The sequence below is a fragment of the Coregonus clupeaformis genome, unplaced genomic scaffold, assembly GCF_020615455.1.
Source record: "Coregonus clupeaformis isolate EN_2021a unplaced genomic scaffold, ASM2061545v1 scaf0282, whole genome shotgun sequence".
Taxonomy (NCBI): Eukaryota; Metazoa; Chordata; class Actinopteri; order Salmoniformes; family Salmonidae; genus Coregonus; species Coregonus clupeaformis.
Window position 1 is genome coordinate 1 of NW_025533737.1, and position 105766 is coordinate 105766.

General features: G+C 42.8%; 1 protein-coding gene across 1 annotated transcript; it reads left to right on the forward strand.

Moving 5' to 3' along the window:
• Positions 1-5211: 5211 nt before the first annotated feature.
• LOC123484352 (gap junction gamma-1 protein-like) lies at positions 5212-71792 on the forward strand. The gene is made up of 3 exons (XM_045214582.1): positions 5212-5341; positions 6201-6255; positions 68451-71792. Exon 3 carries the CDS (start codon positions 68523-68525, stop codon positions 69954-69956), a length of 1434 nt encoding a protein of 477 aa, XP_045070517.1. The 5' UTR covers positions 5212-5341; positions 6201-6255; positions 68451-68522; the 3' UTR covers positions 69957-71792.
• The last annotated feature ends 33974 nt before the right edge of the window (positions 71793-105766 follow it).

A 105766-nucleotide genomic window follows, 5' to 3' on the forward strand; every position in this document is an offset into this window, starting at 1 on the left:
CACTTAAAAAGATGAGAGAGGCCTGTAATTTTCATCATAGGTACACGTCAAATGACAGACAAATGAGAAAAATCAGAAAATCACATTGTAGGATTTTTAATGAATTTATTTGCAAATTATGGTGGAAAATAAGTATTTTGGTAATAAAAAAGTTAATATTTTTATATACTTTGTTGGAATGACACAGGTAAATGTTTTTGTAAGTTTCACAAGGTTTTCACACACTGTTGCTGGTATTTTGGCCATTCCTCATGCAGATCCCCTCTAGAGCAGTGATGTTTTGGGGCTGTATGGGCAAAGCAGACTTTCAACTCCCCTCCAAAGATTTTTCTATGGGGTTGAGATCTGGAGACTGGCTAGGCCACCCAGAGATCTTGAAATGCTTCTAGAAGACTGGGGCGGTGTGTTGGGATATTGTATGAGGAAAGATCAGCACGTTTCATCTTCAATGCCCTTGCTGATGGAAGGAGTTTTATAAAATCTAATATGGCCCAATTCTTTCCTTTTAAGATCAGTGTCCTGGTCCCTTTGCAGAAGAAACACCAAAGCAGATGTTCACCCCCATGCTTCACAAGAAGTTTGGATGCAACTCAGCATTCTTTTCAAACACGATCGAAGTTGAGTTAAAAAAGTATATTTGTTATCTGACATACTGAGACCTCTCCCAATCCTCTCCCTGGATCATCCAAATGCACTCTAGCAAACTTCAGACGGGGCCTGGACATGTATGGCTTAAGCAGGACAGCTGGCACTGCAGGATTGGAGCCCTGGGGAGTAGTGTGGTATGAAGGTAGGTTTGTTATTTGTATCTCTCTGCAGGTCAGTCACTAGGGTCCCCCCGGGGTGGTTCTGGGATTTTTGCTCACCGTTTTGTGATCATTTTGACTCCACGGGGTGAGATTTGGGAGCCCAGATCGAGGGAGATTATCAGTGGTTGATGTTTATTTCCTAATAATTGCTCACAGTTGATTTTTCAAACCAAGCTGCTTACCTAGTGCAGATTAGTTTCCAGCCTGGTGCAGGTCTACAATTTTGTTTCCGGTGTCCTTGGACAGCTCTTGGTCAGGCATAGTGGAGTTTGGAGTGTGAAGTTGAGGGGGTGGACAGGTGTTAACTGATAACAAGTTAAACAGGTGCCATTAATACAGGTAACGAGTGGAGGATAGAGGAGCCTCTAAAGAAGAAGTTAAGTTGTGAGAGCCAGAAATGCTGTTGTAGGTGACCAAATACTATTTTCACCATAATTGATAATAAATTATAAAAAATCCTACAATGGATTTTTTGGATTTTTTTTTAATTTGTCTGTCATAGTGACGTGGTACTATGATGAAAATTACAGGCCTCTCTCATCTTTTTTAAGTGGGAGAATTGCACAATTGGTGGTGACTAAATACTTTTTTTCCCCCACTGTAAGTGCACTTATGTTTGACTATCTTTCTCATTTTATAACAGAATGTAATTAATTTATTGGAAAACTATTTTTGCATATTAGCTGATTAATCTCCACTGCCTGATTGAGTAGTAAGCCACAACATAATATATATATATATATATATATATATATATATATATATATACAGTGGCTTGCAAAAAGTATTTACCCCCCTTGGATTTTTTCCTATTTTGTTGCCTTACAAACTGGAATTCAAATAGATTTTTTGGGGGTTTGTATTATTTGATTTACACAACATGCCTACCACTTTGAAGATGCAAAATATTTTTATTGTGAAACAAACACGAAATAAGACAAGAAGAGTGTGCATAACTATTCACCATTTAAATGTTTCCCCTTAAACCACCCCCGAGTGTTGCTTTAGCAGTATGTTAGGGTATTGTTGCGGGAAGGGAACCTCCGTCCCAGTCTCAAATCTCTGGAAGACAAACAGGTCCAAGATACGTACGTAGCGCCATCATCATTCCCTTCAACCCTGACCAGTTTCCAGTCCCTGCCGACAAAAAGAAAGATTCCCACAGCATGATGTGCCACCAACATGCTTGACTGTGGGGATGGTGTTTGGGGTGAGGAGAGGTGTTGGGTTTGCGCCCAGACATAGCGTTTTCTTGATGGACAAAAAGCTCAAAGTTCATCTGACCAGAGTATTCCTCCATATGTTTGGGGAGTCTCCCACATGCCTTTTTGGTGAACAATAAACTATTGCTTAAATTTTTAAGAATGGTTTTTTGACTCTTCCATAAAGCCCAGCTCTGTGGAGTGTAGGTTAAAGGGTCTATGGACAGACACTATGTGGAGTTTTCAGCAGGGTTATTTTGGTCTCTTTGTTGCCTCTTTGATTAATGCCCGTGGTCGTGAGTTGGTGGGGGCGCCTCTCGGCAGGTTTGTTGTGGTGGAGTAGTTTTCCATTTTTTAATAATGGATTTAATGGTGTTGTGGGATGTTCAAAGTTTCTGATATTTTTTTATAACCCAACCCTAATCTGTACTTCTCCACAATCCTTTTGTCCCCGTCCTGTTTGGAGAGCTCCTTGGTCTTCATGGTGCCGCTTGCATGGTGGTGCACTGCTTAGTGGTGTTGGGCAGACCTGGGGGCCTTCAGAACAGGTGTAATATATGAGATATGTGAACTTAGATTGACACAGGTGGATTATTTAACTAATTATGTGACTTGAAGGTAATTGGTTGACCAAATTTAAGGGTTCATAGCAAAGGGGGTGAATAATATGCACGCACCACTTTTCGTATTTATTTTTTAGAATTTTTTTGAAACAAGTTATTTTTTATTTCACTTAACCAATTTGAACTATTTTGTGTATGTCATTAGTGAAATCCAAATAAACATCAATTTAAACTACAGGTAGTAATGCAACAAAATAGGAAAAACGACAAGGGGGATGAATAATTTTTGCAAGGCACTGTATATACAGTACACAAAGGTTTGGACACATATATTCAAGGGTTTTTTATTTTTATATTTCTAATTGTAGAATAATAGTGAAGACATTAAAACTATGAAATAACACATATGGAATCATGTAGATCAAAAAAGTGTTAAACAAATTAAAATATATTTTATATTTGAGATTCTTCAAATAGCCACCTCTTTGCGTTGATGACAGCTTTGCACACTCTTGGCATTCCCTCAACCAGCTTGACCTGGAATGCTTTTGGTAAAGTCTGAAGGAGTTCCCACATTGCTGAGCACTTGTTGGCCGCTTTTCCTTGACCCTGCGGTCCGACTCATCCCAAACAATCTCAACTGGGATTGGGTCGCAGGAGATTGTGGAGGCAGGTATTGATGCAGCACTCCATCACTCCCCCTTCTTGGTAGACACAACCTGGGAGGTGTGTGGTTATGGTCCTGTTGAAAAACAAATGATAGTCACTAAGCCCAAACCAGATGGGATGGCATATCGCTGCAGAATGCTTTGGAACCATGCCGGCTAAGGTGCTTGAATTTAAATAAATCACAGACAGTGTACAAAAGCACCACCACACCATAACACCCCCCCCTCCATGCTTTATGGTGGGAAAAAAAGGAGATCATCGGCTCACCCACACCGCGTCTCACAAAGCCACAGCGGTTGGAACCAAAAATTCAATTTGACTCAGACCAAAGGACAAATTTCCACTGTCTAATGTCCATTGCCGGTTTTTGGCCCAAGCAAGTCTCTTTTGTTATTGGTGTCTTGAGTAGTGGTTTTTTGCAGCAATTCGACCATGAAGTTCGATTCACACAGTCTCCTCGGAACAGTTGATGTTGAGATGTGTTGTGACTTGAACTCTGTGAAGCATTTATTTGGGCTGCAATTTCTGGAGGCTGGTAATCTAATGAACTTATCCTCTGCAGCAGAGGTAACTCTGGGTTAACCTTTGGTGGTCCTCATGAGAGCCAGTTTCATCATAGCGCTTGATGGGTTGTGATCTGCACTTGAAGAAATGTTAAATGTTCTTGAAATGTTCTTGATTGACTGACCTTCATGTTTAAAGTGTAATGATGTTGTTTCTTTTGCTTATTTGAGCTGTTCTTGCCATAATATGGACTTGGTCTTTTACCAAATAGGGATCTTCGGTATGTGAGGAAGACGTGGAGGAGAAGAAAGTACAGGAGGGAAATTTAATATATAAGACATGAAACAAAAGGACAGGCTGGACAAGGGAAACATAAAGACATTAATGAGAACAGGGATAAACGGAGGAACAGACAGATATAGGAGTAATTAAGCCATGATGAAGTTAGGTGAGTTCAATGAAGCGCTGATGGGTAACGATGGTGACAGGTGTGACATAATGATGGGCAGCCTGGCGCCCGCGAGGGGGAGCGGGAGCAGGGTGATAGCATACCCCTCCTACCTGTCACAACTCAACTGATTGGTAAACGCATTAAGAAGGAAAGAAATTCCACAAATTAACCTTTAAGAAGGACACCTTTAATGAAATGCCAAGAGTGTGCAATGCTGTATCAAGGCAAAGGGTGGCTAAGGAAGAATCTAAATTCAAATATATTTTTATTGTTTAACACTTTTTTTGGTTACTAATGATTCCATATGTATTATTTCAGTAGTTTTGATGTTTCACTATTATTCTAAATGTAGAAAATAGTAAAAATAAAAAAACTTGAATGAGTAGGTGTGTCAAACGTTTGACTGGTACTGTATATATATTTTTAAATTAAAAAAACATTAAATTAAATGGAAAATGCACATGATAGCGAACAACTCGAATCTTTCACAAGACTATGTATTGACTACTGTAGCTAATTAAGTGAGATTAAAGGAGTATGTAGTGCTCGGATAGAATAGTAGTAGACTGGGCAGTGAGTGTAGTGAAGGTGAGTGAGGAAGTGAAGAGGGTGAGGTGTAACGAAGTGTAGTTGCACGTTAGTGATCCCTCGCGTGCTTCGGCGCCATCGGTCATGATTGCTCCTTTTGAGAAAACGTCGACAATTTGAAATTGAAATATAAACTTTGTGAGAATATAAATTGTGTGACTACTTGTCACCGCTTGCGCATACGTTGACGGCAGAAATCTAATTTGTTTGAAGAGAAACACTTTGGTTAAGGTTGGAAGAAAGGGGGAATCAGAATTTAGCCAGGTTAGCCAGTAGATCCTTTCAGAACGTGAGCCAGATGTGCAGCAAGGCTTTGAAGCAGGAAAAGAAAAAGAACAACGTGGAGTATTTTGGGAGGAGTTTCATCCACCCAGCAGGCAATCCGGCGGTTTTATATATTTAAATAGCTAGTTGATGAATTTAGAAATTGATTTGATCAACTTTATGGTAAGATGAAATGTGGTTGTAAATGAGACTTTGTTGTAAACCAAAAGATGACAGTAAATCGGAGTTCCTCAATCATATTTGTTAAAGCCAAGTTGACGTTTGGACAAGGTAAGATTTTTTTAAACCAGCTTTAAGCACAGCTAACTAACGTTACTTTGACAACATTTGAAATGTGTCTGCTTGCAGGCTAGCTAGCTTGATATGTGTTAGCGATTTTTGTGCAGCTCGGAATTAACTATGGTAAAGTTGCACTAGATGTAGTTTGCGATTTCTCCATTATTTTTTATGTATAACTTTTTTCGTTAAATAAGCTACAGTAGTAGCTAGTTGGCTTGGTGTAGCCCCTCTGACTTCTTAGAATTTATGTTATAAGACGGACTTATGGTTTAGAGAAAACCCACATTACAGTGATGAATATGACTAACATTAACTAACAACTCATAGCTAACGTTAGCCTAAACACAACGTAAGCATTTAGCCCCTACTAGGTTTGGAACAAAACTTTAAAATGGAGTAGATAAAAGTACTCCCAAAGGAAATAGTATTGTTGAAAGAGTTTGTCACACACACACACACATCAGATATATTCATTCACAACACCTTCAGTTAAATTAACATGTGTGGATATGCTGTTATTGAGATATGATAGAGTGAGAAACAGTAAATGTGGTTGGTTTTTTTCTCCTCCTCACACTTTATTTCACTTCAAAACTGTAGGGGTATTTAAACAAGAGAGGGGGAGAGACACTAGGTGCAAGAAAGGAATATTTGGGAGAATGGGAGAGAATTGGATGTATGTGATGAGATTCTATAATGGAGCTTTAATGAACCAGAAATATGCCATGGCTGACAAAATCCATACTTTTATCATCTACCACAACATTTGCAGTGCAGTAACTCACCTGTTCAGTTATTAGCCTACATTCTATCAGGACTATCATGATTCCTGTTTGTTCTCTGTTTCCAGGTCTCTGGGCTTTGAAGTCCCCCAATTGACCGACATCCAGAACTGAAATAGACAGGTAATAATGCCCTCACAACGTTGATATTTTTCTCCACTTTTAGTTTTAGAATTATTTTAGACCAATATTCAATTGATTGCAGTAAGTACCTTTCCAAATAGTGCTTCCAGAAGTGTGTTTGTTTTGCACTGCAGTGGGATTCAGGATGAAGGAACTTGACACTTTATTTGAATTTGTCAATCTAGTTTCAATTAATGCATGTCTTCTCAGTCAGGTTTGCAGTCAGAACTAAACAGAGTTATTCCACGGGACACTTCTAAAGGCATTATCCTGATCTCCAATTGATTTAAATACTGGAAGTCTATGGGTATCTTCTAGCTAATGCTAGTTAGCATTTGGTCGAGAAACTACCTCTAACTTCCTTACTCAAGGGAAGTAGATAAAGGGCATCATTAGCAAAATCCTGAAGTATCCCTTTAAATTCCATTTTTGAAGGTCTTAAAAAATGTGACGGAGATGACTACAGTGTTTCCGTTATATATTGTGCCGCTGTTTAATTGTTGCCACCACGGCAAATAAATATAAAAAATGTAACATCAAATAATACTTGAGGCGCACTCAAGATGTTAGAGAGCTATGCACATGTGCGCCTCTGTGTGTGCACATCGTGTGCCAGTACGAGTTGGGCTGTTGCCAACTGGGTCCTGGACTTCCTGACGGGCTGAACCCAGGTGATGAAGGTAGGCAACAACACCTACCTCACAAGTGTGCGTGCTCCCCCTCCTGTACTCCCTGTTCACTCATTACTGCGTAGCCACGCACGTCTCCAACTCAATCATCAAGTTGGCTGATGAACAGTGGTAGGCCTGATTACCAACAATGACGAGAAAGCCTACAGGGAGGAGGTGAGGGCCCTGGCGGAGTGGTGCCAGGAAAATAACCTCTCTCTCAACGTCAACAAAGCGAAGGAGCTGATCGTGGACTTCAGGAGACAGCAGAGAGAGCATGCACCCATCCACATGGACAGGGCCGGAGTGGTGAGGGTGAAAAGCTTCAAGTTCCTCGTTGTGCACATCACTGAAAACCTGAAATGGTCCATTCACACAGACAGTGTGGTGAAGAAGGCGCAATAGTGCCTCTTCAACCTCAGGAGGCAAACTTCTACAGATACACCATTGAGAGCGTCCTGTCGGGCTGTATCACCGCCTGGTACGGCAATTGCACTGTCCGCAACCGCAGGGCTCTACAGAAGGTGGTGTTGTCAGCCCAACACATCACCGGGGGCACACTGCTTGGCCAAGAAGATCATCAAGGACCTCAGCCACCTGAGCCACAGCCTGTTCACCCCACTACCATCTAGAAGGCGGAGACAGTACAGGTGCATCAAAGCTGGGACTGAGAGACTGAAAAACAGCTTCCATCTCCAGGCCATCAGACTGTTAAATAGTCACCACTAGCTGGCCACCGCCCAGTACCCTGCCCTGAACCTTAGTCACTGTATCTAGCCGGCTACCACCCAGTTCTCTACCCTGCACCTTAGAGACTGCTACCCTATGTACATAGTCATTGAACACTGGACACTTTAATAATGTTTACATACTGTTTTACCCACTTCATATTTATATGCTGTATTCTAGTCAAGGCTCATCCTATATAACTACTGCTGTACACACCTTTATTTTGCTGTACACACCTTTTCTATTTCATATACTGTACATTTATTTTATTTTATTTTATTTCACCTTTATTTAACCAGGTAAGCCAGTTGAGAACAAGTTCTCATTTACAATGCGATCTGGCCAAGATAAAGCAAAGCAGTGCGATAAAAACAACAACACAGAGTTACATATGGGGTAAAACAAAACATAAAGTCAAAAATACAACAGAAAATATATATACAGTGCAGGGGCGGTGTATTCAATAGGGCGATATGGGCGACGCACTGCCAAACGGGAAAAGGAAGGGATTTTTTTTCTAATCAATTATATCACGGCAACAGTAGTTATCAGTGTTCTAATCTGATCTGACTGCCACTAAATGTCAAATCAGGCTAAAGTCGTGCTTCAAATGGCCCCGCCCGTTTTGGGGCGATTTCAGTCAAGTTGAAAATCGCCCAGAAGTCTGTCATAGACTCTGATGTAAAATCTATTTTTTTCAAATTTCAAAGCTTTCAATACAATCTCTATGTGTTTCTGAGGGCTTGCACTTACGCGCTTCGTCATACGTGACGTAACCATGAACGTGAACTAAGAAAATAGCGGCTAGCAGCGTCTCTGTTGCGACCTGCAGTGTGGCGTTATCTTATGTTTTTAATTTGTACACTTAGTGGCGTTATTTTATGTTTTTAATTTGTACACTTAGTTTACAAACATTCTGCCAACCATGGATTTCCAGTGGTGGGTTTTGGACTGATCTTGTTGATCGTGTACATACCCGCCACGTAACGGACTAAATAATGAAAACGCTGCTGGCAGCGGAATCCAATACAGCTGGGAGACTTGGCTGGATGACAGAGTCCCGGACAGAGAAGTGGAGCCGGCCGAGCTTCACCCTGGTCAGAGCGGACCGCGATCTGAGTGACAGTCACAGGGGAAAATCGATCCTGGTAAGAGAGCGATCTGTACCCCGACATTGAACTGCTTTCTGTGTCACTGCGACCTTACTATCTGCCCCGTGAGTTCCCCAATTGTTTGTTACCGTTGTGTACTGTTGATAATCACAAGTTTACTGGAGAACTGAGACCAAGTAGAGACTTTGGACAGGGTGGATATGGTATAATAAAGGCAGTTTATTCAGAGGTAAAGATATCTGGAATCGCGTGCACGGACTCGTTCGTCAAACTCTTAGGGAGCTATCTGAAGAGAGCCCCGAAAACATTGTGTGCAGACATTTTATACAATAAATGATGTAGGTTGAATCTAGTAGTTCTGATCTTCTGATTGGTCCTGGATGAGTTGGGGCGAGGTCCCCTCCACTGTTGCATTGGCTCTGAGTCGGGTTCTCTGTCTTCAAATGTTCAGCCTAAAGAGAGGGGATTTTTGGGTGTGTGTGTGTGTGTGTTTAACAGTGATGATGTGTGTGTGTGTGTGTGTTATCAGTGATGATGTGTGTGTGTGTGTGTGTGTGTGTGTGTGTGTGTCCTCAGAGCAAGAACTCGTGAGTTGGAAGAACTGAGAGACCTATGGCGTGGGTGTTGTCCTTGGCCACCTGCTGACAAGGCTGACAAGATAGGACTCTTTGTCCATTGTTATAGGATAGGAACAGCATTGATTGAAAACAAACGCCCAACACAAAATGGGTCATGCACAAGATTTTAGTCAGACCAAGCTATAACATTATATATTTACTACGACAGTACATTCAACCAAAAGCTAATATAACAAAGGCATCAGAGATTATTTATAATCTGTCACAGAAACTGGAATCCATCTCCCCAGATCAGTCAATAAATGCTTCTGGTATTGACTTATATGCTGCCCCTGTCTTCATGTTGTTGCTGGACATATCTTTTTTAAAATGTGTGTAGGTCACCTAAATCATCAGAAAAATTGCCCCTCCTGAGAATTTTTTCAGGAGCCGCCACTGATACAGTGTGTGCAAATGTAGCAAGTTATGGAGGTAAGGCAATAAATAGGCCATACATTTCACACCATTATATACAGTACCAGTCAAAAGTTTGGACACACCTACTCATTCAAGTGTTTTTCTTTATTTGTACTATTTTCTACATTGGAGAATAATAGTGAAGACATCAAAACTATGAAATATCACATATGGAATCATGTAGTAACCAAAAAATTATTAAACAAATCAAAATAAATGTTGCTTACATCAGTCATTTCAGTGATTAGGCTAACCAATGTTCCTTCAGATATTTTGGTTCTAAAACCATTATTTGGTCAACAGTAATGTTCATTAACACTAGAACCGCTGACCCTCGATAGACCCCCCTTCAAACAGTGTAATTCATATATTTAATATATGCTATTGCAAAAATAATCATTTAGTAACATTAGAATACAATTTTTATTTTATTTCAAATAACACAATAACATTTCCATTAGTTTATGTTACTGTAGGCTATATATAAAAACAAAAACAAAAAAAATTAATACATTTTATTCGTGAAGTGCCTTTGTTACAAATATGAAAGAGAACGCATATGTGATGGAACACGGTAACAGCTTTTTTTTATAACGACAAAATAAAAATACCCCAACCACCAAGACGCACGGTAAAATTATGAAAACATCAGTAGCCTAAACATCATTATAAGCGCCAAGTGGCCTTGATAAATAGTGAAGCTCGGGACAAAAGCAATAATGGCATTATAATTAATATATACAGAACAAAAATATAAACGCAACATGTAAAGTGTTGGTCCCATGTTTCATGAGCTGAAATAAAAGATCCCAGACATTTTCCACACGCACAAAAAGCTTATTTCTCTCAATTTTGTCCACAAATTTGTTTACATCCCTGTTAGTGAGCATTTCTCCTTTGCCAAGATAATCCATCCACCTGACATGTGTGGCATATCAAGAAGCTGATTAAACAGCATGATCATGGGCCTCCCGTGTGGCGTCACTACATACCCGGGTTCGATCCCAGGCTGTGTCACTGCCGGCCGTGACCTTGAGACCCATGAGGCGGCGTACAATTGGCCCAGCGTTGTGAGGGTTTGGCTGGCCGGGATGTCCTTGTCCCATCGCGTGCTAGCGACTCCTTGTGGCAGGCCAGGCGCCTGCAAGCTGACTTTGGTCACCAGTTGTACAGTGTTTCCTCCGACACATTGGTGCGGCTGGCTTTCGTGTTAAGCGAGCAGTGCAGCTCGTGTTTTGGAGGACGCATGGCTCTCAACCTTCGCCTCTCCCGAGTCCGTATGGGAGTTGCAGTGATGGGACAAGACTAACTACCAATTGGATATCACAAAAAAGACAGCATGATCATTACACAGGTGCACCTTGTGCTGGGGACAATGAAAGGCCACTCTAAAATGTGCAGTTTTGTCACTCAACGCCAAAAGGCACAGATTCCTCAAGTTTTGAGGGAGCGTGCAATTGGCATGCTGACTGCAGGAATGCCCACCGAGAATTTAATGTACATTTTCCACCGAGAATGTAATTTACATTTTTCTACCATAAGCCTCCTCCAACGTCATTTTAGAGAATTTGGCAGTACGTCCAACCGACCTCACAACCGCAGACCACGTGTAACCACGCCAGCCCAGGACCTCCACATCCGGGTTCTTCACCTGCGGGATCATCGGAGACCAGCCACCCGGACAGCTAATGAAACTTAGGAGTATTTCTGTAAAGCCCTTTTGTGGGGAAAAACTCATTCTGATTGGCTGAACCTGGCTCCCAAGTGGGTGGGCCTATGCCCTCCCAGGCACACCCACGGCTGCGCCTGTCACGTTCGTTGAAGGACGGGTCAGACCAAGGCGCAGCGAGATATGCATACATATTTATTTGAACCCTAATAAACAACGACAAAACAGTCCAAGGTACACAAACAACATACCTCACACGGAACAAGATCCCACAACCCACTAGTGCCAATAGGCTGCCTAAGTATGGTCCCCAATCAGAGACAACAAGCGACAGCTGCCTCTGATTGGGAACCACACCGGTCAACATAGAAATACACATACTAGAATATAAACATAGAACTACACAACATAGAATATACACACCCTGACTCCACAAATAGGAGTCCCCAGAGTCAGGGCGTGACAGCGCCCCAGCCCATCATGTGAAATCCATAGATTAGGGCCTAATGAATTCATTTCAATTGACTGATTTCCTTAAATGAACTGTAACTCAGTAAAATCGTTGAAATTGTTGCATGTTGCATTTACATTTTTGTTCAGTATAGTATTGGTATCGAAGCCAAAATTCGGAACACTTTGCGTTTGTGATCTGCAGTGCAGTTGTGCAACCCCATGCTTCAGCTACTACATCCGTTAGGCTACAGGAGAATGCTCATTGCTAAAATAGCACACCTGCCTGATAATATGAGCCGTGAAGGCTATAGCTTTTGGTGAAAGAGCCAGCCTTAAAAATACTACTTTTTGCCAACATGGGCTCATTTCTGGAGGGAGATATTAGCAGTTGTGTGGCACGCTGTTGTGGTAAATTCTGCCACCACAACACACAGACCTCAAAATTAGTATTAAAGGACATTCCAAGTGGCATTAAAAAGGTCTAAAATTCAACTTAATGGAACCTGCACATACCCTGATACTGTGTTATCTAGCTAGCATCTCCTCTTGGTTATGTTATGTGGTATACAAAGACAAAACAACAACCAGGGCTGGAGACACTTTTCAATAAAAATACTTCAGTTAGGCACAGGTAGTAAATCATTTTACATTTACATTTTAGTAATTTAGCAGACGCTCTTATCCAGAGCGACTTACAGTTAGTGAATACATTATATATATATATATATATATTTTTTTTTTTTATACTGGCCCCCCATGGGAATCGAACCCACAACCCTGGCGTTGCAAACGCCATGCTCTATCAACTGAGCTACATCCCTGCCGGCCATTCCCTCCCCTACCCTGGACGACACTGGGCCAATTGCGCGCGCCCATGAGTCTCCGGTCGCGGCCGGCTGCGACAGAGCCTGGATTCGAACCAGGATCTCTAGTGGCACAGTTAGCACTGCGATGCAGTGCCTTAGACCACTGCGCCACTCAGGAATTTTGGCAGGGGGGGAATCTGTCCTGCTTGAATATTGGCAGAGGGACATCGCTTCAATTCATGCTCTCTTCTTGGGTCTATAGACAAAGAAAAGCCTTACGTTTAAATTTGCCTCTGTGTTTTGTTCCTGTATTGTCTTCCGGCCCTAAGTGAATCACAATGACATGTAAGATTAAAAATCCTGTCGTTAGCTACGTAAACAGTGGCGGCTCGCCACAGCCATTTGAGCTCGTCAGAACGGCTCAACGCATCATCTAGCTCCAACGGCCCCTTGAAATAGAGTGACTGACTCCTTTTTCTTCAGAGACATATTTAGATTAAGTCACATTTATGGTCTGCACCATTATACATGGTTAGGCTGTTTTGACGACAAGACAACAACAAAACATCTCCATATGTACTGTGACCTCCATGAAATAGTAAAAGGGAAATACTTAACCTAAACTTTCGGCCCTAGTTGTAGACTATATTTCCCTTCTGTTTTAGCTACTGTTTTAGACCATTTCTTTTGGGTGGATGGTTTAAATCGGGTGGGCAATCTTAACCTCGTAATGGCCTGTGTGGTGGATGCAGGTATTTGTTCCAGCCAAGCAGTGATTCTGCTTATCAACTTAACACTGTCTTCCATCTTGGTAAGATTGCCCCAACCCTTGTTTAAATGAAGCAAGTCCAATCTTTAATTGAGAGAAAATGTAATGTAGGAAACTTAGTGTGTGTGTCTGACCATATGTGTGCGACTCTGTCAATGATGTTTCTGAGAACATGAGAAATACTCCATGCCTCTTTCGTCATCCCTCTGTCTTTATGCTTTCTTTATCCACCATCAGTGGGGACTTAGCCCCAGACAACAGCTCCTTTCATCCCTCTCTCACCCCCCACAGCCTGCCTCCAGTTAGGCACCAGCCCGTCAATCCTGCCCTTGTTCCATAGGGGAATCCTGTAGCCCAGCTGGGCCACACCACTCCCTGGCATCATACTGTACTTACATTTGACATTTTAGTCATTTAGCAGACGCTCTTATCCAGAGCGACTTGCAGTTAGTGAGTGCATACATTTTTTTTTTTTCATACTTCTACAGCAAGTTCAGATACTTCTAGTGCTGAACGATTAGTGCTTTTTTAGGTTGGTTCGGTTTTAGAAAAATTATCACAGTTTTCAATTTATTTTATTTTATTTATAAATGCATTATGTGGGTTCAATGCTATAACAACACAGAATGAAACAATTGATGGTAGTGAGTGACTGCCCATTACTATCACTTATTAGGCTCTAACCATTATTTATTCACATTACTTTACTTAAATAAAATATTTTGGTTTTGTATATTACATATTTGGTTTTAGTATGATGATGATGAATTTATTATTTCATTAATAAAACCCCAATGATGGTAGTGACTGCCCATTACTTAATATCACTTATTAATAAACCATCCTTCATTCACATTACTTTAATAAAATATAATATTTCAGTTGTGTATATATATATATATTTGAAGACTTATTATTTTGTTCCAAGTCATCATCTTATCTCTGCTCAGGCAGTAGCAGCCAGACAGCCATCTATCTCTGTGTACCCCAAAGAGTAATCCTTCAGGCTAGTAGGCTGGTGTCTGACAAAATCACTATTTCAGTAGTTCTTCAATGTAGATAAGGCATACTTTTAAGACTGCTAAATAACAACTATCAATCAATTATATGTATTGTCGGGGAGAGATACCTAAGCAACCACTCTCCATGTCTGTCTGCCGGCCCCACAGGCTTGCCCGGCATGAACTAATGAGAACAGGCAGCTGTAGCCGCAATGGATTCTGGTCATTGTAGGTAAATACCACATTTTCTGCGCTTAACTATGGTGTTGGACAATATGTCCCAGAGAGAAATCTCTCTAGAGAAACGGCACAGAAAATAAACAAACTAAATGGAATTCAACTAATTGAACCGACACCGGTCAATTAGTTATTTAAAAAACTAAAATAAACCGACATTTAGGTTAATCGCTCATCACTAGATACTTCAGATCTTCAGTGGTGGACTGACTCATCCCTGCCACGGACCCATGCATGAGTCGTGGCCCTAGCCTTGGCCCGTTTGCTTTTCTTAGCCTGAGTACTTGCCCTTGCACTAACCCGGGTCTGATTCTAGCCCTTGTTCTGGTCTAGTTTGCACCCTGGCTCTAGCCTTGTCCCTGCTCTTGGCCCTGGGCTCCTGGCCCGAGCCTGACCATCGTCATGGTCTCGTTCTGGCTCTGGCCCTAGCTGTAGTCTAGGTTCAGGGCTAAGTTACTGTAGTTTACCAATAAATGTATGTCTATATATATACAGTGGGGAAAAAAAGTATTTAGTCAGCCACCAATTGTGCAAGTTCTCCCACTTAAAAAGATGAGAGAGGCCTGTAATTTTCATCATAGGTACACGTCAACTATGACAGACAAAATGAGAAAAGAAAATCCAGAGAATCACATTGTAGGATTTTTAATGAATTTATTTGCAAATTATGGTGGAAAATAAGTATTTGGTCAATAACAAAAGTTTCTCAATACTTTGTTATATACCCTTTGTTGGCAATGACACAGGTCAAACGTTTTCTGTAAGTCTTCACAAGGTTTTCACACACTGTTGCTGGTATTTTGGCCCATTCCTCCATGCAGATCTCCTCTAGAGCAGTGATGTTTTGGGGCTTTCGCTGGGCAACACAGACTTTCAACTCCCTCCAAAGATTTTCTATGGGGTTGAGATCTGGAGACTGGCTAGGCCACTCCAGGACCTTGAAATGCTTCTTACGAAGCCACTCCTTCGTTGCCCGGGCGGTGTGTTTGGGATCATTGTCATGCTGAAAGACCCAGCCACGTTTCATCTTCAATGCCCTTGCTGATGGAAAGAGGTTTTCACTCAAAATCTCACGATACATGGCCCCATTCATTCTTTCCTTTACACGGATCAGTCGTCCTGCTCCCTTTGCAGAAAAACAGCCCCAAAGCATGATGTTTCCACCCCCATGCTTCACAGTAGGTATGGTGTTCTTTGGATGCAACTCAGCATTCTTTGTCCTCCAAACACAACGAGTTGAGTTTTTACCAAAAAGTTATATTTTGGTTTCATCTGACCATATGACATTCTCCCAATCCTCTTCTGGATCATCCAAATGCACTCTAGCAAACTTCAGACGGGCCTGGATATGTACTGGCTTAAGCAGGGGGACACGTCTGGCACTGCAGGATTTGAGTCCCTGGCGGCGTAGTGTGTTACTGATGGTAGGCTTTGTTACTTTGGTCCCAGCTCTCTGCAGGTCATTCACTAGGTCCCCCCGTGTGGTTCTGGGATTTTTGCGATTATTTTGACAACACGGGGTGAGATCTTGTGTGGAGCCCCAGATCGAGGGAGATTATCAGTGGTCTCTTATGTCTTCCATTTCCTAATAATTGCTCCCACAGTTGATTTCTTCAAACCAAGCTGCTTACCTATTGCAGATTCAGTCTTCCCAGCCTGGTGCAGGTCTACAATTTTGTTTCTGGTGTCCTTTGACAGCTCTTTGGTCTTGGCCATAGTGGAGTTTGGAGTGTGACTGTTTGAGGTTGTGGACAGGTGTTTTTTATACTGATAACAAGTTCAAACAGGTGCCATTAATACAGGTAACGCAGTGGAGGACAGAGGAGCCTCTTAAAGAAGAAGGTACAGGTCTGTGAGAGCCAGAAATCTTGCTTGTTTGTAGGTGACCAAATACTTATTTTCCACCATAATTTGCAAATAAATTCATAAAAAATCCTACAATGTGATTTTCTGGATTTTTTTTCCTCAATTTGTCTGTCATAGTTGACGTGTACCTATGATGAAAATTACAGGCCTCTCTCATCTTTTTAAGTGGGAGAACTTGCACAATTGGTGGCTGACTAAATACTTTTTTCCCCCACTGTATATATATGTATGTATGTATGTATGTATGTATGTATGTATGTATGTATGTATATATATATATATTTGCGAGAGAAAAAAAACATATGGGGGATTGGAAGTGATGCAGACAATTACATTGATGGAAGTTACAATCTATCTGCAATATTAAAGCTGATCTACTCCGTAAAATTATTATAATAAAAAAAAAAAAAGTTACTGCAACCCACACGGCCTGACCTGAAAGCACCTTACAAACATCCCAGCGTGTCCCACATTATTTCCTTCCTGAACAGCGGGGCATTGGGATCAATGCAAAAGGAACATCAGAAGTAGGCTTGGGCGGTATCCAGATTTTCATATTGTCATACTATCCTTCTCTTATCCCGGGATTTACAGTATTACCGGCGTAGCACACAAGGGGGTACTAAAAACACAAGAAAAGCCCATTGGGCCTCTATTACCAGAATGCTAACACAATTAGCACCAACTAAGAGCAGAATCACATAGACGCTGTTAGCTAAATGCTAACGAGCGAAAACAAACAAACAAATTGCAAAGACAGGCAAATCCAGCTCATAAAGTTATACAAGCATAGCTAGGAGCTACCGAATGTCATTTCCGTTGAGTGTGGACATTTACAAGCGAAAGTGAGCAGAGGGTAGAAGAACAGAGACAAAGAACGCTAGTAGGAATGACAGGGAAAAAATGGCAACTGTACAGATACAGTGAGGGAAAAAAGTATTTGATCCCCTGCTGATTTTGTACGTTTGCCCACTGACAAAGAAATGATCAGTCTATAATTTTAATGGTAGGTTTATTTGAACAGTGAGAGACAGAATAATAACAAAAAGATCCAGAAAAACGCATGTCAAAAATGTTATAAATTGATTTGCATTTTAATGAGGGAATAAGTATTTGACCCCCTCTCAATCAGAAAGCTTTCTGGCTCCCAGGTGTCTTTTATACAGTACGAGCTGAGATTAGGAGCACACTCTTAAAGGGAGTGCTCCTAATCTCAGCTTGTTACCTGTATAAAAGACACCTGTCCACAGAAGCAATCAATCAATCAGATTCCAAACTCTCCACCATGGCCAAGACCAAAGAGCTCTCCAAGGATGTCAGGGACAAGATTGTAGACCTACACAAGGCTGGAATGGGCTACAAGACCATCGCCAAGCAGCTTGGTGAGAAGGTGATAACAGTTGGTGCGATTATTCGCAAATGGAAGAAACACAAAGAACTGTCAATCTCCCTCGGCCTGGTGCTCCATGCAAGATCTCACCTCGTGGAGTTGCAATGATCATGAAAACAGTGAGGAATCAGCCCAGAACTACACGGGAGGATCTTGTCAATGATCTCAAGGCAGCTGGGACCATAGTCACCAAGAAAACAATTGGTAACACACTACGCCGTGAAGGACTGAAATCCTGCAGCGCCCGCAAGGTCCCCCTGCTCAAGAAAGCACATATACAGTGGGGAGAACAAGTATTTGATACACTGCCGATTTTGCAGGTTTTCCTACTTACAAAGCATGTAGAGGTCTGTAATTTTTATCATAGGTACACTTCAACTGTGAGAGACGGAATCTAAAACAAAAATCCAGAAAATCACATTGTATGATTTTTAAGTAATTAATTTGCATTTTATTGCATGACATAAGTATTTGATACATCAGAAAAGCAGAAATTAATATTTGGTACAGAAACCTTTGTTTGCAATTACAGAGATCATACGTTTCCTGTAGGTCTTGACCAGGTTTGCACACACTGCAGCAGGGATTTTGGCCTACTCCTCCATACAGACCTTCTCCAGATCCTTCAGGTTTCGGGGCTGTCGCTGGGCAATAAGGACTTTCAGCTCCCTCCAAAGATTTTATATTGGGTTCAGGTCTGGAGACTGGCTAGGCCACTCCAGGACCTTGAGATGCTTCTTATGGAGCCACTCCTTAGTTGCCCTGGCTGTGTGTTTCGAGTCGTTGTCATGCTGGAAGACCCAGCCACGACCCATCTTCAATGCCTTACTGAGGGAAGGAGGTTGTTGGCCAAGATCTCGTGATACATGGCCCCATCCATCCTCCCCTCAATACGGTGCAGTCGTCCTGTCCCCTTTGCAGAAAAGCAACCCAAAGAATGATGTTTCCACCTCCATGCTTCACGGTTGGGATGGTGTTCTTGGGGTTGTACTCATCCTTCTTCTTCCTCCAAACACGGCGAGTGGAGTTTAGACCAAAAAGCTCTATTTTTGTCTCATCAGACCACATGACCTTCTCCCATTCCTCCTCTGGATCATCCAGATGGTCATTGGCAAACTTCAGACGGGCCTGGACATGCGCTGGCTTGAGCAGGGGGACCTTGCGTGCGCTGTAGGATTTTAATCCATGACGGTGTAGTGTGTTACTAATGTTTTTTTTTTAGACTGTGGTCCCAGCTCTCTTCAGGTCATTGACCAGGTCCTGCCGTGTAGTTCTGAGCTGATCCCTCACCTTCCTCATGATCATTGATGCCCCACGAGGTGAGATCTTGCATGGAGCCCCAGACCGAGGGTGATTGACCGTCATCTTGAACTTCTTCCATTTTCTAATAATTGCGCCAACAGTTGTTGCCTTCTCACCAAGCTGCTTGCCTATTGTCCTGTAGCCCATCCCAGCCTTGTGCAGGTCTACAATTTTAACCCTGATGTCCTTACACAGCACTCTGGTCTTGGCCATTGTGGAGAGGTTGGAGTCTGTTTGATTGAGTGTGTGGACAGGTGTCTTTTATACAGGTAACGAGTTCAAACAGGTGCAGTTAATACAGGTAATGAGTGGAGAACAGGAGGGCTTCTTAAAGAAAAACTAACAGGTCTGTGAGAGCCGGAATTCTTACTGGTTGGTAGGTGATCAAATACTTATGTCATGCAATAAAATGCAAATTAATTACTTAAAAAACATACAATGTGATTTTTCTGGATTTTTGTTTTAGATTCCGTCTCTCACAGTTGAAGTGTACATATGATAAAAATTACAGACCTCTACATGCTTTGTAAGTAGGAAAACCTGCAAAATCAGCAGTGTATCAAATACTTGTTCTCCCCACTGTACATGCCCGTCTGAAGTTTGCCAATGAACATCTGAATGATTCAGAGGAGAATTGGGTGAAAGTGTTGTGGTCAGATGAGACCAAAATCGAGCTCTTTGGCATCAACTCAACCTGCCGTGTTTGGAGGAGGAGGAATGCTGCCTATGACCCCCAGAACACCATCCCCACCGTCAAACATGGAGGTGGAAACATTATGCTTTGGGGGTGTTTTTCTGCTAAGGGGACAGGACAACATCACCGCATCAAAGGGACGATGGACGGGGCCATGTACCGTCAAATCTTGGGTGAGAACCTCTTTCCTTCAGCCAGGGCATTGAAAATGGGTCGTGGATGGGTATTCCAGCATGACAATGACCCAAAACACACGGCCAATGCAACAAAGGAGTGGCTCAAGAAGCAGGACATTAAGGTCCTGGAGTGGCCTAGCCAGTCTCCAGACCTTAATCGCATAGAAAATCTGTGGAGGGAGCTGAAGGTTCGAGTTGCCAAACGTCAGCCTCGAAACCTTAATGACTTGGAGAAGATCTGCAAAGAGGAGTGGGACAAAATCCCTCCTGAGATGTGTGCAAACCTGGTGGCCAACTACAAGAAACGTCTGGCCTCTGTGATTGCCAACAAGGCTTTTGCCACCAAGTACTAAGTCATGTTTTGCAGAGGGGTCAAATACTTATTTTCCTCATTAAAATGCAAATCAATTTATAACATTTTTGACATGCGTTTTCCTGGATTTCTTTGTTGTTATTCTGTCTCTCACTGTTCAAATAAACCTACCATTCAAATTATAGACTGATCATTTCTTTGTCAGTGGGCAAATATACAAAATCAGCAGGGGATCAAATACTTTTTTCCCTCACTGTAACTCATCCAGAGCTCTTTGACTTGTGGCAGAAATCCATTATAAGATATCAGATGGCAAACATTTAGTAGTGAGTATAACTTCATCATCTCATGTGCGTCGCAAAACAGAGACTCGCCAATAGATACAGTGCATTCGGAAAGTATTCAGACCCACATTTTGTTACATTACAGCCTTATTCTAAAATGGATTAAAGTTTAGTTTTTTTAATCAATCTACACACAATACCAAAATAATGACAAAGCAAAAAAACTTTTTTTAGAACATTTTGCAAAATTAAAACAAAACTGAAATATCATATTTACATAAGTATTCAGACCCTTTACTCAGTATTTGAAGCACCTTTGGCAGCGATTACAGTTTCGAGTCTTCTTGGGTATGACGCTACAAGCTTGGAACACCTGTATTTGGGGAGTTTCTCCCATTCTTCTTTGCAGATCCTATGAAGCTCTGTCAGGTTGGATGGGGAGCGTCACTGCACAGCTATTTTCAGGTCTCTCCAGAGATGTTCGATCGGGCTCTGGCTGGTCCACTCAAGATCATTCAGAGACTTGTCCCGAAGCCACTCCTGCGTTGTCTTGGCTGTGTGCTTAGGGTCATTGTCTTGTTGGAAGGTGAACCTTCGCCCCAGTCGGAGGTCCTGAGCACTCTGGAGCAGGTTTTCATCAAGGATCTCTATGTACTTGGCTCCGTTCATCTTTCCCTCGATCCTGACTAGACTCCCAGTCCCTGCCACTGAAAAACATCCCCACAGCATGTTGCTGCCACCACCATGCTTCACCATAGGGATGGTGCCAGGTTTCCTCCAGACGTGACGCTTGGCATTCAGGCCAAAGAGTTCAATCTTGGTTTCATCAGACCAGAGAATCTTGTTTCTCATGGTCTGAGAGTCCTTTAGGTGCCTTTTGGCAAACTCCAAGCGGGCTGCCATGTGCATTTTACTGAGGAGTGGCTTCCGTCTGGCCACTCTACCATAAATGCCTGATTGGTGGAGTGCTGCAGAGATGGTTGTCCTTCTGGAAGGTTCTCCCATCTCCACAGAGGATCTCTGGAGCTCTGTCAGAGTGACCATCGGGTTCTTGGACACCTCCCTGACCAAGGCCCTTCTCCCCCGAATGCTCAGTTTGGCTGGGCGGCCAGCTCTAGGAAGATTCTTGGTGGTTCCAAACTTCTTCCATTTAGGCCACTGTGTTCTTGGGGACCTTCAATGGTGCAGACATTTTTTGATACCCTTCCCCAGATCTGTGCCTCGACACAATCCTGTCTCGGAGCTCTACGGACAATTCCTTCGACCTCATGGCTTGGTTTTTGCCCTGACATGCACTGTCAACTGTGGGACCTTATATTGACAGGTGTGTGCCTTTCCAAATCATGTCTAGTCAATTGAATTTACCACAGGTGGACTCCAATCAAGTTGTTGAAACATCTCAAGGATGATCAATGGAAACAAGAATCACCTGAGCTCAATTTTGAGTCTCATAGCAAAGGGTCTGTTTTTTATTTTTAATAAATTTGCAAAAAAATCTAAAATCCTGTTTTTGCTTTGTCATTATGGGGTATTGTGTGTAGATTGATGAGTAAAACATTTAATATAATCAATTTTAGAATAAGGCTGTAACGTAACAAAATGTGGAAAAAGTCAAGGGGTCTGAATACTTACCGAATGCACTGTATAGAACGCTATGGACTCACCAGCTCCCGCTTTCTCCCATTGTGCTATTTACAAACAAACGTGACTGGCTCAGCTGTTCTGGGGAACTACAGTAAGCTTCATAATGTAAAATAATGTGACAGGTGAAATGAAGAACGCAATCTGCTTTATCTCCTAACGTATTGCACAAGTTGACTGCAGGTATTAACTTAAAAAGTAGCTACAAATATTCAAATTTATTGAAAAACTTCAAAGAATGGGAAAGACATAATTGAAAGGGCACTGACAGGATTTGAATGCTCGTCACCAGGGCGATATGTGGCCTAGAATTTGCAGCACTACCACTAAACTAGACTCCAGCACCAGGACCAGTTCTTTGTTATTTATCATTGTCGGCACGCCTGAAAGATGGGGGCAAAAATCTAGGTTGAGACACACATATATAAGTACTGCTTTCTGAACTAAACAGAGCAACTGATTTGAGATATACAGTACCAGTCAAAAGTATGGACACACCTACTCATTCAAGGGTTTTTCTTTATTTTTACTATTTTCTACATTAATAGTGAAGACATCAAAACTATTAAATAACACATATGGAATCATGTAGTAACCCAAAAAGTGTTTGAGATTTGAGATTCTTCAAATAGCCACCCTTTGCCTTGATGACAGCTTTGCACACTCTTGGCATTCTCTCAACCAGCTTCACCTATAATGCTTTTTCAACAGTCTTGAAGGAGTTCCCACATATGCTGAGCACTTGTTGGATGCTTTTTCTTCACTCTGCGGTCTGACTCATCCCAAACCATCTCAATTGGGTTGAGGTCAGGGGATTGTGGAGGCCAGGTCATCAGATGCATCACTCCATCACTCTCCTTCTTGGTAAAATAGCCCTTACACAGCCTGGAGGTGTGTTGGGTCATTGTCCTGTTGAAAAACAAATGATAGTCCCACTAAGCCAAACCTTATGGGATGGCGTATCGCTGCAGAATGCTGTGGTAGCCATGCTGGTTAAGTGTGCCTTGAATTCTAAATAAATCACAGACAGTGTCACCTGCAAAGCACCCCCACATCATAACACCACCTCCTCCATGCTTTACGGTGGGAGCTACAAATGCGGAGATCATCCGTTCAACCACACCGCGTCTCACAAAGCCACGGCGGTTGGAACCAAAAATCTCACATTTGGACTCCAGACCATAGGACAAATTTACACGGAGCTAATGTCCATTGCTCGTGTTTCTTGGCCCAAGCAGGTCTCTTCTTCTTATTGGTGTCCTTTAGTAGGGGTTTCTTTGCAGCAGTTCGACCATGAAGGCCTGATTCACACAGGCCCCTCTGAACAGTTGATGTTGAGATGTGTCTCTGACTTGAACTCTGTGAAGCATTTATTTGGGCTGCAATTTCTGAAGCTGGTAACTCTAATGATCTTATCCTCTGCAGCAGTGGCAACTCTGGGTCTTCCATTCCTGTGGCGGTCCTCATGAGAGCCAGTTTCATCATAGCGCTTGATGGTTTTTGAGACTGCACTTGAAGAAACTTTCAAAGTTCTTGAAATGTTCCGTATTGACCTACCTTCATGTCTTAAAGTAATGATGGACTGTTGTATCTCTTTGCTTATTTGAGCTGTTCTTGCCATAATATGGACTTGGTCTTTTACCAAATCTTCTGTATACCCCCCTACCTTGTCACAACACAACTGATTGGCTCAAACGCATTAAGAAGGAAAGAAATTCCACAAATTAACTTTTAAGAAGGCACACCTGTTAATTGAAATGCATTCCAGGTGACTACCTCATGAAGCTGGTTGAGAGAATGCCAAGAGTGTGCAAAGCTGTCATCAAGGCAAAGGGTGGCTATTTGAAGAATCTCAAATATAAAATATATTTTGATTTGTTTAACACTTTTTTGGTTACTACATGATTCCATATGTGTTATTTCATGGTTTTGATGTCTTACTATTATTCTACAATGTAAAAAAATAGTAAAAATAAAGAAAAACCCTAAGGAGTTGGTGTCCAAACTTTCGACTGGTACTGTATGTTTATTCGGTTGATTGTCATGCTCCTGAGTTACGGCTACAGCCTTGTCATGAGTGTAACTTCTAGATGGAACCTGATAAACATCCCAGATGAAGCACTGTTTAAAAGGAAGGCTGGCTGCCAGACCCCCCCAAATGCACTGGCTGCCAGACCCTCCCAAATGTGTTTATTGAAGTCTTACACAAGTTGAAATGATGGTCTTACTAAAGTCATAGCCTTCAGCGAAAGGCTATCTCTCTCCCTTTCCCTCTCTCTTACATTTCCTCTCTCTTACCATACTCCGAAGCTGTATTACTTTCTTTAGACCTTTCCTAACATTTCTTATGATTTTGCTGGTGCATGCAAGTATCCCATAAATGCGCACTGGCTTTTGGCCGGTCAAAATCACGGTATCTGGGATAAGTAAAAAACATGGTATTTTTGCTTTGCAAGAATGTAAGCCTGAATTGGTGTGTTCAATAAAATATTTATAGCGAGAGGGAAAAAACCTTAGGCTAACTGCGAGAGGAATGTTGTTGACTTACCCTGGAAATCCCATTACAGGTTTTAATTCCTTACTGTATCTATTTGAAGTACCGCTCAATTAAAAACAGCACCATCATGAAGTAACACTGAATCAACATTTCACTGTAAAGTCCAGATTCTCTCTGCCACTCACAAATAATTTCCTCCAATGGCTTCAAATGAGTCAGCTGAAGCCCCACTGTGTTGTACTGTCATGAAAGTGGACAAAAGAGACCGAAAAGAGGAGGAGTATTCGAGTCTTGTCCTATCGCCCCAAACCCATTCTCTTTAAGAGCAAACGGCTAAAGTGCCTCACTCTGCAAACCATAAGAAACCGTTAGTCTTTCCTCTCAAAGTTTGTGGTCATCTTATAGAGGCACACACTGCTCCAGGTTTCTTTTTCAAGTCCCAAACCACAAATAGCTCTTTTACTAGCGCTGCAGGAAGCTGGAGGCTGCTGTTGTGGAGCTTTGAGACATCCTGTGGCACTGGGATGGGAAGGTGTGCTGCACTCTCCCAGTAACAATTTTAGTATACACAGCATCCACCAGTGCTCCTAATTAGCAACCAAGCCACAATATCTTTACTCGCAGATTAGGATCAGACAGAATGTAGTGGAAGAATTTCTTTGAGACCCCAGAAATGATTTGAAATAGAGAATACCAGTCAAATTTGTTAAACTACTGCCAAAAACTGATAATAATACATAATATACCATCTCTCCCTACGGCACACTCCTTGAGGACATTAGAGTCTCCAGTGTCCAGTTGGTGGATGTATTACCATTTCAAAACCTGGAAAGGAATCAATGCCAAACAATCAATCAAGTCTTGAGGCACAGTTTAAACACTGTAGCCCTTGAACGCTGGACTTATTTTTCTGACTTCAAAATGTGGTACCATTAACTGTATCCAATCCCGCAAACCAACTTTGTCGCCCTCTCGGAATTCTCTTACAACGTTTGTTTGTTGAGTACACTAAATACAAGATAAGACAGGAGTAAGAGGTTTCAGTGAGAACATGTTTAGTGACTGGGGAGATAAAAGGGAATAACTTTCCATAGATCTGTCCGCTGAAATGTAGTTCGGTTCAAAGTGCTCAATGGTGACCCTGTTTCAGACCGTGAATAAGATGCGATGACTATTGTTTCTGCTCATGTCACCCATGCTGTGTGAGTGCCTTTGTGCGTGTGTGTGTGTGTTAGTGTCATTAAAGCCAATATGGCCCCGGTAGAGCTTTATTTGGTTGGCAGATTTTTGGCTGTATGGTATTGGTTTGGTTCAACCTGAAGTATCTGGGTGAGAGACTTGATCTATAATATACAGGACTTACTGCTATCCATTCAATTAAGCCTTTTTAACCTATTTTCATGACATTTACTGTAAATGTACACTACCGTTCAAAAGTTTGGGGTCACTTAGACATTTCCTTGTTTTCGAAAGAAAAGCAATATTTTTGTCCATTAAAATAACATCAAATTGATCAGAAATACAGTGTAGACATTGTTAATGTTGTAAATGGCTATTGTAGCTGGAAACGGCTGATTTTAATGGAATATCTACATAGGCATACAGAGGCCCATTATCAGCAACCATCAGTCCTGTGTTCCAATGGCACGTTGTGTTTGCTAATCCAAGTTTATCATTTTAAAAGGCTAATTGAACATTAGAAAACCCTTTTGCAATTATGTTAGCACAGCTGAAAACTGTTGTGCTGATTAAAGAAGCAATAAAACTGTCCTTCTTGAGACTAGTTGAGTATCTGGAGTATCAGCAATTGTGGGTTCGATTACAGGCTCAAAATGTCCAGAAACAAATAACTTTCTTCTGAAACTCATCAGTCTATTCTTGTTCTGAGAAATGAAGGCTATTCCATGCACGAAATTGCCAAGAAACTGAAGATCTCGTACAACGCTGTGTACTACTCCCTTCACAGAACAGCGCAAACTGGCTCTAACCAGAATAGAAAGAGGAGTGGGAGTGGGAGTCCCCGGTGCACAAGGACAAGTACATTAGAGTGTCTAGTTTGAGAAACAGACGCCTCACAGGTCCTCAACTGGCAGCTTCATTAAATAGTACCCGCAAAACACCAGTCTCAACGTCAACAGTGAAGAGGCGACTCCGGGATGCTGACCTTCTAGTCAGAGTTGCAAAGAAAAAGCCATATCTCAGACTGGCCAATAAAAATTAAATATTAAAATGGGCAAAAGAACACAGACACTGGACTGAGGAAGATTGGAAAAAAGTGTTATGAACAGACGAATCGAAGTTTGAGGTGTTTGGATCACAAAGAAGAACATTTGTGAGACACAGACCAAATGAAAAGATGCTGGAGGAGTGCTTGATGCCATCTGTCAAGCATGGTGGAGGAAATGTGATGGTCTGGGGGTGCTTTGGTGGTGGTAAAGTGGGAGATTTGTACAGGGTAAAAGGGATCTTGAAGAAGGAAGGCTATCACTCCATTTCGCAACGCCATGCATACCCTGTGGACGGCGCTTGATTGGAGCCAATTTCCTCCTACAACAGGACAATGACCCAAAGCACAGCTCCAAACTATGCAATAACTATTTAGGGAAGAAGCAGTCAGCTGGTATTCTGTCTATAATGGAGTGGCCAGCACAGTCACCGGATCTCAACCCTATTGAGCTGTTGTGGGAGCAGCTTGACCGTATGGTACGTAAGAAGTGCCCATCAAGCCAGTCCAACTTGTGGGAGGTGCTTTAGGAAGCATGGGGTGAAATCTCTTCAGATTACCTCAACAAATTGACAACTAGAATGCCAAAGGTCTGCAAGGCTGTAATTGCTGCAAATGGAGGATTCTTTGACGAAAGCAAAGTTTGAAAGACACAATTATTATTTCAATTAAAAATCATTATTTCTAACCTTTTCAATGACTACATTTCCTATGCATTTTGCTATATTTCCTGGAAAACAAGGACATTCCTAAATGACCCCAAACTTTTTAACGGTAGTGTACGGTACATTTTAGTCATTTAGCAGACGCTCTTATCCAGAGCGACTTACAGGAGCAATTAGGGTTAAGTGCCTTGCTTTAAGGGTACATCGACAGATTTTTCACCTAGTCGGCTCGGGGATTAGAACCTGCAACCTTTCGGTTACTGGCACAACGCTCTTACCCACTAAGCTACCTGCCGCCCCTGCCGTACAGCTGTTCAACACTGTGCTACTACATAGTCACGTATCAACCAAACCACATCATTAGAACCTACCATTAGTCAAGTTCAGAGCGAGAAAATAACTTTTAGACTGGCTAAAAAGGAAGTAAATGTAAACTTTAGTACCCTACAAAATAGGGCATGTTCAAAGAATGCTTTGCTTGGATTTGACCCACAAACGCTCCAGTTCTGTTGCACCTCTACCAGATGTTCTTCTGATGTTCAATGTCAAAAGAGAAAGCAGAGAATAAATGGGAGATTGGATGCGTGGCGAAATACCAGAGCACCTTACTATCACAGACATCTGTGTTTAAGAGTCGTTGGTTATTATTATTGCGCAGCAGCAGTCTAAATAATGCTGACCAAAACCAGATGTGAAGGATTGCACTGGACAATATCTCTTTCCTGTTGGTGTGTGTGGCCTAGACTTTTGGAGACCACTGTCCACACTCATTCAGACACAGTCACACATACACACACACACTCCTTGGGGAACCCGAAGGCACCCAGTCTGTGCCCCGAACACATGGGACGTTACACAACCCGGCCAGATGGTGCGGTTTTTGGGAGGTGGCGTGACTGTTAATGAGACAGGTCATTAAAGCGTCCAGGCCTCCATTCATTTCTTTCAGGGTTAGGTACCGTAGACCACATGATGTAGCAGCTAGCCAAGTGTGGTCAGACGATATCACGAGAGTCCCTCCGTGATCAAAAATGCAAGTGAATCAAAAGCGAAGGTTTTTTTATCCAATGCAAAACAATGCGTAGGATAGCTCTTTTTCATCATGTGCTCGCTGTAATAATGCCAGATTATTGTTTGTACAGTGCCACACACATAGCAGTTGTTCAAGGGACGGGTCAAGTGTATCCTCAAGCGTGCCCCTTTGTCTGTCGCTCTATTTCTATCTATCTCACTCACTCTCTTTCCCCCACTCACTCTCTTTCTCCCCTAGCACAGGCAAGTCAAGGGCATTCGCATGTGACACCAAATGAGACTAGATTCTGGAAGGGGGGACACATGAAAACACACACACACACACGCACAGACATAGACACTCACACTCTTACACTGACAGACCGTTTACCACACACATTCACCAAATTCACACACACACACACACACACACACACACACACACACACACACACACAATCTCCCCATAAATCAGGACCCTCTCAGTATTCCCGCCTTGCATCAATGACTCAGGGAGACTTCATTAGCACATAAGTTAGCCTAGTAGGTCCATGGAGTAGGACACGAAAACTTGTGTATGGAACATTAGTGTGGAAGCCATTAGTGAGCTAGCATAAGGCTAACTGTTAACCCACTTCTACCCTTTGCAGCTGAGTGTGCTAGCTAACTACTCAAGCCGCCATAGTGTGGACTGTTGTTGTGTCTGCTCCTGCTGCTACTCCACACAGCTAGTGTGTTTTTGCCTCAAGCAACACTTCACCTCAGCCTACACTAACTCTAGTCGCTAATTACAGCACACAGAAGTGTGTTAGGATGCGGACAAGCTATATTTAAAGCTAAAACGATGCCCCCTCGCATGTTAATTAAATTATCATAAAGGGGAAAAAACGCTCATTCTATCTGGTTTTTCTTCTCTCGTATTTACTCGCGGGCGCGACTAACTGTTCCCTTGATGAGGCTTTCTGGGTTTCGTGGATGTTGTTTGGACAAAGAGAGTGAGGTAATTTTAACACTAACAACTGGAGATTAATTAGGGACTTCACAATGAAAGACTAACCACTCAAGATAGAATTTGACTTAACACAAAATAGAAAGCCTATCATTTTCCAAATTATCCATGAAAGATAAACAAAACAGTGCAGAAAGATATAGTTTCTGTGTGAAGTGAGAGAAGAGAATAATATCAAGCCAAATGAAAAAAGCCTAAATTAGCCCTTTGGTTGTTGTTAACTTGTTTGTGGACAGTTGCTTCAAGCCCCAAAGTACTCCCGGTTGCTTATTTGTGTTAAATCTGCACGCAAATGAAAAATGTACAGCGTAAAAAGTATCAAGATAGAAATCCATTCAGTATGTCAAAATGTGTTCCTGTATCCTGTAAATTCCTTAATTGAAAGGCACTCCACGAGAAGTCTGAAAATGCTAATACAAAGGTAATCATTAAAGTACTATAATCTATGTGCTAATGCGCAACCATTATGAACAAGTACATGTAGGTAATGGGGTTACTTCAGTTAATCATAGCTTCCATTAAATGCATGACTCGGGTGTGAATCCCATAGGGATTGTAGGCATTTAGACGGATGCCCGGTATAGAGGTTTGAAGGCAGATTCCATATGCCACAGCGCTATTGGGCTTAAAAAAGGTATTGCGTTTCCAATTTAGTTTAGATATAATTGAGTAGCCAGGCCTCTCGTGTTTTGAGAATGGAATGATTTCAGATAATGGTCCATATTCATCTAATTTACTACCTAACCACTACCACAGCTCCTCGCTTGGCCAGTTAGCTTTACCCCCTTCCACCCCTATCTGTTCTGCTGTGAGTCTGTGTAGTAGCCTCACGAATCAGCTGCTGCTGCGCTCAGCTGACCAACGTTACAATGTAGCGATCGCAGAGAAACATGCTGATCTACGAACTGATTCCTCTTACTTTTGGGGCAGCATGTTTACAACTTGAGGCTAATTAAACAATACAAGGAAGCTGTTTACAGTATGTCAGTAAGGTAGAGCTAGCTAGCTAGGTATGTCAGTAAGCTAGCTACAACAAGTTAGCTACAGCTAATCAAGTCACTGGCGGGCGACGTGCTTGCACATAATTTGTAATTTTTTCTCACAATCGCAAATGACTAAATCACTGTCACAACATGTGTAATAATTTAGCTAGCTAAATATCTATTTCATAGAGAATCAATGAGATGGCAGTGATATCATAAATTAAATTAGGAACTATGTTTTCTTTTTTGAATGGCAGATGCTCGGGAATCCTACAGGACAGGTGAGGGATGAGCATTTCATAGGAGTGACACGATCTGACGTAAGACAATGGGGTTACCCTGCATATTACCCTAGTATTTCCCATCCGGCATCAGTCAGTCACCCTCAGTTAGCTGTTGGTGTCCTTGGATGGGGGAGGAGATCGAACAGTTGTGAACAGCTAAAGTGTGTGTGTGTGTGTGTGTGTGTGTGTGTGTGTGTGTGTGTGTGTGTGTGTGTGTGTGTGTGTGTGTGTCAAAGTAAGGCAAAACATACTAGTAATACAAACAAAATATCGACAGGATAATTCATTTATTTTTGTTGATTGTTAGTTGTTACGGTTTTTATTCTTTCTTTGTAACATTAGTCAATTTCCTGGCTATGGTTCCGCTCTGTTTGTTTGGGTATGTTTGCACTTCTAGTATGGTTGCCCACTTTGGTTCACCCATTATGTGGGCTTTTGCATTTATTTTTGGCTGCTCACCTCTATTGTGTTCCACTCCCAGTAACTTTGCTACGGTGTTTGCGAATTAAACATATCTGACCATTTCCATTGTTGTGGATAACCAACCAAGACAATTGGATTACTTTGAACATCATGTTGTTATTGATAGGCAATTTATTTTGGCCACCTAAAAATGGAAGGGAAAAACCCACTGGTTTCCTGTGGACATTGAGGGAGCGTCATCACACACAAGTTTTTTTTCTATCCTCGTGGTGACCTAACATTCATTTCCATTAAAAATCAAATTTTCCCAAACCCCTAAACCTAACCTTAACCTTAACCCGTAAACCAAACCATAAACCTAACTCCTAACCCTAAACCTAACCACTAACCCCTTACCCTAACCCTAATTTTGTAACCCTAACCTCTAAGCTTAAAATAACCCTTTGTCCTCATGGGGACGTGGGAAATGTCCCTTCAAGGGAGAATTTTCCTTGTTTTACTATCCTTGTGGGGACTTTTGGGGATTTTAGGTCCCTACAAGGAAAGAAGACACAACCAGACACAACCAAACCCCCCCCCCCCCACACACACACACTCTTCACTTTGACTGTTTTTTTATGTGGGCAGGGTAAGGTCATTTAGGCCATCCAGCCACGCCTGAGGACTTCCCTTCACTAGCATTCAAGCCACCACTCCCCAGTTTAGCCTAGTCAAAATACTGTACATTAAAAGATAAAGAATCAAGAAAATAGTAAATGGAAACACCAAAACACACCTATCTGAAACCAAATTGGTACATAAATTGTATAAAAGTAGCATAAGAGACTATATAGAAACAAATGAAATGCTTACACACTACATAGTCTTTACAGACGTGTAAAAAGCCACTCCAGTAACCAACACAGTAGCTGACCTTCTCTTTCTTCCTCACTTATCTTGCTGCTGACTATGTATACAATAGCACGGGTGAGGTCTGAGATACCCAATCTCCTTTTAAATACATGCCTCCACTGTATATTGGGGGGGATGTCACTGGAAAATGTTTTGTGGTTTGTGTTTGTGTGTGTGATTCTGATTCCTTATACTACTCTCCCCTGTGGACATGTTGTAACAATAGCAATTATGGTTGAGCATTCCTTGGTTATCATTACTCTTCCCTTTGATTCTGATTCCTTATACTACACTCCCCTGTGGACATGTTGTAACAATAGCAATTATGGTTGAGCATTCCTTGGTTATCATTACTCTTCCCTTTGTTTACTGTAGTGTGGGTTTAGACATTAGCAGGAGGGTCATACTATTAAAGGCAACAAGGATAAACTTGTGTTGTTATTGGGATGAACACACTGTGTGAGACAATGACAGGGCATATGTTGACTGTGTTGTGTTATTGAAGTGTGTACAGGAAGTGAGTTTCTGAGTGTGTGCTGTGTGTCCCAGATACATTCCTCAGTAAAAGTACATTTGAAGTTCAATCCAAGCAGTGTGTTTTCACTTAGGTCTGACTAAAGAAGTACAGTACATGCTCCTTTCCCTTAGCTGCCAGAAAGACGAGAAGAGCACTGTCAGAACATACCAGAGGAGAAGGATGTCTTCATCTTTGGTTATAGGTGTGTGTTATTCTGATTCCTTATACTACGCTCCCCTGTGGATATTTTGTAACAATAGCAATTATGGTTAAGCATTCCTTGGTTATCATTACTCTTCCATTTGTTCATTGTAGTGTGTGTTTAGACATTAGCAGGAGGGTCATACTATTAAAGGCAACAAGGATAAACTTGTTGGGATGAACACACTGTGTGAGACAATGACAGGGCATATGTATGACTGTGTTGTGTTATTGAAGTGTGTGTCTGACTGTCAAATCTAATTTTATTTGTCACATGCTTCGGAAATAGGAGGTGTAGGCTAATGGTGAAATGCTTACTGACGGGCCCTTCCCAACAATGTAGAGAGAAAGAAAATAGGGTAACACTTTTCAATAAGGTTCCATTTGTAAAGGGTTTATAAAGGGTTTGTAATTATGTTATTAATGGTTATTTAATCATTTGTAAATCCATTAAAAAAACATTAATAAATGGGTTATTTAGTGATCCAATTGACATTTTAGTCATTTAGCAGACGCTCTTATACAGAGCGATTTACAATTAGTGAGTGCATACATTTTTCATACTGGCCCCGTTATAACAAATTGGTTAAAATAGTGAAGATCGCCAGTCAGTGTTTGCCAAATAGTGAGCCACTATTTACCTCCAGCGATTAACCATTTATAAATGCACTTACAAATGCTTATAATATTGAACCCTTATGTATCATCATGCAACCTTTTCAATGGTCGCACAGTTAAACAATAGTTATTTTCTCACTTTTGGGTGTGGTGCATTGTTGCTCTGTCCCAGGAACAGAAATGGTCAACTCCCATGATGTGTCTTGTCCTACGTTTGAAACCCTGATGATGCATTGGTACACTTAGCTATTTATTCCAGGAATGAAGGCCTCACCTGAAGATCTCAATACATCTTTTTGGTGTGGTTCGCAGGTTTCTGAGAAATGTGCCCAACTTTCGACTTGTTGACAGAGGAAAGAGGGTAAATTCTCTATGCAATTTGTTTCACTTTTGGATACAGAAGTTCTGCTGATTGATTTAGCACTCTGCTCAGCTAGCTAAGTAGCTAGCTAGCTAACATTTTCTAGCACCTCTGTCCTAGCTAGCTAGGAAACGTTAGCTAGCTAGCATTAGGTAAAACCTGAAATTTATTTTTGAATATAGAAATCCTGCTAAATGATTTAGCATGAGAAAATATTTGGCATGATATAGTTAGCTAGCCAAGTAGATCACTATTGCTGGCTAGTTAGCTTCACTAGCACTAACACTAACATCTACATGACAGAATTTCCATGCAATTTGTTTAGCTAGCTTTTTTGGATTAGCACGCTAGCTAGTTATCAAACCTTTGAACAGAGACTGTCTCTAGCTAGGTAGCTGGTAAATTAGGTAACTAGCATCCTTTGTCAGCACACTAGTGGTTCCAATTTTAAGACTAACTTACTATCTAGCTAGCTAGCTAACTAGCAAGTGTATTAGCAAAAATTGTGATAACTACCTAACCCCTTTAATCTGTGATCGCTAGCTATTAGTGTTAGCATGTAATGTTAAACACTAGCTAGCTATTATTATTATTATTATTAGCTAGCAGTGGATAACATAACTAGCTAAGCCTAAATGGTATACAGTAAATCATGATAATGATGATAGTGGAGTTATGTGTAGCTAGTGTCTACGCTAGATTGTCATAAATTCCTCTTCTCTCCCACAGATTCCCATAAGGTTTCAGACTCCAGGATGGGAAAATGCTTAACAAGAAAGAAACCGATGAAGACACAGAAGGGGACCACGAGACCCTGTGTTGTATGTTAAATAGTTAATCTGTTATCAATTTCTATTCTGACTTGTAATGTTAAAAAGGGGAGAAAAGGACATCCTCTGTTTATCTGAATTAGCTAGGCTACTCACTATACCAATGATAGGCTACAGATTTGAGTCACTGCAATGGAAATTGTTTTCCCAATGTATCTTTCTATTCAATTACATTTGGGTCTTACTATGTATTGCATGTTTGAGGAGATTATATGCTGTTATAAATGTTTACAACTCATTAATAAATGGCCAGAAGGTTTCCACTTTCTTTTAAGCTATATATTTTTACAAGTTATAAATATTGGTAGGCCTAACTCATTAATAAATTGTCAGTAGGTATCTTTTTAGCAGTTATACATTTTGGTAATTTATTTGTGAAGCAGTTATAAATGTTGTTCAGTCAATGAATGGAGGGTATGAAGACCAAAACATTCAATGTTGTGAGAGGATACCTTCTTCACTGTTTCACCAAACAAAGGTATTACGGTTACAATTTCACACCAGAGCGTTCACCATACTTGGACTATCACAGAGAAGTGGTAAGTGTGTTGATATAATCTGGTAAGGGGTAATATGTTAGGAATGATGATTGAATAATGTCCTGGATGTAAATTTGGCCAGGGCATCAGGGTTTCAAAGATGGGTCAAGTCACATCATGAAAGCCAACCTCTTCTGTTCCTGGGACAGAGCACCCAAAAGTGAGAAAATAACTATTGTTCAACTGTGCAACTATTGAAAATAAGGTTGCATGATGATAAGTAAGGGTTAATCTTATAAGCATCTGTAAGTGCATTTAATAAATGGTTAATAACTGGAGGTAAATATTGGCTCACTATTTGGCAAACACTGACCAGTTATCGCACTATTTTGACCAATCCGATATAACCGTTTATTAATGGTTTGGAATGGATTTACAAATGAATAAATAATAGTTAATAATGTAGTTATAACCCCTTTATAAACCCTTTACAAATGGAACCTTATCGTAAAGTGTTACTGCAAATGGAGAAATAATAGAAAAGTAATAACACGTAATAATAAAAGTAATAATAAATACACAATGAGTAACGAAAACTTGGCCATATAGGCTACATGGGGTATCAGTACTGAGCGATGTGCAGGGGTACGAGCTAATTGAGGTAGATATGTACATGTAACTAGGAATAAAGTGACTAGGCAAAAGGATAGATAATAGACAGTAGCAGCAGTGTATGTGATGAGTCAAAAAAAGTGAGTGCAAAAGGGTCAATGCAGATAGTCCGGGTATCTATTTGGTTAACTATTTAGCAGTCTTATGGCTTTTTATTATTATTTTATTTTTTTGTCATTTAGCAGACGCTCTTATCCAGAGCGACTTACAGGAGCAATTAGGGTTAAGTGCTGTTGTAGCAGGGGCACATCGACAGATTTTTCACCTAGTCGGCTCGGGGATTAGAACCAGCGACCTTTCGGTTACTGGCACAACGCTCTTAACCACTAAGCTGTTCAGGGTCCTGTTGTTTCAGACATGGTGCATCGGTACCGCTTGCAGTGCGGTAGCAGAGAGAACAGTCTATGACTTGGGTGGCTGGAGTCTTTGTAAATTGTTAGGGCCTTCCTTTGACACCGCCTGGTATAGAGGTCCTGGGTGGCATGGAGCTCGGCCCCAGTGATGTATTGGGCTGCATGCACTATCCTCTGTAGCGCCTTGCGGCCGGATGCCAATCCATTGCCATACCAAGTGGTGATGCAGCCAGTCAAGATGCTCTCAATGGTGCAGCTGTATAACATTTTGAGGATCTGAGGGCCATGCCAAATCTTTTCAGCCTCCTGAGGGGGAAGAGGCGTTGTCATGCTCTCTTCACGACTGTGTTGGTGTGTGTGGATCATGATAGATCCTTAGTGATGTGGACACAAAGGAACTTGAAGCTCTCGACCCGCTCCACTACAGCCGTGTCAATGTGAATGGGGGCGTGTAATCCATGATCAGCTCCTTTGTCTTGCCGACGTTGAGGGAGAGGTTGTTGTCCTGGCAACCACACTGCCAGGTCTGACCTCCTCCCTATACGCTGTCTCATCGTCGTTGGTGATCAGGCCTACCACCATTGTGTCAGCAAACTTAATGATGGTGTTGGAGTCGTGCGCGGCCACACAGTTGTGTGAACAGCGAGTACAAGAGGGGACTAAGCATGCACCCCTGAGGAGCCCCCGTGTTGATGTGTTGTTTGCTACCCACACCACCTGGGGGCTGCCCGTCAGGAAGTCCAGGATCCAGTTGCAGAGGAAGGTGTTCAGTCCCAGGGTCTTTAGCTTAGCGATGAGCTTGGAGGGCACTATGGTGTTGAACGCTGAGCTGTAGTCAATGAACAGCATTCTCACATAGGTGTTCCTCTTGTCCAGGTGGGAGAGGGCAGTGTGGAGTGCAATAGAGCTCTGTGGATCTGTTGGAGTGGGTCTAGGGTGTCTGGGATGATGGTGTTGATGTGAGCCATGACCAGCCTTTTACAGCATTTCATGGCTACAGATTTGAGTGCTACTGGCCGATAGTCATTTAGACAGGTTACCTTGGCATTCTTGGGCACAGGGACTATGGTGGTCTGCTTGAAACATGTAGGTATTTCAGACTGGGTCAGGGAGAGGTTGAAAATGTTAGTGAAGACACTTGCCAGCTGGTCAGTGCATGCCCTGGTAATCCGTCTGGCCCTGCAGCCTTGTGAATGGTAACCTGTTTAAAGGTCTTACTCACTGTGTGTCTGAGTGTGTGTGCTGTGTGTCCCAGATACATTCCTCAGTAGTGAATTTGAAGATCAATCCAAGCAGTGTGTTTTCACTTAGGTCTGACTAAAGAGGTACAGTACATGCTCCTTTCCCTTAGCTGCCAGAGAGGAGAGAAGAGCACTGACAGAACATACCAGAGGAGAAGGATGTCTTCATCTTTGGTTATAGTGTGTGTGTGTGTGTGTGTGTGTGTGTGTGTGTGTGTGTGTGTGTGTGTGTGTGTGTGTGTGCGTGCGTGCGTGCGTGCGTGCGTGTGCGTGCGTGCGTGCGTGCGTGCGTGCGTGCGTGCGTGCGTGAGAGAGAGAGAGAGAGAGCAAGAGACCATCACCATTTTATAGGCTAGTGACAAGGCCCCCAAAATGTTGAGATACTCCTACCCGAGGTATAACAAATCACAACCATGGGTGCTTCTCAAAATGCATACTACCGTGCTCCGAGCACGCAAATTAGAGCATGTGAGGGTTGGAGTATGACTCCAAATCAAAGTATGTGAAACGGAGCACGGAGGGCACTTCTCGAATGTGTACTCCGTTTGTACATATTTTGAAGCACTGCATCGATGCAAGCTTCAACGGAAAGTATGCAAAGAAAAATGATGCAACCGTGTAAAAATAATCTTGAAATCAATGCCGCCCATTATTTGAGCTGAAGCGAGAGAAAATACACTCCGACTTCGGAATGAAACGTTGCCTATTCACATCTCATATGTCGCCTGACTACAATATTTTATGTTGATACATTAACAAATACATGCTGTGTTAATTTTGGCATGTTTACCTGCCTATGTACTGTAGATCGCAAGCCCATAATAAGTCAATAGGGCTAACTGTTAGCTAGCCAGATAGCCACGAAGAATTGACATCTGTCTTGCATAATATTACATTTGGGTCATTTTTGCCTGTTATACCATCTGGTTAGCTACATTATTACGATTCACATGTAGCTAGCTGATAGTTATGAAGTAAAACGTTTGCTTTGTGTGTATCTTGTTTCGTCTGTTGTTGCCATTGTCCTGGCTGGAAGAAGGTTCAGTGAATGGGGAGGTGAAGCGTGAGGTAATACAGTAGGGGGAGTGCGAGTGCTTCTCAAATGTATTGTTTTATGCATTCTCCACACTCTCGTCCTCACAACGTACTCAAGAGAACGTCGTCGGAGAATGCACTCGGCGCATGAGAGTGTGGATCACGGTAGTATGCATATTGAGAAACACCCCATGTTTTTCCATATCTCTAAGGTCTCCCATATATGAAATGGATGGTTGTGCAAAGAGGTTAAATTGATAGATATTGCGATACACCCCATTGATTCAAAACATGCAGAATAATGCCTGGCTGGGTGGGCGCCACATAAGCTCATGTAACCCAATATTAGGATATCTTAATGCATTTGGGAAATATAGACCTATAAACACACAGATACAATAGGCGGAAATATCAACTATTAATATTTATGATGAATGTAAACAGTTGTCTATTGAACAGGTAGCTAGCTGTTCAATGGCCAACTTTCCAAGTCAAATCTGCTCTCATTCAGTGCTGTATGGTTCTGCCTGACAAAAATACATACAGTAACACATTTTTGATGTTGTGGCTATTGTAATCTGCTCTAAGAAAAATACCCCCTAAACTCAAAATGTGCAGAATAATGTCTGACTGGAGGGGGGGGTGGGCCACATAAACTCATGTAACCCAATATTGCAAGCTCTGATATTGCTCATTTTTGGAATACAAGTAGTCTGTCTGCCTTACATACACAAACAAACAGCATTAGGATATGTTATGTATGGTCCTCTGTAGCTCAGCTGGTAGAGCACGGCGCTTGTAACGCCAAGGTAGTGGGTTCGATCCCCGGGACCACCCATATACAAAAATGTATGCACGCATGACTGTAAGTCGCTTTGGATAAAAGTGTCAGCTAAATGGCATATTATTATATTAATGCATCTTGGAAATATAGACCTGTAAACAGATACAATATGCAGAAGTATCAAATAATGATGATGAATGTAAACTTCACTTTTTGGTAGCTGTTCAAGAGATAACTTTCCAAGTCAAATGTTCTCTTATTACAGTTACATGGCTCTAAGGAAAACAAGTGGGCTCAGACATCAAAATTAGTATCTTTAGCCCTAGTCTTGCAACTAAGTCAGGGGGCCATCACAGATTATTTTTATATTTTGCCTCAAATATAATATTGCGTCCAAAATCCAATATGACTGCCATAATAACATTTGATGGAGGTTAAATCACCTGTAAATATGAATTTTGTCAATGAGAGGCATTTTTTCAGAGTTGTGTACAACACTCATGCCTATAAAGACTGTTGTGAATCAATTTTATTCTGAATCCAATATGGCTAACATGATTACACTCAAACACCTTCGCCTGCATATAAGAAGCCCTTGTTCATTTTGTCTTGTGTTATTCTGTCTTTAAAATGATTTCATAAGGCTCTTGGTATATCTAGGACTATGAGTGGCACTGCCATGGCTGTTATCAAACTTTTAAAACATTGACTTGAGTGCTTTAAAGTTAGTTTTTTTGCTAAATGCAAATCCAACACACTTTCTTTCCCCCAAGATGCGCTATATCCATTGTCCAGGTGGATTGAACGTTCCATATGGTTTTTGCAGCTGGCGCAAAAGGGAGTCATTTAGCGAATAATTTCCATTATATTTGTCTATTCAGGCGTAAATTAGGTTTCTCTAAATATTTTTCCACACTTTGGAACGTAATCAGAATCTTATCTTATTAATTTAGGCTAACCCCTGGCTTAGTGAGCCAGATGCAGTGATATACAGCTGTTACTCTCAGCTGTTCGCGTGCTGGCTACCTAGCGTTACGCTTTGAGCTCTTCAGTGTCATGGAGCCTTTGGTTATGGATCTCTTCGACAGTTTGGAGCCTGTGATATCTGTTCCTATTGGCCGAAAAATGAAACTTTCTTCTGGTTGAGAGAATGCCAAGAGTGTGCAAAGCTGTCATCAAGGCAAAGGGTGGCTACTTTGAAGAATCTCAAATATAAAATATATTTCTTTAACACTTTTTTGGTTACTACATGATTCCATATGTGTTATTTAATAGTTTTGATGTCTTCACTATTATTCTACAATTTAGAAAATAGTAAAAATAAAGAAAAACCCTTGAATGAGTAGGTGTGTTCAAACTTTTGACTGGTACTGTATGTAATGGGGAATTGATAAAAATAAAGGGCAAACAATTCACACAATGAAACAATTAATTTCGCAAGAATTGGCGGGAGACAGCTGAGCCATTCTGGAGAGAGACTCGTCTATATATTTGCCACACATACCCCTCCTTTCTTCTTGTCTCAACATTTTAAATTATACTCAAGACAGATTATCTTCTTCATTATTTTCACAGCCGCAACTCAATAATCAGCTAGGCCTATTGCCACGCGCACTGCCCAAATTGCGGGCTTCCCAAATAGGCATAGGCCTATGAGCTTGTGATTTGAAACAATCCACAGCTATTTTCTTAAAGAAGCTAATGATCCTCGATTCCTCTGTGGCTAAGTCATGCTTTCTGGTGAAGTATTTTTTATGATTTTATTTATTTTTCTATAGACAGGAGTAATTAAAACAATAAGTGCTGCAGTCAGTCTTTTCCTCAACTCTTAGCCAAGACAGACTGGCATGCATAGTATTACAATGAAGAGCAAGATGTGCCACTCTGTTCTGGGCCAGCTGCAGCTTAACTATCTTTGCAGCACTTGACCATTCAAAGTCTTTGAGGTGACCAGGACATGAGTGTGTCCGTACAGGGTGAGGAGACAAAGTACCCAGTAGTGGTTGTAGTTCTGGGGCCTGACCAGCTTGCACAGCTAACTGGTCATTCTGGGCAAGCTGCAGCGACAAGGGCAGTATCCTTCCTGTATGACTGGTGGGGTATTGGGGCTGTGGGGTGATCAGTTTCCATTTCTACAGTTCGGTATAGGCAGTCAGAGATGCAGGTTGCATACCAAAGACACCCATTGACTAACTGGAATATTAACCCAGCCTGAATGATGCTGGGGATACTCCAGTAGTGGAATGGTTGGTTGTCTGGTTGTGAAGGTGAGTCTGTGAAAGGTCTGTCACAAACCGACTTGCTTACATCTTTCCAATGCCTAATTGACCTGTGGGTGGAGTTTTTTTATGTTGAACGTGGCAAAAAGTCCTACAGGTCACGGCCTACATATTGCTTTATATTCCTTTGGAAGTCAGGTAGGATGGCAATTTGGCCGATATTAACTCTAGGTGGTTGGCTTTGATTACGGACTGGGGTACGCCCAGCAGGAGATGTGGAGAGTGACAGAACCTGTGAGGTTGACTTCAGGTTACGTAGAGGTTAGTTAGCTAGGTCATAGACTATGACTAAGAAGCGTTGGTTGTGAGGGACATAGCACAGCTCCACACACATATACATTTGAAGATGATCCCTGGGCTTTGATGGACAGTAAAAGGGTTGCAGAGGAGGTGGAGCTGATCAAGCATGGTGCAAAAAGGCCACTATCTCACAGTCAATCTCCAGCCACCATAAACGATCACATACAGCAAGTTTTACCATCTCATTTGCCATAAATGGCATATGTCCTTTTAAGGATGTTGGGATTACTGCACAGTTTCCCAGACCAATGCCTGAGTCACCCCAGCATGAAAGCTCATTCTTCACATGCGAGTCCAGTTCAGGTGTCACATGATGGGCTGGCCATCCACGGTTGGTAGCAAAATAGGTACATATGAGGGCAATGCACACAAGCAATTTCCAGACAGCATTTTGGCTGTTGAATGGCCTCCTGACATGTGGCAGTCCAGTTCCATGGTGTCTCTAGTAACTGCCTGAGGGGAGGACTGATGGTGGAGTGGGCTTATCAAGGACAGTTCTAGGAGATTCAGGATGTCATTGACATTGGGGAAGTGCAATTCCTATGACATGTGAAGGCCCACTAAGTTGATGGCATTTCTTGTAAATTATTTTTAGGTTGTGTTGGTTCATTGTAGTGCGGTTGCATCCTCCCCATACGCTATAACTGTCACCAAGTCAACATATACAGCAACTCCAGGGCAGACAGCCAGGATGGTGAACATGATTGTCTGGAAGAAGCAATGTGCCGGCTCAACCCGAACAGGATAAGAGTGCACCGGAACATCCCAATGTGCATAACAAATGCAGTGAGCCAGCGGAAGGTTATGTTGGATTCAGGCAGACGTACAGTGCATTCAGAAAGTTTTCAGACCCCTTGACTTTTTCCACATTTTGTTAAGTTACAGCCTTATTCTAAAATTGATTAAATCTACACACAATACCCCATAATGACAAAGCAAAAACTAGTTTTTATAATTGTTTTGCAAACAAAATAAAAAATAAAAACGGAAATATCACATTTACATAAGTATTCAGACCCTTTATTCAGTACTTTGTTGAAGCACCTTAGGCAGCGATTACAGCCTCGAGGCTTCTTGGGGATGACGCTACAAGCTTGGCACACCTGTATTTGGGGAGTTTCTCCCATTCTTCTCTGCAGAGCCTCTCAAGCTCTGTCAGGTTGGATGGGGAGCGTCGCTACACAGCTATTTTCAGGTCTCTCCAGAGATGTTTGATCAGGTTCAAGTCCGGTCTCTGGCTGGGCCACTCAAGGACATTCAGAGACTTGTCCCGAAGCCACTCCTGCGTTGTCTTGGCTGTGTGCTTAGGGTTGTTGTCCTGTTGGAAGGTGAACCTTCGCCGCAATCTGAGGTCCTGAGTGCTCTGGTTTTCATCAAGGATCACTCTGTACTTTGCTCCGTTCATCTTTCCCTTGATCCTGACTAGTCTCCCAGTCCCTGCCGCTGTAAAACATCCCCACAGCATGATGCTGCCACCACCATGCTTCACCGTAGAGATGGTGCCAGGTTTCCTCCAGACGTGACGCTTGGCATTCAGGCCAAAGAGTTCAATCTTGGTTTCATCAGACCAGAGAATCTTGTTTCTCATTGTTTGTGTCCTTGAGGTGCCTTTTGGCAAACTCCAAGCGGGCTGTCATGTGCCTTTTACTGAGGAGTGGCTTCCGTCTGGCCACTCTACCATAAAGGCCTGATTGGTGGAGGGCTGCAGAGATGGTTGTCCTTCTGGAAGGTTCTCCCATCTCCACATAGGAACTCTGTAGCTCTGTCAGAGTGACCATCAGGTTCTTGGTCACCTCCCTGACCAAGGCCCTTCTCCCCCGATTGCTCAGTTTCGCCGGGCGGCCAGCTCTAGGAAGAGTCTTGGTGGTTCCAAACGTCTTCCATTTAAGAATGATGGAGGCCACTGTGTTCTTGGGGACCTTCAATGCTGCAGACATTTTTGGTACCCTTTCCCCGAATCTGTGCTCAACACAATCCTGTCTCGGAGCTCTACGGACAATTCCTTCGATCTCATGGCTTGGTCTTTACTCTGACATGCACTGTCAACTGTGGGACCTTATATAGACAGGTGTGTGTCTTTCCAAATCATGTCTAATCAATTGAATTTACCACAGGTGGACTCCAATCAAGTTGTAGAAACATCTCAAGGATGATCAATGGAAACAGGATGCACCTGAGCTCAATTTCCGAGTCTCAGCAGAGGGTCTGAATACTTATGTAAATAAGGTATTTCTGTTTTGTTTTTTTAATAAATTTGCTAAAATTTCTATTGTGTGCAGATTGATGAGGATTTTTTTTTATTTAATACATTTTTAAATAAGGCTGTAATGTAACAAAATGTGGAAAAAGTGAAGGGGTCTGAATACTTTCTGAATGCACTGTATTGTCAGACAGATGTATTGGTTGAATTAACGTTGTTTCAACATAATTTGTCAACGTACTGTGGCGTGGAATCTACGTGGAAAATACATTGGATTTGAAAAAAGTAATCAACTGTTGTTTTGAAGGTGAAATTTCAACCACAGGATTATGTCATCATTGTAACCAATTTTCAACATAGACAAACCTTGTATAAAATATGTTGAATTTGTACCTTTGAAACAATGTCAGATCTTCAATGTTTTGTCCACTGTCAGAAAAAAAACATAGGCTTGGCAGCACCTCCTACTGGAGAATTGATCTATCTACAGCTACCCTTTGGTCTCCCATCCTGAGTGGCGCAGTGGTCTAAGGCACTGCATCGCAGTGCTAACTGTGCCACTAGAGATCCTGGTTCGAATCCAGGCTCTGTCGCAGCCGGCCGCGACCGGGAGACTCATGGGCGGCGCGACAACTGGCCCAGCGCTGCCCAGGGTAGGGGAGGGAATGGCCGGCAGGGATGTAGCTCAGTTGATAGAGCATGGTGTTTGCAACGCCAGGGTTGTGGCTTCGTTTCCCACGGGGGGCCAGTATAAAAAATATATATATGTATTCACTAACTGTAAGTCGCTCTGGATAAGAGCGTCTGCTAAATGACTAAAATGTAAATGTTAACAAAGCCCAGCCCTGATTAGCTATGATATTTGTCACTGATATTATCAATGTGCTATCGTGAGAATGATTGTTGCGAGATCTCCACTTAGAAACTAAATAGATTCACATGTTGCTATCGAAGTCATTCCAAAGAGAAGGTTTAAAGGGATACTTTGGGATTTTGGCAATGAGACTATATCTACTTCCCCAGAGTCAGATGAACTTGTGGAAACCATTTAGCAGATACCCATAGACCTCCAGTCATTGCGCTAACGCTATTTACCTCTAACTTCCTTCATACTGGACACAGAAACATAAAAATGGTATCCACGAGTTCATCTGACTCTGGGGAAATATGCACTATAAAGGGCCTCATTGCCAAAATCCCAATGTATCCCTTTAACAGACCAAATAAAATGTGACCATACTTTATCAGTAGAGTTCAAAAAGTACTCACACTCAAAACCATGAAAAGGAATAACCCAAGGAGGCCGAGATACAAAAATAATAATATTAATTTAATCCGTGCTTGAAAGAATAGAAAAAGTGAAAGTGCAAGGTGCTATATAAAATTTTAAAAGGAAACGGAGCATATCCTTCAGCCTTGTGCCTTCATCAGTGCTGTACAAACAAATAAAGAAGACATGTACTTAAGAAGACACACCTGCTGTGCGTAACAGGCACAACAGGTGGAAGCAGATAGTTGATTAGAGACTGGTGAATCGGGATTCAATGCATATTAACAAGGAATATATAGAAGTCTCATATAATTGTCAGAACTGCTGGTGTGTGTAGACAACACTACAAGAAACATACAAGGTCCAATTCCTTGTTAAGCTCTTGGGGGTACTTTATCACTCATATCTCGTCAATGATGCTAATTAATGCCCATATAGCATATGCAAAGTCATCAACGGCCATTGTTTAAATTTAACCCAGAATTCAACAAGAAATAGACAATACAATACACCTAGGGTTTCAAGCTCTGGTTGCTTCAAGCCTCCTGTAGCTCAGTTGGTAGAGCATGTCGCTTGCAACGCCAGGGTTGTGGGTTCGATTCCCACGGGGGGCCAGTATGAAAGATGTATGCACTCGCTAACAGTAAGTTGCTCTGGATAAGAGCGTCTGCTAAATGACAAAACCATTTTTTTCAAATTTAGTGATATTGAATTGTGTTTGATTGTCAACACAACCAAATATCAACATTTGAAGTAGATGTGTCTTCTGCTTGGATAGTTCCATCTGTGCCACTGACTTGTGCATTTAAAGTTTGATTTGATTTAGTCCTGTTCTTTAACTTAGATTTTTGGTTGAGATGAAGACGTGAATCCAACGTATAAATGATTAATTTGTAGATAAACTGTAATCAAAGCCAGACTAAGGCAGTGGCACAGATGGAACTATCCAAGCAGAAGATACATCTCCTTCAAATGTTGGTATTTGGTTGCGTTGACAACAAAACACAATTCAATATCACGTTTGAAATACAATAAATAGTCTATTAACTTGTCAACAAATTAACAAATTACACTACCGTTCAAAATTTGGGTCACTTAGAAATGTCCTTGTTTTCCATGAAAACATACATGAAATGAGTTTGAATAGGAAATATAGCAAAATGAATAGGAAATGTAGTCATTGACAAGGTTAGAAATAATGATTTTTAATTGAAATAATAATTGTGTCCTTCAAACTTTGCTTTGCGTCAAAGAATCCTCCGTTTGCAGCAATTACAGCCTTGCAGACCTTTTGGCATTCTAGTTGTCAATTTTTTTGGAGGTAATCTGAAGAGATTTCACCCCCATGCGCCCAAAGCACCTCCCACAAGTTGGATTGGCTTGATGGGCACTTCTTACGTACCATACGGTCAAGCTACTCCCACAACAGCTCAATAGGGTTGAGATCTGTTGACTGTGCTGGCCACTCCATTATAGACAGAATACCAGCTGACTGCTTCTTCCCTAAATAGTTATTGCATAGTTTGGAGCTGTTATTGCATAGTTTGGAGCCAATTTCAAGAACTGCTTGAAATTGGCTCCAATCAAGCGCCATCCACAGAGTATGGCATGGCGTTGCAAAATAGAGTGATAGCCTTCCTTCTTCACGATCCCTTTTACCCTGTACAAATCTCCCACTTTACCACCACCAAAGCACCCCCAGACCATCACATTGCCTTCACCATGCTTGACAGATGGCATCAAGCACTCCTACAGCATCTTTTCATTTGGTCTGCGTCTCACAAATGTTCTTCTTTGTGATCCAAACACCTCAAACTTCGATTCGTCTGTCCATAACACTTTTTTCCAATCTTCCTCTGTCCAGTGTCTGTGTTCTTTTGCCCATCTTTTCTTTTTATTGGCCAGTCTGAGATATGGCTTTTTCTTAGCAACTCTTTCTAGAAGGTCAGCATCCCGGAGTCGCCTCTTCACTGACTGGTGTTTTGCGGGTACTATTTAATGAAACTGCCAGTTGAGGACCTGTAAGGCGTCTGTTTCTCAAACTAGACACTCATGTATTTGTCCTCTTGCTCAGTTGTGCACCGGGGCCTCCCACTCCTCTTTCTATTCTGGTTAGAGCCAGTTTGCGCTGTTCTGTGAAGGGAGTAGTAGCACAGCGTTGTACGAGATCTTCAGTTTCTTGGCAATTTCTCATGGAATAGCCTTCATTTCTCAGAACAAGAATAGACTGACGAGTTTCAGAAGAAAGTTCTTTGTTTCTGGCCATTTTGAGCCTGTAATCGAACCCACAATTGCTGTGTCACGATCGTCGGGAACAGAGGACCAATGCGCAGCGTTATTTGCGAACATATTATTAAATCAAGATCACGAACAAAAACAACAAAACGATAACGGTGACGCTTGGCTCAAACACAACCTACTTGGAACAAGATCCCACAACCACTGTGGGAAAACAGCCTGTCTAAATGTGGTTCAATCAGAGACAACCAGCAACAGCTGACACTGCGTCCCTCTGATTGAGAACCACACTACACAACATAGAAATACTTAACCTAGAATGGAAAACACATGAAAACTCACACCCTGGCTCAACATACTAGTCCCCAGAGCCAGGCGTGTGATAGTACTCCCAAAGCGCGGACTCGACCGCGCCAACCAAACACCACAGGGGAGGGACCCGGGTGGGCACTCCGCCTTGGCGGCGGATCCGGCCCGGGCATGATCCCCACTCCCTCTCTAACCCCCCAAAGTACCCTGGTCCGGTCTGGCCCTGCTGGCCGGAGCTGGACTGGAACACTGGTGGAGCGGATTGCTCTAGCTCCGGCGGAGCAGCTGACCGGTACCGACCAGGCACCGGTGGAACAGGCACGGGCTGTGCCGGACTGACGACGCACACCATTGGGTTGGTGTGGGGAGCAGGAACAGGCCGAGCCGGCTGGCGACGCGGCACCACAGGCCGGTGCGGGAGCAGGAGCGGGCGGACCGGATGACGGGCGCACCACTGACTTGGTGCGGAGAGCAGGAATGGACCGGGCCGGGACTGGCGACGCGCACCACTGACTTGTTGGCGGGAGCAGGAACAGGCCGGGCCGGTTGGCGACGCGCACCATAGGCTTGGTGCGGGAGCAGGAACAGGCCGGACGGGCTGATGGCGCACCACGGCTTGGTGCGGGAGCAGGAACAGGCCGGGCCGGGCTGCCGACGCTTACCATAGGCTTGGTGCGGGAGCAGGAACAGGCCGGGCGGGGCTGGCGACGCGCACCATAGGGCTTGGTGCGGGAGCAGGAACAGGCCGGGCGGGCTGGCGACGCGCACCACAGGCTTGGTGCGGGGAGCAGGAACAGGCCGGGCCGGGGCTGACGACACGCACCACACGCCTCGATCGCGAGGAACAGGAACAGGCCGGACCGTACTGGGGACACACACTACTGGCCCTACGCAGGGATCAGGAACGGGCGGACCGGACTGGTACACACCCCAGTACCTCTCGCCGTGCCTCTACACTCTTTCCCTCTCCTCTGTGACCAGTGGCCCCCTTAACCTGGCGGCCTCCTCTGCAAACCCGCTGGACCGCCCATCGTGCCTCCTGCTGCCCGTCGTCGCACGGCGTGAGCCCCCCCTAAAAATTTCTGGGTGTCTCTCCTCCCGTGGACCAAGCCTCCTATCTCTCGCCAGACTCTTCCTCCACTGCTCCAAAGTCCAACCACTCTGCTCTTCATTTGGCTTGACCCAGTCGAGACTCTTCCTCCACTGCTCCCAAGTCCACCCTCTCTGCTCTTTCACTAGGCTTGACCCAGTCAAGGTTGCCACGGAGATCCGCTGCATTTGGCGATGGCTCCTGGACACGCTGCTTGGTCCAGTTTTGTGGGATCTTCTGTCACGATCGTCGAACAGAGGACCAATGCGCAGCGTTATTTGCGAACATATTATTAAATCAAGATCAGCACGAACAAAAAACAACAAAACGATAACGTGACGCCTTGGCTCAAACACAACCTACTTGGAACAAGATCCACACAACCACTGTGGGAAAAAAGCCTGTCTAAATGTGGTTCTATTCAGAGACAACCAGCAACAGCTGAGCACTCGTTGCCTCTGATTGAGAACCACACTGGCCAACATAGAAATACTTAACCTAGAATGGAAAACACATGAAAACTCACACCCTGGCTCAACATACTAGAGTCCCCAGAGCCAGGGCGTGACATGCTGATGCTGCAGATACTCTTCTAGTCTCAAGAAGGCCAGTTTTAACAGTTTTCAGCTGTGCTAACATAATTGCAAAAGGGTTTTCTAATGATCAATTAGCCTTTTAAAATGATAAACTTGGATTAGCAAACACAACGTGCCATTGGAACACAGGACTGATGGTTGCTGATAATGGGCCTCTGTACGCCTATGTAGACATTCCATTAAAAGTCAGCCGTTTCCAGCTACAATAGCCATTTACAACATTAACAATGTCTACACTGTATTTCTGATCAATTTGATGTTATTGTAATGGACATTTTTTTCCTTTTCTTTCTGTGATGAGTGTGGTGAAAGGAGTCAGGCGCAGGAGGGTAATCACCGAATACAGAGTTTATTCCTTCGTTGACACACAAATGCGCTCAAATAGCGATCAACGAAACAGGCACAGGGGAAACTATCATCCCTGGCAAATACACTGTAACGGATATCCAATAATACATAGGCACAGGGGAAAATCTACCCTGGCAACAAAATGTACGAGTAGCTCCACCGAGCTATACTACTCTCACAACTAACAATCACCCACAAGGACAAGGGGGCAGAGGGAACACTTATACATAGACTAATGAGGGGATTAGAACCAGGTGTGTGTGATTGACAAGACAAGACAAATGTGATGATGATTGGGGCGGCAGTGGTTAGTAAGCCGGTGACGACGAACGCCGAAGCATGCCCGAACAAGGAGGGGAGGCAGCCTCGGCCGGTCGTGACACTTTCGAAAACAAGGACATTTCTAAGTGACCCCAAACTTTTGAACGGTAGTGTTTATGTTGGATTCACATCTCCAACTCAACCAAAAATAAAAGTTAAAGAATGGGATTAAAAGCACACTGAAGTTAAAAAGGGAATACAGATATTTTGTGTTATCGCTGTGCTTCATCTAATAGCAGAACTAAATTACCTGGATTGCAGTTAAGATTACATTAAAAGAACATGATGCACGTGATCAATGCCGTTTGAGATTCTGCGCAGATTATTACAGTAATTGTGAAAATCTCCACAGACCTGCGATGACCTATGCATGCTATCTTGAACATGCACGCCTTATATGATTACATAAGAATACATTAATAGTTACAGTAACCTCAAAATGTGGCCATGGATGTGTTACTCATTTTAAGATCGAATGTTACATTAGTTTGTAAGATAACCTTAACTGTAGGCTATTTTTACTGTATTACAAAATTCTACCAAATATCAACATTTAAAGGAGATGTATCTGCTTGGATAGTTCCATCTGAGCCACTGGCTTAAATGGTTGAAAGTGCAGTGATTGACATTTAGGTGACAACTAAACCAAAAATCAGACATTGTTTTTCCATTGGAATTTGGTTGTGCTTATAGATGGGTCAAAGCACAGTGATAACACATTGGAAATTCAACTAACTTTTGGCTGTCTTTTTGAGTGGGTGAATATAGGTTGTAATCTCATTGATCAATGTCTCAACGAAATATTACCCAATTATGACGTGGTGTGCCCAGTGGGGTCTCTCATTTAAAACGTGTACATGTACAAGTGATTAAACCAGTGATTAAACCACCATTTAATGGTAATGTGGCAGCCATATTGGATTCGGAGGGGCCCGCTAACGTAATTGCAAGAGTAGGGGCTTAATCTTTGACGGAAAAAATGACAGTTTTCGGTGTCTGAGCCACAACATAAAAAAACATCTGTAACTGTATACATTTTTGTCAGGCAGATCATACAGCACTGAGCAAATTTTACTTGGAAAGTTGCCTACTGAACAGCTACCAAAAAGTTAAGTTTACAGTTCATCATAAATATTCATAGTTTAAATTTCAGACTATTGCCTCTGTGTGTTTACAGTTCTATATTTCCAAGATGCATTAAGATAATGTTTTTTTTTGTGTATGTTGGGCAGAAGATGGACTACTTGTATTCCACATTTACGCAATATCAGAGCTTGCAATTTCGGGTTACATGAGCTTAGGTGGACCACCCCCTTCCAGCCAGGAGTTACAGTGCCTTGCAAAGGTATTCATCCCCCTTGGCGTTTTTCCTATTTTGTTGCATTACAACCTGTAATTTAAATGGATTTTTATTTGGATTTCATGTAATGGACGTACACACAATAGTCCAAATTGGTGAAGTGAAATGAAAAAAAAAAATTGTTTCAAAAAATTATAAAAAATAAATAACGGAAAAGTGGTGCGTGCATATGTATTCACCCCCTTTGCTATGAAGCCCCTAAATAAGATCTGGTGCAACCAATTACCTTCAGAAGTCACATAATTAGTTAAATAAAGTCCACCTGTGTGCAATCTAAGTGTCACATGATCTGTCACATGATCTCAGTATATATACACCTGTTCTGAAAGGCCCCAGAGTCTGCAACACCACTAAACAAGGGGCACCACCAAGCAAGCGGCACCATGAAGACCAAGGAGCTCTCCAAACAGGTCAGGGACAAAGTTGTGGAGAAGTACAGATTAGGGTTGGGTTATAAAAAAATATCAGAAACTTTGAACATCCCACGGAGCACCATTAAATCCATTATAAAAAAATGGAAAGAATATGGCACCACAACAAACCTTCCAAGAGAGGGCCGCACACCAAAACTCACGGACCTGAAAAGGAGGGCATTAATCAGAGAGGCAACAAAGAGACCAAAGATAACCCTGAAGGAGCTGCAATGCTCCACAGCGGAGATTGGAGTATCTGTCCATAGGACCACTTTAAGCCGTACACTCCACAGAGCTGGGATAAATGGCCAGAAAAATGCCATTGTTTGGTGTTCGCCAAAAGCTATGTGGGAGACTCCCCAAACATATGGAAGAAGGTACTCTGGTCAGATGAGACTAAAATTGAGCTTTTTGGCCATCAAGGAAAACGCTATGTCTGGCGCAAACCCAACACCTCTCATCACCCCGAGAACACCATCCCCACAGTGAAGCATGGTGGTGGCAACATCATGCTGTGGGGATGTTTTTCATCGGTAGGGACTGGGAAACTGGTCAGAATTGAAGGAATGATGGATGGCGCTAAATATAGCGAAATTCTTGAAGGAAACCTGTTTCAGTCTTCCAGAGATTTGAGACTGGGACGGAGGTTCACCTTCCAGCAGGACAATGACCCTAAGCATACTGCTAAAGCAACACTTGAGTGGTTTAAGGGGAAACATTTAAATGTCTTGGAATGGCCTAGTCAATGCCCAGACCTCAATCCAATTGAGAATCTGTGGTATGACATAAAGATTGCTGTACACCAGCGGAACCCATCCAACTTGAAGGAGCTGGAGCAGTTTTGCCTTGAAGAATGGGCAAAAATCCCAGTGGCTAGATGTGCCAAGCTTATAGAGACATACCCAAAGAGACTTGCAGCTGTAATTGCTGCAAAAGGTGGCTCTACAAAGTATTGACTCTGGGGGGGTGAATAGTTATGCACGCTCAAGTTTTCAGTTTTTTTGTCTTATTTCTTGTTTGTTTCACAAAAAAAAATAGTTAGCATCTTCAAAGTCGTAGGCATGTACGTTGTACGTAAATCCATGTTGTAAGGCAACAAAATAGGAAAAATGCCAAGGGGGTGAATACTTTCGCAGGCCACTTTATTCTGCACTTTTTGAGTTAAAGGGGTGTGTCACAATATCTATCAATTTAACCACTTTTGCAGTAAAATATCTTTAGACAATCACCCATTTCATATATGGGAGACCTTAGAGATATGGAAAACCATGGTTATGCCTTGTTATACGAAATACCTTTTTGAGGATTGGCTACTAGCCTATTCAGCAGTGTGGTAGACACAAGAGTGAGTAAAACAAACATTTCTAAAATCCCTCACAGACATTTGTTGGTTTTTCTGGAGCCAATCGGACCTGTCTCCTTTGAATCCTCAGTGCATTGTGACAATCCTTCCTCCATGTGTGTGTGTGTGTTTGTAAAGTGAGGGGGAAAAGTATTTCATCCCCTGCTGATTTTGTACATTTGCCCACTGACAAAGACATGATCAGTCTATAATTTTAATGGTAGGTTTATTTGAACAGTGAGAGACAGAATAACAACAAAAAAATCCAGAAAAATGCATGTCAAAATTTTTATGAATTGATGTGCATTTTAACGAGGGAAATAAGTATTTGACCCCTCTGCAAAACATGACTTAGTACTTGGTGGCAAAACCCTTGTTGGCAATCACAGAGGTCAGACGTTTCTTGTAGTTGACCACCAGGTTTGCACACATCTCAGGAGGGATTTTGTCCCACTCCTCTTTGCAGATCTTCTCCAAGTCATTAAGGTTTCGAGCCTGACGTTTGGCAACTCGAACCTTCAGCTCCCTCCACAGATTTTCTATGGGATTAAGGTCTGGAGACTGGCTAGGCCACTCCAGGACCTTAATGTGCTTCTTCAGGAGCCACTCCTTTGTTGCCTTGGCTGTGTGTTTTGGGTCATTGTCATGCTGGAATACCCATCCACGACCCATTTTCAATGCCCTGGCTGAGGGAAGGAGGTTCTCACCCAAGATTTGACGGTACATGGCCCCGTCCATCGTCCCTTTGATGTGGTGAACTTGTCCTGTCCCCTTAGCAGAAAAACACCCCCAAAGCATAATGTTTCCACCTCCATGTTTGACGGTGGGGATGGTGTTGTTGGGGTCATAGGCAGCATTCCTCCTCCTCCAAACACGGCGAGTTGAGTTGATGCCAAAGAGCTCGATTTTGGTCTCATCTGACCACAACACTTTCACCCAGTTCTCCTCTGAATCATTCAGATGTTCATTGGCAAACTTCAGACGGGCCTGTATATGTGCTTTCTTGAGCAGGGGGACCTTGCGGGCGCTGCAGGATTTCAGTCCTTCACGGTGTAGTGTGTTACCAATTGTTTTCTTGGTGACTATGGTCCCAGCTGCCTTGAGATCATTGACAAGATCCTCCTGTGTAGTTCTGGGCTGATTCCTCACTGTTCTCATGATCATTAAAACTCCACGAGGTAAGATCTTGCATGGAGCCCCAGGCCGAAGGAGATTGACAGTTATTTTGTGTTTCTTCCATTTGCGAATAATCGCACCAACTTTTGTCACCTTCTCACCAAGCTGCTTGGCGATGGTCTTGTAGCCCATTCCAGCCTTGTGTAGGTCTACAATCTTGTCCCTGACATCCTTGGAGAGCTCTTTGGTCTTGGCCATGGTGGAGAGTTTGGAATCTGATTGATTGATTGCTTCTGTGGACAGGTGTCTTTTATACAGGTAACAAACTGAGATTAGGAGCACTCCCTTTAAGAGTGTGCTCCTAATCTCAGCTCGTTACCTGTATAAAAGACTCCTGGGAGCCAGAAATCTTTCTGATTGAGAGGGGGTCAAATACTTATTTCCCTCATTAAAATGCAAATCAATTTATAACATTTTTGACATGCGTTTTTCTGGATTTTTTTGTTGTTATTCTGTCCCTCACTGTTCAAATAAACCTACCATTAAAATTATAGACTGATCATTTCTTTGTCAGTGGGCAAACGTACAAAATCAGCAGGGGATCAAATACTTTTTTCCCTCACTGTATGTATGTATGTATGCAAGCCTGTGTGTGTGTGTGGTTATCCATTGCCTGCTGGCTGCTCAGAGTATCCTGGTGAGGTCAAGGACACAGCCCTGGATTCTCTTCCTCCTTTACCATGCTGACACACTCCGTTTCTCTCTTCTGCCCTCCCTTGCTGTCCCTCTCATTCTCCTTCCTTTCTCTGTCTCTCTCACAATCTCTTTCTCTCCCTTGTGATGTTGTCACTCTTTCTTTTTGCCTATATGGGAAGGAACAAAGTCCTTGACTCTTGATTCAGGCGACTTTGGTCTCTGATGATTATCATGATCGTGATGATGTGTGTTGTCATCTGTCTTGCCTGTTGTGTTGTCATGCTTGCCACTGGCACAACATTTTGCTTATGTACCAAAAAGTGGTCTCGTGTCCTTGTAGATACCCATTCTGTCCTCACCCATCTGTCCACACCACTATGGTATGGTTTGGTTTGTTATGATGTCGTGTCACCCATTGGGTACAGTCCCTAGTGGCGATCCAAGCCTCACTGCCCCTATCTCTGTGCACACACCTGAGGCTGAGACTGGCATGTCTAACTTCCCCTCTCCCACTGCAACATACAAACACAGACACACACCATAGGGGTGTACTCAGGACATTAAGTCAGACATCATTGTCCCCACAATTTTAATCACACCTGTGTACCTAAGGGCCCATCTGTATATTCTGTATGAGGTGCCAATCTCATAACTCATTCCACAGGATTAACACAATACTAGAGAGTTTATCCAGATAAGGGTTTTTCCCATATTTTTTATCACACCTACCATGGTACGAGTCTCGGGCGATATGTGCTGAAAAGTTATTGGAATGCCCTCAAAATTGCTGTGATGGCAAAAAGAAAAGTGGATTACCAACTCTTTGACAAACACCTTCCAGCCCTGAGAGAACCTCTTTTGCGGTTTCTCCTGCACCTGAACACAGAAGGTTACACAACGTTAAGGTGTTGACTCAGGCATCAGTGTCCTCATCTTTTGAACACACCTGCACTCCCTAGCCCCGAGGTCCCCCAGTTTGCCCTTCCTTTCCACAGTGACTAATCTCTCCACACACTCAAGTTTCACAAACTCAGGTCATGCAAGGGCATCCAGCTTCTTTTTTGCTCATATTTGCTCTCATTACTAAAAGGGTAGGTGAGTAACTGTACCTGGATAGAAAGGAAGAGGATGAAAAATACAGAGAGAAAATATATAGGCTTACATGGTCCCACTTCCATTGGTCACCACTTATCTGCAACCAGTCTCTCAATTCATCCACTCCCCCTGATCCTAGTCCCCTTTACCACCAGCTGTAGCACTAATACTATACTATAGGGACACTAATACTAAACAGTAGCACTGGAACACTCAGTAACAGTTAAAAACAACTTTGTGTACCTCAGGGTTGCCCCCCTCTTTTTGTTATTGCAAATGGATCCCTAGGCTGTGTGATTTGTTCTTGCAGCTTCTCTCATCAATATTATGCTGATGTTGTCCAACTCTCTCTCCTTGCCGCAATCTGACAAATGTATTGCCTTTGCATCGGGGCATGCCTCAGTGATGTCAATTTGGCATGTCAAACTCAAAACGAATTTGCTCCTACCTCCCAGCCAAGTCCTCACCTCCCCAATATCTTTCCATGACCCCTATCAACACTGCATGCAATGCAAAAATATACTGAACAAAAATATTAATGCAACATGTAAACTGTTGGTCCCATGTTCATGAGCTGAAATAAAAGATCCCAGAAATGTTCCATACGCACAAAAAGCTTATTTCTTTGTGCACATATTTGTTTACATCCCTATTAGTGAGCATTTCTCCTTTGCCAAGATAAGCCATCCACGTGACAGGTGTGGCATATCAAGAAGCTGAATAAACAGCATGATCATTACACAGTTGCACCTTGTGCTGGGGACAATAAAAGGCCACTCTAAAATGTGCAGTTTTGTCACACAACAAAATGCAGGAATGTCCACCAGAGCTGTTGCCAGAGAATGTTATGTTAATTTCTCTACCATAAGCCGCCTCCAACGTCGTTTCAGAGAATTTGGCAGTACGTCCAACCGGCCTCATAACCGTAGACCACGTGTAACCACGCCAGCCCAGGACCTCCACATCCGGCTTCTTTACATGTGGGATCGTCTGAGACCAGACACCCGGGCAGCTGATGAAACTGAGGAGTATTTCTGTCTGTAATAAAGCCCTTTTGTGGGGAAAAACTCATTCTGATTGGCTGGGCCTGGCTCCCCAGTGGGTGGGCCTACGCCCCTGCCCAGTCATGTGAAATCCATAGATTACGGCCTTATGAATTTAATTGACTGATTTCCTTATATGAACTATAACTCAGTAAAATCGTTGAAATTGTTGCATGTTGCATTTATATATTTGTTCAGTATATATTTACTGTACTTGCTAGTCTTGAACCAAATGGTATGTCATAAGGCTTTGTCAGCTTCAGACAACTATTACTCTGCAGACCACAATCCACAAATGACATGTTTGTTTCCAAGTAGTTACCATTTTAATTCCTTGAACCCATTTATTTACCGTTGAAATTGCAGCACTGCTATCTACACTGTTGCTTAAATACCCCTTTTGTTGGCATTATTTTGCAAGTCACCTTGAAGAACAATGTTTGATCAAGTTAAAGGATATACAATACAATAGTAACATAAGAAACTGTAACATTTTTACTGCACAGAGATTGAGTAGTGTAGTGCTAAACTTGAGTACGATGCCTCTGTAAACAAGCAGATCAGCTGGCCCAGACATTTTGCTGAAACCTTCTAGGCAAGCGGAACACTCAATATTTCACCAGTCCAGATCAGGTTTGAATCGCTCTAATTGCGGTTGTTAGCGGGATGAAGTGTCTGCAGATTTGAAGTTGCAGTAAACCACCACTACATAGACAGTTAGACACTCAGGAAAATGAATGTAGTTGAAGAAATGGAGAAGCATGTTGGGTGTGTGAAGCCCCGGGGAGCCTTTGGGCAGAACCGGTAGCCATGGTGGAGGTGATAAGTCTGGTCGTCAAGTTCATTTCTCTCTCCTTCGTAATTCCTCTGGAACTTAGGCCTATTCCTCCTGTCCTTCATTCTGCCTCACATGATCATTATCTTAAAGGTGCTCTATGTAACAATTCATAGTGATAGTTTTGATTTCCTCATGGTTTTTGAAGAATAGCCTCCGGTTTGGAAATACCTGAAATATCACAAAAGCCTATTACCAGAGTGCGAATTGTGCTGTGACATTCGGGAGGTTTCTATTTTTTTCACGGGACCTCCTATGCGCATGCAACAAAAAAAATGATGGGCCTAATAGTAAAGACATATCATTTAACGGTAAAAAATGTGGCATGACTAAGGCATGTTTTCATGATATTCATGTCTCATTCAGGGCCCCCTGTAATCCGCACTCTGCCTATTACTTTCTCACCTTATCATCATTTTTTCAAGCAAAAAATATCTGTTGCAGCGACGTGAAGTACGGGTTGTTGTTTACGCTTTGTTTTCAACCTCCAACAACGAACACCAATCGTGAAGCAGAAAGACCCTGCTGTTTGTATGCACTGAAGTTGGCCGGCCAGTCGCTTGTACAAAAGCAACTCAATAGCTTCCAACAGCATTCCAGAAATGTTACATCCTATACAGTTTACCACTGTAGATATATTGTTGACATTTAGGGTTATTTACAAGTGTAATTGATAAATAGAGCAACATTATCATCCCTTTCATTGAGCTATTTTTGTTCTCTCTCAAAATCTCTCGCTTTTCTTTTTGGATATCAAATGGCTATGATCCCTTATTGATGTCACTTGTTAAATCCACTTCAATCAGTGTAGATGAACGGGAGGAGACAGGTTAAAGAAGGATTTTTAAGGCTTGAGACAATTGAGACATGGATTGTGTATATGTGCCATTCAGAGGGTGAATGGGCAAGACACAAAATGTAAGTGCCTTTGAACAGGGTATGGTAGTAGGTGCCAGGAGCACCGGTTTGTGTCAAGAACTGCAACACTGCTGGGTTTTTCACGTTCAACAGTTTTCCGTGTGTATCAAGAATGGTCCACCACCCAAAGGACATCCAGCCAACTTGACACAAGCGTGGGAAACATGGCAGCGTGGGAAACATGGGCCAGCATCCCTGTGGAACGCTTTCGACACCTTGTAGTCCATGCCCTGACGAATTTAGGCTGTTCTGAGGGCAAAAGAAGGGGAGTGGTGCAACTCAATATCAGGAAGGTGTTCCTAATGTTTGGTATACTCAGTGTATATGGATCTCTCTGTTTATGGATAACTTACATTCTTGGGAATAGGGATGAGAGTTTTCCAAAAGGATTTGCCTTTGTCCAAGTGAACACACAGTGGGGGAGATGTTGGGTTCAGCTTCACAAATCATCATTTCACATTCCTGCTAGAACACCTGAGGCAAGGAGGAGGCTAGCAAGATACCAGTCCACCTTTCATTTCTGAGTTGACTGAAACTCCAGTAATAGCAGTGCCTCAACCCCCTCTTTCAAGTAGTGATATGATTCAGCCTGCCCAAGGGTCCATTTGTCTATATTCATTCATATGGATCTGAGCCCAGCAGCCTGAGGTCTTACAAACTAAAGGTTATTTAGATTAGATTTATATGCCAATTCTTGATTTATTATGGAAAAAAGTTTAGAACATGATTTCTAAGAACTTTTTGCTATTGATGTTAGGATAAGTTACTATCCTTCAAAAATGAGCCAGAGTTGATAAGTCATGGTTCAAGCTGCTCTATTAATCCAAACCCTGTCAACAATAAGACTACAGAAGACTGGTGCAGGCTTCAACTGTAACTGTTTGATTGACACTAGTTTTATATGAATTAAAGGCTTGTTTGTATGTGCATATGTGCATCCGTGCATGTCCCTGTTTGCGCATGTGTGTGTGTGTTTTGATGATTGTGTGCTTTTGTGTGTTAACACAACAAATATGTTCCAGTTAAACAACTTGGAAGGCATTTCTGGAGGCATCAAATGTTAAATATGGAATTCTGTTGGGTGCCTGTTTTCAAAAGTTCAGAATTTAGGTCTTATTTTCATCCATACATTTTAGACCATAAAAAGCCAAGTTGCCAGCTGACTGCTTTGTGTTTCTGAGAGTCTGTTTTTTCTACAGACAACATCATAATCCACAAAAACACTCTGATGTGCAGAACAGAAGGCTCAATTTATATAGTGTGCTTTATTCCAGAAATTCTTCCCGACGAAGACACGTCAGCATTTTTTGAAATACTCATCATTGTCTAACGTCAGATGGCATCACTCCTGGTACCTAAATTGATGACATATGTCGCGCAGCTGAGAGTTGAGTGGAGACCATTGAGCTAGAAGAAGAAGAAGATTCGGTTCAGTCAGTCCTGATGAGCCCTTCCCAGCTAGCTAGATTATGCTGGCAACAACAGCAGCATGGTGCAAGTTAAAACGTGTCAAATAAATGTTAACATTATGATAAGCCGGTGCGAATGACCAGTGCAATGGTGTTGTATTGAGGTGCTGCTTGCCGACGTGAGTTGCTTCCCTCTGGGCAGCAGTTGCTTCCCACCGTGGAGCTGTATCACAAGTCGCCGGCGGTAGCTTCCGTAGGTAACGCGGCCAATTTGTTCCATCCCACTTTATTTTATTTTGAGTAAGATAGCTGCTAGCAGCCTACATGAGAAATAATGTGTAATATTGGCAGTAACCATCTGGATGTCACCGTGATACAGTCTACTGCTCAATGGGGAGAGTTTGGTAGTAACCATCTGGATGTCACCGTGATACAGTCCACTGCTCAATGGGGAGAGTTTGGCAGTAACCATCTGGATGTCACCGTGATACAGTCTACTGCTCAATGGGGAGAGTTTGGCAGTAACCATCTGGATGTCACCGTGATACAGTCTACTGCTCAATGGGGAGAGTTTGGCAGTAACCATCTGGATGTCACCGTGATACAGTCCACTGCTCAATGGGGAGAGTTTGGTAGTAACCATCTGGATGTCACCGTGATACAGTCCACTGCTCAATGGGGAGAGTTTGGTAGTAACCATCTGGATGTCACCGTGATACAGTCTACTGCTCAATGGGGAGAGTTTACTCTGCAAGCCGGCCGTACAACAACACGAGCTGTGTCCTTCCTCCCACTTGCCGAGCACTGTTGTGTGGTACGGAGAGGGAAGTAGCTAGCTAGTGTAACCAATATCAGGCCAGGGTGACAGCTAAACCACATTGTAGTGATTTTCACCGAAAATGTACAACTACGGTGTTAAAATATACATTTTTGTAAAAACGGAATAATTCGGAACACTTTCCCTAGTCCAAACTTTGGCAGACAAGTTTCAAGTTCTCGTTGAAGTTTCTAGCCACACGCATAGCATACTAGCTAGCTGGGAAGGGCTCATCAGGACGATTTAACTGAATTTGTTCGTCTCCACTCGACTCTCACTGCGTGACATACGCTACATGACCAAATGTATATGGACACCTGCTCGTTAAACATCTCATTCCAAAATCATGGGCATTAATATGGAGTTGGTCCGTCCTTTGCTGCTATAACAATTCATCCCAAAGATGTTAGATGGGGTTGAGGTCAGGGCTCTGTGCAGGCCAGTCAAGTTCTTCCACACCGATCTCGACAAACCACTTCTGTGTGGACCTCGCTTTGTGCACGGGGGCATTGTCATGCTGAAACAGCAAAGGGCCTTTCCCAAACTGTTGCCACAAAGTTGGAAGCACAGTATCGTCTAGAATGTTATTGTATGCTGTAGCGTTAAGATTTCCCTTCACTGGAACTAAGGGGCCTAGCTCGAACCATGAAAAACAGCCCCAGACCATTATTCCTTCTCCACCAAACTTTACAGTTTGCACTATGCATTGGAGCAGGTAGCATTCTCCTGGCGTCTGCCAAACTCAGATTTGTCCGTCGGACTGCCAGATGGTGAAGCGTGATTCATCACTCCAGAGAACGTTTTCCACTGCTCCACAGTCGAATGGAGCTTTACACTACTCCAGCCGACGCTTGACATTACAATAACAGCACTTACTGTTGACCAAGGCAGCTCTAGCAGGGTAGAAATGTGCAACCGAGGACAGACGATTTTTACCTGCTACGCACTTCAGCACTTGGCGGTCCCGTTCTGTGAACTTGTGTGGCCTACCACTTCGCGGCTGAGCCGTTGTTGTACCTAGATGTTTCCACTTCTCAATAACAGCACTTACAGTTGACGAGGCAGCTCTAGCAGGGTAGAAATTAGCCGAACTGACTTGTTGGAAAGGTGGCATCCTATGACGGTGCCACGTTGAAAGTCACTGATCTCTTCAGTAAGGCCATTCTACTGCCAATGTTTGTCTGTGGAGATTGTATGGCTGTGTGCTTGATTTTATACACCTGTCAGCAACGGGTGTGGCTGAAATAGCCGAATCCACTAATTTGAAGGGGTGTCCACATACTGTTGTATATATAGTGTACATCATCAATTTGGGCACCAGGCGTGTCCGTATAGCCTCTCCCCTGTCTTGTAGGACGTGGAACTCATCCTAAAATGTTAGGATTCCCGAGCATCCCCCATTCAAAAATGAAAACCGTTCCTAATTTATGATATCACTGCGCTCTCACATTACACTCCATGAAATAGGCAGAAGAACTAGCTAAATTGTTACAAACGTTGTGACAGTGATTTAATCGTTTGAGAAAAAAACAAACAAAGCGGTGTATTTCTCCTGCAATAATTCTGTTCAAGAACGTCGGTCACCACTTCATCAGCTGCTTAGCTTACTGTTGTAGCTAGCTTACTGACATAGCTAATGTTAGTTAGCTAGCTAGCTCTACCTTTGCTGCTTACCTTGCTGCTTAGCTTGCTGCTTATACTGTTTAAGTGACCCTTGTTGGGTCAGCTGAGCAAAGCAGCTGACTCTTGAGACTACTGCAATGACTCGCGGCAGAACTGCTGCTTCATGAAAACTCATAATAATGTTAGCAGCACTACTACAGTAGCTTGCTAGCTAGCTTTTAAGTAGGTGGCTGGTTAGCAGCATCGTTTCATTGACTGGCTCAGTAGCAAGCTAATGTTGGACAAATTTATGCTAGCTTTCGTGCACATTGTCAAACTTCAGAAATACTACTCATTGAAGCACACAACTCCTTAGCTAGATGTGAAATGGTGCGACTAAGACTTCCCTAACCAAAACACGTCAACATTATTTACAGATGTATTGTTTTAGCTTTGATTAATTAAGCCTGTTTTGAGGATGAAATGGGGTTCATTAGGCGATGTCACCTAGGTAATATTTTCGAAACGTTAGACAGAACATTGTAACCAAACTACTTTCGAGCTATCCCATTACCCTTTGCGAGCTACAAGACAGGTCAGTGCAAGCTGAATCGACACGCTAACTAACGTAAGACAATGCATCTTTATGCCATTTGGCATGTTTAGTCACATAGAGCTATGATTTAGCAAGTTCCGGGCCTCATGTCTGCTACATCTCACCACGACTATGTTGCTCTTATGTCATTGTGCAAATTATGTACATTCAACCCACACATTCCAACTCATTGTAATGTTTGATGTTATAAATGGGAATGCAAACATCCAATGGTCTATGTTTCTAGGCTATTGCCGCGTTCAAAATAACTCAGAAATTCCGACTTCCAACTTCAGTGCATTCAAGACAACTGGCATCATGATTTGACCTTGTTTTTTTCTGAGTTCCCAGTTGTCTTGAAAGCACCACGTGTGTACAGTGTTTCCCCTATATTATTTTAGCAGTGGAGCCCCTCGATATATACAGTACCAGTCAAAAGTTTGGATACCATTCAAGGGTTTTTCTTTATGTTTACTATTTTCTACATTGTAGAATAATAGTGAAGACATCAAAAGTATGAAATAATACATATGGAATCATGTAGTAACAAAAAAAAGTGTTTAAAAAATCAAAATACATTTTAAAATTTAGATTTTTCAAAGTGCCACCCTTTGCCTTGATGACAGCTTTGCACACTCTTGGCATTCTCTCAACCAGCTTCATGAGGAATGCTTTTCCAACAGTCTTGAAGGAGTGCCCACATATACTGAGCACTTGTTGGCTGCTTTTCCTTCACTCTGCAGTCAAACTCATCCCAAACCGTCTCAATTGGGTTGAGGTCGGGTGATTGTGGAGGCCAGGTCATCTGATGCAGCACTCCATCACTCTCCTTCTTGGTCAAATAGCCCTTACACAGCCTGGAGGTGTGTTTTGGTTCATTGTCCTGTTGAAAAACAAATGATAGTCCCACTAAGCGCAAACCAGATGGTATGGCGAATCGCTGCAGAATGCTGTGGTAGCCATGCTGGTTAAGTGTGCCTTGAATTCTAAATAAATCACAGACAGTGTCACCAGCAAAGCACCATCACACCTCCTCCTCCATGCTTCACGGTGGGAACCACACATGCGGAGATCATCCGTTCACCTACTCTGCGTCTCACAAAGACACGGCAGTTGGAACCAGAAATCGCAAATCTGGGCTCATCAGACCAAAGGACAGATTTCCACCAGTCTAATGTCCATTGCTCGTGTTTCTTGGCCCAAGCAAGTCTCTTCTTCTTATTGGTGTCCTTTAGTAATGATTTCTTTGCAGCAATTCGACCATGAAGGCCTGATTCACACAGTCTCCTCTGAACAGTTGATGTTGAGATGTGTCTGTTACTTGAACTCTGTGAAGCATTTATTTGGGCTGCAATTTCTGAGGCTGGTAACTCTAATGAACTTATCCTCTGCAGCAGAGGTAACTATAGGTCTTCCTTTCCTGTGGCGGTCCTCATGAGAGCCAGTTTCATCATAGCACTTGATGGTTCCGTATTGACTGACCTTCATGTCTTAAAGTAATGATGGACTGTCGTTTCTCTTTGCTTATTTGAGCTATTCTTATCATAATATGGACTTGGTATTTTACCAAATAGGGCTATCTTCTGTATACCACCCCTACCTTGTCACAACAGAACTGATTGGCTCAAACGTATTAAGAAGGAAATAAATTCTACAAATTAACTTTTAAGAAGGCACACCTGTTAATTGAAATGCCAAAAGTGTGCAAAACTGTCATCAAGGCAAAGGGTGGCTACTTTGAAAAATCTGAAATATAAAATATATTTTGATTTGTTTAACACTTTTTTGGTTACTACATGATTCCATATGTGTTATTTCATAGTTTTAATGTCTTCACTATTATTCTACAATGTATAAAATAGTAAAAATAAAGAAAAACCCTTGAATGAGTAGGTGTGTCCAAACTTTTGACTGGTACTGTATGTATATATATATATATCTGCCGAGATGCGCTTTTAGAGGGAAAGGGTGAGATTTTGGCAATGAAGCCCTTTTTCTACTTATCCAGAGTCAGATTAACTCATGGACACCATTTTTATGTCTCTGCTTGTCACAGCTAGCTATGGTAACAGCTAGCATGCTAGGTGTTCCCGTAAACGTCCAGTCATTGCGCTAACGCTAGTTAGCAATGGCTCGCAAAACTACCTTAAACTTCATTCAAACTGCACACAGAGACATAAAAATTATATCCATTAATTCATCTGACTCTGGATAAGTAGAAAAGGGGCTCGCACTATCCCTTTAAGATCAGAGTGACATGTTACAATGTATATTTTTAGCAAACAGAGCGAGCAGTGGCGTGAATGAGAGCCACGAGCTCTCAGCCACCGCTTGCTCCTCATCATCTCCCTGCAGTGCAGTGGCGCGCATCAGTTATATTTAAGATGGTGTCAACATAATTACATTTTCATGCATTTTGTAGTAGAAAGTCCTTTTAAAAAGTCACCAGAAGTGAACTTCTCATAGTCGTTCACAGTCTAAAAAAATCCTAGGGGAAACACTGGTGTATGCTTGTGGATAGGAGTAGGTGTGTGTACATACATTTCAGAAGAGTGGAATTTCTCTGTTTGATGCAGAGGGGTGGTCTGTGCATTTTTCCACATGGCCATAACATACGGCGTGCACTCCGCCCTGGGTAACTGTAAGCATGTGTCTTCAATGGAAAGGTGCCCATTTTGCTGCCCCTGTCTTTCGGTTGGTGGGGGTGCACAGTTGAAAAATGTGGGGCTCCAACATAGCCTGCAGCACATGCACGCGCACATGCACGCGCGCACACACACACATACACAGAAGAGCACAAAGTGCCAAATCCATCACCACCCTGTCTGGACGGCACACAGGCAGATGTTCCAGGATCATTTGTCTTTGCGCTCTGTCTTTATCTCATGTCCTTATTTGTAGTGGAAATTTCTGATCCAACCCAACTCACTGAAAGGTACTGAATTTCACATCACCTGGATGACCACTGTTTCGTACAGTATGCCTCTGAACGCTTAACTTGTGGCAACTAAGGGTGTGAGTTTAAACGAAGTTGGGATCCTTAACGTTAAGAACGTTCCCCCACTTAATTTAAATAACAGTTCAGTCATCACAAACATATTGTTTTCCATCTTGTACAGTACCAGTGAAAGGTTTGGACACACCTACTCATTCCAGGGTTTTTCTTTATTTTTTACTATTTTCTACATTGTAGAATAATAGTGAAGACATCAAAACTATGAAATAACACATATGGAATCATGTAGTAACCAAAAAAGTGTTAAACAAATCAAAATATATTTTATATTTGTGATTCTTCAAAGTAGCCACCCTTTGCCTTGATGACAGCTTTGCACACTCTTGGCATTCTCTCAACCAGCTTCATGAGGTAGTCAACTGGAATGCATTTCAATTAACAGGTGTGCCTTGTTAAAAGTTAATTTATGGAATGTATTTCCTTCTTAATGCGTTTGAGCCAATCAGTTGTGTTGTGACAAGGTAGGGCTATACAGAAGATAGCCCTATTAGTCCATATTATGGCAAGAACAGCTCAAATAAGCAAAGAGAAACGACAGTCCATCATTACTTTAAGACATGAAGGCCAGTCAATCCGGAAGATTTCAAGAACTTTGAAAGTTTCTTCAAGTGCAGTCGCAAAAACCATCAAGCGCTATGATGAAACTGGCTCTCATGAGGACTGCCACAGGAACGGAAGACCTATAGTTACCTCTGCTACAGAGGATAAATTCATTAGAATAACTGCACCTCAGATTACAGCGCAAATAAATGCTTCACAGAGTTCAAGTAACAGACACATCTCAACATCAACAGTTCAGAGGAGACTGTGTGAATCAGGCCTTCATGGTCGAATTGCTGCAAAGAAACCACTACTAAAGGACACCAATAAGAAGAAGAGACTTGCTTGGGCCAAGAAACATGATCAATGGACATTAGACCGGTGGAAATTTGCGATTTTTGCTTCAAACTGCCATGTGTTTGTGAGACGCAGAGTAGGTGAATGGATGATCTCCACGTGTGGTTCCCACCATGAAGCATGGAGGAGGAGGTGTGATGGTGTGGGAGTGCTTTGCTGGTGACACTGTCAGTGATTTATTTAGAATTCAAAGCACACTTAACCAGCATGGCTACCACAGCATTCTGCAGCGATATGCCATCCCATCTGGTTTGCGCTTAGAGGGACTATCAATTTAAGGACAATTATGAAACACAGGGAGACGAAAGATAAATACATTTATATGTTTTTGTATTTTTTTGTTATTGGTAAATTTTTGGGGAAGCCTGGCTTCCATTGGCATCCATGAATACACGCCACTGGCGGCCATACATATGTAATAGGACCATTATTCTGCATTGCAAATTGACGTGGAATTTTATGATTTTTTCTTTAAATGTTTACAGAAAACCAATGCAAAATTGTCCATTTGTCACATCCGTAGTGGCAACACCTGTAGCCTGTCAATGTATTTTACATAAATGCTATCCCATCGCACCTTATTCCACAAGGCTGATACCTCTCTGAACGTTTCACTTGAAGCAACACCTGTGGCCTGTCAATGTTCTGTATTTGATGTAAATGCTATCCCATCGCACCTTATGCCACATGAGGCTGATATAAAAGGAGTAATAGCTTTTGTTGTCCTGATCCTGAATTTCTTTCATGTGTCAATCAATTGTATTTATGGTCTGACTGTGTCTGTTTGGAGTGTGTGTGTGTGTGTGTGTGTGTTATTAACCTGAGCAGTATTTAAGCACCTGACCCCCCCCTTCCTTTTCTACCACAGACGGCCGTGTGTGAGAAGTGAGGAGGAGAGGGGGCTCCTCTCTCTCTCTCTGTCGCCCAGACTCCCATCACTATGAGCTGGAGTTTCCTGACACGCCTGCTGGAGGAAATCCACAACCACTCTACCTTCGTGGGCAAGATCTGGCTTACCGTGCTCATCGTCTTCCGCATCGTCCTTACCGCCGTGGGCGGCGAGTCCATCTACTACGACGAACAGAGCAAGTTTGTGTGTAACTCAGGCCAGCCGGGGTGCGAGAACGTCTGCTATGACGCATTCGCACCGCTCTCACACGTCCGCTTCTGGGTCTTTCAGATCATCCTGGTGGCTACGCCGTCGCTCATGTACCTGGGCTACGCAGTCAACAAGATTGCTAGGCGTGAGGAGAGAGCTGAGGGTGGAGGAGGGGGAGGTGGGGGAGGAGGACTGTCCCAGCGCAAGCCCAGGAAGCTCTACCTCGGGGCCAGAAGGCAACACCGGGGCATGGAGGAGGCCGAGGATGACCAGGAGGAGGACCCCATGATCTATGAGGTTCCCGAGGTGGAGAGTGAGACGGGGGGAGGCGACGGGGGAGGAGGTGGTGGTGGCGGAGGAGCTGTAGGCGGCGGGTGCCAGGGTAAAGGCAAGGTGCGCCATGACGGACGCCAGCGCATCAAGGAGGACGGGCTGATGCGGATCTACGTGCTGCAGCTGCTGGCACGCTCCATGCTGGAGGTGGCCTTTCTGGGGGGACAGTACGCCCTCTACGGCCTGGCGGTGCCCTCCATCTACGTGTGCTCGGGCCGGCCGTGCCCGCACAGTGTGGACTGCTTTGTGTCACGCCCCACCGAGAAGACCATCTTCCTGCTCATCATGTACGCCGTGTCGCTGCTCTGCTTGGCACTCAATGTGTGGGAGATGCTCCACCTGGGCGTTGGTACCATCTGCGACATCCTGCGCTCCCGCCGCGGACCGCGCTCCGAGGAGGACCTGTACGGCCTGCGGGGTGGCGGGGGTCCCGGGGGGCCGCCCACGTTCCACGACGGAGGAGGAGGAGTGGGGGGCGATGGTTACAGCAGCTACCCCTACTCCTGGAACGCCCCGTCAGCGCCGCCGGGCTACAACATCGCCGTCAAGCCCCCAACACTGATGGCGCCAACTGTGGCGCCCGATGGGCAGCTGCCCTTCACCGACCTGAGCAACGCCAAGATGGCGTGCCGGCAGAATCGCGCCAACATCGCCCAGGAGGAGCGGCGGCAGTACGCCAGCAATGAGGATAACTTCCCATCGTCAGGTGGCGTGAGGGACGCTCGTGGCGCCCTCCAGAGGGAGATTCGGCAGGCGCAGGACCGGTTGGAGGTGGCCATCCAGGCCTACAGCCAGGAACAGGGCCACAGCAACCCCGGCAAGCCCCACCGTGATCGCAAGCACCGGCAAGCCTCCAAGCACACCTCCAGCAAGGCCGAAAGGGGAAGCAGCAGCAATAGCAGCAGCAAGTCGGGCGAGGGCAAGGGCTCCGAGTGGATCTGACATCTACAATAGATCATTCTTAAAGCGGACTTAGTATTTAGCTCCTAAAGACATAACTGACGCTAGTGCCCCCTGGAGACAGGCTGAAATTAGTTTGTAACTTGAAGTTTGTAACATCCCTAAATGCAAATGAGGTAATCAATGTCAGCTGTACCTAATGTTACAACTGTCAGCTGTACCTAATGTAAGAAAAGAAAAAAATCTATGTTTCATTAATTTGTTGGACTTCCTAAGGTTTTATAAGTAATGCTATGTTAAAAAGCAATAAAGGAAAAGACACAGTAATATTTTATTTTGAAATGTGTATCGGTATAAATATGCCATAGGTCGGTGCTATGACGTTATCTTTGCTTCCACAAAGAAATGGGAGACTTCTAAGCCGCATCCTTAGAAGAACTATCTGAAGTGCCTTCTTACTACACCAAGAAAAATATTGTGCGTGTAAAAAGTGTGCTTCCCTTGCCAAACTGCTCACAAGATGGACGCTTGTATGTGAAATGTTGCCATAGTAAAGAGATTTGTGGGTCACTACTGTTACCAAGAACTGGAGTCAGAGTTTTTTTCTGTCTTTCTATCCACCTGTCTCTTTAATGGCTCTTGGGCTTCATCTGGTGGTCAAAGCCATGAACAGTTCAGATTTTTTATTAGCCTACAGTGTAGGCCTGCGTTACTGCTTAAAATATGCAGTTTGAATTATTATTTTTTTCATTGTATTTCAGTGTGAAGTGTTCCAGGAGAAGGCATTGAAGGAACCCTTTAACCGTTGAAAGACCAGTCAGTATTTTACAAGGAACTATTTCATGGTTGCTCCATTGTATGTGTGAGGAATACTCTAGAGAGCATACTATAGAGAGGGAGAACATTTGACAACAATTGTTTCTATTTTCATAATGTGTACAATATTGTTGTTCCGTTTTTATTGTGTTTGGGAGAGACAATTAAGCAGCACTTTGATTGGTTCAGTTACTGTATGTTTTTATATTAATGTTCTTCATTTCCTCAGTTGATGACAATGTTCCACAGAAGAAGAAAAAGATAACAATCTATTTTCAGTGTTGCTGAAGCTGTATGGAAAGGCTGCTTCAATGTATTGATTCAAGGGACATTACACACTCCAAAATCAAAGTTTGTCAGATGCTAAAATTGTTATTTTGGTCTCCACGTCCCAGGCCCATCTGTTTTTGTAGATGTACAGTAGCTATTTGCCACAATCCAAAAATAATGAAAACATTTGGCATGGCACCATGTCATTTTCAGATTTGCGGTGCTTATCTTTTCCATTCATTTTGGGCGTGGAATGTTTACTCATCTTGACATTAGGCTACTTTTGTAGTCTGAAAACATCTGTATTTTATTTTAATTTTAGAGTGGAATGTCCCTTTAACATGTTTTTACATTGAGGTCAGGTCATGGTGTGTCATCTAGTCAGCCTCATTTCCCTACTATCGATGGTGTGTGTTCGCCTGATGTTCTGGTGCTTGTGTATCTCAAACCAGAGACTGTAGGTATTTAATTTTTGGGGTGAATTGGGTGAAGAAACAACTATCATTTGTAGTGACATCCTTTTTGTGTTCGAGCATGTATGCCAAAACATACCACTACATGTGGGTGGGAAATAAGAGAAGGATACCTGTCTTGGCTACTTTTTTTGTATTAGCTATATGTTTATTTTACTTACATTTTTTCCTAATTCAAATGTTAAAGTGGAAAGCTGAGAGCCCTTGCACTGTGCCAATATTTCCCTTTTGGGAAATCATTTTGTGCAAAAAAAGAAAGTGCATGTTCTGAATCATTTTTTATAAAGGGAGTATGAATAAACACAAAGTTTCAAATGTTTAAGAATTTGTCTGTTGTGTTGTGTGTGTTCTTTTGGAGTGGAATGAATTGTCCTATTTACTTACTATTTCCCACCCTATGATAAATGTAAGCACAATTATTGTGATGAGCTTGAACAAGTATTTTGCCAGAGATACTGGATATAATAACGAGATGCTTGTGTCTCAGCCCTAGCAATGTGATTCGTTTTCCACAGAGCAGAACGGGGAGCTGTCAAGCTCCCGCCTATTCCTCTGGACGTGTGGATACATCTCGTTATTTGAATACTTTTTTTGAATATTCGATGAGGGGTGTTGATGTCAACCGCCTGTATTCAATGGAGAGTGAGACGCTTGCTAGCCTAGACTGTCTCAGGGACAACTCCGATATAAAGTGTTTTTTCTGAAAGTTGCTGGGATGTCATGTGCATCACACTATCAGTACACTCGTAACAACCTGAGCATTCCGGAACTTCTATTAGATCAAATAAGCCTCACAGATCAAAATAGCAATTCATTTTTATCTTGACTAAACTCTCTCATTGCCCCACACACAAAAAAACTCCTCACTTACTTAATAATTAATGATCTGCTTAAAGCCTCTTCCTCTCTGCTTACACTAACTACCACAAAATGACTATAAAGATTATTATTATTAATTCTCCAATAAAAATAACCAATGATGTAGGAAGATGAATCCATAAATGGTTGAAATGTATGATATGACAAATATATTATTTATTTATTGAACTTTTGAATATCTATTCTAGGGTCAGCAGTGCTATAATTTGAAATTGCACAGGCCTATCTAAAACTCCTCCGCCTACATACCCACGCTGTTTGCCCCACTTGTCTTGCCGTAGTATGCCCAACTGCCCGGATGACAGGGGAATTTGAAAAACAATGGACTGTAAAAACCGGCGGTTGTAGTGAGAGCTAACTAGTGTTGTGATATAAATTGGAAACTTAAATTCGGCCATTAGAATTCTAGCTAGCTAGTTCTGCAACACAAGGTAAGTCGAATAATAAGCCTGTCGCTAACGTCATGTTTTTTCAGCTTTTGTAACTAACGTCGTTAGCTAGCTAACGTAAAGTTAGCAGCTAGCCACAGATAAAATAGAAGCTAACTAAAGTTAGCTAGCTAACCTCGAATGCATAGGTCCTACTAGCTTGCAAGCTACCGTTCAATGCTGAATTGACCCCTTCTAGCTAGTTGCCTGATAGATCAGACTGTAAATCATAGATTTCTGGGATCCAGTATGAATTAAAGCAGTGCAAAAAACGTGGAGAGTTTCCTTACAAGCTAGAATGTTGAATACTTACATTTGAACGTACTCATCCGGTTGTCTGTTCGGTTGCTCCTTATTCATGTCGAAATGTTATAAAAAAAGATCCACAGGAAAGTATTATTAACGACTTTTTAGAGCGCCAGCCAGTACTGCTGTTGAAATTTCACCTGGCACATCTGCAAAACCATGTAAACACCTGTAACGTTTCGGTAAGTATAGACGGGTGGGTTGTTTTAGCAACAAAACGATGCATGCGCAACCATGAGAAAAACAGGCAGGGTTGAATTGTTGACAATATGTAAACTATATTTCATCTCCAAATCTTTATTGAAATGAAAACAAATAAATTTGCACAATGAGCACTTGTCTATCAAATACATCGTTACAGTTGTTGTTTAGCTAGCTTGCGAATTTTAGCCATATAAGCATAGCCGTTACAGACTCAAAACACCTAAAAAACAAGTGGTGGAAAAAGTTCCCAATTGTCATACTTGAGCAAAGTAAAGATAACTTCTTAGAAAATGACTCAAGTAAAAGTGAGTCACCCAGTAAAATACTAACGTTACTTGAGTAAAAGTATAAAAGTATTTGGTTTTAAATATACTTAAGTATCAAAAGTGAAAGTAATAAGTTATTTCAAGTTCCTTATATTAAGCAATCCAGACGGGACCATTTTCTTGTTTTTTTAATTTACGGATAGCCAGCGGCACACTCCAACAATCGAACATCATTTACAAATGAAGCATGTGTGTTTAGTGAGTCCGCCAGATAAGAGGCAGTAGGGAAGACCAAGGATGTTCTCTTGATAAGTGCGTGAATTGGACAATTTTCCTGTCCTGCAAAGCATTCACAATCTAACAAGTACTTTTGGGTGTCAGGGGAAATGTATGGAGTAAAAGGTTCAATATTTTATTTAGGAATGTAGTGAAGCAAAAGTAAAAGTTGTCAAATATAAATAGTAAAGTACAGATACCCCCCAAAAACGACTTAATTAGTGCTTAAAAGTATTTTTACATAAGTACTTTGAACCACATCTCCCGAGTGGCGCAGTGGTCTAAGGCACTGCATCGCAGTGCTAGCTGTGCCACTAGAGATCCTGGTTCGTATCCAGGCTCTGTCGTAGCCGGCCGCGACCGGGAGACCCATGGGGCGGCGCACAATTGGCTCAGCGTCGTCCAGGGTAGGGTAGGGGAGGGAATGGCTGGCAGGGAGGTAGCTCAGTTGGTAGAGCATGGCGTTTGCAACGCCAGGGTTGTGGGTTCGATTCCCACGGGGGGCCAGTATAAAAAAATACAAATAAAAAAAACAATTCTAAAAAATTATAATGTATGCACTCACTAACTGTAAGTCGCTCTGGATAAGAGCGTCTGCTAAATGACTTAAATGTAAATGTAAATGTACTTTACACCACTGAAAAACAAGACATGGTATCAATAATAGGCATGGACGGTATACTGCCTGGGGTATTTGGAAATAGCCAAGGAATGGTTTTTCAATACCATTGAAACTATTTAATTGAAGTTTATTAATAAATTATAATATTTGTAGCTACTTTTTAAGTAAATACCTGAAGTCAGCATGTGTAATGTGTGAAGAAGATCGTGTTCTTCATTTCACCAGTCACATACTTTTATTATGAAGCTTACCGGTAGTCCCCAGCCGTGGTGTTTGTTTACAAGCACACCTTGTGAGCTACTCACTGTTGTTATGCACGTGCCAAATGATCTAGTTACAGTATGGAATTCACAACTAAATACCGCTAGATACAGTGCCTTCAGAAAGTATTCATACCCCTTGACTTATAACACATTTTGTTGTTAAAGCCTGAATTCAAAATGGATTAAATTGGTTTTGTTTCTCACCCATCTACACACAATACTCCATATGACAGTGAAAACATGGTTTTAGAAATTTTTGCAAATGTATTGAAAATGAAATACAGAAATATCTAATTTGCAGTGTTTCGGAAAATATTCATACCCTTCCCTTTTTCCACATTTTGTTACGTTACAGCCTTATTGTAAAATGGATTAAATAATTTTTTCCCCTCATCAATCTGCACACAATACCCCATAATGACAAAGCCAAAACAGGTTTTTAGACATTTTTGCAACAGTATTAAAAATAAAAAACAGAAATACCTTATTTACATAATTATTCAGACCCTTTGCTATGAGACTCGAAATTGAGCTCAGGTGCGTCCTGTTTCCATTTATCATCCTTGAGATGTTTCTACAACTTGATTGGAGTCCACATGTGGTAAATTCAATTGATTGGACATGATTTGGAAAGGCACACACCTGTCAATATAGGGTCCCACAGTTGACAGTTAATTTCAGAGCAAAAACCAAGCCATGAGGTCGAAGAAATTGTCCGTAAAGTTCAGAGAAAGGATTGTGTCGAGGCACAGATCTGGGGAAGGGTACCAAAACATTTCTGCAGCATTGAAGGTTCTGAGAACACAGTGGCCTCCATCATTCTTAAATGGAAGAAGTTTGGAACCACTAAGACTCTTCCTAGAGCTGGCCGTCCGGCCAAACTGAGCAATTGGGGGAGAAGGGCCTTGGTTAGGTAGGTGACCAAGAACCCGATGGTCACTCTGACAGAGCTATAGAGTTCCTCTGTGGAGATGGGAGAACCTTCCAGAAGGACAACCATCTCTGCAGCACTCCGCCAATCAGGCCTTCATGGTGGAGTGGCCAGATGGAAGCCACTCCTCAATAAAAGGCACATGACAGTCCACTTGGAGTTTGCCAAAAGGCACCTAAAGGACTCTCAGACCATGAGAAACAAGATTCTCTGGTCTGATGAAACCAAGATTGAATCTTTGGCCTGAATCCCAAGTGTCACGTCTGGAGGAAATCTTGCACCATCCCTACAGTGAAGCATGGTGGTGGCAGCATCATGCTGTGGGGATGTTTTTCAGCGGCAGGGACTGGGAGACTAGTCAGGATTGAGGGACAGATGAATGGAGCAAAGTACAGAGAGATCCTTGATGAAAACCTGCTCCAGAGTGCTCAGGACCTCAGGCTGGGGCGAAGAGTCACCTTCCAACAGGACAATGACCCTAAGCACACAGCCAAGACAACGCAGGAGTGGCTTTGGGACAAGTCTCCAAATGTCCTTGAGTGGCCCTGCCAGAGCCCGGACTTGAACCCGATCGAACATCTCTGGAGAGACCTGAAAATAGCTGTGCAGCGACGCTCCCATCAAACCTGACAGAGCTTTAGAGGATCTAATAATAATATAAATAATAATAATAATAATATGCCATTTAGCAGACGCTTTTCTCCAAAGCGACTTACAGTCATGTGTGCATACATTTTTACATATGGGTGGATCGAACCCACTACCCTGGCGTTACAAGCGCCATGCTCTACCAATTGAGCTACAGAGGACCATGGTCTGCAGAGAAGAATGGGAGAAACTCCCCAAACACAAGTGTGCCAAACTTGTAGCGTCATACCCAAGAAGACTCGGGGCTGTTATCGCTGCCAAAGGTGCTTCAACAAAGTACTGAGTTAAGGGTCGAATACTTATGTAAATGTGATATTTCAGGGTTTTTTTTATTTGAAAAATTAGCAGAAATGTCTAAAACCTGTTTTTGCTTTGTCATTATGGGGTATTGTGTGTAGATTGATTAGGGGGAAAAAAACAATTTAATCCAGTTTAATAAGGCTATAACGTAACAAAATGTGGAAAAAGTGAAGGCGTCTGAATACTTTCCAAATGCACTCTACATACGTTTTCACACAATACTTTGTAGACATCAAATCATATTTTATTTGTGACATACACACGTTTAGCAGATGTTATTGCGGGTTTAGCGAAATGCTCGTGCTTCTAGCTCCGACAGTGCAGTAATATCTAACAAGTAATATCTAACAATTTCACAACATATACCCAATACACACAAATCTAAGTAAGGAATGGAATTAAGAATATATACATATATGGATGAGCAATGACAGAGCAGCATGGACTAAGATACAGTAGAATATTATAGAATACAGTATATACATATGAGATGAGTAATGCAAGATATGGAAACATTATTAAAGTGACTAGTGTTCCATTTCTTAAAGTGGACAGGGATTTCTATAGGTAGCAGCAGCCTCTAATATGCTAGTGATGGCTATTTAACAGTCTGATGGCCTTGAGATAGAAGCTGTTTTTCAGTCTCTCGGTCCCAGCTTTTATGCACCTGTACTGACCTTGCCTTCTGGATGATAGCGGGGTGAACAGGCAGTGGCTCGGGTGGTTGATGTCCTTGATTATCTTTTTGGCCTTCCTGTGACATCGGGTGCTGTAGGTGTCTTGGAGGGCGGGTAGTTTGCCCCCGGTAATGCGTTCGGCAGACCGCACCACCCTCTGGAGAGCCCTTGGTTGAAGAGGTTGAAGAGGCTCTGTTGCGCTGCCTTCACCACACTGTCTGCGTGGGTGGACCATTTCAGTTTGTCAGTGATGTGTACGCCAAGGAACTTGAAGCTTTCCACCTTCTGTACTGCGGTCCTGTCGATTTGGATAGGGGGGTGCACCCTCTGCTGTTTCCTGAAGTCCACAATCATCTCCTTTGTTGTGTTGACGTTGAGTGAGAGGTTGTTTTCCTGGCACCACACTCCCAGAGCCCTCACCTCCTCCCTGTAGGCTGTCTCGTCATTGTTGGTAATCAAGCCTACTACTGTTGTGTCGTCTGCAAACTTGATGATTGAGTTGGAGGCATGCTTGGCCACGCAGTCATGGGTGAACAGGGAGTACAGGAGGGGGCTGAGCATGCACCCTTGTGGGGCCCCAGTGTTGAGGATCAGCGAAGTGAAGATGTTGTTTCCTATCTTCACCACCTCGGGCGGCCCGTCAGGAAGTCCAGGACCCAGTTGCACAGGGTGGGGTTCAGACCCAGGGCCTCAAGCTTAATGATGAGCTTGGAGGGTACTATGGTGTTGAATGCTGAGCTATAGTCAATGAACAGCATTCTTACATAGGTATTCCTCTTGTCCAGATGGGATAGGGCAGTGTGATGGCAATTGCATCGTCTGTGGATCTATTGGGGTGGTAAGCAAATTGAAGTGGGTCTAGGGTGACAGGTAAGGTAGAGGTGATATGATCCCGTGTAGCTCAATTAGTCCCGTGTAGCTCAGTTGGTAGAGCATGGCGCTTGCAACGCCAGGGTTGTGGGTTCGATTCCCATGGGGGACCAGTATGAAAAAATGTATGCACTCACTAACTGTAAGTCGCTCTGGATAAGAGCGTCTGCTAAATGACTAAAATGTAAATGTAAAATCCCGTCTGGGCCGGCAACCTTGCGGGGGTTAACATGCTTAAATGTATTACTCACGTCGGCCATGGAGAAGGAGAGCCCACAGTCCTTGGTAGTGGGCCGCGTCGGTGGCACTGTGTTATCCTCAAAGCGGGCGAAGAAGGTGGTTAGCTTGTCCGGAAGCAAGACGTCGGTGTCGGCGATGTGGCTGTTTTTCCTTTTGTAGTCCGTGATTGTCTGTAGACCCTGCCACATACGTCTCGTGTCTGAGCCGTTGAATTGTGACTCCACTTTGTCTCTATACTGATGTTTTGCCTATTTAATTGCCTTGCTGAGTGAGTAGCTACACTGTTTGTATACATATTAGAAGCACCTTTGGCAGCGATTACAGCTGTGAGTCTTTCTGGGTAAATCGCTAAAGGCGTCAGCATGCTTCAGTTTGGCTAGGCGAACTGAACGAGTGTGCTCGCATACTCCCATAAGACTTTAGCTTGAAAAACGTCAATAGTACTGTTTGTCCTTTTTGAGATGTCGTAGTCAGCATACACTTCCTCAAACTCAACAAGTCTGTCATTAATTTTGAGGTTTTTGCAGAGAAGATCTTAGTCGCGCAATTTGACATCTATTTAAGATGTTTGGTGCAGTATTTCTCAATGAAAAAATGTGCATGAAAACAAGTAAAGGGTCTGAATACCTATGTAAATGTGATATTTCCATTCAATTTTTTCATATACATTTGCAAAAATTTCTACAAATGTTTTGCATTGTCATTATGGGGTATTGTGTGTAGATTGAGTGGAAACAACAATGTAATCCATTTGAGAATAAGGCTGTAACAAAAAGTGAAGGGGTCTGAATACTTTCCAAATGCACAGTATGTTTGGGGCAAACACATCACTGAGTAACGCTCTTAATATTGTCAAGCATGGTGGTGGTTGCATCATGTTATGGGTATGCTTGTCATCGGCATGGACTAGGGAATTATTTAGGATAAAAAGAAACGTAATAGAAATAAGCGCAACCAAAATCCTAGAGGAAATCCTGGTTCAGTCTGCTTTCTAACAGACACTGGGAGACATTCACCTTTCAGCAGGAAAATAACCTAAAACACAAGGCCAAATCTACACTGGAGTTCCGTACAAAGGTGATGTCTAATGTTCCTGAGTGGCCTAGTTACAGTTTTGACTTAAATCGGCTTGAAAATCTATGGCAAGACTTGAAAATGGCTGTCTTGCAAAGATCAACAACCAACTTGACAAAGCTGGAATAATTTTTTTAAAGAATAATGGGCAAATATTGTACAATCCAGGTATGCAAGGCTATTAGACTTATCCACCCCAATATCATCAAATTTTTCTTCCACTTTGACATTACAGAGTATTGTGTGTGGATCATTGACAATTTAATCTATTCAGAGGGTGAATGGGCAAGACAAAAGATTTAAGTGCCCTTGAACGGGTTATGGTGGTAGGTGTCAGGCACAGTGGTTTGAGTGTGTCAACTGCAACGCTGCTGGGTTTTTCATGCTCAACAGTTTCCTGTGTGTAACAAGAATAGTCCACCACCCAAAAGACATCCAGCCAACTTGACACAACTGTGGGAAGCATTGTAATCAACATGAGCCAGCATCCCTGTGGAACGCTTTTCCCTGTGGAGCACACTCGTCTTGACCCGCCGGGGGACAGAGCAGGCGGATCATTAAGAGCGGGGTGGTATAGTGACTTGTAACATCAATTCAACATCCGTCCCCTCTGGGCAGCAGTAGAGCCAAAGCGAGTGCGTCCATTTATTCACTTGGTTTTTCATAGTTTATTGGCTGTATCTTCAGTTGACCTAGCAACAGTTCTTGTACATTCTGCCTTTCAATCATTATTTCCAATTCGTTAACATTCATTTAATTTTCTATGGGATAATACATTTAAAAAAGGATCATCGACACGTGATGATAATCATGTTGCCCACGTTGATAACACATTTTTCATTTGATATATAAATTTCCCTGTTATCATGCGTTATTTAGGGCAAAAGTGTATGTGTATGTATTTTTTAAATAAAAAATAAGAGCGTGAGAGCGAGCAACATAAATAAATGTACTGTGTGCTTACAATTTCAGCGTCTTAGGGTGTTTTCACACCTGGTCCCCTTTTTGTGTACTCAGTGAGGTTCGCTTAATTTTTTTTGCAGTGTGAACACTCCAAAGGAACTCAGACCCCTCAAAAGAGCACCCGAACCGAACTGAGACCATCTCGAGAGATGGTCTGAGTTTGGTTCGCTTGAATCCCGCACCACACAGTAGACTACTGTAACACTGTTTCACCTGCCATAAACCCTCACATTGGTGCCACAAAAGAGAGAAGATGATGATGTGCAGGTTGGCGGGAACAAAATGTGTGCTGTTTTTGAAAATTGATTAGCGATTGTCAAGGACGCACAGAAATTCCAAAATGTGTGGAGTTTTTAGTTCAGATTATTTGTTTGCAATGTGATCTATAGGCTAAGAGAGCTTCTTAAGCTGTTTACTGATTGTGGGGTTTGAATAGTCTGAGAAGACAGCATATTTGGTGAGAATCACAATATAGGGTACAAAATCTATTCTTGGGCGTATAATTTTCAATTACAGCATTATTTATTCTGCAGTTATTCTATTGCTATTTATTCTGTTACCAATTAAATGTACATGTTAATAGTATTTGACCTGATTACAATTATTATGTCTCATATTTTAAGTAGGTATATCTAGCTGTCTGATAACGCATTCTGATTGAATGGCTTGTCCTGCACTTTGTAAAAACCCAGAGTGCATGTTTGAAAAAGATCTTGGTTATTTTCTAAACATAGCAATGTGAACGCAAAGAGGACTCTGTCCACAAAATAGTTGAAGTGAAGGAGCAAAAGAGTTGAGTCCTCATTCAAAGGCAAGGGCAGTGTGAATACAAAGAGAACTGAGATCTTTTTCTCATTTTTTCCCCTCCCAGAGTTCACTTTAAAGAGGACTGAGATCGGTTATTTTAAAGAGGACTATGTGAAAATACCCTTAGGCTCTGACATTTGATCTCTCCCAGTCTTTTTTCACATATGGGCCATTTAAATTATTCCCACCCACTCAGGCCTTTATAGCCTACCGGCTGTGGAGCATTCTAAAATAATTGTCCTGATCATAGCAATAATCATGTTGTCTTATGAACTTGTCAGTTCGTACTTAAACAAATAGATTATGGCTATAGCCTACCAATTAATGGGTTGTCATTTATGCTACATAGCCAATAGTCATTAGGGTTATTAATTTAGACAGGTCGCCTGAGTGGAACTGTGATTGTCTTTTCAATAGGTGTGTGAGTCAAGGCGTTCACAACAAATCTTTCTCTCTTGTCTTTGATGTGGTGGGGTGTAATAGTCCATCGTTCACCTCATTTCAGTAGCCTAAACAGTTCAATAGCCTAAACAGTTCAATAGTCCAGTGCCCCATCTGTCGTACATCGTCTGTTGAGAGGCTGTCCTGTAATCTCTAAATATCGTTCATTGCCATTTCAAATCACATATTTGTCGCATGTGCCGAACACAACAGGTGTAGACCTTACTGTGAAATGCTTACTTACAAGCCCTTAACCAACAATGCAGTTTTAAGAAAATATTTACTAGATAAACTAAAGAAAAACAAAGAAAAAAGTAACACAATAAAATAACAATAATGAGGCTATATACAGGGGGTACCGGTACCGAGTCAATGTGCGGGGGTACAGGATAGTTGAGGTAAATTGTACAAGTAAATTGTACAAGTACAAGTAATTGTACCTGCTGGCTCCCCTTCCTCTGCGGAAGCATAGCTCCCGCTCAGCCCAGTCAAAACTGTTCGCTGCTCTGGCACCCCAATGGTGGAACAAGCTCCCTCACGACGCCAGGACAGCGGAGTCACTCACCACCTTCCGGAGACATTTGAAACCCCACCTCTTTAAGGAATACCTGGGATAGGATAAAGTAATCCTTCTAACCCCCCAAATTGTAAAGTGGTTATCCCACTGGCTATAGGGTGAACGCACCAATTTGTGAGTCGCTCTGGCTAAGAGCGTCTGCTAAATGACGTTAATGTGCCCTTGAGCAAGGCACTTAACCCTAATTGCTCCTGTAAGTCGCTCTGGATAAGAGCGTCTACTAAATGACTAAAATGTAATGTAAATGTAAGTACACTACCGTTCAAAAGTTTGGGGTCACTTAGACATTTCCTTGTTTTTGAAAGAAAAGCAATATTTTTGTCCATTAAAATAACATCAAATTGATCAGAAATACATTGTAGACATTGTTAATGTTGTAAATGGCTATTGTAGCTGGAAACAGCTGATTTTTTTAATGGAATATCTACATAGGCGTACAGAGGCCCATTATCAGCAACCATCAGTCCTGTGTTCCAATGGCACGTTGTGTTTGCTACTCCAAGTTTATAATTTTAAAAGGCTAATTGATCATTAGAAAACCATTTTGCAATTATGTTAGCACAGCTGAAAACTGTTGTGCTGATTTAAAGAAGCAATAAAACTGGCCTTCTTGAGACTAGTTGAGTATCTGGAGCATCAGCAATTGTGGGTTCAATTATAGGCTCAAAATGGCCAGAAACAAATAACTTTCTTCTGAAACTTGTCAGTCTATTCTTGTTCTGAGAAATGAAGGCTATTCCATGCACGAAATTGCCAAGAAACTGAAGATCTCGTACAACGCTGTGTTCTACACCCTTCACAGAACAGCACAAACTGTCTCTAACCAGAATAGAAAGAGGAGTGGGAGGCCCCGGTGCACAACTGAGCAAGAGGACAAATACATTAGAGTGTCTAGTTTGAGAAACAGACGCCTCACGGGTCCTCAACTGGCAGGTTCATGAAATAGTACCCGCAAAACACCAGTCTCATCGTCAACAGTGAAGAGCCGACTCCGGGATGCTGACCTTCTAGGCAGAGTTGCAAAGAAAAAGCCATATCTCAGACTGGCCAATAAAAAGAAAAGATGAAGATGGGCAAAAGAACACAGACACTGGACAGAGGAAGATTAGAAAATAGTGTTATGGACAGACAAATCGAAGTTTGAGGTGTTTGGATCACAAAGAAGAACATTTGTGAGACGCAGACCAAATGAAAAGATGCTGGAAGAGTGCTTGATGCCATCTGTCAAGCATGGTGGAGGCAATGTGATGGTCTGGGGGTGCTTTGGTGGTGGTAAAGTGGGAGATTTGTACAGGGTAAAAGGGATCTTGAAGAAGGAAGGCTATCACTCAATTTTGCAACGCCATGCCATACCCTGTGGACGGCGCTTGATTGGAGCCAATTTACTCCTACAACAGGACAATGACCCAAAGCAGAGCTCCAAACTATGCAATAACTATTTAGGGAAGAAGCAGTCAGCTGGTATGCTGTCTATAATGGAGTGGCCAGCACAGTCACCGGATCTCAACCCTATTGAGCTGTTGTGGGAGCAGCTTGACCGTATGGTATGTAAGAAGTGCCCATCAAGCCAATCCAACTTGTGGGAGGTGCTTTAGGAAGCATGGGGTGAAATCTCTTCAGATTACCTCAACAAATTGACAACTAGAATGCCAAAGGTCTGCAGGGCTGTAATTGCTGCAAATGGAGGATTCTTTGACGAAAGCAAAGTTTATTTCAATTAAAAATCATTATTTCTAACCTTGTCAATGACTACATTTCCTATTCATTTTGCTATACTTCCTATTCAAACTCATTTAATGTATGTTTTCATGGAAAACAAGGACATTTCTAAGTGACCCCAAACTTTGGTGTTCCGGTACCGCTTGTCATGCGGTAGGAAAGAGCACAGTCTATGACTTGGGTGGCTGGAGTCTTTGACAATTCTTTGGGCCTTCCTCTGACACCGCCTAGTATTTACAGTTGACGTCGGAAGTTTACATACACTTAGGTTGGAGTCATTAAAACTCATTTTTCAAGCACTCCACAAATTTCTTGTTAACAAACTATAGTTTTGGCAAGTCGGTTAGGACATCTACTTTGTGCATGACACAAGTAATTTTTCCAACAATTGTTTACAGACAGATTATTTCACTTATAATTCACTGTATCACAATTCCAGTGGGTCAGAAGTTTACATACACTAAATTGACTGTGCCTGTAAACAGGCTTTAGAAGCTTCTGATAGGCTAATTGACATAATTTGAGTCAATTGGAGGTGTACCTGTGGATGTATTTCAAGGCCTACCTTCAAACTCAGTGCCTCTTTGCTTGACATCATGGGAAAATCAAAAGAAATCAGCCAAGACTTCAGAAAAAAAATTGTAGACCTCCACAAGTGTGGTTCATCCTTGGGAGCAATTTCCAAACGCCTAAAAGTAGCACGTTCATCTGTACAAACAATAGTACTCAAGTATAAACACCATGGGACCACGCAGTCGTCATACCGCTCAGGAAGGAGACGCGTTCTGTCTCCTAGAGATTAACGTATTTTGGTGCGAAAAGTGCAAATCAATCCCAGAACAACAGCAAAGGACCTTGTGAAGATGCTGGAGGAAACAGGTACAAAAGTATTTATATCCACAGTAAAACAAGTCCTATATCGACATAACCTGAAAGGCCGCTCAGCAAGGAAGAAACCACTGCTCCAAAACCGCCATAAAAAAGCCAGACTACGGTTTGCAACTGCACATGGTGACAAAGATCGTACTTTTTGGAGAAATGTCCTCCGTCTGATGAAACAAAAATAGAACTGTTTGGCCATAATGACCATCGTTATGTTTGGATGTCAAGCCGAAGAACACCATCCCAACCATGAAGCACGGGGGTGGCAGCATCATGCTGTGGGGGTGCTTTGCTGAAGGAGGGATTGGTGCACTTCACAAAATAGATGGTATCATGAGGAAGGAAAATTATGTGGATATATTGAAGCAACATCTCAAGACATCAGTCAGGAAGTTAAAGCTTGGTCGCAAATGGGTCTTCCAAATGGACAATTACCCCCAAGCATACTTCCAAAGTTGTGGCAAAATGGCTTAAGGACAACAAAGTCAAGGTATTGGAATGGCCATTACAAAGCCCTGACCTCAATCCTATAGAACATTTGTGGGCAGAGCTAAACAAGCATGTGCGAGCAAGGAGGCCTACAAACCTAACTCAGTTACACCAGCTTTGTCAGGAGGAATGGGCCAAAATTCACCCAACTTATTGTGGGAAGCTTGTGGAAGGCTACCCAAAACGTTTTACCCAAGTTAAGCAATTTAAAGGCAATGCTACCAAATACTAATTGAGTGTATGTAAACTTCTGACCCACTGGGAATGTGATGAAATAAATAAAATAAATCATTCTCTCTACTATTATTCTGACATTTCACATTCTTAAAATAAAGTGGTGATCCTAACTGACCTAAGACAGGGAATGTTTACTAGGATTAAATGTCAGGAATTGTGAAAAACTGAGTTTAAATGTATTTGGCTAAGATGTATGTAAACTTCCGACTTCAACTGTACGTCCTGGATGGCAGGAAGCTTGGCCCCAGTGATGTACTGGGCCGTACACACTACCCTCTGTAGCGCCTTATGGTCGGATGCCGAGCAGTTGCCATACCAGGCGGTGATGCAACCGGTCAGGATGCTCTCGATGGTGCAGCTGTATTACTTTTTGAAGATCTGGGGACCATGCCAAATCTTTTCAGTCTCCTGAGGGGGAAAAGGCAGTGTCGTGCCTTCTTCACGACTGTCTTGGTGTGTTTGGACCATGATAGTTTGTTGGTGATGTGGACAACAAGGAACTTGAAACTCTCGACCCGCTTCACTACAGTCCCATCGATGTGAATGGGGGCGTGTTCGGCCCTTTTTCCTGTAGTCTGACCTCCTCCCTATAGGCTGTCTCATCGTTGTCGGTGATCAGGCCTACCACTGTTGCGTCGTCAGGAAACGTAATGATGGTGTTGGAGTCGTGCTTGGCCACGCAGTCGTGGGTGAACAGGGAATACAGGAGGGGACTAAGCACGCACCCCTGAGGGGCCCCCGTGTTGAGGATCAGCGTTGCAGATGTGTTGTTGCCTAACCTTACCACCCGGAGGCAGCCCGTCAGGAAGTCCAGGTCCAGTTGCAGAGGGAGGTGTTTAGTCCCAGAGTCCTTAACTTAGTGATGAGCTTTGTGGGCACTATGGTGTTGAACGCTGAGCTGTAGTCAATTAACAGTATTCTCACATAGGTGTTCCTTTTGTCCAGGTGAGAAAGGGCAGTGTGGAGTGCAATTTGAGATTGCATCATCTGTGGATCTGTTGGGGCGGTATGCGAATTGGAGTGGGTCTAGGGTTTCCGGGATGATGGTGTTGATGTGAGCCATGACCAGCCTTTCAAAGCACTTCAGTGTCTGGACTGCTGTGCAGAAATGTAGGAAAGTGTGTTTTTTAACATCCATTTTCAATTATATTTTAAAACTATAGTTCCTCATAATAAGCTATTTGAAAAATCTTTCCAACAATCTCCCCCTCGATAATCACCAATCCTCTGTAGGCTTACTGCTGCATTGGCCTATGAGTTCAATGCACCAATTTCTTTAGCCGCCAATGGGTCACGGTGTATCAATGTGTCCATATGGCAGAGGCTGATTTCGCATTAGTTGACTTAACTTTTCGATTTTATCATTTGAATTCAGATTTCTATGATTAACCACGTAACAATGATTTTGAGAAACGTAAACTTTATTATTGAAATCAAATAGTTCCACAAACATGCACATATAAAAATCATAACTGGCATGCAGAACGGTAGAAATGGTAGGATAAATTGTAAGCTTCCCCAAATTTGAAACTCATGCGCGGCCTATGAAGTCTTTATAAAATAATTGCCTCCACGTTTCCATGATCTGATTTTGCCTATAGGCTACTTTTGAAGCAAGGTTAGACATGTATCATAATATGAAATAAAACATTCAGGTTTCAAACAATTAAGTATGTTTTCAAAATGCATACTGCCTCCAGCTCACATTGTAAAGTGGTGGGTGACACACTTTTAGCCTGTTGCCTTCACTTGAATAGTGAATGGGAGGCAAGCTTCAATTACCAGTTGAGAAATAAAAATAGTAGCTCTTTTTAATCTTGCACCAAAACTAGTTTTAACACGCGATTGCATTTAGAATTGTACTTTGAATTGTTGTGCAATGAATGTGCATATAAAAGCTCATGTTTTACTCCAGCAGCAACCAGCTGAGGAGCAGCAAGAGAAATCCCACTCAAAATAGGCTCTCTATATGCTATGCACATTTGATAGTTGTTGGATTACCGGTAATAAGATACATGACTAATGAAAATACACGCAGGCCAATCAAATTCCACAAAATTGTAGACTGATAAGCATGACGGTTAAATGTATTTACAGTGCGTTCGGAAAGTATTCAGACCCCTTCACCTTTTCCACATTTTGTTACCTTACAGCCTTATTCTAAAATGGATTTTTTTTAAACATTCCTCATCAATCTACACACAATACCCCATAATGACAAAGCAAAAACAGGTTTTTAGAAAATTCTGCAAATGTATTAAAAACTGAAATCACATTTACATAAGTATTCAGACCCTTTACTCAGTACTTTGTTGAAGCACCTTTGGCAGCGATTACTGCCTCGAGTCTTCTTGGGTATGACGCTACAAGCTTGGCACACCTGTATTTGGGGAGTTTCTCCCATTCTTCTCTGCAGATCCTCTCAAGCTCTGTCAGGTTGAATGGGGAGCGTCGCTGCACAGCTATTTTCAGGTCTCTCCAGAGATGTTCGATCGGGTTCAAGTCCGGCCTCTGGCTGGGCCACTCAAGGACATTCAGAGACTTGTCCCGAAGCCACTCCTGCGTTGTCTTGGCTGTGTGCTTAGGGTCGTTGTCCTGTTGGAAGGTGAACCTTCGCCCCAGTCTCAGGTCCTGAGCGCTCTGGAGCAGGTTTTCATCAAGGATCTCTCTGTACTTTGCTCCGTTCATCTTTCCCTCGATCCTGACTAGTCTCCCAGTCCCTGCCGCTGAAAAACATTCCCACAGCATGATGCTGCCACCACCATGCTTCACTGTAGGGATGGTGGCAGGTTTCCTCCAGACGTGACACTTGGCATTCAGGCCAAAGAGTTTCAATCTTGGTTTCATCAGACCAGAGAATCTTGTTTCTCATGGTCTGAGAGTCCTTTAGGTGTCTTTTGGCAAACTCCAAACGGGCTGTCATGTGCCTTTTACTGAGGAGTGACTTCCGTCTGGCCACTCTACCATGAAGGCCTGATTGGTGCTGCAGAGATGGTTGTCCTTCTGGAAGGTTCTCCCGTCTCCACAGAGGAACTCTGGAGCTCTGTCAGAGTTACCATCGGGTTCTTGGTCACCTCCCTGACCAAGGCCCTTCTCCCCCAATTGCTCCGTTTGGCCGGGCAGCCAGCTCTAGAAAGAGTCTTGGTGGTACCAAACTTCTTCCATTTAAGAATGGAGGCCACTGTGTTCTTGGGGACCTTCAATGCTGCAGAAATGTTTTGGTACCCTTCCCCAGATCTGTGCCTCGACACAATCCTGTCTCGGAGCTCTACGGACAATTCCTTCGACCTCATGGCTTGGTTTTTGCTCTGACATGCACTGTCAACTGTGGGACCTTTTTTATTTATATATATATATATATATATATATATATATATATATATATATATATATATATATATATATATATATATATTGTCCAATCAATTTAATTTACCACAGGTGGACTCTAATCAAGTTGTAGAAACATCTCAAGGATGATCAATGGAAACAGGATGCACCAGAGCTCAATTTCGAGTCGCATAGCAAAGGGTCTGAATACTTATGTAAATAAGGTGTTTTTGTATTTGTAATACATTTGCAGAAAATTCTAACCCTGTTTTCGCTTTGTCATTATGGGTTATTGTGTGTAAACATTTTAGAATATGTCTAACAAAATGGGGAAAAAGTGAAGGGGTCTGAATACTTTCCGAATGCACTGTACATCGACCGGTATTTCCATCAATTAATAAAAGCATTATTTTGCTATGTTTATTTATTTTTCTCCCAGTCATTTTGCCAGGCAACAGTTTTATTTATCGGCATCCAAGTCCAAAAGCCGGCAATTGCCGGTTAATGGAAACCCTGATCCGACTCCTGACTTTTTGGCTTGGATGGCCAGTCGTATAACTTTATCTTTGTCCCTTTAGTTAAGGAACTTTGCGACGATGCCCCTTGCTCGTGTCCACTCTGGCCGCCTGTTCTATTTGCTCGTTCAATTGAGGTAGCCCATATGAAGTTCTCCTAGCCCAGTAGTTGTGGTATTTCATTTTCCAGTAATTCTTACATCCTGGGTTGTTTCACAGCTTTCGGGGAAATTTACGAAGCTGAAGTCCTCCATCCCGTTTAATCTTTCAGTATTTTTGTTAATCCACGCTTTTCTCATGCGATTTCCTCCAGGGTTAACCCGGTTTCGGCCTTGTCCACGCGTTTGCCCAGTTCAGTCATATCCGTTTTGATTTATTTGACATCATCAGATATTTTCTTCATCTGCTTAGACAGTTTATCATTGCCAGTGCGAATTTCTGTTAGTGTCTCTAAACTCACTTTAGACGCGTCGTCAGCTACTTGGTCCATGGTCACGTTGTTTCGCTGTGTGTGTGTGTCTCTATTTCTAGGTTTAGTATTTGCCATAACATGCAGTTGCCAACATAACTTTTAAGTTATTTCTTGATGTTAGAGTAGAGTTATTTTATACTTAAGAGGCATACTTTTTTTAAAGAAAGGGAATGCATCTATTAATTTCGGCGGAACAGATTAAGTCAGATTGACTCATGGATACCCGTTTTATATCTCTGTGTCCAGTATAAGGGACGTTAGAGGTAGTTTCGCGAGCCAGTGCTAACAAGCGTTACCCATAGACTTCCAGTCATTGTGCTATCTCTAGTTAGCAACTTCCTTCAAACTGCATGCAGACACACAAAAATGTTATCCATGAGTTCATCTGACTCTGGGGAAGTAGATAAAGAGCATCATTGCCAAAATCCCGAAGTATCCCTTTAATGCAATTTAATTCCGCTACTGGACGGAGAAGATGGGGAGGGTTTCACAATGCATAATGCTTCATTTACATTACATCTGAGCAGTCCGTTGCATTGTGCAGGATGTCATTCATCTAAATGGGGACCGTCCACAATGGAGCGGTATAGCAGTGCTTGCTATTGAAGGCTCCGTTGCGAAACGGATGCCTCATACTTCGAATTTTTCCAAACTTTGCGTTGTCTTCACTGCAGCCGGAGTCCGTCAATAGAACAGAAATATATGTGGTTTTCGGAAATGGCTTTATGGGATAGCTAGCAACTTGTAAACGATGACCCATTCCTAAAAGTGTGAACTATTTTAATAGTAATGTTAAATAATACACATTGGCTGTTATTATATTATATGGCTGTTGCCTCCCATTTTAGTTTATTGTGATGGTAATTACGTTTTTTTTTTAATGATAATTATTAGGTGGTGGTTGCTAGCTACAGTATCTTCAACCTAGCCTAGCTTTTAGCTAGTAGTGATGGGAACTTCGGCTCTTTTTACTGACTCAGATCTTTTCGTTCAGTCAAAAGAACGAATCTTTCGACTAATTTCGTTCACATGAGTCAGTATTGCGAGAGCATGCATGACCCCCTTCCGGCGAACGATTAACTGAAAACTAGATTCTACAAGCCTCTCGTTCACTTGTTGTTCACCATAAGGGGTTTATTGGAGCTAATCATGACTCTCGAGTCAGTAAAGAGTCGTTAAAAAATAACAACTCTTTCACAAAATAGCTAGCTGCTCTGTAAGCTAGCTTGACTTGCTAGAAAGTTAGAGAAACAAGTTGTGGAAAAAGTAACTAAACGAAAAATGTTTTATCACCTGAAACAATGTGTTTCTCCTGTCTTGAATGAAAAGGTCATACAGTGGGGGGAAAAAAGTATTTAGTCAGCCACCAATTGTGCAAGTTCTCCCACTTAAAAAGATGAGAGGCCTGTAATTTTCATCATAGGTACACGTCAACTATGACAGACAAAATGAGAATTTCTTTTCCAGAAAATCACATTGTAGGATTTTTAATGAATTTATTTGCAAATTATGGTGGAAAATAAGTATTTGGTCAATAACAAAAGTTTCTCAATACTTTGTTATATACCCTTTGTTGGCAATGACACAGGTCAAATGTTTTCTGTAAGTCTTCACAAGGTTTTCACACACTGTTGCTGGTATTTTGGCCCATTCCTCCATGCAGATCTCCTCTAGAGCAGTGATGTTTTGGGGCTGTCGCTGGGCAACATGGACTTTCAACTCCCCTCCAAAGATTTTCTATGGGGTTGAGATCTGGAGACTGGCTAGGCCACTCCAGGACCTTGAAATGCTTCTTACGAAGCCACTCCTTCGTTGCCCGGGCGGTGTGTTTGGGATCATTGTCATGCTGAAAGACCCAGCCACGTTTCATCTTCAATGCCCTTGCTGATGGAAGGAGGTTTTCACTCAAAATCTCACGATACATGGCCCCATTCATTCTTTCCTTTACACGGATCAGTCGTCCTGGTCCCTTTGCAGAAAAACAGCCCCAAAGCATGATGCTTCACAGTAGGTATGGTGTTCTTTGGATGCAACTCAGCATTCTTTGTCCTCCAAACACGACGAGTTGAGTTTTTACCAAAAAGTTATATTTTGGTTTCATCTGACCATATGACATTCTCCCAATCCTCTTCTGGATCATCCAAATGCACTCTAGCAAACTTCAGACGGGCCTGGACATGTACTGGCTTAAGCAAGGGGACACGTCTGGCACTGCAGGATTTGAGTCCCTGGCGGCGTAGTGTGTTACTGATGGTAGGCTTTGTTACTTTGGTCCCAGCTCTCTGCAGGTCATTCACTAGGTCCCCCCGTGTGGTTCTGGGATTTTTGCTCACCGTTCTTGTGATCATTTTGACCCCACGGGGTGAGATCTTGCGTGGAGCCACAGATCGAGGGAGATTATCAGTGGTCTTGTATGTCTTCAATTTCCTAATAATTGCTCCCACAGTTGATTTCTTCAAACCAAGCTGCTTACCTATTGCAGATTCAGTCTTCCCAGCCTGGTGCAGGTCTACAATTTTGTTTCTGGTGTCCTTTGACAGCTCTTTGGTCTTGGCCATAGTGGAGTTTGGAGTGTGACTGTTTGAGGTTGTGGACAGGTGTCTTTTATACTGATAACAAGTTCAAACAGGTGCCATTAATACAGGTAACGAGTGGAGGACAGAGGAGCCTCTTAAAGAATAAGTTACAGGTCTGTGAGAGCCAGAAATCTTGCTCGTTTGTAGGTGACCAAATACTTATTTTCCACCATCATTTGCAAATAAATTCATAAAAAATCCTACAATGTGATTTTCTGGATTTTTTTTCTCAATTTGTCTGTCATAGTTGACGTGTACCTATGATGAAAATTACAGGCCTCTCATCTTTTTAAGTGGGAGAACTTGCACAATTGGTGGCTGACTAAATACTTTTTTTCCCCCACTGTATTTTGCGATCTCCCAAAATAATTGTAATCTCTCTCGGTCTTGCATTGTGAAACCCTATGCTCACCATCCAAGAAGCGGAACGAGATTGCGTGAAGATAACATACGGCGTAATGAAAACGTCACGATGTGTACGGGGCATCAGGGATGAGCAAACAGATCGTGATAGCCACACACAGAGACCCGCGTTTTTAAGTCTGTTAATATTACTTTACTGTGGATATTTTGTCACATATTTCCAACTGAATGAGGACAAAATCAGCAGACAGAGTAAGTTCAAATGAAGTTTATTCAACATTGTGACTTGTAAAGGGACTGTTTTGGATTTTTTACTGTAAAAGTTAGAGACGAGTGAGAATACATTTCACTCAGATTCAAAACCGCTGGCTACCTAATGTTAGTTAGTGCTTTATTTACTTGACCAAAACAGTTAACTCGGCCTACAGGGCGATTCCACATTCCGCCAACGGGAGCAGGAACATATTTTTGGTATATCAGATTGTTCTGGCAATTCTCACATAGGAACTTCATTGGGTGAAAATATGTTTAACATGCTTTTTACATTTGTATGACATTTTGTGAAAATCATAATGGAATTGTCAATTTTAGGCCCTTTTTAGACCTATACATGCCTTCTGTAAGACCTTATGATATGTGAACCGTACATGATACAGACAACATTTTGGTGTCATTATACTCCTTATAGTGTGCTGTAACATATGGAGTCTAGATGTCTAGATTCTGAGATATAGATTTTCACAAATGTATTCAACATTTTAAAAATATAGTCAAATAAATAAACATTTCCGGAGTAGGCTCTCTAGTATTTTTATAGGTCATTAACCAATCACAGCCCTCCTTTAGGATTGCACATTCAGCAAATCACCAGCAGAGGGAGTTCCCGTTGGTGGTGCTTATAAAATGTATCGTAACTTCATAATTAGCAGAGAGCCCACTGGAAATGTGATGTACTTGTAGAGTATATTGTTCAAAACAATGTCTTAAAATGAACAAAATCAAAAAGCGTAGTTTTGAGATATTCATATTAATATTTCTATGTTGAATATATTTATGTGAACATTTGTATTTCACAATCTAGACACTATATGTTACAGCACGCTATAAGGAGTATAATGACACCAAGATGTTGTCTGTATCATGTACGGTTCAAGGATCATAAGGTCTTACAGAATGCATGTATAGCTCTAAAAAGGGCCTAGAATGGCCAATTTAATAATGATTTTCCAAATAATTGTTTGTTATACAAATATAAAAAGCATGCTAAACATCCCTTCCTACAAATGTATTTCCTATGTGGGAATTGCCAGAACAATCTGAGATACCCAAAATATGTTCCACTGGCGTAGAATCACCATACACCAACTATTGCTAAGGTTATGCAATGCTTTTTTTTTTTTTTTTTTTTTAATTTATTTATTTGTTTGTTAGGTTTGTCCCCGTGACCAGCAGTCTAGTCATTTTGAGTGTTAGTGGACCAGGACAGGACCACCATGCAGCAGCACCCACCAGGGTTAGGAGGGCGCTTCTTGGGTATGCTGTCCCCTGGCCATGGGGCAAGAAAGCTGGAAGGGAAATCCTTCTACCTGGACGCTGTGAAGAGTCGCCCTGCAGCCTTTCTTGTGGAGGCCATATCCCATCTCGGAGGGGTAGGAAAGCTGCGAGGTTCCGGAATTGGGGCAAATGAAGCCCCTGGGGGGAGGGGCATTAGATAATTGACATGCTGGAATTATTCTGTAGTAGACACTTGACCGAGAGATAGACTTCTATATATTTTCATTTAATATTTTATAGAGCTAAGCCTCAAGGTGGACTCCAGCAATATGACATGATTATATGATGATACATGCAATGATACTTATTTTGTTAAATGTTTGCAGAGAATTGAGAGTTTCCTGAATAAGGATGTCAGCTTTGTTGTAACTGGGAGCCTAGAGAGACTCCAAAGTGAGAGGTTCGAAGTGACCCGAGGTGGGTCAGACGGGATGAGCAGGGAGTGTCCCAGCTCTCCCCGCTCCACCAAACCGAGAGAGAGCATCATGACCAGCACCAGGCAGCAGCGTCCAGCCACTGGCACTCCCAGACCAACGGTATGGCCTTCCATCCCAGTGCCATATGGCTGTCCACATATTGCTGTCCTACCCTACTTTGCAGTGCGTTAACATCACACCATCTTTAATATAATATCTATTTTTATTCACAGAATATCATAGCATTTATTTGTATTCTGTAGTTCATTCATGGCTTCTTGGATGTGGTCCTTACTGTGTTAGAGCTTCTGCTTGTATTAAAAGGAACTGGTATGGGGATTCTCATCGCTGTTTGTTTCTGCAGGTGTGTGGCAGCCGCGGGAAGGCCCTGCTAGAGAAAGCCATTAGGAATAATGTGAGTGCTTTAATTAGGTTGATTCTGTGGCCTGATTTCAAACTGACCCCTACCCTTACACAGGGTTAGGGCTCGAGGTTGATTTGAAAACGGGTTGTCATGGCCTTGCGGTTGGTTTCCATGTGTGATAATGGATCTTCATTTTCCCATGTTAGACCTTGTAACACGAAAACACTGTGTCGATGGTTTTATCTTTCAGGAACGGCTTCAGGGGAACAGTGTTTTGGCCAACGCCCGCTCCTGGGGAGTCAAGATAGTGCACGTGGACGGTATCCTTTTCACTACCAAACACCTGTGTAGAGCTCACATTCTCGTCACTCATACCTTTTTAGGTTGACTAACTACTTTAACTACTCAGTTTGTCACAGAATCACCTTGTGTTGAGGTGTCCTACTGTTTGTGTGTCAAATGTAGCCTGGTAATTTACATATCCAAGGAACCTATGGGCGGCGCACAATTGGCCCAGCGTCGTCCAGGGTAGGGGAGGGAATGGCCGGCAGGGATGTAGCTCAGTTGATAGAGCATGGCGTTTGCAACGCCAGGGTTGTGGGTTCGATTCCCACGGGGGGCCAGTATAAAAAAATATGTATTGACTAACTGTAAGTCGCTCTGGATAAGAGCGTCTGCCAAATGACTAAAAATGTAAATGTAAATGAACCTTATTCTGTTGTGCTGTATTGATCCTAAGCTGACAGCAGATGGCGCCGGATCAATTTCTTAGTCTAGCCTGAGCTATTTGGCTCTTAACAAGACTATGGGCCGTATAATTAAATGTGATCCTTAATTTAGATAAAGATCTCCTGACGCATGTCCAACTGTTGACAGCAGAGAGCTCCAAGGCCAGACGCAGGAAGACTGAGGTAATGTGGTACACCAACCTGTTAGACCTTGTCTATCCTTATTTATTATTTTACACTGAGGACTGACTAATTTGCTTGTTTGAAATACTTGCATTAATAAAGGGCTGACGTTAACCTTTTCCCATTTTTTGGTTTAGCTGAAAAATCCCAACAAGTATCCTGCTGTGTCTCGTGTCATCAAAGGTCAGTGATTTTTTTACTATTTTATTATTTTAGACTATGGAAATGTGCTGTGCTCTCCATTGACTTTCATGCTATTGATGACGTGTCAATGGGTGTTCTGCCCCTATATATTCCTCAGCATTTTCTTTCTCCCTTTGTCCACAGCTGGTGCTTTGAAGTCTCCCTATCTGAAGGTAGAGGACTCAAGCAGGTAGGTCCCTCTATCCTCCTCTCTCCAACAACCAGGCTATTAACCGAAATGGACAAATAATTTTCACCAAATGTAATTCCCAATGTAGCCAAGATACATGGCGGCATATTTCAATTTCATCCGACAAAATGACACACTGCTCAGCTCAGCTATAGACCGATGTAGCATCAACAGTTACAATTGATAGCTGGCACTAAAATACCAATATATGGACACATTTCATCAGAATAATTCACAACGCAAACTCAATAGCCTTTCACAATGGATTTACAATTCTTCCAATGCGCAAACACACACACACACACACTCATAATACTATGTGAAATATTACACACACATATATGATAAAATATGGTTCTAATGACCTTTCCATATCAACAATCAAAATGACTGGACAATGCAGTTGAAAATGTTGAAAACGTGGCTCATCAAAACAAAATTCTAGATTCAAAGGGATGTGGTCTGATTCAACAGTAGCCTAACCTGCAAATTGCAAAGAAAATGCATTTAGGCCTACCATTACATGCAAATTAAGTCTGTTCTTCTGGTGAACCTCTCGGTGACAGAGTTGTAAAAGTCACAGCACAACCCCATGTCCATTATTTTATTCTGTATGCACACAGCAGGCCCACGGCCATGGGAGACGCATCCCCAAGGCCCATTATGTCCACAAAGCAAAAGTAAATGTCCAAGATGTGTAAAAGTCTGGGTAAAAAATATGAATTTGTAATGATGTTTCAGACAAGTGGACAGTCCAGGACTCAATGTTCGCCTACCTAACAGCTAGCAGTGAGGGAGATGGTGTCATGGTGATTTCCTGTCAGGTCTTGTGTGTAGAGCTCCTGTATGCTGCCTCTGTCTGGTCTTAACTTTCATTATAGTTGACGTTCCGCTCTTCAACTCTGATGTTCCAAACAGTACGTTACATTATTCCAACTTGGAAAATAGTTTTGAGGTGCAATAGTGTTCAGTTGACAGGTTGTTTTTGCAAGCTAGCTAGCTTTGTTCAGTTCAAGGGATGCGAGTGCCAACTTATGTAGACACACCCAAATGTGTACAGCTTACCCCAGGCAATACCCACACAACATGTTTAGGCAATACGCATGTGCAAAATATGAAATCGGCTCGAATGAAGCTACTTCAAGCTAGGCAAAGCAGCGACACCTATGCTGACCCTGTCCATTAACAATGACTGTAGTCAGGAAAGGCTGCACATGTAAAGGATGTTAATGGATTTGAATGGCTGGAAAGAAATGCATGAATACCCTGGCACCTTTCCTGAGGTTTTGATGCAGTTTTAGCACATTTTCAGAATTTGAGCATAAATACCACCAGAATCATTGAGAAAAAACATTAGATAACAAAAAAGAATGACAATTTTATTTGCCTTTTCATAACAGCTTTTTAAAATTTGATTATCACAGGGCACTGCCTACCATGACTGCATGTCACTGGTGGAGATGCTCTGCCCCCGGCCTTTGTATATCCTCTCCACCACCCCACCCGATGCTAGCTTAGGAGGCTAGTGTTTCAGCCAGGCTGATTTCCTTAATTGAACTTTTAGAACTCCCCTGACTGTTAGGTAATGTGACGAGTGCCATCAGCGAGGCAGGCAGTCGGGCTGCTCCCTGGGAGCCCATGGCTCAAGCGGGGGATACAGTTTCTTCTGTTCCACCTTGCATTTGCAAGCAGCCCTGTATTGGATTCAATGGACACGAATGGGGACTCGATGTGCTAAAAGCAATTTTCAGCAGCCCTATCATTTAAGCTAATTAAAGGGCCATGCCTGCTCAGCTAAGGTACATGAGAAATTGAGCCCGTGGACTGTGACATCTGAACCCGTTTGGTTGTTAGCTGGGTCATGTTCATTAGGACACACTGTAGCAAAACATTAAATGGGAATCAATAATTTCTTATTGGACAGATGGTACTCCTCTTTTTCTGAGCGATTTCTAACTTTTCGTACCTACTGAACACGACCCAGGTCTTAGTTGGGGTCTGTTTGATACAAGTCAAGGCTTAGACCTTACTGCAGTGTACAGTATTTACAGTGCATTCGGAAAGTATTCAGACCCCTTCCCTTTTTCCAAATTTTGTTACGTTACAGCCTTATTCTAAAATTTATTAAATTATATTTTTCCCTCATCAATCTACACACAATATCCCATCATTACAAAGCAAAAACAGGTTTTTAGAAATGTTTGCAAATTTATTAAAATAAAAAAACACACCCTATTTCAGACCCTTTGCTATGAGACTCGAAATTGAGCTCAGGTGCATCCTGTTTCCATTGATCATCCTTGAGATGTTTCTACATCTTGATTGGAGTCCACCTGTGGTAAATCCAATTGATTGGACATGATTTGGAAAGGTGCACACACCTGTGTGTATATATAAGGTCCCACAGTTGAAAGTGAATGTCAGAGCAAAAACCAAGCCTTGAGGTCGAAGGAATTGTCCGTAGAGCTCCGAGACAGGATTGCGTCGAGGCAGAGATCTGGGGAAGGGTACAAAAACATTTCTGCAGCATTGAAGGTCCCCGAGAACACAGTGGCCTCCATCATTCTTAAATGAAAGAAGTTTGGAACCACCATCACTCTTCCAAGAGCTGGCCGCCCAGCCAAACTGAGCAATCGGGGGAGAAGGGCCTTGTGGAGATGGAAGAACCTTCCAGAAGGACAACCATCTCTGCAGCACTCCACCAATCAGGCCTTTATGGTAGAGTGGCCAGACAGAAGCCACTCCTCAGTAAAAGGCACATGACAGCCCACTTAGAGTGTGCCGAAAGGCACCTAAAGGACTCTAAGACCATGATAAACAAGATTCTCTGGTCTGATGAAACCAAGATTGAACTCTTTGGCCTGAATGTCAAGCATCACGTCTGGAGGAAACCTGGCACCATCCCTACGGTGAAGCGTGGTGGCAGCATCATGCTGTGGGAATGTTTTTCAGCGGCAGGGACTGGGAGACTAGTCAGGATCGAGGGATATATTAATGGAGAAAAAGTACAGAGAGATCCTTAATGAAAACCTGCTCCAGAGCGCTCAGAACCTCCGACTGGGGCGAAGGTTCACCTTCCAACAGGACAACAACCCTAAGCACAAAGCCAAGACAACGCAGGAGTGGCTTTGGGACAAGTCTCTGAATGTCCTTGAGTGGCCCAGCCAGAGCCTGGACTTGAACCCGATCGAACATCTCTGGAGAGACCTGAAAACAGCTGTGCAGCGACGCTCCCCATCCAACCTGACAGAGCTTGAGAGGATCTGCAGAGAAGACTGGGAGAAACTCCCCAAATACAGGTGTGCCAAGCTTGTAGCATCATAACCAAGAAGACTCGAGGCTGTAATCGCAGCCAAAGGTGCTTTTAACAAAGTACTGAGTATAGGGTCTGAATACTTACGTTAATTTGATATTTCCATTTTTTGAATACATTTGCAAACATTTCTAAAAACCTGATTTGGGGTATTGTGTGTAGATTGATGAGGGGGGAAAAACTATCTTAATCAATTTTAGAATAAGGCTGTAACGTAACAAAATGTGGAAAAAGTCAAGGGGTCTGAATACTTTCCGAATGCACTGTATGATTTGTCTTAACAGCATGTGGTCAAGTACATTGTGATCAAACCTAGCGTTATCCAAGTGTATATTTTCTGCTGTGCAATGACTTTCACCTTCGATCTAATTGTAGTATCCAATTCTTTCTCCTATTTGTTATGTAACCAGGAAATACAAGGCCCTGCACATGCAGTCCATGACCTTCCCCACTCTGTGCTACTTGGGCCGGTTCAGTCCTTTTGAGCCCCCTGCACCCCCCCAGCCTGAGAGAGTCAAGGAGCAGGAACAAAGCAAAGCCAGGTATAACACACTCACACACAGTGAACAGGCCACAAAGCCTAACCATACTGGCCCTGGAACTCGGCCATTGTTTGTTTTTATCTCTCCGACCATTGGTGCTCTTTTGAGGTTGGTGTCCGATTGCATTGGTGTACACATTATATGGATCAGACAATACATCTAAGCCTTCATACAGAGGGAAGACACTTCTATCTTTTTCCCCCATTAAATAGACGGATAATTAAGAGTTTGGGTACAAGCCAGGACAAACCTCTAAGCCCTCTCCCACGCAACCCCTCACTTTGCCAAGCACGCAAAAAGAACCTGGGCTACTGCGAGTGCTGTCATGAACCCTTTAAGGACCAGGATGAGGTAAGACGTGTGTATCCAAGTCTGTGTTTTTGTCTCTGTGTTTTGTCTGTCTGTTAATGTCAATATTTTGTTTGTCTGTCTTTGTTTTGTCTGTTTCTGTATTGTCTGTGTCTGTTCATGTCAATGTTTTTGTCTGTGTTAATGGTTTGTCTGTAAGCCTGTGTTTTTGTATGTGTCTGTGTTTTTGTCTGTATTCTGTCTATTTCTTTCACTTTCCTCACTGTGTTAACTCTTGTCTGGCAGCACTTGCAGTCGGCTCAGCATCGTGGCTTTGTGCAGGACCCCTCCCACTACAGCGTGTTGGACCAGCTGGTGGCTGACATGGAGCCGGGCTTCGCCCCCTGTCCAGCCTCAGAGTCAGCAGCCACAACACTGCTCAGGTGAGGGCCTGTCCACTAATGTGGCATTGTCTTACGTCAGTTGGCGTCACTCCTACGCAACGCTCGTCCCCCAACAGACCGTTCTTGTAAGTCCTGGAACTAATATGTAGTGGATTTCCTATTCAAAATATATTAGAAAGCATCTGCCATAGAAATTTAAAACAGTTCCTAATTTCTGAAATTACTGCGCTCTCCAATGGCTATTTAAGAAACAGGCAGAATAGCTAGCTAAATTGCACATTGTGACAGTGATTTAGTAATTTGCAAATAAAAACAAAGCGGTGGCTACCTCCTGCAAAAATGATGTGCAAGCACGTCGGCCGCCAGTGACTTGATCAGCTGCTTAGCTAACTTGTTGTAGCTAGCTTACTGACATAGACCTTTGCTGACATGCTTAGCTTGTTTAAATTACCCTGAAGTTGTAGCTATACACGCTGTCCCAAAATTAAGAGGGACTGTTATCAGAAATTAGTCCGTAGATCAGCTTGTTTCTCCTCGTTCGCTTAGCTACTTTGCAACGTTGGGTCAGCTGAGCGCAGCAGCAGGTGACTCCGGAAGCTACTGCACTCACTCACGGCAGAACAGGCAGCTGCTGCTTCATGAAAACTCATAAAACATTTTTGCTACTGCAGTAGCTTGCTAGCTAGTGTGCTTTTCCTTTAAGCTAGTTTTCGTGCAAATTGTCAAACTTCAGAAATACTGCTCCATCCTTGAAGTACCAAACTCCTGAGCTAAAATGTTGTAACTAAGACTTCCAAAAGAAAGCCACCATTATACAGATGTATTGTTTTAGATTAATTCAGACTGTTTTGAGGCAGAAATGGGGTTCAGCAGACAATGTTACCTAGGTAATATTTTTGAATGTTATGACAGCACATTGTAGCCAAACTACTTTTGATCTATCCCATTACTCTTTGCAAGATATGAGACATATCGTTGCAGGCGGAATCGTCACACTATCTGACATAAGACAGTGCTAACACAGGGTTTAGAAGTACCCTGCTACTGTAATGCGATCCAAATTATAATGGATGTTGGATTAAAATCACTAAACATTGTACCATGCCATACCATTCACATGTGAACAAAAGAAGAAACTCGCACTCTGCTCTTTAAAGTATCACTGCTGTTTAATAAGCTTTACGTATCGGCCTCAATGTGTGAGTGCCTTTTGAATTTTGAATACCATTCACATGTACCATGGTTATTTCTCAGAAATGTTCTCTGCTAACAGACTATCAAAAATATAAATAAATATTCTAAAATTGATGAAATAACAGAGTGGTTTTGTGCTTTCTGCTGCCCTATCAGGTTGGAGACCCCCCCACTTCTACTACAACTGCCCCACAGCCCCTCTGAGATGCAGACGCACAGTGAGACAGAGCACGCCATCCAGGCCCTGCTTACCCAAGGCTCACCGTCCAACTCCCTGGACCCGGCCCAAAGTCCTCCCACTCCGAGCCTAGTCCCCCTGTCATCCCATGCCCAGCCTCTCTCCCACTGCCCCGGCACCCCCAGCCTACTCCTGCTGCCATCCCACCCACAGCCTCTCTCCTCCTGCCCTGACAACCAGCCTCCCTCCCCCGACACCCTTTGTCAGTCCCCCACCTTAGCCCCCCTGCCAAACTACTCCCAGCCCCTCTCCCCCTGCCCCGACACCCAATGCCAGCCCCCCAGCCCCTATTCCCAGCCTCCCACCCCTAACTTAGCCCCCATACCATCCAACCCCCAGCCTCTCTCCCCCTGCCCAGATACCCTATGCCAGCCCCCCACCCTAGCCCCCCAGGCAACCTACACCCAGCCACTCTTCCCCTGCCCTGACACCCTATGCCAGCCCTCCAGTCCCTACGCCTATCCTCCTGTCCTCAGCCCTCAAATCATGTTTCCCTTTGAGCCCATGTCCCAACCCGACAGCCCCTACTCTCAGCCCCCGGTCCTCAGCCCCCAGGTCCTGCTTCAGCCCTCCACTCCTCACCATCCCACAGAGGAGGAAGATATGAAGATTGACAGCCCTCTGTCAGCATCCACAGAGGTGGAACCAATCCCTCAGACTGTCCGAGGTCGGTCTCGCTCCCTTCCTCGGCTCTGGAGCACTGCAGAGAACCAAAATAAACGCAGCCGGTCAGTCAGTCCTGACCCCAAGGCCTGCAAGAGGAGAAGGACCTCCCTGGCCAACCGTCACAAATCAAAACCCATCTGGGACTTCAACAGTGCTGGTTGGACAAGGAAGGAACACCAGCCCTTAATCCCATCGACATATACTGGCAATGGACATGAGCTTGTGGCTACGGTCTGCTCCCTGCCCAAAGAACTAGGAACTGTAGAACAAAGACCAACCCCAGATCAGCTGGAAGTGAAGGGAATATCACTGGTGCCAACAAAGACACAAGAGAGCATAAACAAAGTTGGGCACGGGGTGGGCATCCAAGCAGCCAACCACTGTCACTCTGTGCCCATTTTTGGCCTGGGGCATGCAATATGTCCTTCGTTGAAGGTAGACAAGATAACCAGTTGGCCCCCAGTGGAAGTGTTTGGTACAAACCACCATGTTTTTGCCACATCCGCTCGCTCTTATACAATGAGCTTCCCCCGGCTTCCTCTACAGTCCACAGGCAATCCTTCAGGTCTTACGGATCATTCCATCTTCATGGACGGGGGTGTTCTCCAGCAGCACAACACGGTGACTTCAAACATCAGCGCTTCTTTCCCTCCCAAGCTTCTTCACCACCCATCAGATAGACCGACCCACTGCCCCCCCTCCAGCCAGGACGTCAACCCCTGCCACTCCCAGTCCTTCTCCTCCGTCTGCATCGAGTCGGCCCTGATCCCCGACCTGGCCACCCCCTCCGACTCGGACTCAGACTGGGAATGCGATCTCATGTCCCGCCTCGGCCCCCCTGCCGCCGCCTCCGCCCCTTCCACCCTTTCCCTCCCGCACCCAGAGGGGAGCCACCACCAGCAGCTGGACTTGGAGCTGCTACAGAGACCTTGCAGCACCTGGACGCTGCACGACACCAGCTATGAGTCGCGTCTGTGCTCTGTGTTGCAGCAGCCCCTCACCCCGCCACCAGACCCCTCTCTAGCGTTCTCCAGGACTGTGATGCAAAGTCTAGAAGTGACTCAGCACTGACTCAGTGATGACGGGAGGAGGGTTGGTTACTTAACCCATCGAAGTCCCAATACATTAACTTTTTGACCTACGTGGTTTTACATATGAACTCGTCAAACAAAGTGAACAGACATCACAACAAACATCACAACTAAATAACATTGACGTTGAAGCTCGTATTTGTCAGGCATCTACCCAAAAATCTGCAGATTATTCATGATGTATTACTGCAGAATGCCGCAATTACATCCTTATAACACTGACTTACGAGGACCTGATGAGGATCCTATGGCCTTGTGTTTCTGGGCCCATCCCTGATCCTTTAATACTTAAAGCACCCAGGCCATATTTTGTCTCATGCAGACATTTGTCTTTCAGCAGCAATCTCCGGGAACAAGCAACGGTATTGAGAATGTAATGAGTCTCTGCAGGAGGGGGCATTACTCAATTAGTTTAAGTGCTGTATCTGGATCGGTTCCCAGTAGCGCCCGGTGTTGATGATCAGACCGGGCTAAAGAGTTAAGTGAGTGAAGGACTCGACAGGACTCTGCAGCCCCGGCCAGAAACTCTGATTAATCCTGAAAGGGCTTCTTTGAAGGAGATCCAACGAAATGGACTGGATGGGTGAAAGGGATATGGGGGCTTGCCATAGTGCACTCACTACTGATGGGATCTCCACCATATATATTCCTTTGACAACCGTTTGAAAAATATTCTGGGCCGATATAGACTTCCAGACAGTTGAGGTGTGCTTTTTTCAGAGTTAAAAAGTTGCGACAAAATGTCCCAGAAACGACTGATAAGTGAAATGGATGTTTGCAACATTTTCTGCCTGATTGTGTTAGTATTTCCAAGTGTCTTTGTCCAAGTGCGAACTGATTCCAGCTGAGTATTTAGTTTTTTTTCTTCACTAATTATGTTGAAAATGACGTTATCTCAAACTGAAGAATGGTTTTAAAAAATGTGCTTTAGTTTTGCAGCTTCCAGCCTTTCACAATGTGAATGCATAATGTCTCATGTTGGTTTTAAGTTAAAATAGATATATTTGCTTTAGTATACTTTTAGACTTGTTTTGCTTTGCTCATGTGAGTGACTAGGTTCAAACCATATGTCACTGGGTCAAACCCGGGTCTCCTGGGTGCCACAACACAGTTCGTCTGCTGAGCTAGCTTCGGGAGATAACTAGTCTTTTGATACGCAGAAGACCCAGGTTTGAAACGAGTTAGTAACATTGGTGCTGTGAGTCACCCAATGCTGTGGGTCTCTGCGAGGAGGTCATAAGGGGTTGAAATGTAACAGGTTGTTCAATTAATCATATTATGATTAACCTTGCCTGAAACTTGAAGACTTGCGTTAGCTTCCCGAGGTAATAGCTTGGAGGCTTTATCTTGGATATGGCCAACAGTTCTCATTTTCGACTGTATGGCGGATTTTGATGGTGTTTTATGTTTCTGAATAATAAAAGTTCAAATATGTTCTATGATGGGAGTGACCCTAGGATGGCAACAAATGAATTATATGTGGTGTTAATAGGCTTTCTCCATTCTGTTTGTTTTATACTCAACCAAGCTAGGACCGAACTGACAGCGATGTAGTCCAATTTGTAGAACTAATTTATGTAGCAC

Coding starts and splice junctions, on each gene's coding strand:
- LOC123484352 (XM_045214582.1), top strand. CDS start 68,523: ATGAGCTGGAGTTTCCTGACACGCCTGCTGGAGGAAATCCACAACCAC.